Source organism: Physella acuta, unplaced genomic scaffold, assembly GCF_028476545.2.
Source record: "Physella acuta isolate Inbredline_101_S28 unplaced genomic scaffold, ASM2847654v3 ptg001098l, whole genome shotgun sequence".
Lineage (NCBI taxonomy): Eukaryota > Metazoa > Mollusca > Gastropoda > Physidae > Physella > Physella acuta.
In genome coordinates, this window is record NW_026732615.1 from 7,191 (window position 1) to 151,165 (window position 143,975).

A 143,975-nucleotide genomic window follows, 5' to 3' on the forward strand; every position below is an offset into this window, starting at 1 on the left:
ATATTGTTGACAATAAATCATAGGATTGTACTAAAATATTTTTGGGTTAATATTCCCACATGTAGTGTGTACATTATAGAATTTTCAGAAGTAGTATCAGATAAAGATCAAGTTTACGTAATTTAACGCCTTCTCTTATTTTACCGTACTCAAATGTATTACCTGCTAGTTTGTTTTGAGGTACACAAATAGGTTAAAAAATGAAGCCACCTTTCGAATCTGACGATCCATTGAACAAGTAAAGTAGAGTTCACCTGTTCCTGTGAATTTAGTATTTGATTGGATAGTGTGGTCAGCACTATGCTCAGCCGCCTTTTTTGTCTCTAACGTTAGATACCCATCAGAGTTAAACTCGATTCGAACTCAAGACGTTCGGGTTAACAGTCATTAGGTCTACCTTTCGACCACACCATTCCATAAAAAACGTAATTATGTTACACTACATTTAAAACTAATTTAACACATGTAATAACGCTTATAATGGTAGCGTCAGCGTTATCAACATGGGACCAATCTCCGCGTACTGCACGAATGATTATCTCCAAATTTTTGACGGGATGAACACAAGCGCCAGTCAACTATCTCGCCTGTGTGGTAACGTCGTCCCCGATTTGATATCCTCCACATCGAACTACATGCACATTGTGTTTAGAACCGATCAGTCGTCCACATACAGTGGTTTTAATGCAACATACAACATCCTAGGTGAGTTACAAGAAGTAGACTACGCGGCTGAGCGGTCGATCTTTCAATTACTTCTAAACTTAAAATTTAAGATTGCTAAAATTTACTACAAATTAGGCATAGATTAAATGAAAACACCGAAATCACATTTCGAACTTTAATTTCCTTTACATATATCATTATAAGTGTTTTATATTTATGTAATATTGTTTTTTTTAATTATATTTTATTTTGGTGCATTTAAAATTGTGTTACAAATGCTTTTGAACTGGATTTATTTAACTTTCGTGTCTGTTTAAATAAATTACCTATTTGTATCTAGTATTGAAATTACATGATCAATCTAATATATATATATATATATATATATATATATATATATATATATATATATATATATATATATATATATATATATATATATGTAACAGTGTCTTCACACAAAAAAATCCTTTTTATTTAATCGAACTAAAAATAATTTTCGGCACAAATTTGTTAGGTTGCTAATCTCTGTTTCATTAAACGGTCCCCATGTTTAAAATTAAATATTGACTTAAAAATGAAAATAATACACGCAGCTGTTATTTGTTTTTAAGCTGAAAAAATATTTCATGTAATTTATCGATCGATTGTGTCTGGCAGATTATTCATCTACAATGACAGCACTATCGGGTAAAATAGCCAGTCCTGGTTTTCCTGTAGAGTTCCTCAAAGATAAAGAATACGCTTGGACCATTCAAGGCGCTGATGACACTTTTGTTGTTCTGAAGTAAGACGTCAACACATGAAATGCGCGAAAAGTGATTGTTTTTTATTGTTCAATTTCCGATTTAAGGACGTGTTTCTAATCTTACCACAAGGAACACAATCATTTTTTACTTAAAAATCACTGTATGAAATATGTGTGGAATTATATTATTGTATTATGTGGTCGATTGCTAGAACGCTTTACTGCAAACCGGTAGGTCTTAACACAAGGCTGTAAGACGTCTTTTAGTCCGCTCGTATCTGATGGATGCATAAGTCGCGTTAAGGAAGTAAAGGGGGTGTGGAAAAAGTGCTCACACTTAATCCCTTCGTATAGCAAGGTGAAGAAACATGAACTTCATCTACCATATTATTTTTTTAAATAGTTTTTTAAAATCATAGTAAAGCTCTAATTACTTTAGCATTAAATGTCTATATTTAAATGATGTTTACATAATATATATATGTATATATATATATATATATATATATATATATATATATATATATATATATATATATATATATATATATATAAATTATATATAGGCTACTTGAAAGAAAGAGAGTGATATAAATGTTGAGCTTAAAACAAATGTAACATAGTTGATACTTGTCTTTAAGAAACATAATATCATAATTTACCTTTGTCTTTCTATTCGGATTGTTTATGTTATCGTAATTTATTTCTGATCATATTGAAACTATAACATTTTTACAGACGAGCCTTTAATTGGCTGCTTTTTTTATGATTCTGTAACTCGCTCTATTCACACAGCATAACTACATTACATTTGGATAGTTCAAAAAGTTCGTGTTTGAACCATCATATTCAAGTATTTGATGGAAACAGCACTGATGGTATATTGCTGGGAAAGTACTGCTATAGTGACAAGCCTGTATCGGTGGTGTCTGAATCTCGCCACATGCACATCGTGTTTAAAACGTATAATGCAATTGTTTATCAAGGATTCAACAGTTATTATTTTACTCAAGGTAAATAATTGTATCTTTAATTTTGTTATAGTTAAAATCGAAATGGTTACTGAATGTTTAAATACTGATAAGACTGTGTACAATGGTCTTTTGTTAAATACACGTATTTGCCTATTACGAAGCCAACACATTGGAAAAAATAAGGAAACATAAAAAAGTAAGATGATTTTTCAAAAATATATTGTGACTACAAGTAAAGAATCAAGTCTTAGACTCACAAAAAGTAGTTCTCAAAATATATCTTAGAATAAGAAAATACAACATATAATTTGATGTTGATTTTCAAAACAAATATTCGATTAATGAGTATAGTTTAATAAATATTGCAAAGTAAAATTAGTGTCAACATTTTCGGAGTCTTGCATGAAATCTAATGTAATTCTTTTCACAAATTCTAATATGTATACCTAAACCAAGGTTTATATTTAAGACTGTGACACATGCTTGGTTTTACTTTCCAAATAATATAAACAGCGAATATTTAAATATTACAATTCAGTAGTGTTAAAGTTATATTAAGATATTATATTTGATATGTAAATAATCATATATATATATATATATATATATATATATAATATATAATATACATATATATATATATAATATAATATATATATATGATTTTAAATTAAATAGTGGGTGTGAAAATGTTCTATATATAATGAAGGCATTGTATATCTGTAGATTATATAGTAAAATAAATTGCAAAGTATAATATAGTGTTAGAGATCATTCATTAAAAAGATAACGAGATTTTGTTGTTCTAATTTTCAAAAAGGAGTCAGTTTAATATTTTAAATATTTTCTCTGAATTATTCTTAGTTTTAATGGGAAATTTCTTTTCTAAATTCTTCTTATGTATTGACTTGAATAGGAATGCTATTTGTGATAAGAGACTGAATAAGAGAAAGCTAAATGATGTGATAGTATGTGCAATTGCGAGTTTGTACTTCGCGTATGGTAGATGCTGTGACACAGTTGTTATGGGGGGTTATTATTTTTTTTTGTCCTGGTGTAGAAAACAGAACACTTTTCCAACTGCAAAAAGGGTTGTCAAGTATGTTGTGAAAATATAAATATGGCAATAATATCAGATAGAAGACTGCTAACATTGTAAGCAACATTTTAATTTACCTCAGGTTGTAGGCACAACTTTACTGAGACTATTGGAAACTTTAATAGTCCAGGATACCCCATCGGCTACACGAAAGAAGATACTTGTTCTTGGAACATCATAGGTGATGTTGGAACTAAGATAGTTTTGAAGTAAGACTTGTTTGTATGTTATCATAAATATAACATACATCATACAGTTTTATGAAGAGAGTATGTGGTCTATTGAATAGACATAACAAGCAGTAGGACAACATCGTTATTTTTATCATTTCGTACTGTCAATATTATATATGTATATATATATATATATATATATATATATATATATATATATATATATATATATATATATATGTATGCATGTGTATATATATATATATATATATATATATATATATATATATATATATATATATATATATATATATATATATATATATATATATATATATATATATATGTATGTATATATATGTGTATGTATAAGTATATCGATGTGTGTATTTCAGCTTCACAGGTTTTAAAGTTTTACCATGTGAAGAAGCATTTGTCTTAGGACTTGATGGTAGAAATGAACTTTTGAATCTTAATCTACCCGTATGTGGTCAACTGGCTGAATTCTCTGTTACATCTACCAGTAACTTCGTCTACATTATTCTTGTAACAGCTGGTCTTATAACGCCACAATCAAACAGTGGGTTTAGATTAACATACACTGTCAAAGGTAAAGGATTAAATCGTAATAAACAAGTAATGTAAAATGTCTTAAATATGAAACGTATGTTAAAAATTGAGATAATCACTATAAATAAGTATATTTAGTAATGTTTCTATTAAAAAAATAATGTAAGATGTAAATAAAAATAGAAGGATAAAATTGTGATAACCAATCAGATCTAATAATTAAACTTAAGATCCCTATTTATTTTTAACGAATGAGTAAGTACATTATAAATAAATACAAATAGTCTTGTTTTGTTAAAATAAAAGTAGTTAGTACTAAAGAAGTACATTGTAGAAAATAACTTAAACATAATATTAGCTTATGTATTTTTAGGTTCATACGTGGCTAAATGGCTATTCTTTATTAGGTAAAAGAAAAAACATCACTTATTAAATATCTTAATTGTTACATAACTTACGATATTCAGGTAGATTAAAATTTAGTGTTTATCTAAACAGTAAGCTAAATCATTGAACTTTATGTCAGATTTATCCCATGGCATGTCATGTTCTGAGGCGGATCAGTGTCGCAGTTACCTGTCTTGTGTCAGTGGTAACTGTGCCTGTACAGGAGATACGTATCACGACAACACGGCACAAAGCTGTCAGTCAGGTAAGTCATTTAACACTATAGTACAGGGATCTCCAAACTACGGCCCGCGGGCCGGATGCGGCCCGCGATGTCCTTTCATCCGGCCCGCGGAGATCTTTTTGTCCACGGAAAAACCGTTTGATGGTGATGGCTAAGGAACTTTGCCCAGAAAAATCAAAGACATTCCTGGAAGAAGTTGGCCCCTGAACTTAAATTTGATAGTTAATGCGGCCCTCGGACTGAAAAGTTTGGAGACCCCTGCTATAGTACAATATAATAAATGTATACAAACACTTTACAACCAGATAAAACAATATTGTAACGCGATGTTTACGCAGACTCCTATGGATATGGTACAGAGATCACATAACAAATAAAGTTGTCAGTGAAAGTATCATTAATGCATTTGTTCCTTTAAAATATACTAAGCGTCAATGAGAAATAAAGATATAAATGCGTTTGTTCCTCTAAAATATACTAAGCGTCAATGAGATATAAAGATATAAATGCATTTGTTCCTCTAAAATATACTAAGCGTCAATGAGATATAAAGATATAAATGCGTTTGTTCCTCTAAAATATACTAAGCGTCAATGAAACATAAAGATATAAATGGTTCAGGCATGACGGCATCAACGACTGAACTGGGCTATCCGTTTAAGAATGACTCAGAGCAGCAGAGAACTTTGAAAGATGTCGGAAATTATGAGAAAATAAATTCTGGTATCCCGGCGATCGGAATAGTGGTTGATGAATTGTTGATTGATATACACACACACACCGCACAAACACATACCTACACACTCAGTATCTCTGTCTCACTATATATATATATATATATATATATATATATATATATATATATATATATATATATATATATATATATATATATATATATATATATATATATATATATATATGGCTACAGGACATTACCCCCCTGGATATTTCCCCCCGGACATTTCCCCCCCCCGTATTTACCCCCCGGAGCAATTACCCCCCTGTCAATTACCCCCCTGTCAATTACCCCCCCCCCCCCCGGGGAATTACCCACCCCCCCCTCAAGTTAAAATCCTAACTCTAACTAGAATTTTATACCTATATACTACTTTAATCCAAACCTTAAGAAAAAGACCAAAACATAAGCATCCACCTTAGCCTAATACTTCACACAAAACCAAAATCAAAGCTAGACACAACCCTAACCCTAGCTCTAACCCTAACCCTAGCATTAACCCTAACCCTAACCCTAACCCAAACCCTAACCCTAACCCTAGCCAGGGGGGTAATGTCCTGTAGCCATATATATATATATATATATATATATATATATATATATATATATATATATATATATATATATATATATATATATAATGCCGCTGATTTCATACTTGCTTTTCTTTATTAAAATTTTTTTAATATTTATTCTAGTTGAAAAAAAATCTTATGCTGCTGAGATAGCAGGAGCGGTTGTTGGATCTCTGGTGTTGATTGCCGTCGCTGTGACCACTGTTGTGTTACTTATCAGGAGGAAGAGGGAGACAAATCAACACGACAACTCGGGGTGAGTTTGTATAGTAAAGAGATAGTTTGTTGTAACGAGTGCATTTTTGTTAACATGTAAATTTGTGGAATGAAGAATTAGAAGGGATAAAGGATTATGATTGTTTAAGTCCAATGTTCTGAATTCTTTTACTTTTATTTGATTTTTTATTTTAAAAAATGTAGAGGTAAATTATCCACATGCGTACGTTTCAGCTTCTTGGCAGATGTATACTTAGCATACTAACACATGTGTCTACTCCATACTTTTCTTTACCACAAAACCTGGGTGATACATTTGTCATGTTTTTAACCCTTCATTTCATATTGTATCAATTTTGCTTCGAAGTGAAAAAACCCCAATGAATTTACACAAATGTTAAAATCTGAGTTTTTAATAGGCCATACTCTAACTTGATCACTTTTGACCCAAATTCATGCCCTTATTATTGATATTTCAACTGATTTTATAACTGATTTTATTAGAAGTTTTTTTCCCACCAAATCAGTAGCACTTTACAGTACGGTACGATTCCAACAGCATTGTATGCTGATTAGCAAACATTTCAAAGTAGTAATACTCGTGGAAACGCGCCTTGACTGCTTTTGTTACTTTCACCAAAAAATCATGGAACATTTGTTAGCAGGCTTGTTTTACTTTTTAAACTACCAATCTACTGAAAATCTTGTTTGACAATTTAAGTTTCGCCTTCTAAATTTTAAGAACTTATAACTTTATTTTTACAGTGGATGCTCAACAGAGTACGTTACAGCGACAGAAAACACAGACCCCTCAAACGAGTATGCCGAAATAGTTGAAAACAGTATAGGTACAGTTTCTATTATTTTAGTTACGCGTCAATGTTACTATGGAAATCATTGTGAAATTTGAAAATATTTGAGCTCAAAGGCTTGCAATATAATAAGGGACTACTGGTTTATTTATCCTTTTGCGCTTTGAAATTTTTTTTTTTAAATATGACATTATATTCTTCAGCACGTATTATTAATTATATCATTACGTTGATAATTTGTTTCTATTTTACAAACGTTAACCAAATAATTAGTATAAAGGTAAAATACTGAAATAGCCAAATTCATATGTTTTAGCTTACCTTTTAAGAGTTATTTTGTCTAAAAATTTTATTCAAAAACTACGAAAATTATTTTAGCTCTTACTTATATAAACGGTGATAAATATGTGACTATCCTCGTGTTCACGACCGTGTTTTTAACAATTGCCGCTCATTGTGCCAATAAATTATAACCAGTAATACCCATTAATTGCTTTAGCTACATATTGTATTACTCAGCACACATTTTATTCCAGTGTGCATCTATGAAAGCGGAGAAATGCCCCAAACGTCAGTGCCGACCACGGGAGGAAATTTATATGTGGCACCACCTCATTCAGAAGAACCAACACGTTACAATAACACAATTCGACACGTCTACGTAAACGATCAGATATCGGATGCCACGCATACTTGAGAGCACACTTTTCTAACAGTTTCGCTTATAAGCGAATGTGTTTAAATTGACATTACCATACAATGTAATTATATATGTGCTCGATGATTACATCGATTTGATTGTGCGTTAAGAAAATTTTTATAAAAATTCAAAAGTTTATACTTTTGCTTCTATGCATTTTAATTGTTCGTGATTTGCCTACTTTTTGTATGATATGTAAAACAATAGTATGGAATCGACAATTCCTTTACTGCAGTGAATTGCCGAATTCCAAAAGAATTTTAAATGAAAAAAAAATCATATCTTAAAATTATATGTAGGATTCGGGAGTTCATGCAACAATAAGCTATTATATTTTACTTGATAAATTTCATTTTTTCCCATTGTGTAGGCCTAGACGAAACTTTTCCAATGCTATACATATTATGTTATATAGATGTGTAACTGTATCATGACCGAAAATTATTTTTGATTTTAATTATATATTGTAAAATAACATTTAAAATCTACAAAAAAATACTCTATTTGCATACTATTTTGTGAAAAATCATAATCATAACCATAATCATAACCATAACCATAACCATAACCATAACCATAACCATAACCATAACCATAACCATAACCATAACCATAACCATAACCATAACCATAACCATAACCATAACCATAACCATAACCATAACCATAACCATAACCATAACCATAACCATAACCATAACCATAACCATAACCATAACCATAACCATAACCATAACCATAACCATAACCATAACCATAACCATAACCATAACCATAACCATAACCATAACCATAACCATAACCATAACCATAACCATAACCATAACCATAACCATAACCATAACCATAACCATAACCATAACCATAACCATAACCATAACCATAACCATAACCATAACCATAACCATAACCATAACCATAACCATAACCATAACCATAACCATAACCATAACCATAACCATAACCATAACCATAACCATAACCATAACCATAACCATAACCATAACCATAACCATAACCATAACCATAACCATAACCATAACCATAACCATAACCATAACCATAACCATAACCATAACCATAACCATAACCATAACCATAACCATAACCATAACCATAACCATAACCATAACCATAACCATAACCATAACCATAACCATAACCATAACCATAACCATAACCATAACCATAACCATAACCATAACCATAACCATAACCATAACCATAACCATAACCATAACCATAACCATAACCATAACCATAACCATAACCATAACCATAACCATAACCATAACCATAACCATAACCATAACCATAACCATAACCATAACCATAACCATAACCATAATCATAATCATAATCATAATCATAATCATAATCATAGTTTTAAACTTGAAGAAAAAAAAACATACAGACAACAAAATCACTGAAGGTAGAAAAGAGAGCATCAGAATTACTATAAAATGAAAAATGACGCAATATACACAATACACATAGTTGGGAGACAGGTCATCAACCATCAAAGGGATCAATGTTTCTTTCAAGCATCTCTTGGTGGGTCCTCCATCTCCCCCCCTCCCCGTCTGTCTGAATGAAATAGAACTTATATCGAAAAAAATATATTTAAACCAATGTCTGCCCACTAAAAATTTAGTCTCCCCCCCCCCCTCCTCCTAAAAAGTCTGAAAGGCATAATGCAAACATAATATACTCTGATAGTGTTTGATTGTAGTATACATTTTGAGATTATCAATAGTATCTTGCTATAAAGGTTTACTCACCTGAGCAAAGCTTAACTCAGCTGGAGAATGTTGTCAACTAATACAATGGTAGCTCATAAAATCATCCATACAGCTAAAGGTTGCATCACAAAAATAAGCAGGAAGACATAAAAAGATATTTCAAGTTTGGAGCGTCTTTACTTATGTGCTGTCACCTAATTAGGCCACTTAGACATATGGAGAAGAACAGCAGCCTGTTTAATGCATGTATGTAATAAATGATGTGCTGTGATGTAAATAAGCCAACAAAGTCTGATGGTGAAAAAACCACTCAACCATGGAAAAAAAGAACGTGTTATACGATAGGCCGAGAAAAAAATATTTAAAAGAAAGTTTATACTCTTAATTGATCAAAAGCCATTAATTGATCAAAAACCATTCTTGGCTTTAAATAATAATAAAACAAACAAAAAAAACCTTTAAAATAACGACATTTTAATTGCACTTAAAGTTAGAACATTAACAAATATTCTTTAAAATCTTTTGTCATGCATGAGATTTCTTACATTTTAAGAGACCAGGGGTTAGATTTAATAACTAATCCAATGTCCAAAGTAGACTAAAACATAGATATTCATATATGGCCCTTGAAAAAGAACATATCTGAAAAATCTAAATCACTGAGTTTGATTTACAAGTTGGTCAAAATCTAAAAGATTTGCCACAAACACACAAACAAAAAAAAAACGCTGTGATCTAATAAGATAGCTAAAAATAAGATTAACAGATGGTTTATGATTATATTAAATTTCGATAAACTACAGAATATCCATGGCTATATGCCATTTGTAATATTAGTCAATGGACGTTTGTTATTGCCAATATGGGTCAGCAGCTAAATGCCCAACTCATTAAATAATTGAGGACTGCTAAGTCCTCTGCCCTTCTGTTGGGTAGACAAAATAACATATTTGACCAAAATACACGTCCTTTTATTGTAGAGCACTTGAAGTAAATCTAGGTTTTTTACTTTTGTGCTGTAGGCCTATATAGCAACATAATTTTCCTTCAAAACACAAAACAAAAATATAAAACATAATATGTAAAATGTTGTTGTGGGGCAAGTTGACACTTTGGTTGGAGTTATAAGTCACATTGAATTGCTGGGCTACATCATATTATTACTTTCTCGTATACGCAGTATAGAGAAAGTTTTGTTATCGTGCAAAAAAAAAAAATCCAGATTTTTTTCAGAAAAACATAGCTTTGCAATCTTGTCCGTATGTCTGTGTGTATGTGTGTCTGTGTCTGTGTCTGTGAACACGATAACGTAAGTACCGTTGTTTTTTATCAAAATTTTTCAAAAGCCTATAATTTGAGTACTATTTCAGATATATAAATGAAATTTTACATTTAAGTAAAAGATCTAATTTTCTGCATTTCTTCAAATTTTATAGGCTTTTGAAAAATTCAAAGTAAACAAGTTAATTAAAAAAGTCTAGTGACATTTGTGCGCAATTTCCTTATGTTATCTAAAAATAGCTCTGACGTATAATGTTGGGGTGCGTTCAAGCTAGAAGAACAATCGGTTTGTAGGTGTTTATGTAATTTTAAAATTTGTGACCGAACGAGAGAATATTTTTGAAAACTTTCTTCGGCAATATTGTTCTAAATTATGACAGGAATCGATTGGTACATGTTTCAAGTCGCTAAGTGGTCTGGTTGCCGAGATATGGGCCAAAAACTGAATTTTTTCGAGGTTTTTTGGCTTTTCCGGGAAATACATGAAAGAAACCCGGAATTTTTATGGCCTATGCTCATTCTCGTAACTTGCTTAACATAATTGCTTTTGGAACTATTCATCGATATTGCTTCGTTGAGGAGGAGATACGACTTAAAGCCCGGACACACATTCATCCATCCATCCATCCATTCCCAGAAATGACGAGTTAATAAACGCAATTCTCCAGAATGGAAATTGCGCTAAAAAGTACCACTTCCGGTTATCGGAAATCGCTCAAAAGTTGACACAGATCTACGATTTTGATATAATACTTATATATGAAATTTCATCAACCTAGCTGTAACGGTACACAAGTTATCGTGCTTACAGACACACACACACACACACACATAGATACACACACAGACATATGGACAAGATTGCAAAACTGTTTTTCCGACTCAGGGAGCTGTAAAACGTCGAGATTTGCAAAAATCTCAATTCTTTTTTGTGCACGATTACAAGACTTTCTCTGTACTTCGTATATTCTAGAAAGTAAAAATGGAGTAACAATAATGTCTATATCCCGAGTTGCCGTCCCCGTTGTGTTATATAAGAATATTCGAGAAAGTTTAGGGAAGATCACTCCCGGTTTTTTTTTTAATGTTTTAATTATATCAAATATTTTAACTTAAATTAAAACTCTGTTCATAATGGTTTGGTTTAATTAATTTGTAGATTTCCCAAGAAATGATATTTCTATCCAGTGGCGTCTTGTGTATACGGCCTCTGCTCCACGTGTAATTCACTAGCACGTGATGTAACATACCTGGTGGGCTGGTTGTACACATTCAACTACTGAGGGACTTGTGCGGAAACGTAACAGTCTGACCTAATGTGTTCTTCACAGTTGAATAATCTGGTCGTCACGCATCAGCAAGCAAAGGGTAGGATGTGTGGGTGGGTGGATGGTGGTGGTGTTGGTGGGGTTGGTGGTGGTGGTGGTGGTGGGGGTGTGTCTAGCCTCAAGCAATAGACACATGATTGGCATGGGGAGGGGGGAGGGGGTTGGAAAAGTCTATCCTCAAGCGTTGAACACAGGTTCAGGTGTGAACAAACTTGTTTAAATTAAAATGTAACTAGTTATAGACCTTGTATTGATGTAAACAGACCGGCCAACGCACTGAACTTGACCTGGTTCGCTAGTAGTTGATGTGAGAATAACACCAGATTTATATGATATGCATTACTTCATAGTCATTAATTCTTTACCAATTTTATACATAATTTCTGCTTATATAAAATTAAAATATTTCTAGAACTTACGACAGGAATCTATATGTCAAATTTTACTGTTTTCTACAAGAGGAACAGTACAATGTAATTTTCAACACTTCCTTTCACTTTTTTTCCACTTAAACTTTAGTCACTAAATTCAAAATAAATTAAAATCACTAAGGCTCCAAACTCCATTATTATATGTTTGTACATTATGTACATTACGTTTACTGTAATACTTTAGAAAATATTAAATAATGATAATGTCGAACCACCCTTTAAAGATGTACATTATTTTACTTTAAAAATGTATTAAAAAGGCTAATGTGCCATCAACATTTAGAAATAAACCGGGAGTGATCTCCCCTAAACTTTCTCGAATATTCTTATATAAAATAACAGGGGATGGGAACTCGGGCTATAGACATGATTTTTAATCCATTTTAAATACTTAAAGTTTTAAAAATAGAATTAAATCTCGTAGACAAATTAATTGCACACCAAGTGAACGCGAAATAAAAAAGCGCATAATAGTGCGCAATATTATTATTACTTTTAAAATTTACATTAGTTTTTTGAGAAATCGGAAGTAGCGTAAAGTACCACTTCCAGTCAACGGAAATGACTCAAAATGTAATAGAAGGTAGAGAATTAGATCTTTTACTTACGTATGAAATTTCATTTATCTATCTGAAATAGTACTCAAGTTATAGGCTTTTGAAAAATTCAAAGTAGGAAAAGTGCCACTTCCGGTTATCGGAAATCGCTCAAAAGTTGATACGGATCTACGATTTTGATTAAATACTTATATATGAAATTTCATCAACCTAGCTGTAACGGTACTCAAGTTATCGTGTTTACACACGGACAGACAGACACACAGACAGACACACAGACAGACACACAGACATACGGACAAGATTGCAAAATTATGTTGTTCCGTATCAGTGAGGTGTGAAACGTCGAGATTTTTAAAAATCTCGATTTTTTTTTTTGCACGATTACAAGACTTTCTCTATACTTCGTATATACGAGAAAGTAAAAAAGTAGAAATGTATAGATTAGAGATATTATTTGTCATTAATTAGATTACATTTATCTTCTTTAAGAGCAAAATCATGGAGATTTTAAATTGTTTCCTTAGCAACCAGAACTGCTAAAGGCGACTTTATTTTTTTTCTATAGTTTAAAAACCATTACCATATAGATTTATTAAACACGCTGAAATATATAATTTGAAACAATTTTTATTACGCGCTTTTATTTAGTTTGAAACGCCCGTTTATTATTTTTTTTTTTTTTTTTGTTGAATTGTGGCAAATTTTGTAACTCAAATTTGACCCACTTCTAATGCAGCGATTTCGTTCAAACTTTCCAGATGACAATACAAATTTCTATGTTTTAATTAAATTTAATGTTGAATTCGTCTTTTTAAAATTAATTAAACGGTATTAATACTAAGAAGATATAACAAAATTAAATCACTTAATAGATTACTAAATTTAATAAAAGGCGTGATCGCCCTAACAGACTGGTGAGCTGTGGTTCACGAGAATGTTTACAATCGTCCAGCCGGTCGATCTAGATACGTTATTAGGGGAGATAAATAAAGATTTTAAACGATTCGGAACTAACGGGAAGTAACAAGAACTTGCTGTCGTCTGTAGGATAGGCAGGTTTCAACACGGCAAACTCCAACCAACTGACTTGTATGTCGGTGTGTTGGTCGCTTCAGTCTTTTGGTTCTCACCGGGCTAATCTTCCACCCCACTGAACGCAGAACCGTACGCTGCGAAGCGATGTTACAGAAATTTTTAAACAATTTTTTAAGGCCCTATCTTAATCACCGCGCTGAATATTAGTCAGCTTTACAACATGTTTTCTATGCATGCAGCCGGGCGTAGTCGTCCTTGACCATATTTGAAGATATGATTAGGGGGTCGGCGTGGTCGAGTCGGTAAAGCTCTTGGTTGCTAAACCGAAAAGTCTCGAGTTCGAACCCTCGGGCAGATGAGGCTCGTTAGCTGGGGACAGCCACTCTTCTAGGAGAGACAACTCCAAAATTAAACAACTGCTGCCTTGTAGTTTGTTCATGGTTGGACAAAGGCTATGGAAGCAAATCCAAAAAGAAAAGCAGGCTGAAATCGGAGTCAATGGCCTCAATGGCGCATAACCAGTTGACACGTAACGCTTAATTGTGTTGGAGGCGTGGTCGAGTCGGCAAAAAGCTCATGGTTGGACAAAGGCTATGGAAGCAAATCCAAAAAGAAAAGCAGGCTGAAATCGGAGTCAATGGCCTCAATGGCGCATAACCAGTTGACACGTAACGCTTAATTGTGTTGGAGGCGTGGTCGAGTCGGCAAAAAGCTCATGGTTGATAAATTCGAACAAAGTCTCGAGTTCAAACCCACTGGCAGATAAATCTCGATCCCCTTCAACACTAATAATTAAGAACGAAGAAGAAGAAGAAGTACGCTGCGAAGCGACGTTAGAGAAATTGCCGATGTTTTTTTGGCCTATCTTAATCACGCGCTGAATATTAGTCAGCTTTACATGTTTTCTATGCATGTAGCCGGGCGTAGTCGTCCTTGATCTAGGTGCGACTTCCTGTTTAATAGCGGGTTTTGCTGAAACGACTTTACAGGTAATCAATTCCGTCTCGCAAAATATAAGGCAAAAAAAAGTACAAACCAGTAACGAAAAATTGGACTAAATGAAACAAAGGTTCGTTACAATAATAATAACAATTACAAAAGTTTAATAAAAATCTACACTATGTACACATAAGTAGGCCTACACCTTATTACGTACACCCATTGGTGGTGTTGTGCTACAATATAAATAACATTGAGCTTTATCAGTTAAGTAACTTGTCCTTTTATAGGCTAACCGTATAGAGGTTAAAATGATCGTGGTTTTAATTTTTTAGCGTTTTAATTACAGCTTGTTTCTTTATTGGGTGTGGTGGGTTTTGTAAATGTTCAGTACACAGAGAAGGCAGGATTAACATACGGACGTGGAAGGGTAGTAACATGTCTGGTTAATAGGCAATTAAAAGTGCTGTTTTTTTTTTCGCATTCGGAAAAGTGTCCATTGGGACATTATTCGCATTCGTCATTTGTGTCCATTGGGGCATTTGTCGCATTCGGACATTTGTATCCATTCGGGAAAAAAGCTTTTGGGGAAAAGGCATTGGGGCAAATGTCAAGTTGGGCATTTATTGCATTCGAGAAAGTGTCCATTCGGGCATTACTCGCTTTCGAATAAGTGTCCATTCGGGAAAACGGCCTTCAGACAAGCGACATTCTGGCAAGTGTCTTTAGTGAAAATGTCCGGCTTCCCTAATGGACGACCCGTTTGCTTTATGTTTTGTAACAATGCCGTGTAGCGAGGAGTCAATGACACAGGTGTCAAACATTTCCCTTTCAAGACGCGCTAAAAATTAGTTTCATATCCAGGAGGAGGTTACGTTGAGACTGAAATTTCTTTACGGTAACCGGAAATGGTAGTTACTCGTCTTCTAATTTCTGCAAAGCAGATAACTTGAGTAGTCTACCGTTCACATAAGGTGGAAGAAATATCACATGTACGAATAACATTTTATGCCCAGGTTTCTGTCATATTTTGATGATTTTAGGTAACTAGAACTGGTACTCTATTTCTGTTTGAAAACGATAACTTCAGTATTGTTTTATTTAGGTATTCAAAATTATATTTATAAATAAAAGAAGTTTAACGTTGGATTACTTTCAATTTTTGTATAACCGCCACTAACTGAAAGTGTTGCTTTACTCTGTTACATATTTCTAAAACAGCGAAAACTTGTGTACCGTTTTAGTTGTGTGGAAGAAATGTCAAACAAGTTCATGGCTTCTTCCAAATTGTGAGTGATTTCTAGCTAACTGGTTTAGGAATTTACACTATTTTTAATTGCTCAAAAACCAATAAGATTTTTTAAAAATTATATCACTCTTTCTATCGTTCGTCATTGGCTGAACATTGCATGCAAAATTTCAACCACTTCTACGCGACCGATTTCGTTCAAAATTTACACGTAATTAATTACTTGATTACAATACATTGATACTTAAAATATAGTTTAATTAGATGTGTAATCGACTTTTTAGAAAGTAAGCAATATTTATAAAGTAGTAATTTTCTGCTCTATTTTAAATAAACTGTTTGCGTTCATTTGGGGCGCATTTTATTTTTTTTATGCGCTATTCTATTACGTTTAAAAAAAAAAAAGTATTTAAAAAATTAATTAAAAAAACATTTCTTACTTTGATTGCATTGCAAGTACAAGCGCACTTAATATCATATAAGAAGAACTCACGAGAAAAGTAATCAGAGATCACTCCAGCTGTAATAATTATTTAATTTTTTCAAAGTTTTCCGAGCGTGACTACATATTCCGTACTACTGGGATTCAGAGAGCGTGGACTAAAAACTCTAGTAACTTAAAATATTCTGAAGTGTTTAACCTTTTACAGCACTTGCCGGGTTACCAATTTGTACTCAATAGAATGTCTTGACCGACAATACAAAATATTTAGCCAAAATATTTCACGTCTAAGTGACCTTTCTAAGCATCGTATAGAAGAATTAGACGATTATACATATATATATATATATATATATATATATATATATATATATATATATATATATATATAAATTTCAAGAGAATTTAAGAAAAAACACAGTTATTTTATGTTTAGTGAAATTCATTTTCGATCCTCCGAAAAGTACATTGCAGAGCTTTACACCATGGTTATCACGCTATGCAGATCATACATTTATACACGAGCTATATTTATATAGACATTTCCAAATCTGGGCATTTCACACTTTTAAATATTAATGATTCCAACGTATTCTTAGGAATGCAGGAGTTTCATACATTGATTGCAACACCAAATCACAAATATAGGCCCTATATATATATATATATATATATATATATATATATATATATATATATATATATATATATATATATATATATATATGTAACTAGTGTAGTTACTAAAGACGATTGATAAGAACGCAATACAGTCTGTCAACTAAAGACATGACCAAGGCCAAACTGAACTGATGCAACGGATGCAGGTGGTGTGACAGAAATAGAAACAGAAGTGTGGAGTTGATAGCTATGATAGAACCGATTACGAATACAAGACAACTGCGTAGTTGGGAGGCGAGATAATAGGACTGTACGGAGTTCATAGCTATGATGCAACGGATAGAACCGATTACGAATACAAGGCGACTGGTAGTAAGGGGGCGATATAATAGGACGGCACGACGAGAAGGGAGCAGAACAGAAGTTGAAGACTGAACTGTAGAGACGTGTTGTGATTTGTGAGAATAGGTTTGAAAGCCCGAACCATGGACTCGTGTATTCTGATGTGTGAGAACTAGTGAGGACAGTGGGGGTCAGTTGGTTCATTGTATTCTTGTGGAACATTGATGCATTGCTATGTGGAGCATTTCTATTGATTCATTTAATAAAGAGATAAATGTAAACCTGCACTTCAGAGTATCTGTATTGTGGTTGATGTTGTGTGCTGGTCAAAGATAGCACAAGTAAATAAACTCGGTAACATTTGGCGCTGCGAATAGACTCGGTAACATATATATATATATATATATATATATATATATATATATATATATATATATATATATATATATATATATATATATATATATATATATATACCGATACGCGATACGGATACGGATAACCATAGCCACAGTCACAACTCTAGATATACATATAGATGCAGGTTCAGGTGCAGATGCACCTGCAGACACATTCACAGCCATAGAATGTAATGTAACACGATATTTTTGCTGCAGGTAATAAATTGTGTATTTAATTCAGCGCCGATAGTTTGAAACAGGATGCCTGTCAGCACTTATTGAAAAGCGTCATACGTAACAGAGCTAGATCGTCAAGTTTAACTTCCTATACCGTACCAGATCATGGTGACCTTGCCATTGCGTTTCTTGGTTTCTTTTAGTTCACACGTCTGTCAATTTTCATTTAGATCTGGTGTAGCAGCAGGATAACGGATTTCTAAGTTGAAATAATTAGGTAGGTTCAATTTATCTTCTTATTGATTTAGTCTCTCTGATTGGCGGTGGGCCTAGATTAGTCTTCGCCAACAAACACAATTTGTATTTATTTCTAAAAAAAAAAAACTTAATCCCAGCTATTTATGCTATTCATTTAAAAGCATTGATTTTTTTTTTGTGCCATTTTTTGGTGATAACTTTGATAAAAACGATATTGTGAACTAAACAAAAGCTTATAAAATGAAGTGAAACATAATTATTGCAACTAATGTAACTATATTTTCTTAATTTGTAACAAATACAGAGAAATACATCAATAATAAAATGAAGTCAACATTATAGTTTTTATAACACTAAGTATGTATATACAAAGATGTGTGTCAAAACATATTCCTTTATATATTTAACTAGCCGAATCGGCTAGGCGTTGCTCAAGACATCAATATCTAATTTTATTTAATAAATGTCCTCGTTTATTGAAGATTTTCGGCTCAAGTTTATTCAAATTAATTTTCTTTTCTTCTTCGCTTATGGAAGGAATACAAAATGAATATGCTTCAATATTTTTTATTTGTCATATTTTTCAGGAGTGTTATTAAAGTAAGGGAAACTACCAACTTTCTCCAGGGTATGGCAATGGACTGCTTTAGTCAGACTTGCTTGCTAAGTGAAATAGAAACGCTTGTTGTAAGTTTAATCTCTGAGAATGCTGTCTGTTATCTTATTGGTGCTACCCTGTGTTTAGTTTGAGATTTTTAAAAATATTTTTTACTCAAGAACCTTAAGAAAAACATTTTGAAAGAACGATTGTCATTTTTCTCTCAACGCCTTCCCGTCCAATCATATCGGCTGACAAAACTACAAACAAAAATTCAATTTTGCTACATCATTTTTTTTTCATGGGCTCCGACTTTTAAAAAATTTTGGTTCACTTTTCTATAAGATTTTATTCAAAGTGATCCGAACCATTCTATTTTTATTGCAAAATACGGAGCCACCAAGGTGTACATTAAAATATAATTAGTACTATAGCAGGTGCAACTTTCATAGAACAAATTATTGTTTCACTGATCAAAAAGAAAATAAATCGTAAGCCAACTTGGATTGGGGGTGATACTACATTAACAAAAAATGCAAATCACTCGATGCTCTGCAATTTATCAATGCTAAATTCCTAAACAATTTTAGTATTATATAACAACCTACACGTGTGGAGGGACGGAGTGGTCTAGCGGTAGAGAGCTGGACTGCTAACCCGTAAGTCTCGAGTTCGAATCTGGGTTCAAATCAGTAGATTCAAATCAGTAGATTTGAACTCCGATGGGTACCTAACACACGTTAGGGAAAGTTAAGGTGGCTGGGCATAGTGCTGACCACACTATCTCTTCATATGCCGAGGTCACAGAAACAAGTGAACTCTACTTCACATGCCCTACTTTACTTTACAAGTTTGGAAGCGTGGAAGTGTGCGTGCATGTGTAAGAGTGTGGGTATTGCCGACAAACCCATTTTGATTGAACAGAAAGATGTGGCAAACATCAAGGAGCCAAAAGCCATCAGCAACAAGAGCGTGTTCGACGCGGACGGGCAAGAGCTCAAGCTACTTGCACTGGACGACAAACTGTTGCCATGTTTCGATGAGGGCAGCATCAGAAGGATAAAGGATATCGAGCTCAGAGACGACGATATCCTACTGCTTGGTTACCCCAAAACAGGCGAGTGACGCTGATATAGGGCTGGTAATTAGGTCACCAACCAGTTCCATGGCTCATGCAGGTTTTATTTAGCCGTAGAGCTGGTTGGTGACCTACTTACCAGCTCTATAGATGGCTCAGTTTTTTTTTATTTCCTTGCTCAAGAGAGTTCTGATCACAGCAGCAATTTTGCGTGATAAATCGAATAGTTCTTATTTAGTAAGGATATATTTAAAATAATATTTTTTAGACTCTCACATAAACAGTCGATTCTCTGTTCTTACAATTCCAGACATTCTATCTAGTCCTTGTCCTCACTCTCGCAAAAATAAAATAGTCGAGTCACTTTCCTCACTCACAATCTGTTGAGTATATATGTCAAGTTTCACAGACAAAAACGAGTTTTTAAAAAGCGTTTTTAAAAAACTTCAATTTTTGATATCGGTGTTTATTTTGGATTTATATGAGCATATTATACTCGTGGCTTTGTGTAGAAAATATCAGTTAATGGATTAGCGTAGCAATGTACATTGTTGTTTAGGGTCTTAACCAATACGATTTTAAAATTCTCTAACAGGATGCCATTGGATCTGGGAGGTACTGAATATGATGGTGAGGAAAACCGCAACTCTATCCAAGATCGGCAAAGAAGCAGTTTTTCTGGAACTCGCAGCGTCAGAGAATCTTAAATAAAATACTTTAAAAAAACTTTTTAAAAAACCACGTTTTTCTTGTGGACTAAAAAGTAGAAAATAAAATTTTCTTTTGTGCTTCCTCGAGATGTGCAGGTTCTTGTGATGACTGACAAAAAACGTGGGTACGTTCACCATCAAATTTCCCGACCCATCTGCCCGACCCACGTTTTTTGTCAGTCATCACAAGAACCTGCACAGCTCGAGGAAGCACAAAAGAAAATTTTATTTTCTACTTTTTAGTCCACAAGAAAAACGTGGTTTTTTAAAAAGTTTTTTTAAAGTATTTTATTTTCTCCTTTTTAGTCCGTTGCTACACATGAAAAACGTGGTTTTTAAAAAAGTGTTTATAAATACACGGACTAAAAACTTGAGCGACCAGGATTCGAACCTGGGTTGTCGCGGCCACAACGCGAAGTACTAACCACTATACGATCACGGCCAGCGCGCTCACATCGATTGGGGCCGAAGTAACTGGGTCAATAGGCCTCCAGTCTTGTCGGTATCTTTAGAAATCATGTCCTCAATTTTATGGTCCTTGGGGCGTAATTAAATTAAGCTAATTACGGTCACTAATTGCTAGTTTTTATGATTGCATCTGAAATTGTTAGGCAAAAGTAGCATGCATGCCAAATTTCAGGTCTATAGAGCAATCAGAAGTGGGCTAATTTTCGATGTCAATTTTAACAACAAACATCCAAACAAACAAACAAACGCGAAGCTGAGTTAAGAAAAACGTGTTAAAATGCACCCAGTCCTCGTAACTTGAACTCTCATCTCTGGTTTAACTATTTACCCCAACAAGTATGTTTTACGTCGTAAGTTTATTGTACCCATATTATATATATATATATTATATATATATATATATATATATATATATATATATATATATATATATATATATATATATATATATATATATATATATATATATATATATTTCAGATGATGGAGAAAAAAACCAAACTGATTTTAACATATAGGAACCCGAAAGACACAGCCGTATCCTTCTATAATCAAACGATTTCTTTAGCCCTTTTCCTAGGCTACAACGGCACTTTCAAGTCATGGTTTCAATTATTTCAGGACGGTTTAGGTAAATACTTGTCATTGTTTTAATTCCATTCATAGACTTATATATATAAATATGTTTATATAAATAAGTCTGCAATATATATATATATATATATATATATATATATATATATATATATATATATATATATATATATATACATATATGTAATTGTATATGAAGACCAATATATATAGACATATATATGTACAATTATGTGTGTGCTTGGTGTTTACATGGCTGTTTAATATTGTATATTCTCTAATGATATAATCAGAATAATTATACTTACAACATATCATTTGTTTCTTAAATAAAAAATCTCAAACTTTTCCATGCAATCCCATGAATCTTACAGTCGACTACGGATCCTACTATGACTATTACTTAGAATGGGACCACGTGATCAAATCCAACCCAGACCTGTCCATACTCCTAGTGTCTTACGAGGAGATGAAAGAGGTAATTTTTAAAGTGATGAACATTTCGGTACCGTTACCATTACCAACACCAGGTAATAGGTCTCCAAATGGTGAACTGGATTTTTGTACAAGGTCAATGATAGCTAGATAATAGAATGTAGAAGGATGGGATAGGTAGAATAATATAATTTAGTAGGTTGAAAAGTAGGTTGAGATAGGTGATCAGGTGATGAAAGGATTCAAAAACGAAACGTTGGGTGGATGAAGCGCGCGACAGGGTAGGGTTGGTGGTAGATACTTATTTTAAGTGTATTGACTCTACGTCCTTGTAAAATCAAATATCCCACACATCCGCGACTGTTTGTTTAACACGCGTTTTGGAGCTGTAATCGGGATTATGTAATTATATTATGTAAAATGTCATGGTTTGGCCCTAGACCGATTTAGATTAAATGTATGGAGACCCTATTCTAGATGCTGATTATGCATATACCTCAGTGAAAACTGTATACTTATACTTGATTTGGTATACCTCTGTAAATGTTGCATACCTCTCCTAGTTAGTGTATACCTCCGTGAACGCTGTATACCTCTTCTAGTTAGTGTATACCTCCGTGAAGTTTTAGTCAATGTATACCTCCGTGAACGCTGTATATCTCTTGTAGTTAGTGTATACCTCCGTGAACGCTGTATACCTCTTCTAGTTAGTGTATACCTCTGTAAATGTTGTTTGACCTATACGAGTACTGGTAGCTGGAAACCAGTTTTATTTTCCCGCCCCCCCCCCTCTCTCTTCCTTCCTTTATCCCCCTCCTCCATATCCCTTCCATATCCCTTCCATCTCCTGTCTCCTTGTTACACCGTTCCACTTGCGCCTGTCTGGGCGAGTCTGTAGATGGCATCAAACGCCCGATTACTGACAGACGCACCCCTGTGTTCTTGGGCACCAGCCCTAAACCTCTCACCCCTACCAAAACCTCTCACCCCTACCAAAACCTCTCACCCCAACCGAAACCTCTCACCCCCACCAAAACCTTCCACCCCACCCAAAACCTTCCACCCCCACCAAACCTCCCACCCCCATCAAAACCTCCCCCCCCCCCCACCAAACTCAAGTCGCCCGTAAACTTAAAGATGCAGGATTGGGGTTCGTTTTACAGGGGCGGCATTCCTGAGTACGGATTTTGCGATAATGAGGGGGGGGGGGATCTTTTGCCCAGTCCTGTTTTTTTTTAACTCTCGTGTGTGCTTGGAAATAAATTAAAATTTGGTCTCTTTTTTTTTCTTCAATATTTCACTTCAAATTGCTGTTTACTAATGTACTCATTGGCCAATTTCTTCATTGAAAAGTTTAAACATATGGAACTAAAGTTTTGAAATTAGTTACACCCTTCCCAAAATAAGTGTTTGTTTAGCTTTCTCAAGCGATTTCCGTGTTCATGTTACCTCAGCTATTCCAAACACTTTACCCTCGACGGTTAAATGTAGTAATGAAATTTAAGTGTGCTGATTTGCATATTCACGATAGAAACGGATTAAAATTTGCATGCGGTGAAGAAATGATGTTTTATTTAAGCCCAGAGTTCAGCTTAAATTAAACCCGCCTAATGTATCTCGCCTATCCAGTCTGTCGCCGCCCCTGTTTACAATGGTCGGGTCACCCTGGTTGCTGAAGCATAGTTGTAGGATAGCAGACTTACATTAACGACGTTTTCAATCGTGTCGTAAACCATCTCTTCTTTCCCCCCCCCCCTCCCTTTTTCCCCCATTCATTCCCACCTCCAGCATCTTTTCTTCTCTCTCTCTGGAACGTAGACCTGGATGTTTTTTTTGTCTAGACTAAAAGATATTCATGACGTTGGGGGTTGGGATAAAAAAAAAGGTATCCTAAATGAGAAGACACCGTGATAGATGAGACGGCCATCTATTTCAATGTTCACGAAATGAAGCTCCGTCTTCAGTAAACAAACAAGACTCCCTACTTTTTGCTACTTATATTTATCTCTTTCCATTATAATAAATATATATATATATATATATATATATATATATATATATATATATATATATATACATTCCAAAATATCTAGAACAAAATCCGTTTCACACTTCACACACACACCCCCTCCATTTTTTTTTCTCACCCAACCTTTAGCAATTTTATTAGTAGGTTGAAATAGGTAAATTAATATAATTTAGTAGGCTGAAAAGTAGACTGAAATAAGTAGAATAATATAATTTAGTAGGTTAAAAGTAGGCTGAAATAAGTAGAGTAATATAATTGAACAGGTAAGATGATCAGAGCAACTAATATTCCTTCGTAACTGTACCATGTCTCGATGCAGAGGCGTAGCGAGGGGGGGGGGGGTGCGGTCACATGCACCGGGTGACACCATTTGGGGGGGGGGGGGTGACACCAAGGCTAAAAATAGCAAAATATATAGAGAAAAAATATAATTCCACTTAATTAAGTGATTAACTCGAGTGTTAAATAGTGTTTTAAGAGGTGCAAATCGAAAGTTTGAGTGGGGGGGGGGGGGGTTGCAAATCGAAAATGAAAAGTTTGCCCCGGGAAGGGTCGCTACGCCACTTGGGGGTGAAACTATTAATTGCCGCACCGAGTGACACCCGACCTCGCTACACCACTGTCTCGATGTCTAAATTCAACTGATTTTTTTTTTCAGAACACACAAAAGTGTCCATGAGTCAATTTTAAAATTTAACTTATATTTTTCAGGACCTGCCCAAAGTGATAAAAAAGTTATCCGGGTTTCTAGACCTTGACCTCGATGACCACCTGGTGCAGGAAATTGTTAAGGCAACACAGTTTGACGCTATGAAAGAAACGTACACCAAGAATGGCACTTTCTCTCGCTCTCTACTCCGTAAAGGTCAGAATTATTATAGATTTTTTTTTTACTTTTTTATAAGACAACTAGATTCTATTCTTATATATAAAGTAATTAAAGTTTCCCTTTCAAACCTGACGGCCTATGGGGCAAGTGAAGTAGAGTTCACTTGTTTCTGTGGTCAGCACTATGCCCAGCCGCCTTTACTTTCCACAACGTAAGTTAGGTACCCATCAGAGTTGGGTGGACTCAGGGATTCGAACTCGAGACTTACTGGTTAGCAGTCCAGCTCTCTACCGCTAGATCACTCCGTCCCACTATTCTTATATATACGGTATAACAAAAATAAAAGTCGATAGCGGTTTAACACGGTTCATCCGATCACTATGAAACTTTGGGGAGTTGATTAAAATACTCAAGGAGAGGTTGCTGAAATTGTTTTTATTTTCCCTTTGACGAAACAGCATCTGACCCTTTTTTTATATACCGTATACATTATATTTTATATACCGTATACTTTATTTTTTTATATGCCGTATACTTTATTTTTATATACGTATACATTTTCTTATATACCGTATACTTTATTTTTTATATACCGTATACAGAGAAAAATCGCACCCTCTCGTACTGAAAATAAGAAAGTAAAACTTTTTTTTGTTTAATCAGAGTTGTTTTTTTAAAATAGAATAAAGCAGATTCGTTTTATTTTCTTATTTTCAGTGCGTTTAAAAGCTTATTATAATAAAGGTTTATATATTATTTGCTATAATTCCCACTTTTTAGTAATTCGTTCTGCCTAGATAAAAATAAAAAGTTGACACGTAATAGGCTACGACTAGAAATATTTGCGTAAAAACTCGATTAATAGCTTGCAATCTCTAAAAGACAGTTATCTGATCCCTCTTTTAGTATGTTAGTAGTTAAAGCTAATTATCACTAAGCCGTAAAAAGAGTTCATCAATGACGGCCAACTTATAGAGCGATACAAGTATTTAATCTTGTTACTTCCCCTTTTACTGTTAAGTTAAAAAAATATCATCATTACATTTTAATAACTAATCGAATGTCTAAATGGATTACAATTTGAATTTTCATGGATTGTAATCGAAGACGAATTAGAAGTGGATCAAATTTGCCACATCCCACTAATAAACAAACATTGTGAACTAAATAAAAACTTAAAAAAGGAGAATGTTCCGTCATGACTGGTAGGTTATAAGGCCACTTATATATTGTGGTTATGTACCTTGAAAGAGCTAAGACTTGTTTGACACACACTGTTCTCTGTATTATTGGTCAATGAAAGTTCTTACAAGTAAACAAGATGTGGTCTAATGTTGTGTACTAGGTAGATCTAGAATACAACTAAGTAGGCATGCCCCATGGATCAGTAGCTATATAAGATATTTTAAATTACGTTCTTCTCCACTGACTCGTTGCTTTAAATTCTCCATTGACTCGTAGCTTTAAGTTCTTTACTGACTCGTAGCTTTAAGTTCTTCACTGACTCGTAGCTTTAAGTTCTTTACTGACTCGTAGCTTTAAGTTCTTCTACACTGACTCGTAGCTTTAAGTTCTCCACTGACTCGTAACTTTAAGATCTTCTCCACTGACTCGTAGCTTTAAGTTCTTTACTGACTCGTAGCTTTAAGTTCTTCTCCACTGACTCGTAGCTTTAAGTTCTTTACTGACTCGTATCTTTAAGTTTTTCTCCACTGACTAGTAGCTTTAAGTTCTTCTACACTGACTCGTAGCTTTAAGTTCTTCTCCACTGACTCGTAGCTTTAAGTTCTCCACTGACTCGTAGCTTTAAGTTCTCCACTGACTCGTAGCTTTAAGTTCTTCTAGACTGACTCGTAGCTTTAAGTTCTCTACTGACTCGTAGCTTTAAGTTCTTCTTCACTGACTCGTAGCTTTAAATTCTTCTTCACTGACTCGTAGCTTTAAATTCTCCACTGACTAGTAGCTTTAAGTTCTCCACTGACTCGTAGCTTTAAGTTCTTCACTGACTCGTAGCTTTAAATTCTCCACTGACTAGTAGCTTTAAGTTCTTCACTGACTCGTAGCTTTAAGTTCTCCACTGACTCGTAGCTTTAAGTTCTTCTTCACTGACTCGTAGCTTTAAAATCTTCTTCACTGACTCGTAGCTTTAAATTCTCCATTGACTCGTAGCTTTAAGTTCTTCACTGACTCGTAGCTTTAAGTTCTCCACTGACTCGTAGCTTTAAGTTCTCTACTGACTCGTAGCTTTAAGTTCTTCTACACTGACTCGTAGCTTTAAGTTCTCTACTGACTCGTAGCTTTAAGTTCTTCTTCACTGACTCGTAGCTTTAAATTCTTCTTCACTGACTCGTAGCTTTAAATTCTCCACTGACTAGTAGCTTTAAGTTCTTCTTCACTGACTCGTAGCTTTAAGTTCTTCTACACTGACTCGTAGCTTTAAGTTCTCTACTGACTCGTAGCTTTAAGTTCTTCTACACTGACTCGTAGCTTTAAGTTCTCCACTGACTCGTAGCTTTAAGTTCTTCTTCACTGACTCGTAGCTTTAAGTTCTTCTACACTGACTCGTAGCTTTAAGTTCTCTACTGACTCGTAGCTTTAAGTTCTTCTACACTGACTCGTAGCTTTAAGTTCTCCACTGACTCGTAGCTTTAAGTTCTTTACTGACTCGTAGCTTTAAGTTCTTTACTGACTCGTAGCTTTAAGTTCTTCTACACTGACTCGTAGTTTTAAGTTCTCCACTGACTCGTAGCTTTAAGTTCTTCTCCACTGACTCGTAGCTTTAATTTCTTCACTGACTCGTAGCTTTAAGTTCTTTACTGACTCGTAGCTTTAAGTTCTTCTACACTGACTCGTAGTTTTAAGTTCTCCACTGACTCGTAGCTTTAAGTTCTTCTCCACTGACTCGTAGCTTTAATTTCTTCACTGACTCGTAGCTTTAAGTTCTCCACTGACTCGTAGCTTTAAGTTCTTCTACATTGACTCGTAGCTTTAAGTTCTTCTACACTGACTCGTAGCTTTAAGTTCTTCACTGACTCGTAGCTTTAAGTTCTTCTCCACTGACTCCTAGCTTTAAGTTCTTCTCCACTGACTCGTATCTTAAAGTTCTCCACTGACTCGTAGCTTTAAGTTCTTCTCCACTGACTCGTAGCTTTAAGTTCTTTTCCACTGACTCGTAGCTTTAAGTTCTCCAATGACTCGTAGCTTTAAGTTCTTCACTGACTCGTAGCTTTAAGTTCTCCACTGACTCGTAGCTTTAAGTTCTTCTACACTGACTCGTAGCTTTAAGTTCTTCACTGACTCGTAGCTTTAAGTTCTTCTCCACTGACTCGTAGCTTTAAGTTCTTCACTGACTCGTAGCTTTAAGTTCTTCTCCACTGACTCGTAGCTTAAAGTTCTCCACTGACTCGTAGCTTTAAGTTCTCCACTGACTCGTAGCTTTAAGTTCTTCTACACTGACTCGTAGCTTTAAGTTCTCCACTGACTCGTAGCTTTAATTTCTTCACTGACTCGTAGCTTAAAGTTCTCCACTGACTCGTAGCTTTAAGTTCTTCACTGACTCGTAGCTTTAAGTTCTCCACTGACTAGTAGCTTTAATTTCTTCACTGACTCGTAGCTTTAAGTTCTCCACTGACTCGTAGCTTTAATTTCTTCACTGACTCGTAGCTTTAAGTTCTCCACTGACTCGTAGCTTTAATTTCTTCACTGACTCGTAGCTTTAAGTTCTCCACTGACTCGTAGCTTTAATTTCTTCACTGACTCGTAGCTTTAAGTTCTCCACTGACTCGTAGCTTTAATTTCTTCACTGACTCGTAGCTTTAAGTTCTCCACTGACTCGTAGCTTTAAGCTCTTCACTGACTCGTAGTTTTAAGTTCTCCACTGACTCGTAGCTTTAAGTTCTTCTCCACTGACTCGTAGCTTTAATTTCTTCACTGACTCGTAGCTTTAAGTTCTCCACTGACTCGTAGCTTTAAGTTCTTCTACATTGACTCGTAGCTTTAAGTTCTTCTACACTGACTCGTAGCTTTAAGTTCTTCACTGACTCGTAGCTTTAAGTTCTTCTCCACTGACTCCTAGCTTTAAGTTCTTCTCCACTGACTCGTAGCTTAAAGTTCTCCACTGACTCGTAGCTTTAAGTTCTTCTCCACTGACTCGTAGCTTTAAGTTCTTTTCCACTGACTCGTAGCTTTAAGTTCTCCAATGACTCGTAGCTTTAAGTTCTTCACTGACTCGTAGCTTTAAGTTCTCCACTGACTAGTAGCTTTAAGTTCTTCTACACTGACTCGTAGCTTTAAGTTCTTCTCCACTGACTCGTAGCTTTAAGTTCTCCACTGACTCGTAGCTTTAAGTTCTCCACTGACTCGTAGCTTTAAGTTCTTCTAGACTGACTCGTAGCTTTAAGTTCTCTACTGACTCGTAGCTTTAAGTTCTTCTTCACTGACTCGTAGCTTTAAATTCTTCTTCACTGACTCGTAGCTTTAAATTCTCCACTGACTAGTAGCTTTAAGTTCTCCACTGACTCGTAGCTTTAAGTTCTTCACTGACTCGTAGCTTTAAATTCTCCACTGACTAGTAGCTTTAAGTTCTTCACTGACTCGTAGCTTTAAGTTCTCCACTGACTCGTAGCTTTAAGTTCTTCTTCACTGACTCGTAGCTTTAAAATCTTCTTCACTGACTCGTAGCTTTAAATTCTCCATTGACTCGTAGCTTTAAGTTCTTCACTGACTCGTAGCTTTAAGTTCTCCACTGACTCGTAGCTTTAAGTTCTCTACTGACTCGTAGCTTTAAGTTCTTCTACACTGACTCGTAGCTTTAAGTTCTCTACTGACTCGTAGCTTTAAGTTCTTCTTCACTGACTCGTAGCTTTAAATTCTTCTTCACTGACTCGTAGCTTTAAATTCTCCACTGACTAGTAGCTTTAAGTTCTTCTTCACTGACTCGTAGCTTTAAGTTCTTCTACACTGACTCGTAGCTTTAAGTTCTCTACTGACTCGTAGCTTTAAGTTCTTCTACACTGACTCGTAGCTTTAAGTTCTCCACTGACTCGTAGCTTTAAGTTCTTCTTCACTGACTCGTAGCTTTAAGTTCTTCTACACTGACTCGTAGCTTTAAGTTCTCTACTGACTCGTAGCTTTAAGTTCTTCTACACTGACTCGTAGCTTTAAGTTCTCCACTGACTCGTAGCTTTAAGTTCTTTACTGACTCGTAGCTTTAAGTTCTTTACTGACTCGTAGCTTTAAGTTCTTCTACACTGACTCGTAGTTTTAAGTTCTCCACTGACTCGTAGCTTTAAGTTCTTCTCCACTGACTCGTAGCTTTAATTTCTTCACTGACTCGTAGCTTTAAGTTCTTTACTGACTCGTAGCTTTAAGTTCTTCTACACTGACTCGTAGTTTTAAGTTCTCCACTGACTCGTAGCTTTAAGTTCTTCTCCACTGACTCGTAGCTTTAATTTCTTCACTGACTCGTAGCTTTAAGTTCTCCACTGACTCGTAGCTTTAAGTTCTTCTACATTGACTCGTAGCTTTAAGTTCTTCTACACTGACTCGTAGCTTTAAGTTCTTCACTGACTCGTAGCTTTAAGTTCTTCTCCACTGACTCCTAGCTTTAAGTTCTTCTCCACTGACTCGTATCTTAAAGTTCTCCACTGACTCGTAGCTTTAAGTTCTTCTCCACTGACTCGTAGCTTTAAGTTCTTTTCCACTGACTCGTAGCTTTAAGTTCTCCAATGACTCGTAGCTTTAAGTTCTTCACTGACTCGTAGCTTTAAGTTCTCCACTGACTCGTAGCTTTAAGTTCTTCTACACTGACTCGTAGCTTTAAGTTCTTCACTGACTCGTAGCTTTAAGTTCTTCTCCACTGACTCGTAGCTTTAAGTTCTTCACTGACTCGTAGCTTTAAGTTCTTCTCCACTGACTCGTAGCTTAAAGTTCTCCACTGACTCGTAGCTTTAAGTTCTCCACTGACTCGTAGCTTTAAGTTCTTCTACACTGACTCGTAGCTTTAAGTTCTCCACTGACTCGTAGCTTTAATTTCTTCACTGACTCGTAGCTTAAAGTTCTCCACTGACTCGTAGCTTTAAGTTCTTCACTGACTCGTAGCTTTAAGTTCTCCACTGACTAGTAGCTTTAATTTCTTCACTGACTCGTAGCTTTAAGTTCTCCACTGACTCGTAGCTTTAATTTCTTCACTGACTCGTAGCTTTAAGTTCTCCACTGACTCGTAGCTTTAAGTTCTTCACTGACTCGTAGCTTTAAGTTCTTCTACACTGACTCGTAGCTTTAAGTTCTTTTCCACTGACTCGTAGCTTTAAGTTCTCCAATGACTCGTAGCTTTAAGTTCTTCACTGACTCGTAGCTTTAAGTTCTCCACTGACTCGTAGCTTTAAGTTCTCTACTGACTCGTAGCTTTAAGTTCTTCTACACTGACTCGTAGCTTTAAGTTCTTTTCCACTGACTCGTAGCTTTAAGTTCTCCAATGACTCGTAGCTTTAAGTTCTTCACTGACTCGTAGCTTTAAGTTCTCCACTGACTCGTAGCTTTAAGTTCTTCTACACTGACTCGTAGCTTTAAGTTCTTCACTGACTCGTAGCTTTAAGTTCTTCTCCACTGACTCGTAGCTTTAAGTACTTCACTGACTCGTAGCTTTAAGTTCTTCTCCACTGACTCGTAGCTTAAAGTTCTCCACTGACTCGTAGCTTTAAGTTCTCCACTGACTCGTAGCTTTAAGTTCTTCTACACTGACTCGTAGCTTTAAGTTCTCCACTGACTCGTAGCTTTAATTTCTTCACTGACTCGTAGCTTAAAGTTCTCCACTGACTCGTAGCTTTAAGTTCTTCACTGACTCGTAGCTTTAAGTTCTCCACTGACTCGTAGCTTTAATTTCTTCACTGACTCGTAGCTTTAAGTTCTCCACTGACTCGTAGCTTTAATTTCTTCACTGACTCGTAGCTTTAAGTTCTCCACTGACTCGTAGCTTTAATTTCTTCACTGACTCGTAGCTTTAAGTTCTCCACTGACTCGTAGCTTTAAGCTCTTCACTGACTCGTAGTTTTAAGTTCTCCACTGACTCGTAGCTTTAAGTTCTTCTCCACTGACTCGTAGCTTTAATTTCTTCACTGACTCGTAGCTTTAAGTTCTCCACTGACTCGTAGCTTTAAGTTCTTCTACATTGACTCGTAGCTTTAAGTTCTTCTACACTGACTCGTAGCTTTAAGTTCTTCACTGACTCGTAGCTTTAAGTTCTTCTCCACTGACTCCTAGCTTTAAGTTCTTCTCCACTGACTCGTAGCTTAAAGTTCTCCACTGACTCGTAGCTTTAAGTTCTTCTCCACTGACTCGTAGCTTTAAGTTCTTTTCCACTGACTCGTAGCTTTAAGTTCTCCAATGACTCGTAGCTTTAAGTTCTTCACTGACTCGTAGCTTTAAGTTCTCCACTGACTAGTAGCTTTAAGTTCTTCTACACTGACTCGTAGCTTTAAGTTCTTCTCCACTGACTCGTAGCTTTAAGTTCTCCACTGACTCGTAGCTTTAAGTTCTCCACTGACTCGTAGCTTTAAGTTCTTCTAGACTGACTCGTAGCTTTAAGTTCTCTACTGACTCGTAGCTTTAAGTTCTTCTTCACTGACTCGTAGCTTTAAATTCTTCTTCACTGACTCGTAGCTTTAAATTCTCCACTGACTAGTAGCTTTAAGTTCTCCACTGACTCGTAGCTTTAAGTTCTTCACTGACTCGTAGCTTAAAATTCTCTACTGACTAGTAGCTTTAAGTTCTTCACTGACTCGTAGCTTTAAGTTCTCCACTGACTCGTAGCTTTAAGTTCTTCTTCACTGACTCGTAGCTTTAAATTCTTCTTCACTGACTCGTAGCTTTAAATTCTCCACTGACTCGTAGCTTTAAGTTCTTCACTGACTCGTAGCTTTAAGTTCTCCACTGACTCGTAGCTTTAAGTTCTCTACTGACTCGTAGCTTTAAATTCTTCTACACTGACTCGTAACTTTAAGTTCTCTACTGACTCGTAGCTTTAAGTTCTTCTTCACTGACTCGTAGCTTTAAATTCTTCTTCACTGACTCGTAGCTTTAAATTCTCCACTGACTAGTAGCTTTAAGTTCTTCTTCACTGACTCGTAGCTTTAAGTTCTTCTACACTGACTCGAAGCTTTAAGTTCTCTACTGACTCGTAGCTTTAAGTTCTTCTACACTGACTCGTAGCTTTAAGTTCTCCACTGACTCGTAGCTTTAAGTTCTTCTTCACTGACTCGTAGCTTTAAGTTCTTCTACACTGACTCGTAGCTTTAAGTTCTCTACTGACTCGTAGCTTTAAGTTCTTCTACACTGACTCGTAGCTTTAAGTTCTCCACTGACTCGTAGCTTTAAGTTCTTCACTGACTCGTAGCTTTAAGTTCTCCACTGACTCGTAGCTTTAATTTCTTCACTGACTCGTAGCTTTAAGTTCTCCACTGACTCGTAGCTTTAAGTTCTTCACTGACTCGTAGCTTTAAGTTCTTCTACACTGACTCGTAGCTTTAAGTTCTCCACTGACTCGTAGCTTTAAGTTCTTCACTGACTCGTAGCTTTAAGTTCTCCACTGACTCGTAGCTTTAATTTCTTCACTGACTCGTAGCTTTAAGTTCTCCACTGACTCGTAGCTTTAAGTTCTCCACTGACTCGTAGCTTTAAGTTCTTCTACACTGACTCGTAGCTTTAAGTTCTCTACTGACTCGTAGCTTTAAAGTCTTCTACACTGACTCGTAGCTTTAAGTTCTCCACTGACTCGTAGCTTTAAGTTCTTTACTGACTCGTAGTTTTAAGTTCTTTACTGACTCGTAGCTTTAAGTTCTTCTACACTGACTCGTAGTTTTAAGTTCTCCACTGACTCGTAGCTTTAAGTTCTTCTCCACTGACTCGTAGCTTTAAGTTCTTCTCCACTGACTCGTAGCTTTAAGTTCTTCACTGACTCGTAGCTTTAAGTTCTCCACTGACTCGTAGCTTTAATTTCTTCACTGACTCGTAGCTTTAAGTTCTCCACTGACTCGTAGCTTTAAGTTCTTCACTGACTCGTAGCTTTAAGTTCTTCTACACTGACTCGTAGCTTTAAGTTCTCCACTGACTCGTAGCTTTAAGTTCTTCACTGACTCGTAGCTTTAAGTTCTCCACTGACTCGTAGCTTTAATTTCTTCACTGACTCGTAGCTTTAAGTTCTCCACTGACTCGTAGCTTTAAGTTCTCCACTGACTCGTAGCTTTAAGTTCTTCTACACTGACTCGTAGCTTTAAGTTCTCTACTGACTCGTAGCTTTAAAGTCTTCTACACTGACTCGTAGCTTTAAGTTCTCCACTGACTCGTAGCTTTAAGTTCTTTACTGACTCGTAGTTTTAAGTTCTTTACTGACTCGTAGCTTTAAGTTCTTCTACACTGACTCGTAGTTTTAAGTTCTCCACTGACTCGTAGCTTTAAGTTCTTCTCCACTGACTCGTAGCTTTAAGTTCTTCTCCACTGACTCGTAGCTTTAATTTCTCCACTGACTCGTAGCTTTAAGTTCTTCTACATTGACTCGTAGCTTTAAGTTCTTCTACACTGACTCGTAGCTTTAAGTTCTTCACTGACTCGTAGCTTTAAGTTCTTCTCCACTGACTCCTAGCTTTAAGTTCTTCTCCACTGACTCGTAGCTTAAAGTTCTCCACTGACTCGTAGCTTTAAGTTCTTCTCCACTGACTCGTAGCTTTAAGTTCTTTTCCACTGACTCGTAGCTTTAAGTTCTCCAATGACTCGTAGCTTTAAGTTCTTCACTGACTCGTAGCTTTAAGTTCTTCTACACTGACTCGTAGCTTTAAGTTCTTCTACACTGACTCGTAGCTTTAAGTTCTTCACTGACTCGTAGCTTTAAGTTCTTCTCCACTGACTCGTAGCTTTAAGTTCTTCACTGACTCGTAGCTTTAAGTTCTTCTCCACTGACTCGTAGCTTAAAGTTCTCCACTGACTCGTAGCTTTAAGTTCTCCACTGACTCGTAGCTTTAAGTTCTTCTACACTGACTCGTAGCTTTAAGTTCTCCACTGACTCGTAGCTTTAATTTCTTCACTGACTCGTAGCTTAAAGTTCTCCACTGACTCGTAGCTTTAAGTTCTTCACTGACTCGTAGCTTTAAGTTCTCCACTGACTCGTAGCTTTAATTTCTTCACTGACTCGTAGCTTTAAGTTCTCCACTGACTCGTAGCTTTAATTTCTTCACTGACTCGTAGCTTTAAGTTCTCCACTGACTCGTAGCTTTAATTTCTTCACTGACTCGTAGCTTTAAGTTCTCCACTGACTCGTAGCTTTAAGTTCTTCACTGACTCGTAGCTTTAAGTTCTTCTACACTGACTCGTAGCTTTAAGTTCTTTTCCACTGACTCGTAGCTTTAAGTTCTCCAATGACTCGTAGCTTTAAGTTCTTCACTGACTCGTAGCTTTAAGTTCTCCACTGACTCGTAGCTTTAAGTTCTCTACTGACTCGTAGCTTTAAGTTCTTCTACACTGACTAGTAGCTTTAAGTTCTCTACTGACTCGTAGCTTTAAGTTCTTCTTCACTGACTCGTAGCTTTAAATTCTTCTTCACTGACTCGTAGCTTTAATTTCTTCACTGACTCGTAGCTTTAAGTTCTCCACTGACTCGTAGCTTTAAGTTCTTTACTGACTCGTAGCTTTAAGTTCTTCTACACTGACTCGTAGCTTTAAGTTCTTTTCCACTGACTCGTAGCTTTAAGTTCTCCAATGACTCGTAGCTTTAAGTTCTTCACTGACTCGTAGCTTTAAGTTCTCCACTGACTCGTAGCTTTAAGTTCTCTACTGACTCGTAGCTTTAAGTTCTTCTACACTGACTCGTAGCTTTAAGTTCTCTACTGACTCGTAGCTTTAAGTTCTTCTTCACTGAATCGTAGCTTTAAATTCTTCTTCACTGACTCGTAGCTTTAAGTTCTTCACTGACTCGTAGCTTTAAGTTCTCCACTGACTCGTAGCTTTAAGTTCTTCTACACTGACTCGTAGCTTTAAGTTCTTTTCCACTGACTCGTAGCTTTAAGTTCTCCAATGACTCGTAGCTTTAAGTTCTTCACTGACTCGTAGCTTTAAGTTCTCCACTGACTCGTAGCTTTAAGGTCTTCTACACTGACTCGTAGCTTTAAGTTCTTCACTGACTCGTAGCTTTAAGTTCTTCTCCACTGACTCGTAGCTTTAAGTTCTTCACTGACTCGTAGCTTTAAGTTCTTCTCCACTGACTCGTAGCTTTAAGTTCTTTACTGACTCGTATCTTTAAGTTTTTCTCCACTGACTAGTAGCTTTAAGTTCTTCTACACTGACTCGTAGCTTAAAGTTCTCCACTGACTCGTAGCTTTAAGTTCTTCACTGACTCGTAGCTTTAAGTTCTCCACTGACTCGTAGCTTTAATTTCTTCACTGACTCGTAGCTTTAAGTTCTCCACTGACTCGTAGCTTTAATTTCTTCACTGACTCGCAGCTTTAAGTTCTCCATTGACTCGTAGCTTTAATTTCTTCACTGACTCGTAGCTTTAAGTTCTCCACTGACTCGTAGCTTTAAGTTATTCACTGACTCGTAGCTTTAAGTTCTTCTACACTGACTCGTAGCTTTAAGTTCTTTTCCACTGACTCGTAGCTTTAAGTTCTCCACTGACTCGTAGCTTTAAGTTCTTCACTGACTCGTAGCTTTAAGTTCTCCACTGACTCGTAGCTTTAAGTTCTCTACTGACTCGTAGCTTTAAGTTCTTCTACACTGACTCGTAGCTTTAAGTTCTCTTCTGACTCGTAGCTTTAAGTTCTTCTTCACTGACTCGTAGCTTTAAATTCTTCTTCACTGACTCGTAGCTTTAAGTTCTTCACTGACTCGTAGCTTTAAGTTCTTCTCCACTGACTCGTAGCTTTAAGTTCTTCACTGACTCGTAGCTTTAAGTTCTTCTCCACTGACTCGTAGCTTAAAGTTCTCCACTGACTCGTAGCTTTAAGTTCTCCACTGACTCGTAGCTTTAAGTTCTTCTACACTGACTCGTAGCTATAAGTTCTCCACTGACTCGTAGCCTTAATTTCTTCACTGACTCGTAGCTTAAAGTTCTCCACTGACTCGTAGCTTTAAGTTCTTCACTGACTCGTAGCTTTAAGTTCTCCACTGACTCGTAGCTTTAATTTCTTCACTGACTCGTAGCTTTAAGTTCTCCACTGACTCGTAGCTTTAATTTCTTCACTGACTCGTAGCTTTAAGTTCTCCACTGACTCGTAGCTTTAATTTCTTCACTGACTCGTAGCTTTAAGTTCTCCAATGACTCGTAGCTTTAAGTTCTTCACTGACTCGTTGCTTTAAGTTCTCCACAGACTCGTAGCTTTAAGTTCTCTAGTGACTCGTAGCTTTAAGTTCTTCTACACTGACTCGTAGCTTTAAGTTCTCTACTGACTCGTAGCTTTAAGTTCCTCTTCACTGACTCGTAGCTTTAAATTCTTCTTCACTGACTCGTAGCTTTAAGTTCTTCACTGACTCGTAGCTTTAAGTTCTCCACTGACTCGTAGCTTTAAGTTCTTCTACACTGACTCGTAGCTTTAAGTTCTTTTCCACTGACTCGTAGCTTTAAGTTCTCCACTGACTTGTAGCTTTAAGTTCTTCTACACTGACTCGTAGCTTTAAGTTCTTCTACACTGACTCGTAGCTTTAAGTTCTTCTACACTGACTCGTAGCTTTAAGTTCTTCTCCACTGACTCGTAGCTTTAAGTTCTTCTACACTGACTAGTAGCTTTAAGTTCTTTACTGACTCGTAGCTTTAAGTTCTTCTACACTGACTCGTAGCTTTAAGTTCTTCTACACTGACTCGTAGCTTTAAGTTCTTCTACACTGACTCGTAGCTTTACGTTTTTCTCTACTGATTCGCAGGTTTAAGCTCTTCTCCGCTGATCCGATTATCTGTTGCATGCCCGATTATTGTGTTACATATATAGCCCTTAAAAAAAACCCAACTTTCAATTAACTTTCATTTTCCAGGGCAAGTAGGAGACTGGAAAAACTGGCTCACAGTTGCTCAAAGCGAGGCTGTGGAGGAGAAGATGAAAAAAGTTGGACGGGACACTTTTTTCTCAACTAAATCAAAGATACACTTTATAACTTACGAAACTATTAATTTAGCTATTTATTTGTATTATCTTTGCATCATAGGAGAAGGTTTTTTTTACAAGCTTTTATTTAACTTGCTTCCTCTGTCTGTCGACAGTCTGTCGTCAGTCTGTCGTCAGTCTGTCGTCAGTCTGTCGTCAGTCTGTCGTCAGTCTGTCTAGATTGAAACGCCCGAGCGAAAATTCGGACAACTGTAACTGACAGATTCGGTTCACAGTTGGCACGTGGGACAAGACATGAAGACAATGCAATCTGAAATTAAATTTGACTTAATTGGATGCCTAATTAATTTTTATGAATTAATGAAAATTTTGACCAAATTAGTAGGCAGTTCTATCCAGCTACTCCACACGCGTCATCATGTTCAATAGCGCGTCATCACGTTCAATAGGCGCGCAATGGTTTTTAGTCATGTAACTCTATTGTAAATAAAAACATCTAAAGTACTAAAAAAAAGTCATAAAAAAACATTTTAATAACAAGCTTTTATGTAATAATGCACTAAAAGTAGAAAATAAATTATACACTACTATTTAAATTACTATAAAGAAAAGCGCGGGTGAGATGCGTAGCGAGGGGGGTACATATGTCCCCGGGCGCCGACCTTAGGGGGCGCCAAAATGGGTTGGAAAAACAAATTATAGTTTGTGGGGGGTGCAAATCGAAAGTTTGAGTGGGAGGGGGCCGCAAATCGAAACTTTGCTCCCGAGGGGGCGCCAAATTGAAAGTTTGTCCCCGGGCGACGGAAAGGGTCGCTACGCCTCTGGCTTGGGTCTCTTCCTAAATATTAGTAAAGGTATCCAATAGATACTAAATTGGCCCACTTCGATCAAATGACTAAACCGATTAACAGTCAACAAGATATTACACAAAACATTGGTATAACTGGGATTAGTATAGGCAGAGGCGAGCGAGAGGGCGGGGGGGGGGGGGGTGCGGACCGCACCGGGTGACACCATTTAGGGGGGTGACACCAAGGCAAAAAATAGCAAAATATATAGAGAAATCTTGAGGGGGGTGCAAATCGAAAGTTTGAGGGGGGGGGTGCAAATCGAAAATCTGAAAGTTTGTCTTTACGCCTCTGGGGGGTGACACCATTAAGTGCCGCACCGGGTGACACCCGACCTCACTACGCCACTGAGTATAGGGAATAAACTGGGATATAATACTGTTTTTATTGTAGAGAAAATATTTTAAGTTATTTTACTTAGCCTCCGTACAAAAGCAATATCATGCCGAATGTTATTTTGAATTAAATTGTATAGTAATTTAATCAACTCCATTGCCTAGAAAGAAAGATTTATATCAAATATTTAAGGACTAAAATTGTTTAATAAACAAACTCAATTATTTATTGTGTTTAATACTTGTTTTTCTTTGAACTAATTCTTAAAATTGTTTAATAAAGAAACTCAATTATTTATTGTTTTACAATTGTTTTTCTTTGAACTAATTCCTAAAATTGTTTAATAAAGAAACTTAATTATTTATTGAGTTTTAATACTTGTTTTTCTTTGAACTAATACCTCCGACATCTTAAATCTAGTTTATCGGGAGCAGAGGCGTAGCGACCCCTCCCGGCGCCCGGGGACAAACTTTCGATTTGCACCCCCCCTCGAACTTTTCATTTGCACCCCCCCCTCAAACTTTCAATTTGGCGCCCCCCTAAGGTCGGCGCCCGGGGACATATGTCCCCCCCCCCCTCGCTACGCCTCTGATCGGGAGATCTAGATACATTTATTGTATACTCAAATTAGAAAAGCTGTCAAACTTATCCTATACAAATAGCAAACAGAATTAACTTTAAAGCTAAAGACGGCATAACATTATGCTTTAAACTACTTTGAACATTTGAATGAGCTACATAGTCTTCCATGAAGGCCGCCATGTTTGTTGTGAAAATAAGTAAATCTGGTATTTCAAAAGAAACTCTAAATGTAGACAACGAAAAACAAAGGAAGGACAAATCTGGCATCCTTAGTGGTTCCATATTTAATGGTTTATCTCTCTTGGGGGGTCAAAGCATCTAAAATGAAAGTGAAACTGGAGTTTCAACGAGAAGTAACTAGTATGGATTTTATACACAAGCCATCATGCACGGCTATATTTAGAAATACTTCCTCTATTCTATTCGACAAATATTTTCAAAACATTGAAAAAAAAAGAAAATAGTAAGCGCATGCATCTGCCAAGTAAAGAGAGTTGAATTTTATGTTAACAAATGATGAAATAAAAGGGAGATAACTTTAGCTTTCTGCTCGTCCACCTTATTTGTTGGCTGGTTTCCCTAACAAAGGTGATAGCATTTAGAGCAGAGTTTCTTAGAGGCATCTCTTCGGGGAAGTGAAGGGAGGGTGATGGCGAGCCCCCCCCCCCCCCCCTCCCCGTAGAAAGTCTATCACCCCCCCCCCCCCCATCTGAACGAAATGGAATTCATAAAGAAAATATATACTCTCGACAGTGTCCGCCCCTCCCTCTAAAATTTTAGTTCGTCCCCACCCCCCGAAAATTTCAATAGCCCCGACCCCGAGAAAAAAGTCTGGAAGAAACACTGATTTATAGTTAGACAACATAATTTGATGGTGTGTCCTTTAGTTTTGAACATCATTATCAGCTTGTGTCAAGAGCAATATTTACCAAAAATAAAAAATTAAAATAAATAAATTAAAAAAAAAAACAACGAGGGGAGGGGGATAGGTAATTGTAAAGATCGTAATTTCGTTAATAGTAAAATGCGGCACAATTTGAACAGTTTAGAAAATGGAGGGGGGGGGGGAGGAAATGTAGTTACAGTGGGATGAATGGCTTGACTCTGCTACTTCTTGTGGTGAACTGTGTGAGGTATTGTGTCTACTGTTGTTTTTTTGGAGGGGGGGGAGGAAATGTAGTTACAGTGGGGTGTCGTTTAGCTTAGTGAAAATGTGTTTGTTTGAGTTATTTCTCTTTAAAGGGTCTCGTCGCTATCGTCTCGTGGTCCCTAAGGTCGTATGCTCTGTGTGTTGTTAGTGTAGTTCTGTCACAGTAGCTCAGACATTCCACGAGTTTCTCTGAGCTGTCAGTTGAGTTTGTCACGTCCTATGCTCTTAAAGTTATATCCTTCATTGACAACAGAAAGGACAATATTTGTTCATGTATGTTGCATAACATCACATAACCGCCTACAGAAGCTCCATTCTTAGATAACGATACACTCATGAAGGGCATATTTTCAATTTCGTATGTACCAGAAAAACCGTCAACATTTGACCAATTTTGAAATAAAAATATTGATTTAATTCATAACGTAACCTATTATCGATATTTGCTCCCTTCCGGGCCATGGGGAAACATATGTCCAATGCTTTATCTAAAAAACTATTAAAGATATTGGCAAAACATTAACAGTTTTGAATTCTACGTCTCATTTTACTACTAGATGGGTGCTGAGATATTGAAAATTATGCGCGAAATCCTTATGGTCCTGAAGGGGTTAGGTTGTATCCAGATTCTCTATTGAGTTTTTTTTTAAACCTAGACGTACTAGGAAAAATGATAAACTAAACCTGGAACAAATAATCACGAAGGAATCATTTTTTTTTACTGACAGTTCTTTGAACACAGTGATGATGTACAATTTTTTGTTCACCAGTAAAATGTATACAAAAGTTAAGCAATTGAAAACAAAAATCATATTTTATTTACGTTTTATTAAGAAGGGTTCGGTAAATGCGCAAATGAATATGATGGGGTTCGGTACCTCCAAAAAAAGGTTAAGAACCACTAAACCAGACCAAACAAACTTGCTCTACTCTAATCGGCTAACCTAAAAAAAAATTCGAATCTTTTGTAAGAAAAGTTGTATTTCTCGGAAAGTTGAGAAAAGTAGGTCATATGTTTCTGTTTACATCTTCGCGCTACTTGAGGATTTCTACCAAGCATTTCTTTTATTTACTTCTCTATTTACAACACATTGAAGGCTGGTGGTGTAGTTTTTGTGGAGATTTAGGCCATGAACCTAACCTGCTTGGTGTTGATTACGTGTCTGATACACATTTGCTACTCAGGTATGTGTTGAATTAATTTCAATTTAATAAAATACAATGTAGCTGCTTCTTAAAAAAATCTACAGCGTCAGTTATTGTAAGAAAGACAAATAATAAACATTAACACAACTAGTTGCATACTAATACTATTATTTGACGGAAAAAGTACAATATATTTCAGCCAATCGTTTTTAATGTACTTCATTATTGCGTGGATTTAAACATTCACGTAAACGTAATCAAAGAGTAAAAAGCTACACCGAAACTTTTCTCAATTACTTTAATGTCACGCTTGTATTATTATGCCCCCACTTTCTCATAGACCTGCCTCCGCTCTGCCTTCATCTCTTAAGACCTGCCCCAGCTCTGCCCTCATCTCTTAAGACCTGCCCTCATATCTCACAGATCTGCCCTCATCTCTGCCTTCATCCCTCACAGATCTGCCCTCATATCTCACAGATCTGCCCTCATCTCTGACATATCTGCCCCAGCTCTTACAGATCTGCCCTCATGTCTCAAAGATCTGCCCTCATGTCTCAAAGATCTGCCCTCATCTCTCACAGATCTGCCCTCATCTCTCAAAGACCTACCCCAGCTCTGCCCTCATCTCTTAAAGACCCGCCCCAGCTCTGCCCTCCTCACAGATCTGCCCTCTTCTCTCACAGATCTGCCCTCATCTCTGCCTTCATCCCTCACAGATCTGCCCTCATATCTCACAGATCTGCCCTCATCTCTGACATATCTGCCCCAGCTCTTACAGATCTGCCCTCATGTCTCAAAGATCTGCCCTCATGTCTCAAAGATCTGCCCTCATCTCTCACAGATCTGCCCTCATCTCTCAAAGACCTACCCCAGCTCTGCCCTCATCTCTTAAAGACCCGCCCCAGCTCTGCCCTCCTCACAGATCTGCCCTCTTCTCTCACAGATCTGCCCTCATCTCTGCCTTCATCCCTCACAGATCTGCCCTCATATCTCACAGATCTGCCCTCATCTCTGACATATCTGCCCCAGCTCTTACAGATCTGCCCTCATGTCTCAAACATCTGCCCTCATGTCTCACAGATCTGCCTTCATCTCTCACAGATCTGCCCTCTTCTCTCACAGATCTGCCCTCATCTCTGCCTTCATCCGTCACAGATCTGCCCTCATATCTCACAGATCTGCCCTCATCTCTGACATATCTGCCCCAGCTCTTACAGATCTGCCCTCATGTCTCAAAGATCTGCCCTCATGTCTCACAGATCTGCCTTCATCTCTCACAGATCTGCCCTCATCTCTAACAGATCTGCCCTCATCTCTCACAGATCTACCCCAACTCTGCCCTAATGAAGACAAGAGCAAAGTGATCTTCCTTGAGCCAGGCACACGTCAAACTGTCACCATCTGTGTACTGACCGATACGGTCAGTGACCTCTACCCCAAGCTAAGGATCGCTGGCCTGATCTTCAATCGGGAGATGGAGGACATGTCCTACAGGTTTGACTGGCACAGGAAGGACATGTATAGCTGGCTGGCTAAGGCCAGGATCACGCTGACCTCTCTCACACAGTACCGGAAGCTGGATATTGTCCTGCTAGACACGCCCTCTAGAAGCCTGAGCTACGTGATACACATTAGGAGGCCAGAAGGTAGGTGGGAGGGGTGGTCAAAGAGTGAGAGTTGGTCAGGAATGGCCAACATTCTAAATAAAAATAGGCCCACTGTTTTAAAGAAATACTCCAACTATTCTAAAGAAATATTCCTACCAGTGGCGTAGCGAGGTCGGGTGTCACCCGGTGCGGCACTTAATGGTGTCACCCCCCCCCCCCCCCCAGAGGCGTAGCGATCCTTCCCGGGTACAAACTTTCAAGTTTTCAATTTGCACCCCTCTCTCAAGTTTTCGATTTGCACCCCCCCCCCTCTAACTCTCTCGATTTGCACCCCCTCTCAAGATTTTCTCTATATATTTTGCTATTTTTTGCCTTGGTGTCACCCCCCTAAATGGTGTCACCCGGTGCGATCCGCACCCCCGCCCCCCCCCCCCCACTCCGCCCCTGAAATCTTCTATTCTAAAGAAATAGGTCCACTATGATAAAGAACACGAACAGGCAGATGAAACATATTTATCTTCCTTTTTTAAGAAACCCTGCATACAATTCCTAGTAGTTAGTAATACATTTATTGACCGTGCTGGGAAATCGTGTAGAAAAAATAATAGTGCGGGTAATTTTTCTTATAAAATACTAAACAATGGTTTAAATACTCTTCACTTGACAACATTTTCATGTAAAACACATTGTGGTAGTAACGCCTCACCGCCCCCCCCCCTCCTCCTTTTTTAAATGCTGACTACAACTTAAATACCTTGTTTGCGTAGATAGAATTCGTGAATTGACTTCAACAAATTTCTAATAATAGTTTAAAGCCGCCGCAGTATTTCCAAGAACCATAACTGTAGGTTTTTCTTTTACTTATTTAAACGTTTAAATGTGCATTGTGCAACATCAGTAGAATTTTCCAACGCAGTTTATCTGTCCATGTGGTAATTCTTCCTCTTCTGCGTTCTTAATTTAAGGGTTGGAAAAAATTTCCTCCAACAGAATTAAGTATACGTGTCAACTGGTTATGTGTCATTTGGGCCGTTGACTTCGATTTCACCCTGCTTATCTTTTTGGATTTTCTCCCGTAGTCTTTGTCCTACCAACTACAAAGCAGCTGTTGTTTGATTTTGGAGTTATCTATCCTAGAAGAGTGGCTGTCGCCGGGTTTCGAGCCTAATCTGCCCGAGGGTTCGAACTCGAGACTTTTCGGTTTAGCAACCATGAGCTATACCGACTCGACTACGATGACGCCTTGAGTGGTAATAAAGGCGTACATCTGGTAAACGACCAATCAACTCCTTACATTCCTTTGCCTTAAACTATTAAAAAAAAGATCTGATTTCTGAAACTTGTTTTTTAGATCTGTACAACATCAACCTGACCATAGACACTAGTGGATCAAACACGGGTATCACGTGCTCAGCTCCAGGCTATGGCAGGAACATGGTCTTGTACAGAAAATTTTCCTTGGAGGTTTTGTCGCGGAGCGTAGTGGCCAATCACGAGGAGGGCGTGTCTCAGATCCGGTTAGACAGACAAACTTCCTGTCAGCTGATGGGCACATACGAATGTCAAGTTGATACACCACAAGGTCTTCGTGTAAAGGGTGAAGACCTAGTGATGGCAAAATGTAGGTCCTGTTTGCTTCGACGTTTGAAACTATGTTCTATTCGTGGATAACGTTTCAAGTTAATAATATAATTAGAATTGAGCAGTTTTTAGATGTGTATGAATGGTGTTGGAAAAAGGCAAAAATGATCTAATCATATATAGTAGGTGTTTAATATATGTATATATATAAACATATATAAACATATATAAACATATATAAACATATATATACATATATATATATATATAAATATATATATATATATATATATATATATATATATATATATATATACATATGTATACATAGATCTGTTTATGATATTCTTAAATATACACATTTTTTCTACTACATGCAGGCCCCCCTCAGCTCTGCAGCTCATTAAACACATCCGAAATTATTCCCTTCTTTGATGGTCAGTCGCTGATGATTAGTTTTTGCCTGATTAATTTCTCCCCATCCGATAATCTCATGACCTTAAACGGTGAGCAGATTGTCGTGTCCGGCACAGACGCACGTAAATATACAGCCGTCGTCCGGCGTCTGTCGTCAGAGTTGTACAGCAACATCAGTCTCGTCATACGAGAGCCTGTTCCAGCTGACATGAGAGAATACACATTGGAAGTTTGGGCAGCAGGGGAAGGCACTAGGTTCGTCAAAGAAGGGGAGAACACTACGTCTGTTAGAGGAGGGGAGAGCACTAGGATTACGTTTAACTTGGCGTGGGCTAACAAAGGTAGGTTGGGAAACTCGTTCTGTGGTTTGTTGTTATAGGAAGCCAGTTTTAAAAATCTGAAGCTGTAACATTTTTAGACACAATTTTAAATTAAAAATTGAAGAACGCAGTTTTTATTTTAGGTAGGTAACTGTGTCCTATAGTTAGGTAACTGGGTCATGTATTAGGTAACTGGGGCATGTGATTAGGTAACTGTCATTTAGATAGGTAAGTAGGTCATGTAAATAGGTAGCCGGGTAATTTAGTTAGGCAACTGGGTCATGTTGATAGGTGACTGGGAATTGGTTTTAAAGTATCGCTAGGTGAAGAGTGAAAAAACAATTAACAAACCACAAAGGCATAACGTAACTATGAGCTATATTTAGAAATGAAGTTGATATTGATTTTACTGAACAGCTGATTTTTCAACAGCTGGGCTATTAAATAAAAATCTCACAAACTCTCAGCTGAAGATTAGACGTGGCCATCCGTTTCTCTAAGGAAAATATATCTTTTTTAGGAATTGCTCAGATATCCATACGTTTCTCTAAGGAAAACATATCTATTTTAGGAATTGCTCAGATATTCATACGTTTCTCTAAGGAAAATATATCTATTTTAGGAATTGCTCAGATATCCATAAGTTTCTCTAAGGAAAATATATCTATTTTAGGAATTGATAAGACTTCCATACGTTTCTCTAAGCGAAACATATTTGTTTTAGAAAAAAGTTGAAAAAAACAACTTGTGGTTAATTCAAACTATTATTGTTGTGTAATGACTATAGTCAACTTTCCGCTGTATCAATCTCTAGAGTGTGTCTCGAGCCAGCAGACAGTCCTGTCAAAAGTCGGCTCCAGCCTCACTGTCCATCTCTGTATGTGGACAGTGCCAGAAAATCTGACACTTGCGGTCATCAATGGAGAAACGCACACGGTCAAGGTCGGCAATACGAGCACCACCCCCAGCCCCACCCCCAGCTCCAGCAGGGTAGTGGTCAGCTACAACAGGGGTCAGTTTCTGGACGGACACCCCTACGTCACGGTCCAGTGGCTAAAGCTGGAGCCAAGAGATTTCCAGACGTGGCTCGTGTACCTGCCAGAACTGAACTACACGTTCACATTTTCACTGGAACCTTCAGAAGGTAAGGGAGGGGTACAAATGTAAGACACATCTACCTGCTGTAATTACATGAGCAGTGGACAGCCCTTATAGGTAGATAGTAGCCTGGTAGATAGGGGATCCGGACGAAAGGCCGACATGGACAAAAGGCCGACATGGACAAAAGGCCGACATGGACAAAAGGCCGACAAGACAAAAGGCCGACATCCAAAAGGCCGACAAGACAAAAGGCCGACAAGACAAAAGGCCGACAAGACAAAAGGCCGACTGCCAAAAGGCCGACAAGACAAAAGGCCGACAAGACAAAAGGCCGACTGCCAAAAGGCCGACATCCAAAAGGCCGAGAAGACAAAATGCCGACAAGTTTTATAAAACAAAAAACTACAATTACAGACATGTTTAATATCTAAAATGTGTTATTATATACGACTGTTTAAGTTTCTCATTAATATTCTTAGTTACATACAATAGGATAAAATAAAACACACGATGCAACCAATTATTTGTAACCCATATATTTGTCCATATATAGGGAAATCACAGGGGCAAGTTTACAACAACAACAAAAAAAATAAATTATAAATTTTGGTACACTTGTACCACAATCACAATAGAATTAATTAATCCAGCGAATATAGTAAACAACTTTTTTTTTCACGCAATTCGCAATGGACGAAACTAAAATATAATTCAAAGTTTGTCGGTATTTAACATGTGGTCCAGTCAAGGCACGCGATTGTTCTACTGCTTTCGGTTTCTTTGATTTCTTTGCGAAATATGGTGGTAACGTCACCTATCTGTTTATCCTTTGTACACTCCCGTCATCTCCATTGTCCCCCTTATAAGGATCGCAACTAGCATGGTCTCTTCGCGTTCCACCTTGTTGCATGTGGGCGATGATGCCGGTGGCTTTTGACTTGGTTTTTTGATGATTGTCTCACCTCGTTGACATAGAAGGAGCTATGAAAGACAGCACTGACAGCATTTCGCAATATTTAGGTGTTGAACGTTTGTGTTTAAGACACTCCCGTAATCTCCAGTCGCTTGACCTTATAAGGTAGATAGATACCCAATGTAAGTGTAACAAAACGGTCACGCGTCCTATTTCAACGTTTTTAATTTTTAGAATATTTACAGCTCTGCTCACCTGACCAGCACACCCGGAAGTTCCAGACCACACCTGGCAGCCAGTTGACCTTTGACACGTGTGTCAGGTCAATGCTGGTCAACATGTTCTATGACTTTTACGTCGTCATCAACGGCACCCGGTACCCCACCCTCGGGTGTGGTGAGGACGGGAGGGTTTGCGTCACGTGGAGAAGGGGCGAGCTCGCGGAACTCACATTCACATTTTTTATCACTCTGAGAAACACGTCCGAGTCGGACTATGGTGAGCTGACGGTTTTTATCGGCCACCACAACCACCAACACGCCATCAACTTTACCATCCTGCTAGAGCCTACACGTGAGTTCATTAGCTTCTCATAATGTATAGAAATTTATTTCATCTGCTTTAATCCAATTTCACGTGATCTATTTATTTAACTTAGTCGTATTCACATATTCACGTGCGCGCACTTCTCACACCCGCAAATTACCTCCACCCACACGCAAATTACTACCACCCACTAGCAAATTACCACCACCCATACGCAAATCACCACCACCACCACCCACACGCAAATTACCTCCACCCACACTCAAATTACCACCACCCACACGCAACTTACCACCACCTACACGCAAATTATCACCACCCACACCCAAATTACTATCACATACACGCAACTTACCACTTTATACACTCGCAAATTACCACCACCCACACGCAAATTACCACCACCCACACGCAAATTACCACCACCCACATGCAAATTACCAATATACACACTCCAACTACATCACACAGACAACTCCAACATCAAGTGCCGCAGAATCTATTTACACGCTGCATGACGTAAAGTGGCCCTTCCACCCTGCCGCCCCACCCCCTACAGATTCACCAGACCGTGTCTACCTCCACAGATCCCGAGAAGTTCTCTAGCCGTGAACTCACTAGAGATAAGGACGTCTACATCATCATCTACGTTGTCGTCTGTCTGGTTGTCATAGTTAACGGAGTTGCTGTCGTCGTCGTGTTTAATGTGTATAGATGTAATGTTGTTTTTTTTATCTTCTCACACTTACACACATCAATACACACACATCAATACACACACATACACACATCAATACACACACATGACACATTAGCACCTCAATATACACAAACCCTCTCTCACACATTTAAGCACACACACATTTAAACATTCTCTCACACACACTGACATATACATTTAAGCACACACACACACCTGCACACGCAAACACACAAGAATGACAATACAAACATTTTCCTGTTAGATCAGATAGTTTTTTATAAGCTATGAATATAGCCTACTACAGATACAAACGTTTACAAATCTATTAACTTTTCCAGTACTTTGTTCTTCATCAGATTTTAACAGTGGCGTAGCCAGGATTGTCTCAAGGGAAGGGGGGAGGGGTCCAATTTTTACCCGGGGACAAACTTTCAATTTGCATCCCCCTCTCAAACTTTCGATTTGCACCCACCCCCCTCAACCTTTCGATTTCCACCCCCTCATACTTTTTATATATATACCGAGGGGTCTATGGGGGGGGGGGGTTATGCCACCCCCCCTAACCCCCCCCCCCTGCCTACGCCACTAAATTTTAAAAATGTAATCATGTTTTATGATCGGATGAAAAAGTAAAGTACAGTTTATCTGTGAGGATGATGTTACGGTCTGATATGGACATAGACTAGAGCGGGTATCTATCACCCGTCCTTAGGCTGGGGACAGTAACCAGTGGCGTAGCCAGGATCGTCTCAAGGGGGGTCCAATTTTTACACGGGGACAAACTTTCTATTTGCACCCCCCCCCCCCCCCCGTCGAACTGTCGATTTGCACCCCACCCCCCAAAAAACTTTCAATTTATACCCCCCCCCCCTCAAAATTTCGATTTGCACCCCCCTCATACTTTTTATATATATACCGAGGGGTCTATGGGGGGGGGGTGTTATGACCCCCCCTGCCTACGCCACTGACAGTCACATTTAGTATTGGTTTCAGCAACAACCAAAGCATGTGTCACATATAGTTAAAATTTGTTTTCTTTCAGCGAGAACAAAAGTCAATAGAAAACATTCCTACACACGACAAAGTGGAATCAACTTTCAAGAGGCAAATAACGATTACATGAACTCACGTGATACACCACGTGACCAGACACGTGACACGGCACCACCTTGCAGCTCCGCACATAGTCATGTAGCACCACTTGTAGACATCAAGCCGCCACTGTACCCATCAAGGTCGCTTCCTTCCCGACCAGGAACTTCACAGTCTGATACTGAGGGGCGGGGCTACAGCAATAGCAGGCTGAAACAACATCTCCCCTGTAACAATATCACTGGTCACGTGATAACCTACACAACTATAGCCATGACGACACCACTTTATAGCACACCACACCAGCCTCTCCCCGGCGATAGAATCATGCTCCCCACACGATCAAGACAAAGTCTGAGTTCCAGTAGCGAGGATGATGAGTCATCCTGCAGTCTCACACACTCCCGGCATTCGTTAGGAATAAACTCAGTGACCTCTGGATCTTGTCAACATGCCAGTAGTTCCCTAGCCTGTCAACATAACAGTAGTTCCCTAGCTGGTCCAAAAGCCAATAGTTCCCTAGCCTGTCAACATAACAGTAGTTTCCTAGCTGGTCCAAAAGCCAATAGTTCCCTAGCCTGTCAACATAACAGTAGTTCCCTAGCTGGTCCAAAAGCCAATAGTTCCCTAGCCTGTCAACATAACAGTAGTTCCCTAGCTGGTCCAAAAGCCAATAGTTCCCTAGCCTGTCAACATAACAGTAGTTCCCTAGCTGGTCCAAAAGCCAATAGTTCCCTAGCCTGTCAACATAACAGTAGTTCCCTAGCTGGTCCAAAAGCCAATAGTTCCCTAGCTAGTCAGCACGACAAAAGTTCCCTAGCTAGTCAACATGCGAGTAGTTCCCTAGCTGGTCCGCAAGTCACTAGTTCCCTAGGTGGTCAACATGACAGTAGTTCTCTAACTAGTCAAAATGCCGGTAACTCACTGGGCTATTCTAGAGTCAGGGATGGTCCACTACACCATTTGTTTACATCTGGTGAGAGTCTTGGCTACATCTCACTTCTGCCGAGTCCCACAGGCTCTGTTTGCTGGTGACCTCAGTGTTAGTATTTACATATTGCTTTGGTGAATAGGGCTTGTAAGTCTCTGTTTCTCTCGCTTATGGTTCGAAATCTCGTTAGCCAGGTAGATATATAAATTTACGAACTAAAATAAGTACTGTGAACATGATCTCATTTTGAAAATAAAAATATGGCGGCTATTTGTTTCTATGCCCCGTTTCAAGATTTTAAAATATCAAATGTACCCACATTTCTATAATTATTGCTATTGTACTAATACTAGAATCAAATTTAGTACTGTAGGCCGATGCAATTAATATTAAACTAATATTGCAACTACGTTTAGCATAACTTGTTAATTTTGCATTTGTTTATTTTTTACAGAATGAATCATATATATATATATATATATATATATATATATATATATATATATATATATATATATATATATATATATAAATATAAATATATATATATATATATATATATATATATATATATATATATATATATATATATATATATATATATATATATATTTGGTTTGAAAATACTAGCTGTCAAGTACGAGAACGAAACGTCGTTGGTGACCTATTTATAAACCCTATTGTAGTATAGATGTGCTAATTTGTTATCATGATGTGTTACTGTATTGTTATGATGACGTGTTTATATTTTAGCTCGTTATGTCTTGATCAGGGGCGGAAATATAGTACCGCCAGACCCCGCAATGCGGGGGGGCCCACGCCATTTAGGGGCCCACAGCCGACCATAATCAATTTTTTATTGATAAAAATAATAATTTTCGGGCATTTTTGACTTGATGGTTGTTTTGTAAAAAAGATTACCGTAGCTGCGGTTGGAGTATCTTTATTCTATAGACACCATCCCACGCTATTGTATATTCTCTTTCCCTTTGTTTTTAAACCACTGTGAAAGCCGAGTCCTCTTTCTCCTACAATCAAACTTATCAAAGATAAGCAAACGTTCACGCCACTTCCATTACTTATTTCCCTTTTTTTAAATAGTCAAATAGGAGTGCTCATAAGCTCCTTGTAATAGATTTGTACTAAACAAATTAAAAAGCAATTATTTCTCTGAATTATTATTTTTTTATAAAGTACTTAAAGAATGACACTGTATAAAAAGGAAATGTAATTAATATTAATAATATAAATTAAAAAAAAATAAAAATAAACATAACACGAGACACCATTACTTATACAAAGTTTTCATGGCTTATATTTTTTTGACCGACTAGAAGCTTAGAGGTCTTATAGCAGAGATAAAATAAAACCGATTTTCACAGAACACACAAATGCACTTACACACATGACATGTTGTTGTAATTTGTTTTAATTAAAAAAAACTTTTTTTAAAATTAAAACCCGAACAGGCCTGTAATGAGTATTCTATGTTCGTATTTTGTGTATATATATATATATATATATATATATATATATATATATATTATATATATATATATATATATATATATATATATATATATATATATATATATATATATATATATATAGGGGGGCCTAAAAAATTTTTTTTGCGGGGTGGCCCTTTTTTTCTAGTTCCGCCACTGGTCTTGATATGCTCATGTAGGGACATCTATACTATTGTGTCAACAAACTGCTGACAAATTACTTGAAGAAAACTGAGCAAGATAAAATAATACATGCCACTTTTTTTTCTATTTCAATTACATCTTTCCCCATGCTAGACGAGCCTCTCATAATTAACTGTTATGACTGGCATCATTAATTTTAAAACACGATCCAAGGCAGTGTTCAATTCTTTATTTGTTCACAGTCTTCACCCATTACACAGTAGGCCGTATTAGCTAGCTGCTACCAACAAGCCCCCTATAAATCGTTCACTCCGCTTTGTATACACGCATTCGACCTTGGGATAACAATACCTAAACACACCGGGTGAACTCAACTCACACACGCACCAAGTTCTACACTATTCTACCCTATTCTAACCTAACCTCCAAATGACGCGTAACATTAGCTACCAATCATTTTCTTTAAATAAAGAAACAACACTTGGCCGTGATGTAAAACAGCCTATTTATAGTAGTTGATCACATGACTGAAGATACAAGGTCAGTCAAACAGTGACCTTCACATTCCCTGACTGCACTCAAGTGTCTGACGTGAGCTAGAGAAGAACGATCTAGGGAGTGGCCAAACAAAAACAGCGCTTCCGTCTAGTGTGAGTCATTCTTATGTAGGTCAGTGACAAAATAGCTTTACACTTCTTGCTTACACTGGCGACTTCCGGTTAAATGTAGGGTTTCAGTGGGTGGATGGTTGGTGTACTGTACTGTTAGACTGGTCCCCATGTTTTGTTAACTATAAATTTACATTTGAAGACAACACTAGACTATTTCAACCAGTGGCGTAGCCAGGATCGTCTCATGAGGGGGGTGGGTTCAAATTTTTTCCCGCATTATAAATGTAGGCCTATATATCAGAGGCGTAGCGTCCCTCCCTGGCCCGAGGACAAACTTGTCATTTGCACCCCCCCCCCCCACCTCAGACTTTAGATTTTGCACACCCCGCTCAATCTTTTTGTATCTACCGAGGGGTCTATGGGCGGGATTCTGACCCACTCCCCCCTACCCCCCCCTGCCTACGCCACTGATTTAAACACACGGGAATGCAAATATGTGCAATGCTGGCTAAATTCCTTTTGATAAAACATCCATTGTGTTTGTGAATACGCTTTAAAAAATTAAATTTAAAAAAAAAAAACAACAAACTGCGTGTGTTTTTGGAAAAACACATACCACGTAACCAAATGTGAGAGTTGAAGTTTAACGCGATTCGCAGAAACCGAAACTATAAAGTTTAAACTGTTCGCAGTAACCGAAACAATAGACGTAACAATTCCCAGAAATCTTCAACAATGGAATTGGAACACCGAAGATTATGAGAGCAAATAGATAACATAATGTGAATGTTTATCACGTGACGTAGGTTTGAGGTGTGAGTGCAGCCTAGACCAACGGTCAGACGTGAAACTTCTAAAAGTGTTTTACTTTCAGTTTCGCTGGTTTTTCATACAGGAAATCTCGTAATTGGTCTAAGCGGTTACTTAGCATGTGTAAATCAGTAAAAGTATTGTACTTTCAGTTTCGCTGGCTATTGTACAAAACATTACGCCAATACTCCTAGATGTTGAGATCGAAAGGAAATAGAATTGACGGTGTTTAACATAAAATAAACTTCCTTAAAGATCATGTGAACCTGTGGGATCACTAAGTCGAGTAGATTAGGGTGTCACATGGTGTGGTAGATGGTGTTACAAGGTGTGGTAGATGGTGTCATATGGGGTGGTAGATGGTGTCACATGGTGTGGTAGATGGTGTTGTCACATGGTGTGGTAGATGATGGTGTCACATGTTGTGGTAGATGAGGGTGTCACATTGTATGGTAGATGACGGTATTACATGTGATAGATAATGGTGTCACACGGTGTGGTAGATGGTGTTACACGGTGTGGTAGATGACGGTGTCACATGGTGTTGTAGATGGTGTCACACGGTGTGGTAGATAGTGCCACATGATGTGGTAGATGAGGGTGTCACACGGTGTGGTAGATGATGGTGTCACATGGTGTTGTAGATGGTGTCACACGGTGTGGTAGATAGTGCCACATGATGTGGTAGATGAGGGTGTCACACGGTGTGGTAGATGATGGTGTCATATGGGGTGGTAGATGGTGTCACACGGTGTGGTAGATGATGGTGTCACATGGTGTGGTAGATGGTGTCACACGGTGTAGTAGATGGTGGTGTCACATGGTGTTGTAGATGGTGTCACATGGTGTGGTAGATGGTGTCACATGGTGTGATAGATGGTGTCACACGGTGTGGTAGGTGATGGTGTCACACGGTGTAGTAGGTGGTGTTACACGGTGTGGTAGATGATGATGTCACATGGTATGGTAGATAATGGAGTCACACGGTGTGGTAGATAGTGGTGTCACATGGTGTGGTAGATGGTGTCACACGGTGTAGTAGATGGTGGTGTCACATGGTGTGGTAGATGGTGTCACATGGTGTGGTAGATGATGGTGTCACATGGTGTGGTAGATGGTGTCACACGGTGTGGTAGATAATGGTGTCACACGGTGTGATAGATGGTGTCACACGATGTTGTAGATAATGGTGTCACATGGTGTGGTAGATGATGGTGTCACATGGTGTGGTAGATGGTGTCACACGGTGTGGTAGATAGTGCCACATGGTGTGGTAGATGAGGGTGTCACATGGTGTGGTAGATGGTGGTGTCACACGGTGTGGTAGATGATGGTGTCACGCTATGTGGTAGATGATGTCACCCGTTGTAGTAGTTGATGGTGTCACATGGTGTGGTAGATGGTATCACATGGTATGGTAGATGATGGTGTCACATGGTGTGGTAGATGATGGTGTCACATGGGGGGTAGATGGTGTCACCCGTTGTAGTAGATGAGGGTGTCACACGTTGTGGTAGATGAGGGTGTCACATGGTGTGGTAGATGGTGTCACCCGTTGTGGTAGATGGTGTCACATGGTGGGGTAGATGATGGTCTTACACTGTGACGTTGGTCTAGGCTGCACTCACACCTCAAGCCTACGTTACGTGATAAACAATCACATTAATTGCTAGAATTATTGATCAAAAATAAAAAAAAATATATAATTTGAAAAAAAAAAACAAAGTTTAGGGTTAGTTATAAACTCCATCCTATTTAATATTATATAATAATACTTTATGAGTTTTAATATAGATTCCTAAAAAAAAAAATATTTTTCAACTAGAGAACGCCTACCTATTTTCCCACGTTTTCTTTAACTTGCTTTCGCGTATGTTTGTTTGTTTGTTTGTTTGTTTGTTTGTTTGGTTCTCCAATCAAATCTTGCGATCGAAATTTCGGGCACTTCCCAGTTAGCTAGCGCGCTGAAATTTTCAGGGAAGCTTTGTTTCCGATGACAATAGAATATTCAATTGTTATTATTACTAAATTTATCCATGGAAACATTTTATTGATCATTTTAGACCACTATATATTTGTACAAAAAACGTGGGAAAAGGGGACATAACCCAGTCATTGTAATTTGATGAAAACAAGGTTCGGTACTCTCCCTCTTTTGTTTGGCTTACTGAGGTTTTGGTCACGCGGTGTTTGTGTACAAACAACCGGAACAACTGGTGGCCAGTATGGGGGAGACGATATGGTCGAGTGGTTGGGCACACGATTGCTAACCCACTCGACACGGGTTCAAGGCACGTGTTTTTTACTAGTTGTCTTCGTTTACCCAAAAAAAAAGTGAATGCGGAAAGATAAAGTCGATAGCAAGATTTTAATGCAAACAAACAGACAAAGACTAAAAAGTAGAAAATAATTATCATTAAAAAAGTTTTAAAAAAACCCACGTTTTCTGATTGAACTAAAAAGTAGAAAATAAATGCTATACATCACAATAATGCAAGCGATCACTCTACTATAAGCGATGGAAAAACGTGGGGCGCCGTGATTTTCTTACAGTTTCTAATACTGTTGACTCTCTACAAGCTCCCTAATATAAGTCAATAGTATTATCTAATCAATAGTAATATAACTTTTACTTCGGCGCCCCACGTTTTTCATCGCTTATAGTAGAGTGATCGCTTGCATTATTGTGATGTATAGCATTTATTTTCTACTTTTTAGTTCAATCAGAAAACGTGGGTTTTTGTAAAACTTTTTTAATGATAATTATTTGTAGTGTGTTCTGTACTGAATTGAAGTCATCTAACTTACGATAAACTCGACTACTCGATATACTCTACAACACATATCAAACTTCGATAGCTAAACATAACGATACTCGATGCTCCAGAACTACGACTCGTTTAACTTCACCATACTCTTCAAACGGTAATCCCAATCAACAACGATTTCACTGGACCTACTACTACACTTTAACAGTCAATATAATTCGATACCTTAATACCACAAGAATCAATAGTCCCGGACTCGAGAACTACGATACCTCATCACCTGGATTCTCATTTCTCTATTTTCAGTTAGATTCCACTAGACCTTCAACTACAAAACAGCCGAATAAAAATTATGACACTTTAACACTTCGATACTTTATACCTACGAAACCATATCAGCAACTGCCTTCCGTCGTTGCTTCCAAATCTAAACGACTCATCAAAACTTACCAAACAAGTACAATACTTTGAACACCCCGTCATTACAAAACTCTATACACCACGACCGATTTCTTATTCAAAGTCAGAGAAAACGAGACTTACAAGCCCTTTTAAAATTAGATAACCATATGAAATGTTCAAAATTTAAATAACGAACTTATTTAATCGGTTTCTACAATAATTATGTGACACTAAATTAAAAAGGCTAAGTGACTGATAAAAAGCGCAACGACCTTTCCAAATTAGGGAGATGGGGTTGCATTTTGACTATCGCGAATAACTATAGGCCTATATAGATTTGATTTTGGGGTGGGGGTGCAAAATTGATAGTTCGTCCTGGGTGCCGCAATACCCTTATAAAAGTTATTAATTATTAGGTACTTTTTTGATAAAAGCGATTAAATATTTTGCGCCCCCCTAGAGATGGCGCCCTAGGCGATCGCCTATTTCGCCTTATAGGTAGCGCCGGCCCTGTGTACAGGTACCCATGAAGTACAAGAAAGCCCCGAAGGTCAAGGTGAAATTGATCTACACACACACGAATTGGTAAAATGTAAGAAAAATCCTGGCCATTAAGGTTTCATACCTTTGACTGAGTTACGATTTGAACATTTTCCTTCTAGCTTTATGGAGAACGACATTGATAAACTGACAAAAGCTGTATCTGACTTAACAGTGAGGATAGCCGTTAACTTCACTATTCCAGAAAGACCAAAGTTTATACTAGGTACGAAAGACAAGACCCATATCCATGCTACAGCACTAGGGGACAGAACTCACTGAGGACAGGATGTGTAATGTTATAGAGTACACGCCAAAAATGCCTTATAGTTTTGGCACATATAGAACGTGTCCTTGTATTAAAAGTGCCCACTAGGACACGCTCAGCAAAATTTGATGGTTGGTTCAGGTCATGACAGCCAGATATGTGGTGTTTGATGACAGTGAGGCGAGACAGTCTAGATGTCGATTATGGTATGATGCTGATAAAAGTCCTGTCATTAACATTGATGGGTGGATAGTAGGTGTGGCGGCCATTAAAGGGGACTGATGTTGGTTATGTTGTGCAACTCATGATTTACAAGTGGCTGTTAAAACTCGAGGAAATGGCATTGGCCTATAATGAATTACGTGAAAATATAAGTGACAGGTACCAAAGTCGTAGAGATGTGGACAAGCTGACCATTATAGTGTCACATCCTCATGGCTGTTTTAAACAAGTCTCAGTAGGTCATTTGGGTACACAGGAAGGAGATGGGCAACATGTACAGGTACTCGTACACAATGTGTACCTGCCCAGGTAGCAGTGGGGCCCAGGTCTACAGACTGGGGTGTAGGTGGTCTCTTCATTCACAGAGTGGGGAAAGTTTTAGGGATTGAATTACAGTGGCTTATGGGGGGACTGAAATGTGCATTTGTTTGTGGGAAGGGGGGGGGGCTTGAATGTGCAGTTTTGTGTGTGTAGACTGAAATGTGCATTTGTTTTTGTGGAGAATGAATGTGGGGAGGGGGACTGAAATGTGCACTCATGTGTGGGTTTGTGGGGGGACTGAAATGTGCACTCAAGTGTGGGTTTGTGGGGGGGGGGACTGAAATGTGCAGTCGTCTGTGTGGAGGCTGGTGATACAAAATTAACTGTTAACTTCAGTAAATTACCATATTGCAAAATCACAACATAATCCTAATAACTTCACATTAAACATTATTCAGTTTATAACAAGACAACAGTAACACAGCAACAGGCTAAACATTGAGCAAATCTAAAGCTAGAGATGTAAACATGTTTTATATGTTATACCAATGAAAACTGTTTTAGAATTATCATTTTTAATTAATGAAGCTTAAAATGTAAACATTCTAGCTCAACTTTCTGCCTTCAACAAGTGAGATGTCAAACATCATGATGTCTGGTAAATGTAAATAAAATGTATGGCTGAAATTAAAAAGATGTTGTGTTTGAAGTCAGTTTTTTGTTCTGCAGTTTTCTAATTTCAATTGTATAAGCGGATCTAGGGACTGGTATAGAATAATTTACAAAATAAAGAATAAAAAAACATGAAGGCTTATAAAAAGTTAAATAATTGCTTATTTGTAGAATTTTTGCATTTTATATAAGTTGTTTCGTTCTAAACAATTTTAATTTATATTTGTATAATTAATATTATGGTGACCCAACCCTATTCTCCCCCCCTCCCCCCATGTATATTATCTATATCCTTCCTAGACAAAAACAAAACCAGCTAAATCTCAATGACTAGATCCGCCCACACGTCTGAATTTTGTTGCAGTATTTTGTGAGATGTTGAATAGATGCGTAGCTTGATTTAAGATGGCAGATGATGTAATATAATATGGTATAATTTTTTTATCAAGCTTTGAAAATAGCACCATTTTAACTAACAAGATTAATGCCCATAGGCCAGTGATACATCAACGGTCGAGGCCGTTGCAAGGTTTCATAATCAACAGGATCATAACACAAGGGAATCTTGCTCCAATCGTTGACAGGAAGAAATGAAATTGGAAATTGGAACATCAGAAGTTCTTTGAGTTTAGGTGGTAAACTGGTCTGAGCGAGTCTTTCATCTCTATCTGGGCTTTCTCCTAGCATTGTCGACACCATTATAAAAGCAAGTTTTACCAGGGGCCAGGGTTCGGAAGCCGCTGCTAATATGACCTTTTTTAGCTCTTCTCCAGCGTATAGATATCTTTCTGATTTGGAAAACTGGCGTAGTCCTCTAAGATCGTCTACCGTCATGTAGCAAGTGGCAAGAAGATATTTTGTCACATCATGAATGTGAAACTCTAGAGATAACATCAAAGCTGTCCTATTCTCTGTTTCTCGCTTGCTATTCATACGGTTTAAACCTTTTAATACTATACCGTTGCACACCAGCATTTGAAGATAATTAAAAAAGCAGCCCAAGAGAATTCGCTCAAGTATTAGCTCAGCTTCAGTACTCTCGCTATTCGTTACATGCTTCCCCACCAGGTAACGATACTCTGACCCAACAACAGGATTAGCGCCAGCTTTAAGCAACCTGTCTGAATAATAAACCTGAAAATGCTGGTGTTTGTGCGTCAAACAGTAGACAAGGGCTGATTTGTTGTCCTGGTCTTTGACGTCAAGGTCGGTACCAAAAGCTACCAGTGTTTCTAAATAAGCCAGCATATCGCCGTGTTTTATAAAATACATCAGAGCTGTCCTGCCTTTCTTGCCTGCCATGTTAAAGTCAGCTCCGTGTTCATGGAGGACTTGAAATACGTCGGGGTTATTGTACCCACCGGTATTACAAGCTGCTGCTGCCATCAATGGAGATATTCCAGATGAAGACAAGACGTTGACGTTAGCTCCAGCTTGAAGTAACATCTTGACAATGGCGATCTCATTCAGAGCTGCAGCCAATACCAGAGGCGGCAGAGGTTCAGGTAAGTTTCCATCAATAACAGCGCCTTTGTTTATCAAAGCTTGAGCAACGCCTGCTTGACTTCTGTATATCGCCAGGTGTAAAGCTTTATCGCCGTTTTTATCCACCAAATTCAGGTCAGCACCTGCGTCGCACAACAATAGAGCGATTTTTTTATTTCCAGCTAGCATTAAAGGAGTGTGTCCTTTTTCCGTCTGTTTGTTTACATTACAGCCTGCTTGTAACAAATACCGCACTACGTTTGTGCATGATCCGTGTGCAGCGAAGTGCAACGCTGTGTAGTCTTCATCTGAGTGGACATTGAGGTCAGGGGCACGAGACAACAATTTCAAAGCTGTCTGCTCGTTGCTGTACTCTAAAGCAACCATCAAGGCGGTTTTACCAGGCACATTGTTTAGACAAACTTGTGAACGTCTGTGATTGCGATCTAAAAAATAAATTTTCTCTTCCAGACTGTGACCCAAATGTTCTTGGACATGACGCCCCTTCAGACGTTTGGTGGGTTTTTCATGAATCGTTGTCATTCTTGTGTTAATGACATCTGAAATGTGCGGATCATTCAAAAGAATATCCATAATATCACAGGAGCCGTTTTTCGCAGCAAGATGCAGAACTGCTACTTTATTGTTAGCTGCAACGCTGACATCGCCCCCCGCAACAAGCAAACGTTCAACTAGTTGAACGTTGTCCGTCTGGTCAACAAAATGTAAGGCTGTGTTGCCATCTCTGTCAGCAATGTTTACACGGGCAGCTGGGGTGATGAGAGAGGCTACTAATTTGGCCAAGTAATCAACACTATAGACAGAAATGTCTTCTCTACTGACACCAGACTTCATATTATGAAAGTTGAGATATAAACGAGACGCGATTATTAAAGGCGTTTCGTGGTTGGCATCAAGTAAATTAACATCAGCCCCTGCCTTAAGCAGCATGTTTGTACATTCTAACTGTTCGTGTTCCACACTGTAATGTAAAGCTGTTCTCCTGTAGTCGTCCCTTGTGTTTACACCTGGTCCATGCTCCAGTAAGAGATGCAATATTTTTAACGATTTGTTTTTATATTTTTCTGTCGAGTGGAGTTGTAAAACTTTAGATGGAATTATTTCAAAACTATTTAACTCTTTCATCTTAGAGACGGCAATATGAAGGCACGTCCTTCCATTCTGATCTGTTTGGTTGATGTCCGCTCCAAACTGTAGGATGTTTTTGACAAGTTCCATTTTATTTTAAGTTGACTTGTTTAAAATCTGGATTTAATTTTCCTTCCGCTGGTTCACTAGAGGAGACACTCTGTGAAATAGATGTGTCAAAAGTTGTCAAGTGCGTTCTTATTTAAGGGGATAGGCGCTAGAGAAAAGGCTCAAAAATGTGAAAAATGCCCGTTTTCGGTATTTTATGTATTTGTAATATCTTCGCGATTTTGGTAGATGGTTGACGTTAGTGTAGCGGGGAGGGGGGGGGTGTTGGTCCGTTCGTGGTTAAAATAGGAAGATGGTACATGGTGTGGGCCACAGGACATTAACCCCCCCCCCCCGGAGATTACTAGACATTGGTTTCAGCCTAACCCTAAACTAGCACTTACCCTAGCTCTAGCACTTACCCTAACCCTAGCACTTACCCTAGCACTTACCCTAACCCTAGCACTTACCCTAACCCTAGCACTTACCCTACCCCTAGCACTTACCCTAACCCTAGCACTTACCCTAACCCTAGCACTTACCCTAACCCTAGCACTTACCCTAGCACTTACCCTAGCCCTAGCACTTACCCTAGCCCTAGCACTTACCCTAGCCCTAGCACTTACCCTAGCCCTAGCACTTACCCTAGCCCTAGCACTTACCCTAGCCCTAGCACTTACCCTAGCCCTAGCACTTACCCTAGCCCTAGCACTTACCCTAGCCCTAGCACTTACCCTAGCCCTAGCACTTACCCTAGCCCTAGCACTTACCCTAGCCCTAGCACTTACCCTAGCACTTACCCTAGCCCTAGCACTTACCCTAGCCCTAGCACTTACCCTAGCCCTAGCACTTACCCTAGCCCTAGCACTTACCCTAGCCCTAGCACTTACCCTAGCCCTAGCACTTACCCTAGCCCTAGCACTTACCCTAGCCCTAGCACTTACCCTAGCCCTAGCACTTACCCTAGCCCTAGCACTTACCCTAGCCCTAGCACTTACCCTAGCCCTAGCACTTACCCTAGCCCTAGCACTTACCCTAGCCCTAGCACTTACCCTAGCCCTAGCACTTACCCTAGCCCTAGCACTTACCCTAGCCCTAGCACTTACCCTAGCCCTAGCCTGTCTAATCCTGTCCGGGAAGGGGATAATGTCCTACTGGGCGGGAGGTAATTGACAGGGGAGTAAATACTCCGGGGGGTAATGACGAGGGGGGATGTCCGGGGGTAATTGACGGGGGGGGGCGGGGAATGCCCTGTTCCCATGTCGCGGTTGGTCAAGAAGGGGGGATGAGTGCGGCGGTTTGCTTGTGGTGGGAATAGGAGGAGGGCACGTGTTGTGAGGGATGAGAATAGGACGAGGATACAAGTTGTGAAGGATGAGGATTGCAGAGGCGTAGCGACCCTTCCCGGCGCCCGGGGACAAACTTTCGATTTGCACCCCCCTCAACCTTTCAATTGATATTTCCAACCCATTTTGGCGCCTCCTAAGGTCGGCGCCCGGGGACATATGTCGTCCCCCCCCACTACGCTACTGGGATTGGTCAGCAGGGGGAGTGGGGGTGGGTGGCTGGGTTTGTCTCATCGATAAGATCGGGGTGGGGTTGATCCGTGTAGAGAGAGAAGGGGGATTGGTTTGTGGTGGGAGGGGTTACATTTATTCCCGTATGTTACTGTCAAGAAGCCACATCACAATAAACTGGTCTCCGACGATGACACTCGTACCCTACAGGACTTATATTATTTAAATCACACCAGTGGCGTAGCGAGGGGGGGGGACATATATCCCCGGGCACCGACCTTAGGGGGCGCCAAAATGGGTTGAAAAAATAAAAATGAAAGCTTGAGGGGGGGGGGTGGAAATCAAAATCTTGAGGAGGGGGTGTAAATCTAAAGTTTGAGGGGAGGGGGGTGCAAATCGAAAGTTTGTCCCCTGTCGCCGGGAAGGGTCGCTACGCCTCTGAATCACGTCTCCGTATACAAACGCTGGTCTATACACACTTACAAGTAATACATATCAACAACCCATATTCGAAGAAAACGTAGTTAGCAAATCATGTACTAAAATGTAAACATAGGTTTACCAATCAGTGTCATAAAATATGCAAGGTGCATAGTACTGCACACATTTAATTCAATTCTAGTAGAAACCTTATAGTATTTCACGCATTTACATCTACAATATAGCAATAGTAAGAAGATCGAGAACTAAAATAGATTTAAAAATAGATTCTAAACTATTCTTAGTCTACCACTCTAGGTCTGTGTGTAATCTCAACTCATTTAAAAAAAAATTAAATATTTAAAATTCAACTTGATAGTGAAATATGTCTGATTCCAGTAGGTTGTTATTCAAATGAAATACTTACCCAGTTGTGTGGGATATACACTACATAATACTCGTTTCTTTAAAACACATAGATCTAGATTCTAGGCTTAAGTATTAAAACCTATCTAACGGAAGTTTGTTTACAACATGAATTTAATGCGTACTGCCATGATAGTTATTTTTTTACGCTTATTTTGATGACAACATCAGTTCATTTGTTTTTACCCTTTGCAAAAAAAAAAAAAAAAAAAAAAACCGGGAGTGATCTCTCCTAAACTTTCTCGAATATTCTAATCTAAAACTACTGAGGATGGCAACTCAGGATATAGACAATATTTGTAATCCATTTTTAATTACTTAAACTTTTTATAATAGAATAGAATCTCGTAAAAAAAAAGAATTGCACACCAAGTGAACGCCCAATAAAATGTGCATAATAGTGCGCAATGATATTAGATCGAGACGAAAGAGAATTGACAGTGATTAACATAAAATAAACTTGCGCAAAGATCATGTGAACCTGTGGGATCACTTAGTCGAGTAGATTAGGGTGTCACATGGTGTGGTAGATTAGGGTGTCACATGGTGTGGTAGATGGTGTTACAAGGTGTGGTAGATGAGGGTGTCACATGGTGTGGTAGATGAGGGTGTCACATGGTGTGGTACATGATGGTGTAACATGGTATGGTAGATGGTGTCACACGGTGTGTAGATGAGGGTGTTACTCCTTGCGATAGATGATGGTGTCACATGGTGTGATAGATGAGGGTGTCACATGGTGTGGTAGATGGTGTCACCAGTGTTTCTTCCAGACTTTTTTCTCCGGGGGGGCACTTGAAACTTTCGGAAGGGGGGGGGGGGGCGGTAAACTTTCTTCGGGGGGGGGGGGGCGGACACTGTTAAAAGTATATATTTTCTATATAAATTATATAAATTTCATTTCGTTCGGGGGGGGGGGCGGTAAAAAATTGCCTGGAAGAAACTCTGGGTGTCTCATGGTGTGGGACATGAAGGTGTCGTCCGTTTTGGTAGATTGGGGTGTCATCCTGTGTGGTTGATGAGGGTGTCACACTGTGGTGATTGTGTTCACGCTATTTTTATCTAGACAAACCTTAAAAACCAATATTATATAGTTTAGATTCATAATATAGTGTATTGTTAACTTGCAACGTCACATAAACATCTTTCTGTTTCTGTTTCAATTTGAGGGCCACTATTGTTAGGGTAGGTAACCGAAATATTATTTTACCGCCAATTACTAGCCTTGATTATCCTGCCTCATCCAAGCTGTTAATCTGACTCTCTTAAACTTGTTACATTATGTCTTGCTAATGATTGTTACGTCCCTTGTATTATGTATATCATGGTTACGTCCCTTGAGTGTTCACTGTGTATTCCGTGATGTGTAGTTGATGTTTACATGTAGTCAGTTAACTACATAGATAGACCCAGAGACAAGTCGTGACGTCTATGCTGTTGTTTATTATAATAAAGTACTAAGGTTAACTCTGAGAAATTTGTCTAAGTATCCAGTGTGGGAGAATGTTTATACCGGTGTCCAATAATAATGGAATCTTCTTTAATCTTTAGGGATTTAGAGATCTACTTAACTGATCTAGAAATCTAGATCTAGGATCTAGAATCTAAAAATAGACTTAAATAGACTAATACAAAAAAACCTGATTTCACTACTATACTATTACTATTACGAGGCCTATATCCTTTTTTTAGATGCATATTTGTTCCTTCTACAAAGTTACTTTAACTTAGTGTAAGTTGCAATTGAAATAACTTAATATAGGCCTAGATTTAGCACATTACTCTTTCTTAGTTATTAATTAAATTATATAAGACTTAGGCCTATAGAATTACAGTTTTAATATTAGTGGGTATGACTGAGATGCCTACTTGCAAAACATCCAAGAGTATATATAATGGAAATGTACTTCCTATCTTATGGATTATATTACGGTAATTTATAATTATTTTAAATAATTTTAAATGTGTGTACATTTTTAACTTTTTCCCCCACACACAGCGCCTTTGTTTATCCTGTAAAGAAGAGAATAGAGTGAATAGTCAGATGAAACCCCAAGAAGTTCCAGAACAAACTAAGAAGAAGAATTGGGGAGAAGAAAAACTGATATACATTGCCCAAAGACATTGCAAAAAGTTTATGGAAGCATTGATGTTTTATCTGTTGACAAAATAGTCCAGGAACTGCTGGTAGCTCAAGGCATTGTTAAGCATGGTACAACAGACAAGAACAAATTTATATTTATGTTTTTCTTGACAAAGGATATGATTTATGAATTTAAGGATAACTACACAACTGTTGTTGTAGAGCGCAGTGTTTCTTCCAGGATTTTTTCTCAGAGGGGGGGGAGGGGCACTTGAAATTTTCGAGGGGAGGTAGACTATCTTCGGGGGGGGGGGGGGGGGGGGGGGGCGGACACTGTTTAAATTATAAATTATATAAATTTCATTTCGTTCGGGGGGGGGGGGGGTAGAATATTTTCGGGGAGGGGGGGGGGGGGAACAATGTGTATTTTTACACTTTATTAAATGTTATGTGTATTGATGCAAATTATAATGGTGTGCATGATAAGTGAGTGTATGGCGATTTTGTATGAATATTTAAGTGTTCTGTGTTAAATGTGTGAGAGTTCAGAGATTTTGTATGTTCACATAGATGTTATTGAGATTGGTTCTGTTCATAAGATGTTTTCATGAAATGTGTTCAAAAGCTTTTACACATGTATGTTCTTTTTTGGGAAAAATGAAAATGTGTTTAAGAACAGAGATAAATTTCTGCATCCCCAAATCTATTTTGAAAACCACATTGAACGGCTATAGAAACACAGAATTTGCAACACTTCACTTCACAACAAACATGGTCTGTGACATATTTTTTGACATATTACTGATGGAGTGTCAGTAATGCAAAAAGTGCGCAGCAAAAAGTTACAGACACTTTTTGCCAGCTACATTTTAATGCATACATGCAACCTTGACCTATTTCTGATATCTAGACATTTGAATATTTAAACGCATGCCATAAATACAACTTATCTGGCTCTAGGGTTAGGGTTGGGATTTGGGTTTGGTTAAGGTTAAAAACTAAAACTATACATTTCATATTCTCTTTTTATAATCTTTGTTTGGGTGGCAGAGCCAGAGGCATAGCAACCCTTCCCGGCGCCCGGGGACAAACTTTTCGATTTGCACACCCCCTCTCAAACTTTCTATTTGCACCCCCCTCAACCTTTCAATTTATTTTTCCAACCCATTTTGGCGACCCCTAAGGTTGGCACCCTGGGACTTTTTTCCCCATCCCACCTCACTACACTACTGGGCAGAGCATAACTTTTTGGTGGGGTTTTCTGGGCCGGTTCAATTACCTCCCCCCCCCTTTAGAGTACATATAATCCATCTCAATATCCACACCCACACTATAATCATATACTGTTTGGTGCAAAATTAGTTGGTCAACAACATTTTATATATTAATCGGTGATAAGTCTATTGGTTCTGTTTCTTATGTTTTACATTGTACATTTTACTGGGTTTTTTCCTCATGTTTCATTGTTGCCATGTCGTCATATCATTTCTTTGATGAGATTGTTGTCTTTGGATATAAGTTTTTGTACATGCAGATTGCTTTTTTAAGAGAAAACTATCATTTAATGTTTTTTGAAATCACCATCATCTTATTCAATTTTTAATTGAATTGTAAATATCAGTTTAAATGGAAAGACAGCTGAATCTTATATTTTACTGGAAAACATGCACTAATGAACAGTCTTTTTGTGGGGAACATGAATTTGTATCTAACATTGATCTACTGAAGTATTTTATAAACAATATAAGGTTTGGTAAAACATAACCATGGTTACTTTAGGTCAGGCCTATACTGTTGGAGAGTTTGGCATGAATATTAGTGTTGTAAATGCTGTAGTTTCTGTTGTTGTAGATTAAGTGTATATTGGTCTTGTAAATACAGTGGATGTTGGTATTGTAAATGATGTAGTTGTTTATATTGTAAATGTTGGTATTGTAAATAGTCAGAATGTTAGTATTGCAAATAATCAGCATTATGGTGTTGTAAATGCTTTGGATGTTGGTATTATAAATGGAGTACATGTTGGTTTTGTAAATGCTATGGATGTTGGTGTTGCTAATGATGTGGCTTTTGGTATTGTAAATAATTTGGATATTGTTATTATAAATACTGTGGACGTTGATATTCTAAATGCAGTAGGTTTTCCCTGTATGTTGGTGCTGAAAAAGCTGTGTTCGTTGGTATTGTAAATGCTGTGGATGTTGGTATTGTAAATGATGTGGATATTACTATAAATGCTGTGTTTGTTGGTGCTGTAAATGATGTGTCAATGAAAGTTGTTCCTTTAGTAAACTTTTATTGCCACAAATTTAATGTAAGGGTAGGCCCAACAACAGTCAAAATTTTACTAAGTGAACAAGGATGGGCTTATCATACCTCTAAAATTACAAAGAGAAAGCAGATTGTTAGGGGTGATATTGTGTGTGGTGTGAGCATGTCCAATAGAAACTTTGCAATTAAATGAATTGTGGACTGTAAGGAATATAAAATGGAAAATGCTATGAAAGATGTATTGTGTAACTGTAATGAGCATGGGTATTTTAATTATAACCTTTTGAATACTTATTTATCTTTATGAAATTATGATCAAGAAATAATTTTCCACTTTTTTGTAACATCTATAACTAGCAAATTACTGTTACTGAACAATCTCCAGATACATGCAGGTCTTTTTGGAAGTTCTCAAAATTAATGTGACTAGCTAAAACATGTGCTTTGTTTCCTTTTTATAAATGTTTTTTTTTTTTTTTTGCATAATAAGAATTTTATAAACAAATCTTTAAACATTTGATAATGTTAAAGGTTAGAACACTGATGGTATAGATACCAAAAAGTGAAGAGAACAGATTATACTAAAGTATAGTGTAGAATTGCTGCATTGGTAAAAATGGATATCTTGTTTTTTAAAAATTCTTTTATATTGTTAAAAACAATGGTATGATTAGCCCTTCCAAAAAAAGGTATTTCTGTTGTTCACTATATATATTATTATACATAATCTTAAATAGTATATACAATCCAGTATCTGGAGATTGTTCATGAACAGTAACTTGCAGTCTATAGCTGTTAAAAAATTGTGGAAAAAGATAAGTATTCCAAAGGTTATAATTAAAACACCCATACTCCATACATCTTTCATAGCCTTTTCCACTTTTAGATTTTGGGCCAGATATTAAAGAAGCATCAGTCTTAATAAAAAAAAACACTAACCAGCATTCACTTGGTTTGTTGTAAATGGTAAAATGTAATTAGCGATATTGTGCTTAGTGTTTCATACACTTTATGTAACATGAATGTTCAATAAAAATAAAGTAACTAGTTTATAAATTTTTATGTTGTCATTGATTGGATGTGCTGGGATGTTGGGGTGTCTTGTGTTTGTGTATGGTGTCTGGGTGTCTCTCATCCTCTGGCTTAGTTTTGGTCTGTCATTCTGGGTTGGGTTTGATCTCTGCCATTCTCACATGGTTTTCTTGTCTTAGTCAGCTTGGCATAAGCTCTGTCACTTCAGCCACTTGGGTCCCCCAAGAGCTGAATCAGAATCTAATATTTAAACTACACTTACAAAAAGGAAAAAAAAAAATCTTGTGCTCTTTATGATCAAATACTTCTTTTATTGTTTTAAATTGACAGAAAAACAACTATTTGTTTTTAGTGTAATGTAAATGCAAAAGGTATTTTTTTAAATACATTCGCACATCTCTCTCAGACCCCAGTTCTATTAATAAATAGTACCTATTTTTCACTGTCAATATTTTTTAAAGCTATAATTTTATTGTAACAACTTATTACTTCTTACTTCCCTTTTCAAGGGAGACAAATAGCTTTTAATAAAAAAAAAATATCTGGAATATATAAAAAAAATGTTTTAAAATATTTTTGTTCATGATTTGATTAAAATGTAAAAAAAAGTAAATAGCTAAAAAAATTTGTCATGCTTCTTAAATCTCAGAACAACTGAATAGAATGTAAATGACACATTAAAGCTAGCAGATGACAATAATAATATGTTTTATCAGAACTAGCTTTATAAAGTAAGTTACATAAAAAACAACAGTAAGTACAGAAGCCTGTATTTCATTCTGAGTAGATAAAATTATATCATTGCTTAGGATTACTGAAAAATCCAAACATCAAAATTCACAATAATGAGAAAAGGGTTTGAAATCTGTTATCAATACAAAAAATTACAAAAGGTAAAAAAATGAGTTAAATTAAGTAATATTTAAAGTGCAGTAGGAGAACTTTCAATCAAATGGAGATCCCTTTAACAGAAAAAAGAGGTATAAAAATAAATTAATGCTGGTGTGAATATCACAGGTCATCAATTAGAACCACTTCGGAACTTTTATTTGACAGCCAGGCGTTTGACTGTCCCTAGACGTCCATCCACTTGTAGAGTTTCACCTGAATAATTGATAACGATCAAATTAGTGTTAAATATTCATGATTCTAGTTTATAATTTATATAAATCATAACAATATTCAGTTATTTTGTAAACCTGCTTTAAAAAGTGCATTGCTTTCAATATAAGAACAATAATTACCAAAGACTAAAATTGTTTATCTTATATTTTGAAAATATTTTCAATATTTTTCAGAAATTAAAATCTTGAACTAACAAGTATTGCAAAAATGTATAGTGTATAAAAATAATAATTAGAGAAAAAAAGGAGATGTCGAAAAAGAACTATGCAGTACATAAGTTTATTCATTAAAAAAATTTGGCTGAAAAATCTGCTTATTATCTAAAAATTTAATAAAACTAAAAATAATTTTTTAGGAATGTAACACTTTAAGCCACCTTATTCCACTAACCCTTAAACCTAGCTATTTTCAGACAACAGAAAAATCCCTAATCCACTTGTAAACTAAATAGCCCTAGATTGACTGAGTTAGAAAAATTACTATCTATAACCAGTTTTAAACAACATTAAACAGGTTTGACAGTTCAAATACTTCAATACCACTAACATCATACATAACGTAACATATCTCATAGATAAAGTTTACCTGATCTGATGTTAGTTGTAGCATTTGCCACATTCACCACACATGGGATTCCATACTCTCTAGCCACAACAGCACCTGACAAACACAAGGCTAAATTAAATCATCTACTCTAAAGTTAATGAGAAAAAGACTGCATACATAAATAAAGTCTGCTAGCCCAAAAGTCTTGAATTCGAATCCAGGTTCAAGTCAGTAGAATATCGCTGAGTCCACCAAACTCTAATAGGTACCTAACTCATGTTAGGGAAAACAGGCGGCTGGGCATAGTGCTGATCACACTATAACTTCATATGCAGATCTCTCTGAAACACATCTACCCTATGTCTTGGGCACCAACAGGAAAAGATGATGATATATAAGCAAAAGAAATTGGAACTAGTGACTGCTAGCATAAGTAAGACAGCATAGCGATCCCCAGTAAGACAGATTTGTTAAGTTGGTGATTGCTAAACCATTGTGTTCACTGTTTGAAAATGTGTACCATGTCAGGCCTAACTCAGACTTAACAAACCACACTATCAATTTATACTGCACAGTAAGAGAGCATATTGCTATAATTTTCTACATTGAGTTAATACAAATTGTTTGGAAAATACATAAAAACTTATAAAAATGTGCATTAAGTTTGAATCAAAACAAAGATTACTAAATAGAAAAACCTGTTTAGCTAATACTTTGGTACAGTTATGAAAGTGCATTAAGTTAAAATCAAAACAAGAATTACTAATGAAACAAATTATTTAGCTGGCATATTTATAAAACATAGATGAGTTTAAAATGAAACGAATTATTATACAAAATATAATACTGTTTAATGTATAGGCGTACTTCCTAACAGTTTTAAAATTTGCATTAATTTTAAAGTAAAACAGGAATCACTGAAGAAAAAATAACAAATAAACTCCACCTACCATGTGACACAAGACCACCCAGTTCTGTCACCAGTCCACCAATCAGAGGAAAGTATGGAGACCAGCCCACATCAGTGCTGGTAACAACCAGGATATCACCCGCCTGTACAAGATATACATACAGATCTAACAGTAACAACCAGGATATCACCCGCCTGTACAAGATATACATACAGATCTAACAGTAACAACCAGGATATCACCCGCCTGTACAAGATATACATACAGATCTAACAGTAACAACCAGGATATCACCCGCCTGTACAAGATATACATACAGATCTAACAGTAACAACCAGGATATCACCCGCCTGTACAAGATATACATACAGATCTAACAGTAACAACCAGGATATCACCCGCCTGTACAAGATATACATACAGATCTAACAGTAACAACCAGGATATCACCCGCCTGTACAAGATATACATACAGATCTAACAACCAGGATATCACCAGCCTGTACAAGATATACATACAGATCTAACAGTAACAATCAGGATATCACCCGCCTGTACAAGATATACATACAGATCTAAAAGTAACAACCAGGATATCACCAGCCTGTACAAGATATACATACAGATCTAACAGTAACAATCAGGATATCACCCGCCTGTACAAGATATACATACAGATCTAACAACCAGGATATCACCAGCCTGTACAAGATATACATACAGATCTAACAGTAACAATCAGGATATCACCCGCCTGTACAAGATATACATACAGATCTAACTAAACTAACTGAACATTTAGACATCCTGAACATTTGGGCATCATTGTGAATAATGTTACAAAAATAAATTTATATCAGGATATTTATAAAATAGATTCCAATTTTAATCCACAAAGACGAGTAGCTCATTATAAATTTAAAACAATATTAGCAGTAGTAATGAAATAAGTCTAAGCTTTTTTTTTTTAGCAAAGGTTAAATATATTACTATAATATCAAATATTCTTTTGTTTGATACATTTTTATTTCCTTATTCAAATTCAAAATTTTAATTTAAAAAACATTTAAAATATGGTATTTACTTATTATTTCTGAGTCCACCCAGCTCTGATGGGTACCTAACTCATGTTAGGTAAAGTAACAGCAGCTGGCGATAGTACTGACCACACTATCCCTTCACATGCTAGGTCACAAAAACTCTATTTCACTTGCCCTATAGACAGTCAGGTCTAAAAGAGAACTTTACTTATTTCCTTATAATTTCTAATAATATGATTGTTTTTATATAATTAGTTTAGTTCATATAATGTAGTATGCAATATCAATACAGCAAAGCATATGTTGACTGTACCTTTATGACAGAAGCCTGAGCCAAACTATGTACAACCTGGGCTGGTCCAGTCACTTGACCTTGACTTACTGGCATCCCTGCGAGGGATAGAACATTTGTGTCAGTCACATTTCTATATTGATGTTTACTAATAAAGTCTTAGCGTTATCAAGTAAAGGATAATTCAGGATGTTTTGAAATTGTTTAAATTACATGTTAGTATTGTGAGCCCATGTATTTAATCAGTATATTACTAACCTTTCAAACATTCAACATTGGAAGATTCAGTTTGACTGGAGCTTACATTAATCTAAAGGGATAGACAATTGTTGAGTTAAAGGTAAACATGTCAAAAATATTAAACCATAATAAGTAATTAAATATTAATCAAAGAACTGACTAATCTTTAATAGTAAAACAAACATGATATTTTTAGAAATATTGAAATTATAAATTACTTTCTTTATGAATCAAAGAACAGACTAAACTTTAAAAATAAAACAAACTTGTTATTTATAGAAATAATGGAATTATAAATGACTTTTAAAAAAAAAAAGATGGCTGCTTCTTAGAAAAAAATGTTTTCAGAAAATCAGATGTTAAATAAACAATTGAAACAGAAATAAATTAGTCTACCACCTTAAAAAAAGCTGCTTAAAAACCAGATTAACTCTTTACTTACCTCAACAGGATGATCTTTGCTGATTTTTGTAAATTTTTTCTCAGCTTGTTTTGGTAAAACTTTTCTTCGTTTTTGAGCTCTGAGCAGAAAATGTTGTATTTAAAAAAAAATACCTTTAAGCATTTTAAATTAATAAATTATAATAATTTTTAAATAAAAATAAATGAATACATATTTTTTCAACAACGGAACATGATTATAAATTTATATTAAGTATTATGTATTCTGGTAAATATTTAAATGTCATACTTATTTGCTCTCTACATTTATTTAAACTTTAACAAAGACTTCTTGTATGAGTAAAAAAAATTGTTAAAATTTGGACAGTAAGACCATATTTTTTTTTTTAATAGTGACAGTCATATCTGACACAATAAGAAACTGATAGAACTTTAACTTGAGCTTACTTGATCACAAGGCGAGCAGAGCGTGTTGACAAAAGAGTTCCTATCTCTTGATGTGTTAAAAAAAACATTAAGTCAGGATCAGGTATTCTCCCCTGGTAGTATATTTAAACCAAATTGAGTTACAATTTAAACACTTTTATATTATAAGGCAGTAAAAATTGAAACAAGTTACAGTTATTTGATTTACTTATATATAGCAATGAAAGTATGCAGGTCTGTTCTTTATGTATGACTACACTTTTTGACAGAATGTCATGAAACTTTGGGAAGTTAATGGGAGGGGCATCATCACTACAGGGTGAGATTTGGCGACGAGAGTTACCCAGCAGCTCTTTTAGCACCTGGGATCAGTTGATTAGGTGACTTGCACAGGAGGTCAGAGCTATTACTCAATTACTCTATTTGTTTTGAAGAGCACCCTACATTAGGTACACAGTAGCACATGACATTCAATGATTAAACTGAACCAGGAGTCACACCCTGCAATAGTGTAACCAGTAGCTCCCAAGAGTGCCCCACAACTCCCCTGACCCTTTGGCCGTCACTAATGAGTGTTCTACCTCACCCTAGAAGAAGGTACTAGATATACATTGGAAGTCTAGATTTCTTTTTCAAATGCAAAATGCATCTGTTATTATAAATGTGGATAGAAAATTAGATCACGCATATAAAGAAATACATCATTGGTAAAAATTAAATAATTAAAAAATGAGTGTCCTTTTCTTCTGAGATAGCAGCAACATGAGAAACAGGTACACTATACTAAATAAAACAGGATTACTTTAGGCCTACTAGAGTTATTTTATTGAGCAGAACTTACTTCCTGAAACATACGGGCAGCCAACATACAGTAATATGTCTTTATGTTGTCACTCATTTTCACAGAGATTGACTGCATGGATGTGGAATATACAATAAAAACATATGATCAATATGCAATAAAAACATACAATCAATATACAATAAAAACATACAATCAATATATACAATAAAAACATACAATCAATATACAATAAAAACAAACAATCAATATACAATAAAAACATACAATCAATATACAATAAAAACATACAATCAATACATACCTATAGGATTTACATACACTATATATTGATTGAATTAACAAGTTTAAACAAGGTTGATAGCATAGTTTTTACAAAGAAAGTACCCTATTTCATACAAGAAACTATTGGTTTTAACAAAAGAAGTAATTTAGTTTTAACACTGTAAGTAACTTAGTTCTAGCAAGGGAAATTTCTAAGATCTAACAAGGGGCGTAAGCTAGTTCTAAAAAGGGAAGGAACTTAGGTCTAACACGTGAAGTAACTAAGGTATAACAAAAGAAATAACTTAGATCTAAGAAGGATAATTACTTAGTTTTAATAAGAGAAGTAGCTTAGCTCTGACAAGGGAAGTAACTTAGATCAAAAAAGGAAAGTAGATTATTTTAATGATACACGACAAGTTCAAAAACAAATGACACAATTACCTTTCCCCATTCTCTGCAGCCAACAGCTTTCCATGCTTGAGGCAGAAGCTTTTTCAGGATCCACCTGTAATATTAATTTTTTTTTTTTTTTTTAGAAATTAGCAAGCATCACCATACTGGTGAAATACAAGAATATCAGACCAAATATATTTAAACGTTTAAGGAAATAAACACAGTACCTAGCATTAGGCCAAAAAATAATATCTGAACAAATATATTTAAAAGTTTAAGGAAATGAACACAGTACCTAGCATTAGGACAAAAAAAATTAAGAACAAATATATTTTAAAAGTTTAAAGAAATAAACACAGTAGGCCTATCTAGTATTAGGTAAAAAAAAAATCAGAACAAATATCATTTGCACATTTAAAGAAATACAAAGTAACTTGTATTGTTTGAATATGGAGACAATTAAATTTTCAAATTTGGAATGCGGTACAGCACATGACTACTAGCCCTAAAGACCTCATGTTCTATTCCCAGCCTGGAGTCAATGCAAAAGCCCTTAGCCCACTTAATGCTAATGTGTACCTGACTCAAGTGAGGGAAAGTAAAGGCAACTGGGCATAAAATCACACTATCCCTACATAAGCCAAAAACATAAATACAAGCAAACTCTATTTCATCTGCGCTCATAGACAGGTTAAAAATGTTAACTGTAATATTATTTTAAAAACAATAAATAACTCTGAAGCCTTGTAATGATAAAATTCTTATTCATATGGTTATAAAACCTACCTTTTGTGGGCTGGTATTTTTGTCTTCATTTTACTTATCAGTTCAGGTATAGAGACATTAGATTTCTCAGTCTTCTCAAAAGATTTTGTTTTCAACATTATCTGATAAAATGAAAATTGTAAGTTTATTAGCTTAATAAAATCAATAACAATCGTAAATTTGTGTGAAATTTACTGTATGTTTTTTTGCATATAGATATAAGAACATTATTGTCAATTTATGTTATTCAAAGCTTGGTACTGAAATAAATAAAAAAGTCTAACCTTGAGAACTGAAACAAATTTCTCAGGAGCTGTTTGCCATGATTTTTCTCTTAACTCCGACTGAAAAACAAAAAGGAAATCAAAATAATTAAACAAGAAATGTCTTCATTAACTGTATTATTGATAATAAATTATACAACTAATCCCACTTATAAATGTTTTACAATGCAATTACAGAAAGCAATAGAAAAGGAAACCAGATCTAAATGTGGTATATTTAATTGAGACTAATTATGTTATACATTTTCTTGTCTAATCTTGTATAAATGCCATTATAGGCTACTTCATTAAAGATGTCGAGTAACTCTAAATTTCTGTTGTAACAGTATTTACCTCCCTTAGGCATCTATGCCCATGTCTCTTTAGAAATTTGTCAATGGGTATCCAAACTTCTGGGTGACGGTTCAACATTCTCAAACACTCCTGGAGAAAAGAAAATTTATTTTTATGTTAATTCTGTTTTTTTTTTAAAATCTTATACATATAAATAAACAATAGTTAATTAGTATTTGTTTTTATTGAATTCTACATATTTTAATAAACAAATTGCCTAATTATTAGTTATGGGGCGGAGTGGCCTAGCAGTAGAGAGCTGGACTGCTAATCCGTAAGTCTCGAGTTCAAATCCGGGTTCAAGTCAGTAGACCATCACTGAATCCAGCCAACTCTGATAGTACCAAACTCACGTTAGGGTAAGTAAAGGCAGGAGGGCATAGTGCTGACCACACTATCTCTACATATGCCGAAGTCAAAGAAACAAATGAACTCTACTTCATTTGCCCTGTAGACTGTCAGGTTTGAAATAGAACTTTACTTACATACTGATTATTAGTTAATAGGAGGTAAATAAAAATAAATATGTATGTTTTGTATGCATACTGAAGACAAAATACTGCATTATAGCATTAATGAAAAATTTCTAGAAATGTCATCATTACTAAGTATTACAACAGATACACTAAAAAAAATAAGTTAAGTTGCTTTCTTAATTATATATCTATCTAATATTTACAGTTTCAGTTTTTACTAATTTAACTCCAAGGAATCTGAAAAACTTCAGAAATGATGAGTATAAAAAATATTTTAAGACTCACTTTGTCAGGGGTCTCCATAAACAACTGCACAAACTTGTCTCCCTTTTTGTCTATTTCTTTTGCAATCAACTGTTTAAAAACATATTTTAAAGGAAAACTAAATTGATCAGTTAAATTTTAAAAATTTGGTCACAATATTATAATGTCACTATAAATGGTTGTTATTATTAAACAAACAAATTATTAAAAAAAATTAATTTATCATACCGTATTTGTGGATTAAAACTAATAATTTTTAAAAGTTTAACAAAAAAATCACACTACCGCCATAGAGTGAGGGACCTCAGCACTGTACACATCCTCACAACTAGACAACAACAACGCTATATCTCCATAGTGATCAGACGTCCATTCTGAAGGGACAAGCCCGTAATCAGATCATTACTGAATAGGTTTTGAGGGGGTTAAAAAAGTTTCTTTGGGAAATTTTATTTTAAGATTTTATTTTTGCTACATCAAGTAGGCTACACAGCTTCTATATAATGAAACCTGTAAAGAATTTTGCCTTGCTAGCTTTTATAGATTTACAGTAAAAGTAAAATAACCTATGATCTGATACCCCATAGGACAGGTGAAGTAGAACTCTGATTCAGTATATAAAAAGAAAGTGAGGCCAAATAAAAACCTGCCATCCACCTGCTGCCTCTACAAACAAAAACCTGCCAACTGCCTACAACCTCACCGCACCAAACCACCACCGCACCAAACCACTATCTGTAACCTACCTGCCACCACAACAAACACCACCTCACAAAACCACCACCTCACCAAACCACCAATGCACCAAACAACCACAAGCCACCTGACAAAACCACTAAAAAACAACCAACCACTGACCTGCTGCCTCTCCGCCAACAACTGACATCAAAGCATGAGCCATATTGCCAGATCTGCCACTGTTGATGACAGTCCACGACCAGACCTTAAAGAAAGGGACATAATCAAACGGTTAACTTATTGAACACCATGTAGTACAACATGAGTTCTTTCCCTATGTGGTTTTTTTATGGATTTAAAATACCATAGCTTTTTTTAGTTATAGCGCTAGACAGCTAACTCAAAAGTCTCGAGTTTGAATCAGGGTTCAAGTCTGCAGAAAGTTCACCCAACTCTGATGGGTACCTAACTTATGTTAGGGAAAGTAAAAACTGCTGTGCATAGTACTACTGACCACACTATCCCTTCATATGCCGAGGTCACAGAAACAGGTAAACTCTACTTAACTTTCCTCATGAACTGTCAAGTTCGAAAAGGGAACTTAACATTTTTTACCTGATTGCCTAGGGGTGGGCTGGGGAGGAGGGGGCGGGGGTTGCAGACCGCACCGGGTGACACCATTTAGGGGGGGTGACACCAAGGCAAATAATAGCAAAATATATAGAGAAAAACTTGAGGGGGGGCTGCAAGTCGAAAGTTTGAGGGGGGGTGCAAATCGAAAATTTGTCCCCGGGAAGGGTTGCAACGCCTCTGGGGGGTGACACCATTAAGTGGCGCACCGGGTGACACTCGACCTCGCTACGCCACGTGGGGGGGGGGGGGGAGGGTAATCTGATTAAGGCCAGTTTTAAAAAGAAAAAAAATTACTAAACTACAAGAAGGGAGGTCACCCACAGACTCGTAGTCCGCCAGCTTCTTGTCAATACACTTGTACAGCCCAGTTGCGTCAGCACCTTCATCTTTCACAACATCTGTTTCTAGTCTCTTCTCCCACTGCGCAGTTACGGCAGTTGATTTCAAAGACACCTTTGGAAGAGTTAGTATGTCTCTTAGAGTAAATACAATAAAAAAAAACTTCCTTAAGTATAGATTTTAATCATAGTGGTAAATTACATAAACCTACTATTTTAACATAATATTTAATCATAGTGGTAAATTACATAAACCTACTATTTTAACATAATATTTTAACATAATATTATACTTTCGACAGCGATATAAAAATTAAACTGAACAAAAACCTAACCTATTACTTATGTTTCACACTTTGACGGTGATACCTAAACCTAAGCCATAACCTCAAACTAAACATTACATTTGACTTAACCCTAATAAGAAAGAGAGCCTAGCTGATTGCAGGCACAGAATAGATGAGCAAAATATAAATCCCAGCATGACAAATTTTCGAACAAAGTGAGAAATGTTGTGAACAGAAAAAACTATACTGTATTACACTATTTAACAATTCCTTAAAGCAGGATAGAGAGTTTGATATTGTAGACGTATTTTATAGCTAGACCACCCTCTTCCCCAGCTAGTATGAACACGTCACCATAAAAAATAAATAAGTATCATAGAAAATTGTCAGTATTTGTGACAAAAGCAAAAGTCATTTAGTATAAATTTACTGAAAATACTGAAAATTATACATTTAGAAAAAAATTAAATATATTTTTTACACTAAAAATTAATTTAGAAACAAAAAAATGGAAATTTTTTTTTAATTAAAAAATAACCAGAACACTTACTCTAATTAACTGGAGAAAATTTAAAGTTTTTCTGAAAAAACCTAAAGGTTTGCGTCCAAAATAGTTTTTTATATCCTCATCCTCCAGCTGTGGTAGAAGCTCACCCAAAAGGTTTATTGCCATGGAGTCTTTGCTTACAAGAGCAGCAGTCAAAAATATTGTACTGATATCCTAAGAGTGGTACAAAATCAAAACATTTAAGGGAGCTCTAAAAATAATAAATAGCAATACAAGGGAAGGAAAGAAATATGTTTAAAAATTAACAATGTTAATGAAAAAGTAAAATATGTTAACATCTTGTGTAGTGAATAAACAAATTGATTTTTATTATATGCAATTAAGGATGTAATTAGAACTGTGAAGTTCAGAGTGCATACATTTAACACTTTTAAATGACACTACATAAAACAATTACAGTTTACTTGCGAAGCAAACAGTGTTTCTTCCAAGCATCTCTTCGAAGAAAGTCTACCCCCCCTCCCCAAGCGAAATGAAATTCCAGTGTCCACTCCGCCCCCCCCCCCCTCCCCCCCAAAATATCAAGTGCCCTCCCGGAGAAAAAAGTCTGGAAGAAACACCGGTAGCTAATGCTGAAATCTGATTCTAAGTTTGAGAGTTCAATGAGTTGATGGTTATGATTTAGCTAGCTTTACACATTACTTACATTTTTATACCATTATTTTATAACATTAATAAACATATTAATGCTAGTGTTATTAGAATGAAGACTTACGGTAAGGCAGATGAAAAGGTGGTTGCAGTAAGATGGAATAGATTTAGGGAGACGAACTGTCTTTCTTCTTCCACCCAAGTGCATGTTCAAAACCTACATACACAATAATATATATGTCAATTGTTTATAGACAAAAATTTAGTATTCTTTTTCTTTAACTATTACTTTAATAATTTTCTGAGAATTCATATAGGTGATCAAATAAAGTTATAGTCGGTTAAATCTAATGTTAATTAATAGTTTTTCTAAGAAATTTGTTTTCTGTAATCCCTATTTTCTTACTAGGAGCAAATAATTTTACTCCCTGTGAATTTAAAATTGTATGCAAAGTAACACATTAACTTATTATTTTATTCATTAGAAAAAAAATACAACCAATTTTTAAGACTGAAAAAATGCACAAATATTGTATTCAGTAAATTATTAAAAATAATTTATTTTAAATTAATTTTGAAAGATATGTTTAAAAGTACTAACATAATTTTACAAAATACATTAAAATTTAAAAAAAATTGACTTAATATAAAGAAACCACAGTAAAATAAAACTATTTTGTGTACCAATCAAATTCTAATGGGAAAACATGCAAAAACTTATAGTGACTTTTAAGTGAAATAACTATTTATTTAACACACAACCACCAGAAAAATATTTTACTAATAAAAGAACCCTCAAAAAACGGTTGTACGTTTAATTATAAGGAAATAAACTGGAACAGATATAGTGATATGAATATTATATTAATTTAAATATTAATTTAAATAATCAATAAGGGGCAAATTGTTTTGAGTGGTGTGGGGTAAGACTGAACATTTGTCTATCATGTGAAAGACTTACTAGTGATAACTTTAGTGCTAATTAATCTGAGTAGTTCATTATGCATGCATACATTGTTAGTATTTTAACTGTTCCCTAATTAGATAATTTGAAATTGTTTACATTTGTTGCGAGCTTCAGTAATAATATTTTATGACTGACATTGGGGAGGGGGCACTACTCTAATGCAATGTTATTTGCATGCAGTGTAGTTTAAGGGTTAGAACAACATCTTATTTCAACTAGCCAACCTTTAAACTAATTAAATTGTTTATCATGCAACCTCCTGTAAAATTAACATCCAGCTTTTTCCTGTGTGAAAACACAAGACAAAATCTAAATAGAAATTTAGATTACAATTTATTAAAATACAATAGGTTTTATATTATATCTATTGCTTTTAATGCAAAAAATTTAACTTTAATAAAAATGTAGAACCCCTACATGGCAAACGTTTCATATTAGCTTATGTCTAATTTGATAATTCTGGACTTTAGAAACAACAAGGGAATTAATTACCTGCAGGCTGTACTCAATCGATGTCTGAAAGGTGCTCAGAGTAAGGGGAGTTACTGCCCCTGGCAACATTTCACTGAGAATTTTAAAAAAAATTGATTTCATAACAATTTAAAAAATTTCAACAAAGCTATTTTCTATTAAAATAAGACAAATATCTCCTAATACATTGTTGAATATTTATTGGTTTTTTAAAGCATTTAAAAACTTCTTTAAATATAATTATAACTGGGTGTATACTAAATTATTTGCTATTTTTAACTTGCTTTGTAAAATATTTTCAGAGCTAGTAGTATCACTGATAAAACATATAACCTTATTTCTATCTTTAGGCGAGTTCTGCAAGTGATCCCTTAAATTAAGAAACATGGGAAGATTGAGCTCTTATTCCTTAATGGTGGTCATCCATAAATGACGTCACTTTTTTTTTAACGATTTTTACCCCCCCCCCCCCCCTCCCCTCTGTCACACATTGTCACAAAAGCAAGACCCCCTCCCACCAAAAAAAAATGACATCACAACTCAGCCGACAACCCCCTTTAAAAATTGCAGTTGAATTTTTCTTAAAACATCAATATTTTTCCAAAATCTTGCATGAACTCTGTCAATATAGAGTATTTTAATCAAATGCTAATATAATTTATTAAAACGGTTTTCTAAAACGCGAAATAAAGGCTAAAATTAATTTTTTAACATCGCTTTTTTATAATGCAAAAAGTGTGACGTCACACCATCTGAACACCCCCCCCTCCCCCTCATCACATAACTTCACAAAATTACGGACACCCCCTCCCCTTACGAATGTGACGTCATTTATGGACGACCCCTAAGGCCTTACACAAATTCAAGTGCCACACCTTAGTAATCTCCTACCCACTTTATACCCTAGTATTATTTCCCTTGTGCTATATAACCAGGCATCACCAAGAACATTAACTCTATTTTGTTTACCTGTATCACTAAAGCAAAATTTTATAGATATCTATAGTCTCTTTTTTTTTCATGTTTTGTTTGATGTATTTTTTAAATTATTATGATGTATTTATGTTATTTTATATATATATATATACATATATATATATACATATATATATATATACATATACATATATATATATACATATACATATACATATATATATATATATACATATATATATGTATATATATATATGTATATATATATGTATATATATATATATATATATATATATATATATATATATATATATATATATATATATATATATATATATATATATATATATATATATATATATATATATATATTTAAAAAATGTATTTTGTTTCAGGAAGTGAAAAGTGATGTGAAAGGCAAATGATACTCCCAGCTATCATAGTTTAACAAGAATCTGCAAATGCCCATGATTCCAATAATCTTGTTATAATTAAGTATTTTTGGTTTTAAAGGCAATAGTTAGGTTTTGATAAATAAATCATTTTTCAATATTTATTGTTTTTTGGTTTCCTTACTCAGTAAGCGATTGAAAGTTGAAAAATGCAGTGGTGTATATAATGTATTTCAGTAGCGTAGCGAGGGGGCGGGCGGGCGGGGGACATATGTCCCCGGGCGCCGACCTTAGGGGGCGCCAAAATGGGTTGGAAAAGTAAATCGAAAGTTTGAGGGGGGTGCAAATCGAAGGTTTGAGGGGGGGGGGGTGCAAATCGAAATCTTGAGGGGGGGAGTGCAAATCGAAAAGTTTGTTGTCCCCGGGCGCCGGGAAGGGTCACTACGCCTCTGATGTATTTATAGTATTCCCAGCATCATATGTCATTACAGCAGCTGAAGCCCCTTTGAAAAAGCAAAAAAAAAAAAAAAAAAAACTTCGTGTAGATAATCTAGGAAAGTTTTTTTCTTTTTGCTGAGCACTATTTAAGCAAAAAATTTTTTAAAGAACTCCATTGTTTACCAGAAAATGCTGGGAATTAAAAAGTTTAAGAAAATTACTAACAAATAGGGTAATAAAAACCTACGAACTATCTAAGCATAGATTGAGTGTTGCATGTAAGTCAAATCAACTTTGATGTTGTTAATTGCCACCCTGGCCAAAATTGGCCTTCATTGAGATTTGCTGAGGTAGGCAACTTTTTTGTTTAAGTTTAGATGTCGACTAAATAGAAAAGAAAAACTGACAAGACAATATCGAAACCAAGAATTGTATGTGGGTCGGTTAAAAAGTCCCGATATCATAATCTCATAGTCGATGTCATGATTTAGACCAGGGGTGGGCTAAGTGCGGCCCGCGAGCCAAATGTGGTCCCCCACAAGGTTTTTTGTAGCCCGCCAGACAATCAGAAAATCCCGCCTTGAACTGAGATTTGCTTAATATCCGTGACCGAAAGTTTGTCTCGTATTTTTTAGCGCAATTTCAAATAAACCGGGAGTGATCTCCCCTAAACTTTCTCGAATATTCTAATATAACACTACGGGGGATGGCAACTCGGGATATAGACTTCTAGACATGATTTTTAATCCGATTTTAAATACTCAAATTTTTAAAAATAGAATATAATCTCGTAGAAAAAAGAAATGCACACCAAAGGAACGCTAAATAAAGATGTGCATAATAGTGCGCAATATTATTAGTACTTTATAAATTTACATGCGTTTTTTGAGAAATCGGAAATAGCGTAAATAAGTACTTCCGGTCAACGGAAATTACTCAAAATTTGACAGAAGGTAGAGAATTAGATCTTTTACTTATATATCGAATTTCATTTATCTATCTGAAATAGTACTCAAGTTATAGGCTTTTGAAAAATTCAAAGTAGAAAAAGTACCACTTTCGGTTATCGGAATTCGCTCAAAAGTTGATACGGATCTACGATTTTGATAAAATACTTATATATGAAATTTCATCAACCTAGCTGTAACGGTACTCAAGTTATCGTGTTTACACACACACAGACACACACACACACACAGACATACGGACAAGATTGCAAAATTATGTTTTTCCGTATCAGTGAGGTGTAAAACGTGGAGATTTGTAAAAATCTCGATTTTTTTTTTTTGCACGATTACAATACTTTCTCTATACTTCGTATATACGAGAAAGTAAAAAAGAAAAATTGCGTTTAATAATGCGTCATTTCTGGATGGATGTATGGATGTGTGTTCGCAGCTTTAAGTCGTATCTCCTCCTCAACGAAGCAATATCGAGGACTAGTTCCAAAAGCAATTATGTTAAGCAAGTTACGAGGATGATAGTGGGCCAAAAATATTCCGGAATTCCTTCCTGGATTTCCCAGAAAAGCCAAAAAACCTCGAAAACATGTAGTTTTTTGGCCTATATCTCGGCAACCAGACCACTTAGCAACTTGAAACATTTACCAATCGATTCCTGCCATAATTTAGAACAATATTGCCGAAGAAAGTTTTCAAAAATATTCTTTCGTTCGGTCACAATTTTTTTTTTAAACTTACATTATACATAATACACTACAGTACTATATAGCAATATAGTTATTTGACTAAAAACCATTGCGCGCCTACTGAACGTGATGGCGCTGCCATGGAACGTGATGACGCATCTATTGAACGTGATGACGATTTGAAATTGTTATGGATAACATAAGGAAATTGCGCTTAAATTGTCACTAGACTTTTTAATTAACTTGTTTAAGGAAATCGGAAATAGCATAAATTACTACATTAGATCGTTTACTTTTCTGTGAAATTTCGTTAATCTATCTGAAATAGTAGTCAAGTTATAGGCTTTTGAAAAACTAAAAGTAGAATAAGTTCCACTTCCGGTTATCGAAAATCGCTGAAAATTTGAGACATACGGACAGTATTGCAAAGCCCAGTTTTTCCGACTCAATTACGCATAGAACGCTGAAATTTTGATAAATCAGCATTTATTATTTTTGCCCGATTAAAATAAGTCCCTACTCCGTATAACATGCTGCCTATTGGAGAGAGTGGAGGGGAAGGGAGAATTAAGGGAAACTACAGAAACGCGGCCTTTATCGGAAATTACGTTTAGGTCCGCGCAATTACGTTCTAATCAACCCAAAGACAGTTAATCGCCCACACGCTGTGATCTTGGGATGGTTCGCTCAAGCATTCCTCTTCATTTAAAGCGTTTTGTGTCTAAAAGCATCGTCCAGATGAACTCTGGTATTTAACTGCATTTTCCAATTGTCAGCTGGTGTTTTCCGGTTTCTTCTCCCTTTGAATCACGTACTAATCGGTACTCCATTTAGTATTAGTCATGTAGTTATCAGCTTACCGACTATTCTGAGTCATGCATTTATCAGTTCTCTTGTCAAATTTAGCTTTGTTTATACCAATGATTTAAAGTGGCGTAGGCTTTGTGTTTAAATTTAAACCAGTTGTATTTTGAGGAACAAAATATCGATAATTTATTCACGCCTACTCAACTTTGAACCGTCTTATAAAATTGATATACATTTTATATCATGCTGCTTTTGGCACGGAGGCTTGTCTGTGCCACTGCTCAACTAGGCGTGCGGGCTTGTTTTTACCCCTGATCTACTTATTGTTGAGGCCTATTATTACCTCTTGTTTTACTTGGCATAGATAGGAGCTTTGATAATACCGGAGCTACAATTTGGGTGTAGGCTTGTCCAAATGTGAGTAGGCTTGAAGTCTACCCAATGGGAAGCGATGGTATTAAATTTATATATGTATAATTCTTTTATCTATATATAAAGTTTATGTTATTCCTTCACGTTGGCATGTGGGCTTTGTTTGTATCAGTGATGCCTCTAGACGTATAGCCCCTTGTAGAGCTCGCTCGATCGATACAGAACTTCTTTATATACTACGGGGCAAGAGTAAACCATGCAGCAACTCGGAAGGTAGGCCTACGTTTCGTTTTGCTTTGTACCTAAAACAAACCTACGTTAACTCACGGGTATAACCTGTAGACGGATATGGCAATTGGTACCTCAAATCAGCGTGGGGACTGTGTAGGCTTAATGTATACTATTTGTATTTCGTGGGGGAAATGCTAATGGTATTAACTAAGCCTACATATTTGTTTAAGGCCGAGGCTATTCCCAGCCGACTGGGAATAGCCTCCACAGGTATTCCAAGTCGGCTTTCACTTCATGCTAAATACGACTGAGAATAATAAAATATCTTACAATAATAAAAGCATTTATTTGACTAGGGAGTGATGTATAGATTAAGAGAGCAATGCTATTTTAATTGAGTTCTATGTTTATAAAAAAAAGTTATTAGATCTAGACAGTTTTAGTTTAGTTCGCTACGTAGGTCTTAGTTAGATGATCAATTATGCACTCTTACTACAATCAATAACAGTAATTTTAATTATTATTTTTTTTTTTGCAAATATGTCAGCAATCACTTCACACACGAAAAAAAAATAACAAAAATAACCCTTTCATGAATAATGGCAAAAACTACAACTTGGACAACAGGTGGCGCACAATAATGTCAAGGTACAAAAGCATTTGACAAGTTCGCACCCGCACCTTATAGCACAACCACCCAGATTATATGTATCAAAACAATCACGACTGTGAATAGCCCTAATACGGCTGTTCCCAGTCGACTGGGAATAGACACTCCGTTTATTTGATGAACTGATGAGCTTTCTTGGAGGTCCGCGAGTTTATTGCCTGCATACGCATTTTTGAGATACCGGAAATAGCGTAAATTACTACTTTCGGTCCACGGAAATTACTCAAAATTTGAAAGATGGCAGAGAATTATATCTTTTATTTACATGTGAAATTTCATTTATCTATGTGAAATAGTACTCAAGTTATAGGCTTTTGAAAAATTGAAAGTAGAATAAGTTCCACTTCCGGTTATCGGAGATCGCTGAAAAGTTGATACAGTACCACAAATTTGTTATAATACTTATATATGAAATTCATCAACCTAGCTGTAACGGTACACACATGCACACAGACACACATGCACACACACGCGAATACATGCGCGCGAAGGCGCGAGCACGCACGCTTGCACACACACACACACATTTGGTCCCTACCCCCTGCACCATCTCGCCACAGTACACGTGCTACGTACACTGGTGCCCCCTATATGGCTATCAAAGGGGAGCAACAAGTCACAAAAGTCATTAAAAAAGATTTTCGTATTTTTTTTACACTAGTTTGTGTAGTGGTTTTTAATGTTTGCGGAGGAGCGTGGTGTAGTTATTGTAAAGTAAAGATAATCGTACCTTAGCTACAGTATATTTTCTTTACAAACTAAACATCAAAGCTAAAATTCTTGAAAATTAAATTTTAGATTTAAAAAATATAAATTATGGTTGGCTGTGGGCGCACTAACCGACGAGCCCCCCCCCCTCCCCGCAACGCTGCGGGGTCTGGCGGCATTGCAGTTCCGCCCCTGGGTATGTTATGTAATTTATGACCATCATGGTCCAGCAGGGTGGAGACCAAAGAGGAATCAGTGCCACTGCCCTCCCCTCAAAATCTCTCACCTCCATGATACCTGATACTCAGCCTCCACTTGTTTCTAACCCGTCATACAACTTCATCTCTTTGTAGGTGATAGGAACGGATTGCTACTCTTAGATCTCAGCCAACCAGAGATAGCATCTCTTATGTAATTTATTACCCACAGGGCCCAACAGGGAGAACAAAGAAGAAATCAGTACCACTGATCTAAATTTAACTAATTTCAGTCGAGTATAAGATACATATTACTGTAATTAAATGAGACACATAGTAGGGAGGCCTAAGTAATTTATTAAAGCCTTCTGCAACAAAGATATCAAATTCTTGCTAGTATAGTCTAAACTTTTAAAAATTAATTTAAGTAGCAGATTCCAGTTCTAAGTCCAGTCATTCAATCTATCTCAGTTTCAGATAATTTTGTTTGCTAAATAAAATTATTAGAATCTAGAATTAAATTTAATTAAATAAGTAGATTCTAAATTCTATGTCTACCTAGCAGAGACAGTCACCCTAAATCTAATTTAGTTTACAAAAATAGGAATAAGAGCTAGATACTAGATCAAAATATTAAATAAATATTCCAATTAAATTTTACAACACTTTTTAAGTTAGGTCTATTGCTATTAGTAGACCTATTTGTGAAGGCTGAGCACATTTGTTTTAATAACAGTTGTCTTTCATTAATTAAAATGAAGTTTATTGTTTACTGTCCCTACCAAAAACAAAGTGTCGAGAACATATTCGCATTTTATTTGTTGATAAATTTTGGCTTAAAATTGACAGCGTCTACGTTCTGTTGAATGCCGATCTTATCACGTTGGTTTAAATATAACCCTTGGCAGCCAAAATAAAGGAATCCCTTTAGATCTGCCACTTCGAGTATCACAACCTGAATATTTTACAGCACAGATCGCCATTTAGAATGCAGACCTGTACACCACAATGGAGGATGTTTACCTGATATTAGCTGTGGTCCACCACTGGTAATCACAAGTAGCTGGGCTGTCAAACTCATGGATTAGCTCCTCCTCTGTCTCAACCTCTGACACTGTTATAGGACGACACTGGAAAAAATTAAATGAAGACCTTTTATAACATAGTAACAATTGCCATTAGTAAATCAACAGTGGAAGGGACTATACTCTAACAACATTTTGTCCTATTGAATTACATCCCTTAGCTCTCCTTGTTTTTTTAATACTTTTAAATAGAAAAGTGCCAAACTTTTGCAATAAAGTATATATGCATATTGATTTCACAGTATAACAAAAATAAAGGTAATTTTAAACATAATACAAAATTGCACAATTTATTTCTGATTTTAAATTAATTATATTTTTTTATTTTAATATCTGTATCTTACTGCTGTGAAGGAAATAAAATTTTCTATCAAATAAAAATCTTAAAAAGTGGGAACAATAACCATAAAAGAAAGGAAACAAATAATTTCCCCCACCTGTAACAGGTAAATCTCCTCACCAACAACAGCCCACTCTATATCCCTGGGACAGCCATAGTATTTTTCTAGCTGAAAACCACAAGAGATGCTCATACACACAAATATACCTTTATTTCACAATTCTTATTACATCATCTTTGTTTAACTAACTTCAAATTGAAAATGAACAACCCAAACCTCAACTCCAAGTGTTGCTAGGTTTAAAATGAGTTCATCATTGAGAGAAACGACCTTTGACCCCTCCGAAAGAGCTTCCTCTTTGATACCTCCATCTCCTTAAACAAACAAACAAAACATTTCAAACAAACAATTTTAAATTAATGTGGTCAGCACTATGCCAAGCCACCTTAGTTTCTCGAATGTAAGTCGTATACCCATTAGAGCTGGGTGGAATCAGAGATTCAAACCCAACAATTTTGGGTTAGTGATTGTGAGCTCTTCTATCCGACCACACCATCCCCAAATTTTTTTATTTATGTGCCTAATAATTTGTTTTGAAGTCTTTTGTCTCCCCCTTCTGATGTGACTACAAATTAGAAAATTTAGGTTAAAAAAATAAAAATATTTTTTAAAAACTGGCTCAGTGTTGAAAATAAAAAGCTACTATCAAAGTCAAGCAAGTCATTCTGCTGTTACTAACACTAAAAGATGAAACAAATTAAATGTGAATTAATGTATCATTATTTTCTTCATGATTCTTACTTATTTTACTTGACCAATGTATGTTTTTATGGATATTTTTACGTAAGCATTAAAACAAATATTTTACAAAACAAAATGCTACATTGCAACATTTAAGATTAATAATATAATAAAATTATAAAATGTTTTAAAATAAAATAAAACATATTCCTGAACTATCCATACCACATCATATTAAAAAGTATTTTAGTATAAAATAACCTTAACACTTATTTAAATCCGAAACCTAACCCTAATTTAGTATTTGTACAAAGCACCAACCTGTCTCCACAATTTTGATCTTCTTGTCACCAGCCACCACAGAACCAATCACCAATTTACTGGTGTCATGTATAAACTCAGGGTGTCGCTCCACTGTGATGGTGTCAGGGTTAGAAATCCCTGACACCACAGACTCGCCCAGGCCAAAGTTGGCGTTGATGACGACATGACTGTTGCTGCCGGTCAGGGGGTCAGCTGTAAACATCACACCTGTGAAGAAATATTACCTACATGAAAATAACGAGCCATTTAAAAACAGGATAATTTGCAAAGCTTTGTGAATATTTTAAAGCTAAATACATGTATACATACAATACATTTTATGTCCATTCTATTGTGTTACATAGTATAATAAAACATTTCTTGTAGTTAGTGGTAAAAAAGTGTTTGAATACAAAGATAAGATTTTTTTTTCTTTAGACATAATGCAGAGCCTAATATTTTTTTGTCAATAATAACTTGTTAAAATTGCTTGTTTATAAAGATATTCTTAGTTTGGAAATACAGTATTCTAAATAATGTTTCTATTTTTAGGAGATTTTTACAGAACTTTATTTACATAACCTTGAATTTTTAACATAGGGCTATGCATACTATGCCAAAGAAAATGATACAAGTAGTAAAAAAATATTTATGGACAACAATTTTTACCAGCTGTAGTTTTAAATGAAACACAAACACCGAGTCAGTATATAAGTAAATATTCAACAAAATAACTTGTTACATAAATGTTTAAGAAATCAAACCAAATAGCAATGTTAAAAATCATTTTTTTTTAAAATGACATTTTCGTTTTTATATACTACGTCCAATTTAAATATTTAAATTACAAAGGGAGATAACCTTCAACTATGTTAAACATTTTAATAAAAATACAGAGATATTCAATAATTAAAAAAACAACAGAAAATTTATATCATTGTTTTATTTAATAAAGCATTAATATTTAAGTCTATACATAATTTCTTGTCTAATCTTTATATTTTAAAATATCAGAATTATTGTTTGATTTTAGCTTAAAACAAAAACCATTCAGCATATTAAATATCTAAATAATTAAAATATTATATGACTGTTTAACTAAGTAGTGATTGAGCTCACTTGGTCTGCTTGAGTATTTAATTTATTGTCTTAAACTATCTCCCTCAAAGCAGCAGTGTATGCATGGGGAGCAGGTAAAGAAAGTGGAACCCTTTTCTCAGAAATTAATTAAATAAAATTTTAAACAACTTTGGCCAAATAACTCACATCATAGGCAGTGCTGGACAAATGTAGTTTAAAGAACTACAGCATTTTCTTAAAATAAAGCATGATATGTCTCAGATGCACAATTAAATAAGTTTAATTTAGTATGAATTTAATGACACTGCTGGTTCTACAAACATACATGTGGCCTGGTCCATATGGACCATAATGACGGTAAATATTAGGGGTGAGTAAGATGAGGGTGGAAAAATGTCAAACAATGTAGTTTTTTTAAAAGGTAGGCACAATAACACACAGTTTGGAAATAGCTGGGCTAAAACAAGAACAATCATCCAAAACAAGAATAATCACCTAAAAAAAGCCATCACCCAAAAAAAAACCATACTGTCATTTAACACTAAACACAACACCCCCCATGTAATAAATCTTCACTGACCTGCTGACTCTGCAGGTACCATCTCCTGAATGACCACACCTATGAGGACATTGACTGGCTGACCATGTTGTCTGCGGTACTCAACAGCCTGGTGGGTGAAAGCTGAGGCCCAACATTTTTTTACTGCTTGCAGAATCTGTCACACAAGTAAACAACAGTAATTTGTTTTTACTGCTAGCTATATCTTCCACTCAAATATTTTACTGATTGATAAATCTAGAAAAAATAATTTTATTAAAAAAAAAACTGCTTGCAGAATCTGCCACAAAAGTAAACAGTGGTAATTTTTCTTACTGCTAGCTCAATCTTCCACTCAAACAATATTTGACTGATAAATCTACAAAAAATAATTTTATTAAAAAACAAACTGCTTGTAGAATCTGACACACATATGAACAACAGTAATTTTCTCTTTGCTAGCTTAATCTCTTGATACATTCTGTTTGTTTACAAACTGATATGATGGAAAAAATATTACCAGTTTGTAATATTATTTAGGTTACATTAAAAAACACCTGCATAATGTACATTATAACTACCTGTATATGTAAAATAACACCTGTATAAGGTACATATAATACAAACTATCTGTATATGTAAAATGCTACCGCCCCTAGTGTAAATACGTAAAACAAAACTTTCTTGTTTGTAAGTAGCATCTGTTAATATATTTTTAAAAGAAAAAAAAAACTTACCTGAGGTAGCCCAACAACTCCTAGAACTGTGTCCATTTGACCAGCAGAAGATGCTTCATCTCCATCTTCACCTGAATGAAATTTTAGGAAACATTTGTTGAGACATTCAAAGTGTTATCTGGGTGAAATTTTAGGGAACATTTGTTGAGACATTCAAAGTGTTATCTGGGTGAAATATTAGGAAACATTTGTTGAGACATTCAAAGTGTTATCTGGGTGAAATTTTAGAGAGCATTTGTTGAGACATTCAAAGTGTTATCTGGGTGAAATTTTAGAGAGCATTTGTTGAGACATTCAAAGTGTTATCTGGGTGAAATTTTAGAGAGCATTTGTTGAGACATTCAAAGTGTTATCTGGGTGAAATTTTAGAGAGCATTTGTTGAGACATTCAAAGTATTATCTGGGTGAAATTTTAGGAAACATTTGTTGAGACATTCAAAGTGTTATCTGGGTGAAATTTTAGGAAACATTTGTTGAGACATTCAAAGTGTTATCTGGGAGAAATTTTAGAGAGCATTTGTTGAGACATTCAAAGTGTTATCTGGGTGAAGTTTTAGGAAACATTTGTTGAGACATTCAAAGTGTTATCTTCTACAACTACATTGACAATGCTGGTTCCATGACAAATAATCTCAGACAAAATATCCCAGACAAAAGATCTCAGGACAAATGACCACAAGGACAAATGATCTCAGACATAATATCTCACAGCAAAATATTTATTGTATTTCGGAGGATTTTAGTTAATTTTTTATTTGTCAGGTTGATATTTTGTCTGAGATCATTTGTCTTGTCACCACAACGCTAAATAAAAACTGTCACATATACGCAACTTATCTGGTCTTCTGTGTGTAATAAAAGCTTAATTTATTTCTTCTCCACATGTTTGGGTTTTAATAACTTCACATGGAAAATTGACAAAATCAATCAATGACTCAATACTACAGTATACAGTTAGTTTGTTGGTGTTTAATAAGTTTGATAAAACAACTGACAGTTATAACATTCAAGTTACTCAATAAAAAAATGTCACAGCCAGGCATTAACACAGTAACTCATTGTTATAGTTCTGGTGGAGTTACAATGGTTAATTTTCAAGTAAAAACAAAATAAAGATTCCTTTATAGACCTAGAGATCAATTGGGCAGATGAATTAGTTCATGTTTATTGACCTCAGCAGATGAAGGGATAATTTGATCAGCACTATGCCCAGCCACTTTTACTTTCTCTAACGTGAGTTAGGTCCCCATTATAGCTGGGTGGACTCAGGGATGCTCCACTGACTTAAACCCGGGTTTGAACTCAAGACTTTGGGTTAACAGTCTAGTGTTCTATCGCTAGGCCACACAGTCATATTTAATTTTAAGGTATATTTTCTAAAAGTATATTTGTTGTATAAAATAACAGGATTACAGGTGGGGTATATGTGGAACGGAGTGGTCTAGCGGTAGAGAGCTGGACTGCTAACCTGTAAGTCTCGAGTTCAAATCCTGGTTCAAGTCAGTAGACCGTCCCTGAGTCCATCCAACTCCACGTTAGGGAGAGTAAAGGCGGCTGGGCATAGTGCTGACCACACTATCTCTTCATATGCCGAGGTCACAGAAACAGGTGAACTCTACTTCACTTGCCCCATAGACCGTCAGGTTTGAAAGGGAAACTTTACTTTTTTACAGGTGGGGTATGCCTAACCAAAGAGTGTCTTACAGTACCTGCAACAGTTTACGCTTCAATGATCACTGCACCTACTTGCAATAGTTTACGCTTCAATGATCACTGCACGTACCTGCAACAGTTTACGCTTCAATGACCTTGGCACCTACCTGCAACAGTTTATGCTTCAATGACCTTGGCACCTACCTGTAACAATTTACGCTTCAATGACCTTGGCACCTACCTGCAACAGTTTACGCTTCAATGACCTTGGCACCTACCTGTAACAATTTACGCTTCAATGACCTTGGCACCTACCTGCAACAGTTTACGCTTCAATGACCTTGGCACCTACCTGTAACAATTTACGCTTCAATGACCTTGGCACCTACCTGCAACAGTTTACGCTTCAATGACCTTGGCACCTACCTGTAACAATTTACGCTTCAATGACCTTGGCACCTACCTGCAACAGTTTATGCTTCAATGACCTTGGCACCTACCTGTAACAATTTACGCTTCAATGACCTTGGCACCTACCTGCAACAGTTTATGCTTCAATGACCAATGCACCTACCTGCAACAGTTTACGCTTCAATGATCACTGCACCTACCTGCAACAGATTATGCTTCAATGATCAATGCACCTACCTGTAACAATTTACGCTTCAATGATCAATGCACCTACCTGCAACAGTTTACGCTTCAATGACCACGCCACCTACCTGCAACAGAGGACCTGACCGCCAAATGAACACTCTGGTAACCCGCACCAAAACAGACTCGCAGTGACTCTGTGATACTTTGTTTGACCACATCACAGATCTCTGTTGAGGTTATGGCTTGTACAGCATCATCACATATGGACACCAAATCTGCACCTTGTAGACTAAAAAGCACAACATTTAAATAATTCATGTAGATGCTATATGACATGTAAATCATTAAAATAACTTATTACTAGTTGGAAATTATTAAACTAAATCAATTTAAAAATAACTAATATTGAATTTAGGTTTATCTGATAAAATTAGCTTACTAATATTTTTCAGCAACAGTTTTAACAGCCTTCGACATTATAGGCTGATTCTACAATAAAAAATAAACAGATAAACTGGTTATATATTTATTTAAAATCATGAATAGTTAGTATTTAAAGGTTGTGAGCGTTAGCTCTTAAAATCAAAAACATCACTACAATACCTGATAACAATGTAAATAATGTACTCTAAATAATGGTCTAAATTTTTAGTCCTACTTTAATGAAAATTTATCCCATGCTGAAACAATAGTTGAGTTTAAATCCAGGTTCAAATCAGTAGAATGTCCACCCAGCTCTTATGGGTATTTAACTCATGTTAAGGAAAAAAGGTGGCTGGGCATAGTGCTGACCACAACATCCCTTTCATATGCCAATTTCACTGAAACAGATAAACTCTACTTCATCTGCCAAATGTGTCTTGGGTGCGAATGGGAAAAGATAAGAAAATAATTGTAGACTTATCTGAGAATAGTCAGAGGCTCAAAAAAATTGAGTTGGGAATTCGGAAATGATTGTGATTTTGTTTGTTTGATAATTTCAAATTCCTTCAATTTTATTCAAATGCTTCATAAGAAGAGCATAGTTCTTTTCTTATTATGTAACTTTCTTTACATCTCAGAGTTGGATATTTCTGTTCATATTTTCTAAGCCAGTAAAATCATTTTCCAAGAAACTGAAGCTAATTCTTCTATAGTCCATCTACATATGGTATTGAAACAGCACTTGACTGATACTTATATTTCTGTCGTAACATAGCCTGAATGGCAGCAATAGAAAGTATAAATTACCTGTAGCTGTACCTCAAAGGACCTCAGTGTTAAACAGAATCCAGGAGTAACACTTGCTTTTACCTGCATTATTAAATACATATTTATGTTTTAAATCTATAACTTATATTAATATTTTCAAATTTAAAAAAGGTACTGTTTTTTAAAGAGATGCCTAGAAAAAAAGGTATGTCCCCTTACATTTTCTTTACGTTTTCTAAAGAGATGCTAGTAAAAAATTATGTCCCCTTATATTTTCTTTACTTTTTTCTAAAAAGATGCCTGGAAAAATATTTTACCCCCTTACAATTTCTTAATTTTTTTCTAAAGAGATGCCAGGAAAAAAATTTATTTCTTCTTACAGTTTCTTTACTTTTTTCTAAAAAGTTACCAGGAAAAAATTATGTCCCCTTACATCTTCTTGCAGTGCTGTAAGCTGAGCTAACTGAGCACCTTTTCCACCAACTAAAGCTGAAGAGCTACATGCTGGGTGTGTAAATGGCAGAGTAATCCTCCTTTCATTCTCTTTAACAAAGCATGTAGATGGCTCTTCAACCATTTTATAAAAAGGCTGGGTACTAGCTAGTGGGGGTCCATGTGAGTTTCTGTAACAGAATGAAACATTTTTCCGAGCGTTAAAATGTAAGTGATGCGTGATTTCTTTAAAATAAAATATCATAATCTTAAAAATATATCCTAGCTTTTAATAGCTGATTGGACGGTGTGGTCTAGCTGTAGAGAGCTGGACTGCTAACCCATAAGTCTTGAGTTCGAATCCGGGTTTAAGTCAGTAGAAAGTCCCTGAGTCCACCCAGCTCTGATGGGTACCTAACTAACGTTAGGGAAAGTAAAGGCGGCTGGGCATAGTGCTGACTACACTATCTCCTCATATGCCGAGGTCACAGAAACAAGTGAACTCTACTTCACTTGCCCCATAGACCGTCAGGTTTGAAAGGGAACTTTACTTTACTTTACTTTAATAGCTGAGCACATAAAAGGTAAACAGTATAAAAAAATATTAAACCATCTCAACTCAAGGTTGTCAAGATTATTTCAGATCTTATTTTAATATTTTAAACTCTTTTATTTATAAACATAAATTTAACACAATTGAAGCCCCAAGGAAGGGTGTATACATAAGAGATATTATCATACTTCATTTGAATGAAAAATAATGATTAAATTGATTAAACATATCTGCTGATGTAAGTTACCTGTAGAAGTATTCACTGATTCCTCTCCCTTTATGGGAATTCACAGTAAACTTTGTGAACGCCTCCATTACTTTACCTCCCCTGTCTTCATGATGGTACCAAACTGGAGTTGTCCCCCTTGTTGCAACTATGTTATAAACTTGACCGTCTATTTCAAATAGGAAAGTTTTTTTATTTACAATTAAGTAGTTAATTAATAATAAAATATGTTTATATTGATATGTTAAAAGCCAAAAAAAAATTGTACTTGATTAATTAAGTATTAAATTGCTCAAAAGTATTTTAAATGTACTTAATTTTTTCTAACATTTTAATAATTTGAAAAAAAAGTGTTTAAAGATATTTTTAAAATTTCAAACTTGAATGTACTACTGGAAAAAAAAGGTAAAGTTTCCCTTTCAAACCTGACGGTCTATGGGCAAGTGAAGTAGAGTTCACTTGTTTCTGTGACCTCGGCATATGAAGAGATAGTGTGGTCAGCACTATGCCCAGCCGCCTTTACTTTCCCTAACGTGAGTTAGGTACCCATCAGAGTTGGGTGGACTCAGGGACGGTCTACTGATTTGAACCCGGATTCGAACTCGAGACTTACGGGTTAGCAGTCCAGCTCTCTACCGCTAGACCACTCCGTCCCACTACTGGAAAAGAAGAACTAAAAATAAATTTTAGTGCATTAGATATGAGCTTGGAATTGCCAAAAATAGGATAACCTGCAGTGAAAGAAAATTGCCAAGATGGTGGTGGACCTGTTTCCTCTCCAACCTCCCATAACTTCAGGCTGACGTCTGTCACTGACACAATGTCACCATTAGGATATGACACATAGCCAATCTTCACACTAAAAATATACAATTTGAGATGTCTTCTAACTATATTCAAGTCATAAAAACTTATTTAGTAATTCATGTTTGTGAAATCCATCTTTTACAAATCATTAACGCTGAGCATAAACTTAACATAATTTTATTTTTGCATTCTACTAAGTAGCCCCTCATAACTCAACAAGCATTGAGTCGCACACAATTTTATTTTACCAGTCACTTTCTTAATAACACCCCTCTCCCTGTCATCTTTATTAAAAAATCTTTCCCAATTCTCATGTTTCAGATATTACCCACCCAGATATCCGAAGCATCACCCTTCCACTATTTGATATTCTTACTTGCATCAATCTGTTACTAAATTGTCTGTACTAAAATTATACAAGTTTCAGTTCTGATTGCAAGTTGAAATCACTTACTGTGCCATCAAATTGGGCTGGGAAACTATCCCCACCTGAATGGTCATCCCTGTCTGGATAAAAGATAGGAAACTAGAATTTCTTGTTTAGTTGTTGACCCAAATTAATTTACTCAACTACAAATTTGTTTGTAGAGATTTTTATCCCACATGATTTTGATTCTTCAACACATCATCACAGTTGAAATTTCATTTGTACAGACTTACTTACACATGATTTATATTTATCCACAGAACTAAACATCATTTACACAGCTAAAATTTTGTTTATAAAGATATATTTACACATGGTTTACATTTCTAGACAGATCTAAAAATAATTTACACAGCTAAAATTTTGTTGGTATATACTTATTTACACATAATTTACATTTCCTCAGAATAATTAAACATCAGTTACACAGCTGAAAATGTGCTGGTACAGACTTATTTACCAATGATGTAAGTACATACCTCGACATAAATAAACATGATGATATATCTATGGATATCTCTCCAGTCACGAGTACCTGTGATGACAAATATAAATTTTATAATATAAAATATATATTATATAAATTTATTTATAAATTTTTTTACAAGAATGCAAAATAAATTAAGGTTTCTATATAGTCAAGTTTCATTCTCTTCTTCTTCTTCTTAATCCCGTTCGTGCCCAAGACACATGGGGCAGATGAAGTAGAGTTCATCTGATTCAATGACCTTGGCATATGAAGGGATAGTGTGGTCAACACTATGCCCAGCAGCCTTTGTTTCCCTAATGTAAGTTAGGTACCCATCACAGCTGGGTGGGCTCAGGGACGTTGTACTGATTTGAACCTGGATTTGAACTCTTGGATTAGCAGTCTAGCTATCCATCGCTAGGCCACGCCCTCCCCAAAGTTTCATTATACCCTGACATTAAAATTAAATTATTTATGTAAAAAAAAAAACAGAACTGGCCATATTATCACAGAAAGACCAATTAAATTAGTGTATAACAAACAGCAGGTGGAGCAGTGTGCTTCGACAATAATGAAAATTGCCAAAATAAAGAGGTGTACTACTACAACACGGTTGGTTATATGAAGTTGTGACTACAATAAAAAATCAGCCTGGTAAACAGTAAACTACAACACAAATTGGTCAAATAGATGGCGTAATTAAAAATAAATTGGCCATATAAAATAGTTTATTACAGCATACATGGCCATATTATATAAAACAGTATATTACAACACAGCCATATAAAACTCTACTCCAACATACATGGCCATATAAAACTGTATTACAACACACTTGACCATATAAAATAGTGGACTACAACATACATGACCTTATAAAATGGTGCTTTACAATGTACATAACCATATAAAACAGTGTATTACTACATACATGGCCAAATAAAACTGTATTACAACACACTTGGCCATACAAAACAGTTTACTACAAAATACAAGGCCATATAAAACAGTGCTTTACAATGTACATAACCATATAAAACAGATTAAACATACAAGGCCATATAAAACAGAGTAAATACACATGGCCATATAAAACTTAACTACAATATACATAGCCATATAAAACAGTGTATTACAGCATACACAGCCAGTTAAATATTGTATTACCAAAAGTGTGATCCCGGACACACTGTAAAGACATGACCTTGTCCTCGTAACCTTCCACACACACCTTCCCCCTCAGTTCCCCCCACTGTTCATAATGGCTCTGGTGGTTGCTGGGGATAAAAGCATTGTGACCTTTCAGACTAGAGTTCCCATGAGACTGATGAAGCAGGGTTTTTTAACCTCAGATTATAAAATGATAGTGTGTTCAGCACAAGGCCCAGCTGATGTCTTTTCTTTCCCAAAGACAAGTGGGGAATAATACTTTTATTTCCAGGAGATAAGGTCAATAAAGGAAAAACCCTTCTGTCATAATGTTATAAGAGACCGCTCCTACATAGGACATTAAAACATAACTTGAGACATTTTTTAGCGCAATTTCCATTCTGGAGAATTGCGTTTATTAACCCGTCATTTCTGGATGGATGGATGGATGGATGAATGTATGGATGTGTGTCCGCAGCTTTAAGTCGTATCTCCTCCTCAACGAAGCAATATCGATGACTAGTTACAAAAACAATTATGTTAAGCAAGTTACGAGGATGAACATAGGCCATAAAAATTCCGGGTTTCTTTCATGGATTTCCTGGAAAAGCCAAAAAAACTCGAAAAAAAGCAGTTTTTGGCCCATATCTCGGCAACCAGACCATTTAGCGACTTGAAACATGTACCAATCGATTCCTGCCATAATTTAGAACAATATTGCCGAAGAAAGTTTTCAAAAATATCCTTTCGTTTGGTCACAAAAAATTTTTTGAATTAATTAAAATTTGGACCGAATTAGTATAGGCATTTTATGCAACCACACCACACGCGTCATCACGTTCAATAGCTGCGCCATCACGTTCAATGGCTGCGACGTCACGTTCGGTAGCTGGGCGCGCAATGGTTTTTAGTCATGTTACTCTATTGTAAATAAAACATGTAAAATACTGAAAAAAAATTAATATAAAACGTTTTAATAACTAACCAATGGTTTTACTAACCCTGCTCTTGATTTACGCTACGACAGAGCTATTTTTAGATAACACAAGGAAATTGCGCTAAAATTGTCACTAGACTTTTTTTAATTACTTGTTTTTAATATCCTCAGTTGGGTACTTATTTGAGCTGAGTGGACTCAAGGATAAACTGCAGACTCAAGCAAAGAAAACTTAAGCCTTTTGGTTAGCAATCACACCATTCAACCACTCAACTGTGCTTAAATGGCATGTGTGTGATATATTTTTTGCCAACAAATTTGCTGGTATTTCATTTTGAATATAAAATTTTAGCAGTCGTAATTTTTTTCAACATAACAACTGCCTCTGGTTTTAGGAAAGAACAGAAAATGGCTACATTTCATAACAGTAAAATATAAATAATATTATTGTTGAGTTTGCATTAGTATACACAGTAATTATAACCAGTGTTTCTTTCAGAATTTTTTCTGAGGGAGGGGGCACTTGATATTTTCAGGGAGGGGGGGGGACTAAATTTTCCGAAGAGGCAGACACTGGTAAAAATATATATTTTCTATACAAACTCCATTCATCATTCCAGGAAATGGTAGGCTTTCTTCGGGGGGGGGGGGGGGGAGATGCCGGGAAGAAACTATGATTATAACTGTCTATTAACAAAACAGATGATAGCTAAAACCATTTTTAACTTTTTCTGCTTCATTTTTAATTTCCATTATTCCCCCTCTGAATATTAAACTTTTTACTAAACACTGTATTTTTTACAAGTTTTAAAACCTATTATCATTAATTAAGTAGGTAGTGGCACTTACTTTTTTAGCTTCTGGAAAAAGCTCCTGCTCCACTCCTCTCTTGCTATGCTATCTCCTAGCACAGAAGAGGCCATATCAGTGTCAAAGTTGAAAGGTTGAGAGAAAGCACTCCAGCTGAAGTGAGATCAATTAAAAGCTTAGACAATTAATCATTGTTGAAGTGAATTTGTGTTTAAAAATGGTCAAAAAGATTAATCACTCAACCGGGATGGAAAATGCTTTTGCTGATTAAGATGGACCAGATAATTGTCTTTTAGGGATTGCAAGCTACTCATCGGGGTTTAAAGCATTTATTATTTTAGTCGTAGCACACATGGTGTCAACTTCATTTTTAAATTTGCAGTTGAGCTGCTTAACACTATCAATCGGTGTCAACCAAACTCTCTCCCATATTTTGTTGAATAAATCACTGACTAAATAGTTCATCAATCTTTTTTGTATTGTAATACTGAAAACAAAACTCAAACAAAAAGCCAGACCTTAAAGCAATAACTAGCCTCTTATTTAATACAAACCAATCATAACTTACCACTAACCTTACTCTAAATCTAACCCTTACCATAAAGATTAATGTGATATGCTAGACTTAAGCTGACATTTGTATGGTAACTTACGTGAATGAGAAATGTGTTTCCAAGAACTCTTCTGGTTTGTTTATAACATCATTGCACAGTCCTTTCCTGCATATAGAAAAAAAGAAACCTTTGTTGTTACAATTTTTGACCTCAGAAAAACTCCAAACAGAGCAAGCATTAGATTGACTATTGCTAAAACCTAACCCTCTATGATTTATCAGGGGTAGCTTTATTGTTTAGTTTAATGGTATACCATTACATAAGATATGTGGATGTGTTTACTTTAATGATGTATACCATAACATATCATTTATGGATGTGTTAAGTTTAATGATCTATACCATTACATATGATTTATGGATGTGTTAAGTTTAATGATGTATACCATTACATATGATTTATGGATGTGTTAAGTTTAATGATGTATACCATTACATATGATTTATGGATGTGTTAAGTTTAATGATGTATACCAGTACATATGATTTATGGATGTGTTAAGTTTAATGATGTATACCAGTACATTATGATTTATGGATGTGTTAAGTTTAATGATGTATACCATTACATATGATTTATGGATGTGTTAAGTTTAATGATGTATACTATTACATATGATGTATGGATGTGTTAAGTTTAATGATGTATACCATTACATATGATTTATGGATGTGTTAAGTTTAATGATGTATACCATTACATATGATTTATGGATGTATTAAGTTTAATGATGTATACCGTTACATATGATTTATGGATGTGTTAAGTTTAATGATGTATACCATTACATATGATTTATGGATGTGTTAAGTTTAATGATGTATACCATTACATATGATTTATGGATGGTTTCTCTGTGTTTAAATTTGGGCAGATAGGAAGAAAAGAAATTGTGCAGAGTGGAAGAAATAAAATCTGGACAGATTGGAAGAAATAAAATCTGGACAGATTGGAAGAAATAAAATCTGGACAGATTGGAAGAAATAAAATCTGGACAGATGGGAAGAAATAAAATCTGGGCAGATTGGAAAAAATAAAAGAATCACCCCACCAGGGATGTAAACAAGAAAAAAGACAATCAGAAAAACCAGGAGAAGTAACTTCCAGAGTGACAGAAGGAGGTCAGATTACCACTAGGGGCACTTAGAGAAACTCAAGACTGAGTAGTCTGAAAGACTTTTGTTTGTAGCCTATGTTCAATAGGGATGATGGTCAAGATTGAGTAGTCTGAAAGACTTTTATTTGTGGCCTATGTTCAAGAGGGATGATGGTCAAGATTGAGTAGTCTGAAAGACTTTTGTTTGTGGCCTATGTTCAATAGGGATGATGGTTTAAATAAAAACTACAATGTTGACAAACCATCTTAAAAACTTTGAACACATTTTGTACACAACAAATTTACTCTATCCCAAATCATTTTAAAAAATAAAAAAGACTAGCCTTAACTTTCCGCTGTACGAAATCTTCCATTTCTTCATGGGCTCTATGACATCAAACACCAGACCCCCAGCCTGATACCTTGACCCATCTGTGTAGCTGACCTCTGTGTCTGGGTGTCTGGGGAACTGCAGGCAACCAATGCCAGGAATTTCTAAAAATAGCCAGATCTCAGCCATTCTGTTGTGACGTCTAGCCAGACGACACACTATGTTGGCACCATCTTTGCTGGTGGCGCCAAAGTAGCAGCAGTCAATGGCCTGGTTAGATGAAAGTATACTTATACCTACATAAGTTTTCAATGCAAGATTTTAAAAACTTTTTTTTTTCTTGTTGCTAAAAACAAACTAATTTCAACTGTTTTTTACTTAATTTTCTTACATCATAAAAATATATCAACAAAACGTGTACCAATAGTTGAACTCTGATTAAAATATAAAAAATCAAATTTGAAAAACTTATATACTGATAAGGAATCCATCCCAAATTGAACAAATAAATATAGAATTTTAGGATAAGAATTGTGTCAAATTTTTAATCTTTTATTATAAGGAAAGCTTTTATTTTAATTTTAAAAAAACATATTTTGTTTGTTGATTTCAAATTTTCAACCTCATTTAATCTCTCAAAAATTAATCACATTAAAAAATAAGAATAAAAATAAGAAACAAAACATTAGAATAGTGTTTTGAAAATAACTGTAACCATTGCTTATGGGTCCTAATTCACTCCTCTCCTAGTGCATGCTACATTAAAAAATAAACTTTTCTATCTTTTCATGTATGTATTATGTATGTTTGTTTACGTACGCCTTATGTATGCTTGTTTAAAATGTAACCATCTAACTTACAAACACTTTATACTTATGCTGTAAACACTAGCAGTGAAGCCAATAAGTGACTTACATGTTGGTGGCTAGACAAAGGCTGAGGGGCTTCCATATGATTGTAGCTATACCCCATGCCATACCCTCTGATACTGTCCACTCCCACAGCAGATCCATTGCGCTTTTCCTTTCTACAAGATCGCAGTTTGAATAAGATGAAGAAGATCAACCTTTTCAGCCAGTAGCCACGACCTAACAGCATGGTGATTAGAAAATATGAGCCATAAAAAATATTTCAAAAGCCTATCAAAACTGTTTTAAGTAAACATTAATTACTGAAAATATTGTAAATAAAGCAGTGCCTAAGCCCAAACACAAAAAATCAAGACCTTAAATAATAATTTTAAATTTCTATCGGTGATGTGTTACGAAGTAAGAATCAGAATTTCATAAAACTAACAAATCAAGAAGCTGTAGTTAATTAAATGGATTTACAAGATTTAGTTCACTTTACTAATAGTCAAAAGAGTAAAAACAGTAATTTTACCTGGCATCCTGTACACACCAGCCACAACATTTGGCTTGCTAGTGGAGAAAATATACCAGGTTGCCAGGATGGCTAAACTTGAGTAGATTAGAATAAGAAACATTTCTCCCAAAATGGCTGGTTTGATCTTGAAATAAAACAAAAATTAAAGAAATGAAATAAATTTAAAAAAATCACCATTTAGGTTGGTGTGGCTCTTTAAAATTAATAATTACATTAATATTTTCACATCTTTTGTTTATTTCACTATTGTTAAACTACCACAAAGTGTCACTCTGTTAGGACTAACCCCCCCCCCCCCCCTCTGTGACACTACTGTACTGTGACTACACAATGTAGAATTTATACAATGAAAAATTTGTAAGTAGAACTAGTAGACATAGTTATCCTACACTACACTATTATATCTTAGTTATAACAAAAATAGTCTAGACTATATAGTATATAGTAGCATTTTTTACCCAACCGTTTACCCAATATAATGATGTAGGCCTAAACAGAGTTTCTTCCAGGCATCTCTTCGAGGGGGGCAGTCCCCCCTCGGAGAAAGTTTACCGCCCCCCAACCCCCAAACAAAATGGGATTTATATAGAAAACCTACTTTTACTAGTGTCTGCCCCCCCCCCCCCCCAAAAAAAAAAAAATATCAAGTGCATTCCCCCCAGAGAAAAAAGTCTGGAAGAAACACTGGGCTTAAAACTGCACCTCCTCCCCACCCTTTCACAACATACCCATTGGGTTATAGATTATAGATTAATTTATATAAATTTAACATAGATCTACATTCTATAAACTAGCAGAGAATATCGAATATTAATATAAATATACGATGGTAGGACTATAGTATAGATCTAGTGTTAAATGTGAAGTAGTCATGCAAGTTTGTGAACACTGGATCTAAAATATAGATAACTCTTTAATTATAATTACTATTAGAGAATGTTAAATCGATGGGAGTATGGAATGAATGGCATAAACAGATGACCTGATAACCGGCATGCTTTGCCTAAAAATGAACGAACGTTACACTGTTATTAAACAGTGTTGTTACTTGTTATCGATACAATCCCTATTCTAGTTGTGGACCGACGGCTTGGAGCCGTAAAGTATAGATCTAGTATAAATTATACAACAGCAATTGTACCTAATTATTAATTATTTAATGTAAACAGAAAGTCGATTAATGAGTAGTCTATCCACACTAAACATAGTTTATTAAAATTTTAAACTTACTGTACTTCAAAAGAACTCAAAGTTCGTTCTGCATTAGCCTACTGCTAGAAATGGGACCAAAGTTGTTGATGTTCAGCTGCGGGTGAAGGTTCAGAGGTCACTGCTGGGCCAATCAGGTGTGACACAGAAACCCATGAACTGTAACATGAAGCCTATGTTATGTAAATACGTTACATAATTCTATATATGTGTAGCCTATGTGTAGGCCAAATGGTGACGCTTTCAGTATGCAGAAAGACGTGTTTAGGGGTGTGTAAATAAAATATGACGTCATGTTAATAGTTATTTTATAAATAGAAGCCTATATAATTTTTGTGGGTGTTTTCCACGGGAACAGGACATTTCCCCCCTGTCAATTACCCCCCGGATATTCTCCCCCCCCCCCCCCCCGACATTACCCCCCAGAGTAATTACCCTCCCCCCCCTGTCAATTACCCCCCTGTCAATTACCCCCCCCCCCCCGCCCAGTAGGACATTCCCCCGCCCCCCCCCCCCCCCGGACAGGGTTAGAGTTAGGGTTAGGGCTAGGTTTAGGGCTAGGGCTAGGGCTAGGGCTAGGGTTAGGGTTAGGGTTAGGGTTAGGGTTAGGGTTAGGGTTAGGGTTAGGGTTAGGGTTAGGGTTAGGGTTAGGGTTAGGGTTAGGGTTAGGGTTAGGGTTAGGGTTAGGGTTAGGGTTAGGGTTAGGGTTAGTGTTAGGGTTAGGGCTAGGGTTAGGGTTAGAGCTAGGGTTAGGGTTAGAGCTAGTTTTAGGGTTAGGGTTGTGTCTAGCTTTGGTTTTGCTTTTGTGTGAAGTTTTAGGCTCAGGTGGATGCTTAGGTTTTGGTCTTTTTCTTAAGGTTTGGATTAAAGTAGTATATAGGTATAAAATTCTAGTTAGAGTTAGGATTTTAACTTGAGAGGGGGGGGGGGGGTAATTCCCCGGGGGGGGGGGTAATTCCCCGGGGGGGGGGGGGGTAATTAACAGGGGGGTAATTGACAGGGGGGTAATTGCTCCGGAGGTAAATACGGGGGGGGGAAATGTCCGGGGGGAAATATCCAGGGGGTAATGTCCTGTAGCCGTTTTCCACAACCCCTTACAGTAGACCCATTTCTTTCAAGCTTTTATCCCGTGTGTGTATCAGAGGCATAGTGACCCATTTTGACACCAGGGGTGGATTACCAATTTTGCACCCCCACCCACAATTTATACACAGTTATTTACGTTATCGAACAATTTCCCTTGTTAGTTTTTATTGTAGTGTCACATAATTGATGTAGAACATAGTTTAAGCGCCTTTCTTAGCGTCGGTACCCGGGGCTGGCGCACCCCACCTTCCCCAGCTACGTCTCTGGCGTGTTACAAAGTTACGATATGCATCCAGCTCATTTCCCCCATAATAAAGCATCTATCTCTCACGACAACTAATAAGTTTACAGAGGTCGGCGTGGTCGGGCCGGTAAAGCTTGTGCTTGCTAAACCGATAAGTCCTGAGATCAGTGTTTCTTCCAGACTTTTTTTCTCCGGGGGGCACTTGAAATTTTCGGGGTGGGGGGGGGGGGTGCGGTCAACATTTTTCGAGGCGGGGGGGGGGGGGGGTGGGGGGCACTAGTAAAAGTGTATGCTTACTATATAAAATCCATCTCGTTCGGGGGGGGGGTGGTAGATGAGATGCCTGGAAGAAACTCTGCCTGAGATTAAACCCCCGGGAAAAAAGAGGCTCGATAGCTGGGGACAGCTACCTATCTAGGAGAATAAAACTTCAACATCAAGCAACTACTGCCTTGTAGTTTTTCTTAAATGGACAAAAGCTATGGCAGCAAATCTCAGAAAGAAAAGCACGCCCCCCCCCCCCCAACCCTCAAAAGTTGTCGACATTACTGTCCAGTTTTACCAGGTGTGAGTTTACCTGATTTATTTCCTGGATCAACCTATACTACAGCCAGCTAGTCCTCTATGTACAGTCTAGATCCGTGCCGGCTAGACATTCGCTTTATATCCCCTGACACGGAAAGTTCGTCATTCAGAGGGCGTAAACATTCTCATAAAGGTAAGAATATTTTCTTTGCTAAAAACATGTTTTAACCCGTTCTTTAAGTGTTATAGCACATATATTCTCACACAAAGACATAATATATATATATATATATATATATATATATATATATATATATATATATATATATATATATATATATATATATATTAGAGAGAGAGAGAGAAAGAGAGACAAATACATACGTACATTTTAAAGCTTGTTAAAATGGTTTTCTGCATTTTACTTATCAGTTCAGTAAATTGATGATGGCGCTAATGTGGAACGTAGTTCTGATAATCTCTGGATTTGCATATCTCCAATTGTCAAGTTTTGCGGAGAATGTTAACGTCATGTCTATCTCAGCAGATGAGACGGATCCATCAGAAGGTGTCGCTGTCAATTGTGGTGAGTGTTTGTTCATTTAGGTATTTAGGTGTAGCTGTAAACCTTAGTGAAGTGTGTAAGATTATATATATATATAAATATATATATATATATATATATATATATATATATATATATATATATATATATATATATATATATATATATATATATATATATATATATATATATATATATATATATATATATATATATATATATATACTAGCCGTCCCGGCCAGGCCCTGCTCTGGCTTCTGTGAAAAACCTTTTTGTTAAAGACCATTACCTGTGTGTTTAGTAATCATCATAAACCCGGCATTGCCCACCCAAACCACAACCAACCAAAACTAAAACAACAAAGCGCAAACATAACTCTAACACAATTACAAATACAAACGAAAACAAAACCCTAACAACAAACCCAACCACAACCACAAACACCAATACAAACACAAAGAAAAAACAAACAAAAAAGCAAACGAAAACAAAAACCTAACAACAAACCCAACCACAAACACAAACACCAATACCAACCAATATCAACACACAAAAAAAACAAAAAAGAAAACGAAAACAAACCAAATCCAAACGCAAAACCAACCAAAAACACAAATACAAACCCAAAGAAAAAAACACAAACAAAAACGAAAAAAGAAAGAACAAAAACAAACCAAATCAAACCGCAACAACTAACGCAAACCCAACCTAAACACAAAGAAAACACTAACGCGAACATAAACGCAAAGTGCTCACAGTCTAGCCCGGGGCGGAATCGCCTGTTTTAGCTTAATAAACGACTATAGTACCCCAACTTATTCAAAGCCTTTAGCACTCACTTAAACGAACGCGCCTGTTTCAATTTAATGAACAATTATCATACTCCAAGCTTATCCGTAAAATACCTACAACATTTGCACTTGATCGATCCCCGCTAATTATGTAATTATTTTTTTCCCAACACCAAAACAAAGTAATAAAAAGTAAATTCTTTTCCACTAATGCAATGGTTTTATAAAGGGAAGTAATTGTGTTTTCCTAATTTATCAACGGGAAGTAAGTGCTATAGGACTATATAAAGACATAATTAGAATTTTTGTAAAAGATGATATTTTTTTAAAACTTATGTTTAATGAACATGCCGAAAATTATTACTTTCAGTTTGATAAATGAAAATTATTTCCCATAACTTTCAATATTAATTTTTTAACTCATAAATTTAGACCATAAGGACTTTAATTATCTAACACTTAAATCCATCGAAGATTCACGACAAACATATGCGGTACATACTGAATTGAGCTTTATATATTAGAAGATAAATATAATTTCATATATATATATATATATATATATATATATATATATATATATATATATATATATATATATATATATGCTTTCGTGTATATATATATTTAAATTTAGTTAGTTGTTTAATTAATTTATGAAACTTTAGGTAAGGAGCCGATTACTGTTACATGGACACCTAAAGTACTACAACCCTCAGGGTCTGTTAATGTGACTATTAAATACTATTTACGTAAGTATAGTTTGTGTTTCATACATGTTAGTTAATAGCGATGATTATTATGATGGTTTTATACATAATTTGACTGTTTTTTGTTGCTGTTTTTTACTTTCTCGTACACGCGAGGAAAAAAATTGAAATTAATATTTACTCTATATGTGTGTGAACGAGATAACCTACGTAGGCTACTCAATCAGTTAGGTAGAAGCTATTTGAAATAAAGGTAAAAGATTATATGCTTATGTTTCTTTTAAATTTTGAGTAACTTCCGATAAACCGAAGTGGAAATGGGTTTCTAAAGACCAGTTTATTTGAAACTATTGGTGATTTATTAATTCAAATCGTCGCATACTATATTGTTTTCACTTCGTGAAATTCATTTTTTTTATTCTCCAGCCCACTATCTGAGCTCCGGTATATTCAACGTGAGCTTATATTTCCACGGGGAGGACACGCCATTTCTGGGCTATGCCGACAGGTTTGACTGCGACACCCTAAAGGGTCATACAGGGCGTTTTTCATGTCCGTTTAGCAAAAAACGTAGGTTGATAATATTTAATCACGACATTACCCCCCCCCCAAGTATTTACACCCCGGAGCAATTTCCCCCTGTCAATTACCCCCCCCCCCCCCACCCCTTCAAGTTAGAATCTTCACTCTAACTAGAATTCTACATCTATATTTTACATTAACTCTAACATTAAGAAAAAGAACAAAAACAAGGCATCCACATCAGCCTAAAATTTAACACAAAACCAACGCTAGCCATTGGTTTAAGCCTAACCCTAGGCATAGCTATAGCGCTAACCCTGGCCATAGCTATAGCCCTAACCCTAACCCAAAGCCCCAACCCTAACCCTAGCCAAAGCTATAGCCCTAACCCTAACCCTAACCTTAACCCTAACTATAACCCTAACCCTAACCCTAGGAATAGCTATAACCCTAACCCTAGCCATAGCTATAGCCCTAAATCTAGCCATAGCTGTAACTATAGCCCTCAATCTAACCCTAACCCTAGCCCTAGCTATAGCCTTAACCCTAACCTAGCCATAGCTATAACCCTAACCCTAACCCTAACCCTAACCCTAACCCTAACCCTAACCCTAACCCTAACCCTAACCCTAACCCTAACCCTAACCCTAACCCTAACCCTAACCCTAACCCTAACCCTAACCCTAACCCTAACCCTAACCCTAACCCTAACCCTAACCCTAACCCTAACCCTAACCCTAGCCCTAGCCCTAGCCCTAGCCCTAGCCCTAGCCTTAGCCCTAACCCTAACCCTAACCCTAACCCTAACCCTAACCCTAACCCTAACCCTAACCCTTACCCTTGCCCTTGCCCTAGCCCTAGCCCTAGCCCTAGCCCTAGCCCTAGCCCTAGCCCTAGCCCTAGCCCTAGCCCTAGCCCTAGCCCTAGCCCTAGCCCTAGCCCTAGCCCTAGCCCTAGCCCTAGCCCTAGCCCTAGCCCTAGCCCTAGCCCTAGCCCTAGCCCTAGCCCTAGCCCTAGCCCTAGCCCTAGCCCTAGCCCTAGCCCTAGCCCTAGCCCTAGCCCTAGCCCTAGCCCTAGCCCTAGCCCTAGCCCTAGCCCTAGCCCTAGCCTTAATTTTAACCCTAAACTTGTCCGGTGGGGGGAGGGTAATGGGGTAATTGACAGGGAGACAATTGTTCCGGGGGGGGGGGGGGGTGAATTTCGGGGGAAATGTCCGGGGGTAATTGACGATGTCGATGTCAATGTATCTGTCTCCCCGCCCGCCCATCCACTCATCCACCCACCTACCTTCCCACTCTCTCTCTTTCTCTGTATATATATATATATATATATATATATATATATATATATATATATATATATATATATATATATATATATATATTAATATATTATTTTTCAGTGAAGATTATACTTCCTCCTATACCCATTCCCAATCTGCACATCCTGACCAGTTATCCGGTAGGTAATTTGTGTGGTTGTCTAAATTATCTTGAGTAGCGGTTTTGTAGTCACTCATTTTAAGGTTGCCTCACGAGTATGTTGTTGCACGATTTTATATGTATATATATATATATATCGATGGCCTAGATCGCAAACCGTCTAACTCCGAGAAAAGGTACATTTTACAGGGGAGACAAAAAAACTGATTATTTCATATTTAATTGTTGATCGCTCTACTGGCTTTTGATTTATGTAAAAAAAGAGAACAATTTTTTTTCGAGTTATATGATTATATATAGGCCTATATATATATATATATATATATATATATATATATATATATATATATATATATATATATATATATATATATATATATATATATGAATACATAGATATATTTACATAAATCACATAAATCACTCAAGATCAGATTTCATATTTTACCACCCCCCTTTGTTTCATTGCTACTGTGTTATAAGTCTCTATTGACTCCTCGATATGCTCTAGTTTCAACCAGAGTGTTATATAATAAACGTGTATTGCTGAGTTGCCATTCTGCACCCCATGGCATTTTGTCAGCGCTACACGCCAAAGTGAACCGCTGATCCCGTAGTTTATTTGACTCGACGAAACTGAAACAGAGTGTGAATAGGCCGGAGCCTTTACTTTGTACTTGCTAGCATTGCGGTGCGGGGTAGTCTAACTACATTGTATAATTATTTAATTGTATGGATTTTTCTATTGCATATTTTACACTAGCTGTTAATGTGGAGAGAGAGAGAAAGAATCACTTACTGTAAACTAGGTCGTGTGTTACGTAGCTATGCAGCTGATTGTTAAAGTAAAGTAAAGTTTCCCTTTCAAACCTGACGGTCTATGGGGCAAGTGAAGTAGAGTTTCCTTGTTTCTTTGACCTCGGCATATGAAGAGATAGTGTGGTCTGCATTATGCCCAGCCGCCTTTACTTTCCCTAACGTGAGTTAGGTACCCATCAGAGTTGGGTGGACTCAGGGACGGTCTACTGACTTGAACCCGGACTCGAACAGATGATTGTTACTGTATTTTTAGATTCTCGTAAACGGAGTATAGAGGAAGTATTGTAATTATGAAACAATAGAAATCAAGATTTTGACAAATCTCGACGTTTTACACACCGCCCTAAGTCGGAAAGAGCTAGCTTTGAAATTGTGTCTGTGTATCTGTAAACACGATAACTAAAGTACCGTTACAGCTAGGTTGACGAAATTTTATGTATAAGTATTTTATCAAATGTGTAGTTCTGTTTCAACTTTCAATATGTTATGTTTACCGGAAGTGGCACTTATTCGACTAAAAAAACCTATAACTTGAGTACCGTTTTAGTTAGACGAAATTTTACTTAAAAGTAAGATATTCAATTCTGTAAATTCTGTCAAATTTTCAGAGATTTTTTTCAATGACCATGGTAGTACTTTATTCTATTTCCGATTTCTCAACAAAAAAAAAAATTAAATAAATAGCATAAGTATTTTTTTAAAAATTGTTTTAAAAAAAACGTGTCTCTATCTCGACTGCAGTAGAGTTGTGTTTCCCATTAGTTTTATCTAAAAAATATTCGAGAAAGTTTAGGGGAGATCACTCCCGCTTTATTTAATAAAATCAGCATGGTATTGTTTAGATTGGCAGAGTTGAAGAAGTTTAAATGAGCTCACATTAAATCTCCTTCCATCTCCCTAGGGTACATATGATGCCATAGTCCAAGTCTGGAACCAAGTTGGCCAGGAAATGTTTTGTCTCAACATCACCGCGGAGGTGCAAGAGGTCTACAGCGAGATGGTCAACGACATAATGCATTAGAGGGTTAATGATATCATGCATTAGAGGGTTAATGATAACATGCATTAGAGGGTTAATGACATCATGCATTAGAGGGTTAATGATATCTTACATTAGATGGGTAATGATATCTTACATTAGATGAGTAATGATATCTTACATTAGATGGGTAATGATATCATGCATTAGAGGGTTAATGATATCATCGTGAGCTTGAGGGTTGATGTCTTGAGTTAGATGGTTAATGTCAGCTTGAATTAAAGGGTTAACAACATCTTACACTAGAGGGTTAACGACTTCATGCGCTAGATGGTTAATAAAATCTTGAATTAGAGGGGTTGAAGACATCGTGCACTAGAGGGTGAATGATACCATGTGTTAGAGTGTGAAAGAACTGCTCAGAGAGTCAATGTCATCTTACTCAAACAATCATCAAAAGAATGTAAAGACACAGCAACCAATAGCACATTTACATTTATTAAAGAATAAAGATTTTTTTTTTGTTTTCAGAAATTACTAAATTTTTTCTTTAAAAAAAAGGAGGGGGGGGGTGGGGTTGGGTGGGATTAAAGAAATTTTAAAAAATATTTTTAGAAATTTTCTTCTTAGATCTGTTTTAGAATCAAGCTTAGATTGCTAAACATGTCTAATTCAATTTTATTTAAATGTCAACTCGGGCAAAAGTCCATTCCGGGGAAACGGCTTTCCGGAAAACGGCATTGGGGCAAGTGTCTTTCGAGAATTTGTCGTAGACCCCTCTCAAGACCATGATTTTTTTGTTTCTTTACAACCGATGGAACCTTTCTTTTTTAAGAAAGTCACCACACCCATCAGTACACCACAGAATGACTTACAGATATACACACTAAATGTTAAACACACATATGAAGCGATATTTTTGAGAATATTATAAAATAATGACGCCGTGTTTTGCTTTGCATATACCAATCGCGGTATGTAATGCATAACATTTGTTTGTAATTGAAATATAGTTCACTCTTATTTTGATTTGGTCAATACAAAACTGGAACTTTCCTCGACTGCGAACTTTTGTACCCAAAGTAGGACCAAATAATCACACGTCTCTGCACATCATGCGAGAAGAGGTTACAGAAACTTTGGGATAAACACTTGAGAAAAGGAATAATAAAAATATTAAATAAAAAGTACATATAATTTAATATTTTTTTTGACATTTTTGTTTGTTCCCTACTCAAATTAGAATATGTAATTTTATCAATTGAGCTTTTAAATTAAATTTCAATTAAACAAAGCTGTTTTTGTTAAATCTGGATAAATGTGAGTTAAACCACGTGACAGCTCGAGTTGTCACTCACCACTAGATGATGGTTAAGATCGATGTGGACTAGCTATTAATCTGATGTCCATGATGAGCCACGATAGGATTAGATAAACTTTCACAATTGTTTTTCAGACTTTAGAATTAAATAATGAGTTATAGCAAAAACATACCAAACAACTTAAAAGCTTAGATAAAAAAAGCAAAAAAAAAAAATATTAGGTGGCTAGCGATGGAAATTGCTAACACATGAACACAACAGGGCGGATCACAAAGCAGCGATCACTGCATCGAGTACACTAATTGCAGTGGTTAACTACGCACCAAGTGTCACCTTAGTAAATTAGAGGCCTGTCTTATCTTATTTTTTTGCAACACCCACCTCTATAACATGAACATAATTAAGAAAACTTAAGAAACTTTTCGCGAGATCTGGCGAAAGTGGGCGGCGTGGTCTAGCGGTAGAGCGCTATACTGCAAACACGAAAGTCTCGAGTTCGAAGCCTGGTTTAAGTTAGTGAAATGTTCCTGAATCCATCCAGCTCTGATTGATATCTAACTCACGTTAAGGAAAGTATAGGCGGTGGGTATAGTGCTGCCCACATTATCTCTTCATTTGCAGAGGTCACGAAACATATGAACTCTATCTCATCTGTCCAAATGGATTGCTAGGCCTCAAGAGGAATTTTTATGACAAGCAGAAGTGATTGCGCCTCTTGTCTCACAACAAAAAGTTGTCTCCACACTAAAAATGAATTAGCCTATGCATAAATATCCAGAGAAATTATAACAATACAAGTAGCATTGGTCGACCAATTTTTAGAACATGAAAAGTTTATGTAGGGTATATGATAAACGCGACCAAATTGTTAAGATAATGTTCATAAAACGTAATAGCTGATTATTGTGAGAAAAACTCTCAATTCAAATATGCTGTAGTAAAATTAGAATTGTAAGTTAAATTTGCATCAACAGTAATTCAACAGAAAACGTGGTTGTACATAAAACCTGTTTACCTGATTTAAACAAACAAAAATATGCGTACATTGGCTAGTAACATTTTCCTGGAAAGTTCACTATATTCTAACTACGTTTGTTTTCCAAATTTACGGACACAACAGTGTCTCCCATTAGGCGGGCAGGCCTCAACACGGCAAACTCTGACTATCTGGCTTTTGTATCGGTTTGATTACCATGTATCGGTCGCTTCTGTCCTATGGTTCTCACCAGGCTTATCTTCCACGCCACTGAACACAGGGTAATCACGTACCCCACCGTCCAGTACCCGGATCATCCGTACCTATGAGGCGACCGTCTTTTTTTCCAAGTAAAAGACGGCCTTACCTGCTAAGCAAAGACATGTCTTGCCTTCAGGAAATACAGACAATAGTCTAAGACATGTTATACCGTTGAGACGTCGGCCTAATTACAACGTTAACAATCATATATTAACTACACTGCACTCATATCCTTAGAATCAAATCAGCTTTCACGAATCTCCCGATATCTGTTAACTGCTGTCAACAAGTTTGAAACAATTTCACGTACAATTCATTGTCTGTTTAGCTCCAATAGTGACCTGGTGTTTACAGGATCAATCATGATGTAACAAGCTCTACGTGTCGAACTTCTTGATTATATATCGATAATCGCTAAGACTAAGATCAATGACTAGGGACGAACAAAATGTCTACGAAACAGAAATTAACAAGAGGCTGATCAAGTGTGGAAGTCCTAACCACATTGCACCAGAGTTTTCAAATTTTGTCAAAGTTCAACGTTAATGTACATTCGTTGGAAGCTTGGACGTTTAGCTAGAGTTCCAAGCGACATGCAAGCAAAGCTGGTCTTTACGCAAAAATACATCAGAAAGATTAGCCAGCCAGTTTATACTCGTGTAGTAGATCATATCGATTTATCATGCTGGCTTCTTGTTTCAAGGACACTTGATACTATTGGCTTTATTTTTTTCAAATAAAAATAAAAATATCTATAACCAAACACTACGACTTGACATTTTAAAAGAAATGGTATTTACACGTCAATTATTAGAAGAGATTATAACATGTTTGACTAAAAAAAAAATATTTATCGAGACCATTCTTGAACAAATATATGCGTTACTCGGCATGAGTTAATGAGTACTCCAATTACTGTTACGTCATTATAAAATTAACAAAGCGAGGGTGCTTACATATTTTGTGTGTGCTTAGACTAATTAAACGCTGATAACCCTTGTAATTATTTTTCAATTTCAATAGTGATTTAAAACAAAAAGTTCACCCATTCGGAAAAAAAAGTTACAAAATTATAAAACAAGTGTTTTTTTTGTTCTCCGCGAAATTTGACTGAGACTAGCCTGACTTAAATTGGTGATTTTTAGCTGTCATTGAACAACTTAAGTCACGGGTTTAAAGACCTGCATCTAGCAAGATTTTAGTTGATGTTTGTTGATTTACGAGTTTATAGATCTGTCTCGTGCAAGATTTTAGTTGATATGTGTTGATTCACACGTTGAAAGATCTATTCAAGCAAGATTTCTATTTAACACTGTCCACTGGATATTTTATTTCGATATTTGCTGTGAAATTACAATGAATATAAGAACATTTTTTAAATCTGCTCTAACTTTTGTATTGCACTGGTCTGTCTTCGTCGAGGATGAACTAGAGTGTAGATTTTACAAACGAGGAGATAAAATTGATTTGATTGGTTCTATGTCACCAATTAAGTTTCATCACTTAGCTCCCTTGAATGTTTCTTTACCATAATTAACGTCGTTGTCTTTATTAAAGAAATTTAGAAACTATAATATTTTAAATATAATAAAATTGAAAAAAAAAAATACGCCATGCCTGTTGGTAAATTACGCGTGCTTAATTGGATTAAAATAGACCGCTTTTTTGTAATTTGATGGTTATTATTTTTTATCGTTTTTTTTTTCTCCAGTTTATTAATTCTTAAAACAATTGTTTCCTGGTTTATTGACGTTTTAAAATGGCGTCAAATAAATCGACGGGGGTAGAAGATGAGTCCGACAGTGACGTCATTGGATCCATGTCAGACGAAACTTTCTTCCAGTTTATTTTCATCAGCCTGGTCCTTGTACCAGCTGTGGTCAGCACCCTCGGCATCATCTTTAACATCATCAACATCGTCGTCTTTGTTAAAATGGGATTTTCCGAAACTATAAATATCTCGCTTCTGGGACTGGCTGTAGCAGACGTGGGGGTTCTCCTGACGATGGTTGGGTTCAGCGTCATCTACAACCCCATGTTGATGACGTCAGTGGCCGACATGGACGTCATCAATGCTGTCAACTACGTTGCTCTAGGCTGGCCGCACGTCCTGTTTAGCCGAATCGTCGCCTGCTTGACCACCTACATTACGTTCGAAAGATTTCTGTGTGTCGTCATGCCTCTAAAGGTCAAGGCTATCATCACGCCTACTAAAACACTCACTGTCGTCATAGGAATCTACAGCTTTATAATCCTCGGGTTTGTCCCTGCCTTCATTGCTAACCAAATAGGGCCCAGATTTAACCCGCAGTTAAACCAAACAACCATAGGGATAATTTTAGCGCCTAACGCTAATCTTCTAGAAGACATAAGCCTAACCATCTCAATTTTCATACAAATCTCTTCCTTTATCTTAATCGTTATCTTCACCACTGGACTAATCCAAGCATTTATTCGAAATCTTAACTGGCGTAACCAATCATCATCTTCTAAAAATAAATCTTCATCACGAGACAAAGTCTTGATCAAGATGGTTCTATTTATATCTGTCGTCTACATCGCCTGTTCGTTCCCGGATGTGGCTGGGACGGTCGCCGTGTTGTTCGTCAAGGACTTCAGCGTCAAGGGGAGAGAACGGAACGCTTTCGTGTCGGTTTTTTCTGTTTTCTTCAACATCAGTTCACTACACTCGACGGCTAGTCTGTTTATCTATGTGAGGATGAGCTCCAAGTTTCAGCAAAAATTTTTGGCGGTTTTTAAATTCAGATAAACTCTAATATCTTGAAAACTTTTCGTAATTGCTATAGGGCTTGTAAGTAGGTCACCAACTTCTTATCATACTAGCCAGCAAGTATTTTTCAAACCAATTGTGAATATGTTTATTAAATCGGTTAAAAAATAAAAGTTACTTACGCTATTGTTAAGTTATTTAAAATAGTAAAAAGTGATAATGATACTTTGAGAATTTACCTGACCCTGGCTAACGAGATTTCAAATATTAAGTAAGAGAAGCAAAGAGACTTACAAGCCCTATAGAACAATTTTAAAAATCTGGAGCCGTTACTTCCCCCGATTAGATCGGCCAATCTTCCCCTCTCCTCCGTCATCCCCCCCCCCCCCCATCTCCGTCTAATCTCATAGAATTAGGCAATCTGAGAAATTAGAAGAGATGACACAAACTAAAATATGACCAAACAACCAGATATGACCCTACAGAAATTTTATGACATCACACACAGATCTGATCAACAGAAAATAATCCAAGCTGTTAAAATATCATGTTCATGCCTTCTTTACTCTGTGTAGTATTTGTGTTAAGACTAAAATTTACCTTGTAAAATATTATTTTTCAAGAAAATATTTATAGCTATTTATTTCTTCTTCAGTTAACCCACTTTCTTGAAAACATTTAAAGCTATTTATTACTTCTTCAGTTAACCTACTTTCTTGAAAGCATTTAAAGCTATTTATTTCTTCTTCAGCTAACCTACTTTCTTGAAAACATTTAAAGCTATTTATTTCTTCTTCAGTTAACTTACTTTCTTGAAAACATTTAAAGCTATTTATTTCTTCTTAAGTTAACCTACTTTCTTGAAAACATTTAAAGCTATTTATTTCTTCTTAAGTTAACCTACTTTGTAAAAATAAATAAAACGTCACCTGTGGAACACGATTGTTTTATTTAATCTTTTTTTGTTATTCTGTGTTCTTAATTTTAGTGTTGGAAGGGTTTCCCTCCAACACAATTAAGTATACGTGTCAACTGATAATGCGCCATTTAGACTCCGATTTCAGTGGCGTAAGCTGTTACGTTACGAAACAGCTATTGGTGAAGGTGGACTTGTGTTGATTTCTATTATTACATAAACGTCAAACACTCTGGGTCGCAGTCTCTAGAACTATCATGTTTACTATTGTATACCATTGTGCAGATTATTACTTGTTGTTCTTCGTTACGATTAATAGTATCGCGTAAAGATATTCTAGAATAATCTGAAAGGCTGAATAAAAGCCAAGGGGGATAGCCGACTAAGTTTAGTTCAGTTTAAAGATATGGTGGAATTGGTGGGTGGGATAAACGTAGGTAGTTATCTTACAGGCCTTTGTAGTACCAGAGGCGTAGCTAAGGGAGTGCGGGTGGGGTGGACGCCCCGGGTGGAGACCCTAAGAGGCGACAAACTGGGTAGGATAAAAATAAAACACTATTTTTTTTAGCTTTATGACTGCAATAGGCACAGCGAAAGTTCAGGAAATACACTATTAAATTGCTCTACTAATTGATTTAACTGTTGTTTATATCAATTGTATGACTTCGTTATGAAAGCGCCCCATTACAAACCATTTCCAAAAGAGGGGTGAGTGGGGCGCTTTTTAGCCAACGAGAATAACTTTATTTTAATACCAGGAAGGGGGGGGGGGGATTTGGTATTTCGCCCAGGGCGCCGAAATGGGTCGCGACGTCTCTGTAAAGTACGACCAGATGAGCAATTGAAGGAAGTAAGAGACACATGAACTTTTGTGGGGATGGACAGAACATGTGCAAATATAAAGCAAAGAGCAAAAGTCTTACAGTTAAGAAAATATAACGTAAGACAGTTACGAAAAGATAACCTAAGTAATACAGTAAAGAAAAAATATCTCAAGTCATACAGTTAAGGGTAAATGCTCATATTGTTTTTATTTTTTTTTTACAATTTAAGATCTAATTTAAGTTCCAAGCGCAGGCATTGTTTACATGTAAATAAATCAGTTTTAGAAAACAAGGTCACTCGTCTAAGAATATAGGATTGGTAACGCATTGATGAAACGCTTCTTATAGTACATATTATATATATATATATAGTAGCTGCATACCCATGCTTCGCCACCGTAAATCTTTTTTAAATGTACCAACTTGGGAACAGAACAACACAAACACAACACAAATACAACACAAACACAAAAGAAAACACAAACCCAAAAGAAAAAAACAAACCCAAAAAAAAAACACAAATCCAAAATAAAAACACAGACACAAAGAAAAGATAAACATAACACAAACACAAAAGAAAATACAAACAGAAAAGAAAACACAATCACAATGTAAACAAACACAATGCAAATACATACGAAAACACAAACGCAACACATTAACACAAAAGAAAAAACAAACGCAAATAAAAACACAAATGAAAACATCAACACTCATAACATAAACACAACTTAAATGCAAACATAAACGCATAGTGCTCACAGTCTAGCCCGTGGTGCCAAACCGCACCCTGCTCGAGCACCTACCATATTGCACTTTATCAATTCATGCATTTTTTTCAGTACTTTAAATTTTAAAAAATTAAAATAGAGTTTCATGACTAAAATCATTGCACACCTAATGAAGGTGATGACGCGTCTATAACAGTGCGGAATAGCTTATTAAAAATTATAATTAGTAAAAAGGACATTTAGTGAATAAAATAAATAAAAGATAGCCTTTTATCAATCAATGCTAATTATGATATTCCAACAATAATGTCTTCTTACAATAATGTCCTCTGCAGATTTGCATTCACATTGGGCTAATTATATTACTGCAACAATAATTCCTTCTAGGAGTTCCGTAGATTTTGGAATCACATTTGTTAAAAATTAGCGTGCGTTGAATTTATTTTTAAATTACCTCCCTTGGAAAATTACAAAACAGTTTTATTAATTCTTTTTTTCGAGCCTATAATTATAAATATATTATTTTCTAGGAAAATTATAGTTGACATTGATCCTTTTTATATGTTTTAGCAATATTTAATATTTTCTTCATGTTATGCGAAAGAGTAAAAACAGTGCAACTATAAAATAAATTTAAGTCGTTATATAAACAAACCATACACTATCACTTATTATAAGACAATGCGATGCACTGAAAAGCACTTCATAGTGCGATGTTTACTATTGTGGTTCCAAAATCTATAGCGATGACACGAGGAATGAAGGAAATATATATATGTATATGAGGAAATGCAGGGGGCTGGTGACTGGTGTGGATACATTCTTGTGGTCACAATAAGGGGTCAACAAAATGGGTCAACAATGGCTCAGCAATAGAGGTTACACAAAGGGTCACACTAATGGTATTAATGGAGGGGTCACAAAAAAGGGTCAACAACATGAATCACATAAAGATCCACCAATATGGGGGTCACTAAACCTGGTTCCGACAAGACGATAATACATGACGATAATACATTCCACCCTCCCCACCCCTATATTGGAAAAATCCAAAGCGCTACGCTTCACTTTCTCTAATCATTGCACCCTAGAAGATAAATAGTGTGATAAACATATGGTAGACCACTCAGCAGGAATGAAAGTCCTTGTTTTTAGTTTAAAAAAATACTATAACTGTATATTTGAAAATACAGATCAAATGTCTAATTATAGGTAACAACTATGATATTAATTCTAGCTAACGGAAATCCCATTTGATGCTTCTATATTAATAATAATTATTCCAAAGATTTGTGGATGTGTATTATAAATATTCACCACCTACTGTTTCATACACATACATACAACCATTACAAAATGCAAATACATTACAAAATAAAACTGAAAAAATACAAATTTCTCGAATTTTGCAAGAATGTGAAATCTAATTCTAAAGAATGGTTGCTTTTTTTGGGTTGTATCTTTTTCAATAAAAAAAAAATATTATATAAAAGGCCCTCTGCTCCCGTCATTCAGTTTACGTGATTTACTTCCTGGATCAACCTTTACAGTCAGTTTGTCCTATATATACAGACTAGCACTGTGCAGACTAGACATTCACCGTGTGACACTGACACATACAATTCTTCTTAAATATATTTATAAAGGTAAGAATTATTTTCTTTAATTTGTTTTTCTCAACAATGTATCTGTTTTCCCCTGATAAACATTATTGAATTTTAAAATTCTAACCATTCCTAATTCTGTTTTCATAAATTATAATTTTACTTTATAACACGCATATAGCGATGTGCTATGGATATCCCTTTACATTTTTCAGACATTTATGTTTAAAAATTGAATGGATTATTTTGTCTGTTTTATAATTTTAAACATTATTTTAAACTCAAACTAATTAAAACTCGTGTGCTTATCCTACTACATATAAAACCCCACCCCTAACCTATAAAACACTTAGACAAAATGGATTTTTAAATCTTGGTCTCGGTAAAATTTAATTCGTTATACAATTGTAATGACTATTTTATCACATTATCTTAGCTGAACTTTTGTGAAGTTTATTGTATTCTAATCGATGAAACCGTCACGATACAGGATCAACATTGAGTATTAATCCATTTATAGTAACACATTTGGGTGTCTTTCTAAACAGTAAACTGATAAATGGCAGTAATGTGGAACGTTCTTCTAGTCATCTCCGTATTTGTGTTTTTCAAAATGTCCAGTTTTGTTGACAATGTCAAGGTCATGTCTATCTCGCCAAGTGAGATGGATCCATCAAAAGGTGTAGCTGTCAACTGTGGTGAGTGCTTGTTCATTACACCTGCAGATACAACAACACCTGCACCTGCACCTGCATCTGCACCTGCACCTATACCTGCACCTGCACCTGCACCTACACCTACACCTACACCTACACCTACACCTACACCTACACCTACACCTACACCTACACCTACACCTACACCTACACCTACACCTACACCTACACCTACACCTACACCTACACCTACACCTACACCTACAACTACAACTACAACTACAACTACAACTACACCTACACCTAAAACTACACCTACACCTACGCCTACGCCTACACCTACGCCTACACCTACACCTACACGTACGCCTACACCTACGCCTTCGCCTACACCCACACCCACACCCACATCTACACCCACAACCACACCCATACCCACATCTACACGCAGACTCATTACGCATACGCATACACAAAAGTAAATGAAATCATGTATGCGTTATTGGCAATAAATTAAGAATATTCAAAACTAAAATTATCCATAATGCTGTAATTTTGTCCTAATATAATTTGTCCTGAAATCTTTTGTCCGTGGGATCACTTGTCCTTTTTTTCTGTGATATTATGACCTAAGATTATTTGTTATGGAACCATGTATAATATTGTATATATATATATATATATATATATATATATATATATATATATATATATATATATATATATATATATATATATATATATATATACATAACTTTAGGTAAGGAGTCGATTAACTTCACATGGACACCAAAGGTACTACAGCCTTCCGGTTCTGTTGAAGTATATTTGCACTACAAATTCCGTAAGTTTTATTTTTTTATTATATAAAAGATGAAACTTGGTTTTAGAGATCGCATACATATTAAAACCTGAGAGCGCGATGGTTTATGATTTTTTTATAGAGCTATAAAATATAAAGCTATGAAATATAGAGCTATAAAATATAAAGCAATAAAATATTTTGTCTAGAGCTGCCGACCACAATCTTGTGTGTGCACATTTCGGGCAGTGTTTCTTCCAGACCTTTTTTCTCCGGGGGGGGGGGAGGGGGGGGGGGGGCTGGGGGGGTGTGACTTGAAATTTTCGGGGGGGGGGGGGCGGTAGACCGTCATCGGTTGGGGGGGCCTCTACCCCCTCCTCTCTCCCACCCCCCTCCCCGAAGAGATGCCTGGAATAACTCTGATTTCAGGTATATAGAATAATCAGATTTCGATGAATAGAAACAACTCATTCTCATTCTGTGAACACAACATTAGGCCTAAAATGAAGATGACAAGTATATTTGAATTAAACCAGCGCTAGAGCTTAATTACTGACTTTAGTTTGACTGTTCTTGTTGTTTATTAAATTTCAGGTAATTAGTAATATATATTTTATTTTCTGCCCCAGCTTTCAACATGAGTAGTGGGATTTTCAACACGAGCGTGTATTTACACGGGGAAGACACACCCTTTCTTGTCCTTGCTGACTGGTTTGATTGCGATACCATAAGGAAGTACATAAGCTTCTTACAATGTCCGTTTATTGGAGGAAGTAGGTCGAGTTTTATTATACTCTCTGGTATCCTATTTATCATATTGCCGAAAACATACTTAAAATGTATGGGCATTTGAAAGTTATGAGTGGTAAAAAAGGGGTGAATGTTAGACTTTATAAATTTGTTCTCTGAGCACATACAACAGTAATTCTCTATTTTTAGCTATAAAAGCCAAAACAACATCCTTGCAGTGACCAGAGGAAAATCGCACTCTATATATATATATATATATATATATATATATATATATATATATATATATATATATACAATATTTACATTTTATATTGTATTGCCATTGTCTACCGCATGTGAAGAATTGTATACATGTCTGTTTACTAACAGTAAACACGAGTATTATGCATCCTGATTCAGTGAATACCTTCACAAAAATTGAATTCCTTCAATTGCTGTTTTTTCTATGTCCCCTTTAGAATACAGTCCTTGGAGGAGTGAATGGTTTTATTGTATGATTTTAATTTTACACGTATGCTTCTATATAACGAGAAAAATGGCCCGTTGAGGAAGGGTACAACGGGCGCTAGGCTGATAGTGCTGTCTCTTTTCTCTAAACTAAAACCAACCCACCCCCCCACACACCACCCCCACCCTACCCCCCACCCCCCCACACCACCCCCACCCCCACCACACACCACACACCACCCCCACCCCTCACTCCCACACACCACCCCCCTCCACACACCGCCCCCCACCCCCCACCCCCCCAAAAAAAAAACATGGCTACCGTCCAATTCAACGAAATATAATTATATACTTTTTCCAGTGTCCGCCCCCTCCCAGAAAATTCTACCCCCGCCCCCGAAAATTTCAAGTACCCCCCACCCCTCTCCGGGGAGGAAAAAGTCTGAAAGAAACACTGAAACCAACCCACCCCCCCCACACACCACCCCCCCCCCCACACACCACCCCCACCCCCCCCCCACACCACCCCCACCCCACCCCACACCACCCCTCCCCACCCCTCCACCACCCCCACCACCCAAAAAAGCATGTCTACCGTCCCATTCAACGAAATATAATTATATACTTTTTCCAGTGTCCGCCCCCTCCCAGAAAATTCTACCCCCGCCCCCGAAAATTTCAAGTACCCCCACCCCTCTCCGGGGAGGAAAAAGTCTGAAAGAAACACTGAAACCAACCCACCCCCCCACACACCACCCCCCCACCCCCACACACCCCCCCACCCCTCCACACCCCCCCCCCCCCCCCCCCCCCCCCAAAAAAAACATGTCTACCGTCCCATTGCAAGAAAACCACTTTTTAGATTAGACACATTAATTAGGCGGTAATTTTATTATAGAGTATCGATGAGGAAATTTCTTTTGAGTTGGGGAGGGGGGGGGGGGGGCTCAGACGTTCTTACGCGGGGGGTGGGGCTTCGCCCCTACCCGAAGAATTGTATGCAAGAAAATCTTCACGCAAACCATTTAGATTAGACAACATTTCCTTTTTTTCAATGTAGAACCAATGACGTCATTACATTACTGTGTGCACTCTCTGGTTTGAGATTATGTTCTACTCTACGCTAAATGTGTCGACGTCATATTTCGTTTTTCGAATTACTGTGCATGTTTTTATTTTGCTTGTGTTTTCTCTAGAGCGTTCTTGTCAGACAGAGCGTTCTTGTCAGACAGAGCGTTCTTGACAGACAGCGAAACTATTATATAGAATAGAGGGGAAAGGGTGTGTGCGTGTGGAATAGGAAATGAAATAAATTCGTGCCTACCACACGTTAGGAAAGACATACACAAATTTGAAAAAAAAAAAAAATTTGCAAAGCATGCTATGAATATTTTTTTTTTAAATAAACGAACAGTTTACAACTAAAACACATGACTTGTAACACATTTGTTGTTGATTTTTCAGCGAAAAGTATGTTACAGGAACCCTTCTCTAATCTACACTTCTTGATTCTGTACCAGGTAAGTTTGACATTGGTATTAGGGCAATCTGAACGTATTGGTCGAATGTCTATCTGAACATATTGGTCGAATGTCTATCTGAACGTATTGGTCGAATGTCTATCAGAACATATAGGTCGAATGTCTATCTGAACGTATTCGTCGAATGTCTATCTGAACGTATTGGTCGAATGTCTATCAGAACGTATTGGTCGAATGTCTATCTGAACGTATTGGTCGAATGTCTATCAGAACATATAGGTCGAATGTCTATCTGAACGTATTCGTCGAATGTCTATCTGAACGTATAGGTCGAATGTCTATCTGAACGTATTCGTCGAATGTCTATCTGAACGTATTGGTCGAATGTCTATCTGAACATATTGGTCGAATGTCTATCTGAACGTATTGGTCGAATGTCTATCTGAACGTATTGGTCGAATGTCTATCTGAACATATTGGTCGAATGTCTATCTGAACGAATTGGTCGAATGTCTATCTGAACGTATTGGTCGAATGTCTATCTGAACGTATTGGTCGAATGTCTATCTGAACGTATTGGTCGAATGTCTATCTGAACGTATTGGTCGAATGTCTATCTAAGCATAATGGTCGTATGAAAATATAGTGGTTACGTCATTCAATATACTTTGCTTCCCCCTTCCCCCATTCCCTCACATGCCCTTAGATACAACAAGACCGTACCCCCTTCCCCCATACCCTCAAATGCCCTCAGATACAACAAGACATTACCCCCTTCCCCCCTCACAATTCCTTAGATACAACAAGACCTTACCCCCTTCCCAACACGCCTTCAACACCACACATATCCTGTTCTAAACCCTGCCGACTTGCCAGTTTTAGTGTCCATCCACGCATTACAAAATGATGTGTGTAACGCACAGCAGCCATTCTACGCCTTTATAGGATTTTCACACTTGTATTCACAAAGTAAACACCAGTTAGATCACGTAACGTATTTGACTCCGCGAAGCTGAAGACAAAATTTGAATAGAGACCAAAGCGTTTACTTTATGGTGGCTTCTGACTCTGTTAATTTAAGCAGACAAGGTTGTGTGCATTGCTACTTATCAGTATAGGTTACTTTATCATGTTGTGCTTTACTGATGAGAGGTAGGCAGAGGCGTAGCGAGGGGGGTACATATGTCCCCGGGCGCCGACCTTAGGGGCGCCAAAATGGGTTGGAAAAACTAATTAAAATCTCATTTTAGCTGCAGTTTTGCATTTTAAATATAAAAAATATATGGGGGGGGGGGTGCAAATGGAAAGTTTGAGGGGTGGGTGGGGTGCAAATTGAAAATTGAAAGGTTGTTCCCTAGAGGCGCCAAATTGAAAGTTTGTCCCCGGGCGCCGGGAAGGGTCGCTACGCCCCTGGAGGCAGGGAGAGGTATGAGAGATAGAGAGACAGAGGGAGAGAGAGAGAGAGCAGTGTTTCTTCCAGACTTTTTTCTCCAGGGGGGGCACTTGAGATTTTCGGGGGGGGGGGGGGCGGACTAAAATTTCCGTGGGGGAGGGACACTTTTAATAGTATATATTTTCTATATAAATTCCATATCGTTGGGGGGAGGGGGGGAGACTTTCTTTTGGGGAAGGGGGGGGGGGTGGCTCCGACTCCGCCGAAGAGATGCCTGGAAGAAACACTGAGAGAGAGAGAGAGAGGGAGGGAGGGCAGTAGTTTGTGGATGACAGACTCGAAACGTACAACTAGAAATTAGACTAGAGCTATGCCACTAGGTTTTAATAATATATCACCGACGTCTACGTCAGAGTTCTGTTCGGAAAATATGAGGGGGCGGGGGGTTGTTGAGGTGTGCTTGGAGGTCAAATGATGTCACGAAAAAAAAAACGTGTTTCTTCTCCCTAGGGTACCTATGACGTCATAGTCCAAGTCTGGAACCAAGTTGGCCAGGAAATGTTCTGTCTCAACATCACCGCGGAGGTGCAAGAGGTCTACAGTGAGATGGTCAGCGGCTTCATGCGCTAGAGGGTTAATGATATCATGCGCTAGAGGGTTAATGATATCATGCATTAGAGGGTTAATGATATCATGCGTTAGAGGGTTAATAATATCATGCATTAGAGGGTTAATGATATCATGCATTAGATGGTTAATGATATCATGCATTAGAGGGTTAATGATATGCATTAGAGGGTTAATGATATCTTACATTAGATGGGTAATGATATCTTACATTAGATGGGTAATGATATCTTACATTAGATGGGTACTGATATCTTACATTCGATGGGTAATGATATCTTGCATTAGAGTGTTAACGACGTTTAACCAGATGGTTAATAACATCATGCACTTAGAGGGTTAGTGATATTTTGCATTAGAGGGTTAATGATATTTTGTATTAGAGAGTTAACGATATTGAACCAGAGGGTTAATGAAATATTGCACTAGAGGTAAATGTCGTCTTGCACTAGAGGGTTAATGACGTCTTGCAATAGAGTGTCAAGGAGTCTTGCAGTAGAGGGTTAATGATATCTTGCACTAGAGGGTTATTGCACCAACGCTTTAAAGGGCTATAGCCCTATTATTTAATATTTGTTGATTAATTAAAGGATTACTTACAAGTGTTGTGAATGGCTAAGAACGATGATATTATGATATCGGCGTACACATGCATGTTTATGACATTTACATTGTATAGACTAGTTTCGTTACTTTGTTTTAAGTAATATAAATATTTATCTTGTTCAATTTTTAACAATAATATGTGATTATATTGCATTGTCTATTTTGTAAAAAACTGTATTGTATCTCAGCTTTTTTTTCTTACCTTGTTATTAAGCAGGGGCGTAGTGAGAAGGGGGTGGGGGCGGGGGGTGCGGACCGCACCGGGTGACACCATTTAGGGGGGGGGGGGGTGACACCAAGGCAAAAAATAGCAAAATATATGGAGAAAAAGTTGAGGGGGGGGGGGGTGCAAAACGAAAGTTTGAGGGGGGGGGGGGGTGCAAATCGAAAATTTGAAAGTTTGTCCCCGTGAAGGGTCGCTACGCATCTAGGGGGGGGGGGGGGGGTGACACCATTAAGTGCCGCACCGGGTGACACCCGACCTCGCTACGCCACTGTTATTAAGTAATACTCTATCACAAACCCAAACATCTTAAGTTTATCTATCGAATAGACATCCACATGGTTCGTCTAATGATCATTTTAACTTTTGTATTGTCAGTCACGAGACATTGAGACTTGATTGAATTTGAATCAATTGCGTATCTAATGATGTCAAACGTTCGTGTCGCATTGCATTGTCATCGGATCTTGACTTGCGTGTCGAATATGAAACCGAAAGATTTGGTAACAGTGGGTGAAAATTGAGCTGGCAAGTTACGAATTTACCATCCATGACGAGCTTCTGTACCAGGAATCAAGGTGGATAAAAACTTGTGCAAAAAATTTTTAACTTTAATTAAATATGTTGCTTATTTCCCCTTTCCAAATAGAATTCAAAGTAAACCAAGGGAGACAACATAAAACTTTTTTAAAAAAACGGCTTTAAAAATCCAAAGAAATTTAATTAAACCAAAAAAGTTGTATATTTCAATGTCTATTATATAACTAAACATACACATCATAATAAGAAATTCTCATTTTTTAACAGCTATGAATAATTAATATTGATATACATCCCTTGGTTTCAAGTAAAACACTACTTTTTTTTAAAATGTCCAGCTGTTATTTTCAAACCCAATTTTATCTTAATATTCGTCCATACTGAAACAGTATATGACAGGGGTCGGCAACCTTTTGAAGCGGAAGAGCCAAAAGTGACAATTTTCCAAATTTCCCTGGTTTTAAAGAGCCACTAACATTTTTTTTATTTCAAATATTTAATATTTTTATTGAGATTATTAGTATTTGTTCAAGGAGCTGGAGAGCCGCATCTTGGTATCAAAAGAGCCGCATGCGGCTCGCGAGCCTCAGGTTGCCGACTCCTGGTATATGATAGTATATTCCAGTACATTTTATATTCAAAAAAAAAAAAAAAAAAAAAAAAAAAAAAACCTATTTTACTAATACAAATCGTTGAAAATAAATAATTCCTCATCGATGTGATTAACAAATTAAATTCTTATCATCTTAAAAAAAAACAATAACAATTGCTGAAATCAAGACTTCTGCAGCTGTCGAAACAGAACTAAAATATCAAAGCCATGGATCAGGTTATTCCAGGGTTCGGCAACCTGCGGCTCTGCTGATGTCAAAATGTGGCTCTCTAGTTAAATGCACAAATATTAATTACATATATCATTTTATTTTTAAAACTCAATAAAAAAAATATGAATAAAAACAACTTTAAACAGGATAAAAACACTCACCAGAGAACATTGAGTAGGTGCGTTAGAAAGTATACGGACAGCTGACAGCAGCTTGGGCACCAGGCCCAGCCCCACAGCCGTGCTGTAGCCAGCCCCGTGACGAAGGTTCCATTCTTGCCACAGCCCAAGTGTCGACTTTTTCGAATAATTGGGAATGTTATTTTATTCAGGAGGCATTTTCCTAAATGTTAGTATGCACTAAATATTGTAATGGAATAGCGAGTGTTTATTGTTTATGTTTATTATTTCATCGTTCATTACCGAGTGTTGTACAACAATATGCTTATGAGTTTTGAACATAAAATAATACAATCTATCTATATATATAATTCTCTTCTGGGAGCCGTTAGAAAACAAGCTGCAAGCGCCTCCTTGCAGTCCCCTCTCTTTCTCTCTATCACTATCACTACCACCCCCACCCCACCCCCACATTGTCTGGTGAGCTGTGGTCACGCTGTTTACATTTTACAATCATAGAGACGGGTTTGGTGACGGCTATTAGGGGCAGATAATTTAGTTTGAAACGATTTTAAACTTAGAGGAGGTAACTAAGAGGAGGCTGCTTTCACGTGGGGGGGGGGGGGGGGGGGGGGAAGAAGGGTTTAGTGTTTTTAAGGAAATATTTTCAGTGGCAGCATTGGTACTGTCGAATTCACAAATTATAAATTACTGAAAAGTAGGAAAAAAAACAACTAAATAGCGGCGTATGATACGCAGCGGGTCGGCTCGTTATTAATATTTGTGTAGGGAGCTGAAGAGCCGCATCTCGACATCCAAAGAGCCGCATGAGAGCCGCACGTTGCCGACCCCTGTCCTATAGTTATATTATTTGATTACTAATGTTATCATAGCAGAGCTAGATAACGTGTTTTTATGCGAAATATTAGTATGTTTTTTAAAGTATAAATTATATTCTTTCATATTTAAAGCTATTTATTTCAAATCAAAAATCAAATTTATATGTCAAATGCCAAAATATTGAAATAAAAATTTTAGTGGCTCTTTAAAAACTGGGAACTTTTGTAAATTGTACCTGTTGGCTCTTCTGACTCAAGAGGTTGCCGACCCCTGGGTTATGCCGTTTGTTGAATGTTTTCTTCTATTTTTTTCATAATTTATTTATCCAAAAAAAACATACACTTTTAATGTTAATTTTTAGATATCGGAAATCATACTTCGCAAACAAAAAGGAACAAAGCAAAAAATTTCCGTTTTATAAATGTGTAATATGTACATATCGGTATAAGATTGAAAGAAATAGCTATCAATGTAAATCTACTACAGTCCTCATATGTCGAATGATGAGCATAGTATAGCAATGGTGGAAGAGTTCGAGACAAGTATAATATTCGCTACCGATACTGCATGCCTAATGCACACTAAAATAAACCGGGACTGATCTCACCTAAACTTTCTCGAATATAACACTACAGGGGATGGCAACTCAAGGTATAGACATGATTTTTAAGCAACTTTTAATTAATTATTCTTTTTAAAATAGATTAGAATCTTGTAGAAAAAAAAAAAGAATTGCACTCCCAGTGAACAGCAAACAATGTTTGAATAATAGCGCGGAATATGAATACTTTATAAATTAATATTCGTTTTTTTTATAAATCGGAAATAGCTTAAGTTACTACTTACGTTCAACGGAAATTACTCAAACTTTGATTGTAGGCAGAGAATTCGATTTCTTACTTAAATGTATAATTTCGTCTATCTATCTAGAACAGTACTCGAATTTCAGGCTCTTTAAAACCAAAATTGTACAAATACCACTTCCGCTTACTGGAAATAGCTGAAAAGTTAATACAGAACTACAAATTTGATATAATACTTATATATGAAATTTCATCAACCTAGCTGTAACGGTACTTAAGCTATCGTGTTCACTGACATACAGACATACATCCACACACACACACACACACACACACACACACAACACACACAAAGACATACGGAAAACATTGCAAAACTGTTTTTCTGACTCATACTTCGTATATGGGAAAGTAAAAACATAAATCTAATTTAAAACTTATTTCGGCAAAGTTTTGAGTAAAAGTTACAATAAGTTTTTTTTTTTTTTTAAAGTGAGGTTTTCAGAATATCTATCACAGAGTTCCTGTAGAACCAATCCATGTTTTTTTGTAAGAAAGTCTTGGCAAAAATAAATTGAAATTTAGCCTGAAACAAAAAATATATCTTTTCAAGTTCTCTGGATTTGCAACTTTTAAAACATTGATTTTACAACTCTTAAATTTCTGAATTATTTTCAGGCTTAATGTTTTACAGCAGCTTTGATTTAAAAATATCTTTAAAGCTAAAGGAACAATTTTTCATCCATGTCGACATCATTGGTCGAACCCAGCGCGACAAATGCGACCACCTCCAATAATTTTTTTGCTTCCCACGACGACATAAAAATAGTAAATAACCAAGGGAGGCAAGCCTTAATAATGTTTACAAAAGAGGTAATAAATACAGATAACGTAAATGGTAAACAAATAAAATCAAATAAAAATACTTTTCTACAACTATATATAACGTAATTTAAATTTGTGAAATAAAATGCACATCTTATTGAAATTTAATTTTTTATTACCAGACTTACTAAAATGTAAAACCTTTACAGTAGTAAACTACCTGATTTATTAGAATGTGAAATTTCTAAATTAATGCATTTCTCACTTCATCAAGGATTGATTCGTTACATTTTTTCGGGACTTAAAAAAAGCTCCCTATTTTATATTTTCTTGAACAAAAAAACCACCATTTGTATTATTTTGTAACATAATATGCAACTCTCTATACTTGGGCAGATGCATGCGCTTGCTGTGATCTTATTTTCAAGGTTTTGGAAATATTTGTCGAGCAAAAATAGAGGAAGTATTTCTAAGTATAGTTTTATATGATTTATATGATGGTAACAACGTAATACACACACACATATTACATATATATATATATATATATATATATATATATATATATATATATATATATATATATATATATATTAGTATTTAAAATGCCGCTAAACTTGCTAAACTATATCAGTGGCAGAACTAGAAAAAAGGGACAACCCGCAAAATTTTTTTTAGCCCCCCTCATATATATATATATATATATATATATATATATATATATATATATATATATATATATATATATATATATATATATATATATATATATATATATATATATATATATATATATATATATATATATACAAACACAAAATACGAACATAGGATACTCATTGCTTGCCTGTTCTGGTTTTGAAAAAAAGAATTCAATTAAATCAAACTCAAACATCATGTCATGTGTGTAAGTCAGTAAGTGCAACATTGTGTTTTGTGTAAATCAGTTTTATTGTATCTCTGCTATAAAACTTACTTATCTCTTGTCGGTTAAAAGGACATAAATCATAAAAGCTTTATATAAGTAACGGTGTCTCGTGTTATGTTTATTTTTATGTTTTTTTTTATTTATATTATAAATTTTAAATACATTTCCTTTTTATACAATGTCATTGTTTAGTAAGTACTTTATAAAAAATAATAATTTAAGAGAAGTATTTGTTTTTTAATTTGTTTAATACAAATCTATTAAATTGAGCTTATGAGCACCCCTATTTGACTATTTAAAAAAAGGGAAATAAGTCATGGAAGTGGTTTGAACGTTTGCTTATTTTTTATTAGTTTGATTGTAGGAGAAAGAGGTCCCGGCTTTCACAGTGGTTTAAAAACAAAGGGAAAAAGAATATACAAAAGCCTGAGATGGCGTCTATATAATAAAGATAATGTTTTTAAAATTTAACTATAAAAAGAATTTTTGTGGTCGGCTTTAGGCCCCTAAATGGCCTGCCACTCCCCCCCCCCCCCGGGTCTGGCGGCACTGTAGTTCCGCCCCTGATCTAAATACCTTTCAAAAACTTCTAATGAAACATTTAAAATAATTACGATTAAATCAATATAACGTTTGGGATGAAACTCTACACTTTTCACCCCTAAAATTATCAACACCCATCCTTCACGCATCTCCACATTTTTTTAAGCTTTTTTTTTTACTATTTCAAGAGCTTTATTTTAAATAATTAAACTATTAAACTACACCAAATATCGATAAACTAAAAACACGTATAAGAATGTGGAAATGTTATTTTATTATTTTTAATTAAATAATCTGATGCTAGGGGAGGAAAGAAAGAAAATTGTGACATTTTTTTTTAGTGTTTCATCCTTTCGCTTTAGTTATTTAGACCTACCACTAGGCCATACGTGGGACGGGGTGGTCTAGCGGAAGAAAGCTGGACTGCTAACCCGCAAGTCACGATTTCGAATCTGGGTTCAAGTCAGTAGACCGCCCCTGAGTCCACACAGCTCTGACGGGTACCTAACTCACGTTAGGGAAAGTAAAGGCGGTAGGGCATAGTGCTGACCACACTATTTCTTCATATTCCGAGGTCATAGAAACAAGTGAACTCTACTTCACTTGCCCCATGGACCGTCAGGTTTGAAAGGGAACTTTACTTACTTACTAGGCCATACACTGGGTTTTCCTTACAGATTTTCCTTATCTCTAGGTGTTACAACAAATACTGAATGAAACCCACCCACATACACCCACACACCCAATCACACACCCACACACCACGATGACACACCCCACCCCACCCACCCCCACATTATATATATATATATATATATATATATATATATATATATATATATATATATATATATATATATATATATATAACAAAATGTATGGCTACAAAATAAAGCAGAACTTCATTTTATAACCCTTTATAAATATGTACAAGCCCCTGTTAATCAGTCGTGTAGCTGCAGTTCAAACTATGTCCGCACAAAATTGTCAGCGGGAATACCCGTATACTGTGCTCTAGGTCTTGATATTACTTCCTGTTTCTATTTTTAGACAGCCCGCGTAGCTAACACTACACAGTGGGATTTCCGATAGGTTTTAATTAACTTTTTGACAACAGACCAGAAGTACCAACCACTAGTGGTGCTGGCTTGTGTGGTCTTTCATTAGTTACGTTATATTTCGTGGTAAGTGAACATTATTGACATTTTTTACACGTTTTAGAATTCATTTGTGTATGTCTGTTTGCCATTCACTAGCGGTGTAGAGGATATAAATTATAAAGCTAACAACCGTACAAGTAGGTGCTTGTATCTCCAGCTAGTGCTTGTGTTAGGGAATGTATCGCTGTCTTAAGATTGTACAGCAAGTTTTTTGGTTATGTAGGGCGGGTGCGTCAGTAGACATGTTGTGTCAGTATAACTGTGATGTCATTAGGACTTTGATGTCAGTATAACTGTGATGTCAGTAAGACTGTGATGTCAGTATGGTATGACTGTGATGTCAGTATAACTGTGATGTCAGTATGACTATGTCAGTAAAACTATGATGTCAGTATAACTATGATGTTAGTATGACTATGATGTCAGTAAGACTGTGATGTCAGTATGGTATGACTGTGATGTCAGTATGGCTATGATGTCAGTTAGACTGTGATGTCAGTATGACTGTGATGTCAGTATGACTGTGATGTCAGTATGACTATGATGTCAGTAAAAACTATGATGTCAGTAAGACTGTGATGTTAGTATGACTATGATGTCATTATGACTGTGATGTCAGTATGGTTATGATGTCATTATGACTGTGATGTCAGTAAGACTGTGATGTCATTATGACTATGATGTCAGTAAGACTATGTCAGTATGACTGTGGTGTCAATATGACTATGATGTCAGTTAGACTATGATGTCAGTAAGACTATGATGTCAGTATGACTATGATGTAAGTATGACCGTTGTTATCTGACTGTATAGTGGACAAAGTTAAAACCACCAACATGTAACCTAAGAAGACATTGGATAAAACTATTATCCTTAAATACAGTTTGACAATATTATCAAACCGGTTTTGTTTTTGTGAAGTAAAGCACAATTTGGAATTCGTTCGGTTGGGGAGAAGAAAATATATGTTTTTCAGTAAACGTTCACTGATGTACACTAATAGATATATTCATTTTCCAGTGGGTTTTTTTTTTACACTTTTTAATTTGTTTCAGATTTTTGGACACTTTTAAATTTGTTTCGAATGTGAAAATAGCAATGATTTGATTAGCAAAAAGAGAAGACACTTTAGTATTTTTCTCAAATCGACCCCAAAAATAAAAATTATATGAAACATTTATAATGCAATTTTTTTGTAATTGCATTGGAAATAAATAAAATAAAGTGCCTTTTTCGAACCTGGAGCAAGTGAAGTAGAGTTCACATGTTTCTGTGACATCGGCATATGACGGGATAAATTAAAAAAATAAAAAATTACAGGAGGTAACTAAGAAATAACTAAGAGGAGGCTGCTTTCACGGGGGGGGGGGGGGGGGGGGGTGTAGGGTCGGGGTTAGGGGAAAGGGGGGGGGGGGTTAGTGTTTTAAAGCAAATATTTTCAGTGGCAGCATTGGTACTGTCGAATTCACAAATTATGAATTACTGAAAAGTAGAAAAATAAAACAACTAAATAGAGGCGTATGATACGCTGCGGGTCGGCTCGTATCCAATAATTAATATCAACAGCAAATAGTCACATTATTTAATAATTGAAGACCCCATTCATAGCTTCGTCCATCTTTGTATCAAATACCACACATATCCACAAACACATAAATATCCACAAAACAAAAATATACACAAAACGCACTCATATCCACAAACACACACATATCCACAAACGTACAAATATCCACAAAACATACATATCCACAAAACACACATAGAAACTCACTACGAACTAAATGTTAATTCACTTTTTTCGGTAAATCAAACACATCTTATTGTATAAGTAAGTTAACATGGTGCATTTCTTCTATTAAAATTCCCTTTTCAAACCTGACGGTCTACAGGGCAAGTGAAGTAGAGTTCACTTGTTTCAGTGAACTCGGCATATGAAGGGATAATGTGGTCAGCACTATGCCCAGCCGCCTTTACTTTCCCTAACGTGAGTTAGGTACCCATCAAGGGCAGGTGGTTTCATGGAAGGTATACTGACGGGCCTGGATTCGAACTCGATACTAACGGGTTAGTAGTCCAGATCTCTACCGCTAGGCCACTCCGTCCAATTTCATAAAACAAAAAATGAAACTAAAACCAATTATACCAAGCTTTGGACTGGATGTTAACGTAAAAATTCAAAACATACTTCAATTTTAATATCAAATTTTTCTTCTATTGTTAACAGTAAATCACCATCTCCACAATGAGTAGTATCGTTCCTACTGTACTCATCCCGTTCGTCCTTGCCCTTCTTTTTATCCATGTGCTGAGTACAGCGAACAATATCAAGGTCATGTCCATCAATCCAATCAAAGCATCAGACGACAACAACACAGGACGAGCCGTCAATTGTGGTAAATTGATTTCGCTTTATTTCTTTTTAATAATTTTCTTATTTCAATTTTGTGAACTAATGATGGTCGCTATTGGTAGTGTTATTTAATATTTCTTTTTAAAAATCGTCGTATGCTATTTAATGCTTGAGAACGTTTACCACTCAAATCATTGGCATTAACTTACATGAGCAAATGCAGGTCTGGTTTAATGAGTGGCTGAGAGATGGGGAAATGGGGGGTGGGGGAGGTAGGGTTGGAAGATGTAATGGAAGGTAGCTGGGAATTTACCAAGATAGTCGCGGTGATAAACAGATGAGCAGGGGGTGGTAATGTTTAACGAATGGGTGGGATCCAGTGTTTATTTGAGACATGTTTCTCCATGTGAGCAATTGAAACTTTCAAGTGGGGGGAGGGAGTGCATATAATCTCTAAGGGGGTGAGGGGCAGGCAGACACTACTTAAATTTTATATTTGTATATGAATTATTTGGGGGTGGGGGGAGACAGTGGACGTGCTCCGGGGGTGGTGTGTGTGTGTGGGGGGGGGGGGTGGGGTTACCGGCCTCAGATATACCCGAAATAAATTCGGATGGGATTGGGGCGTTAAGAAACAAGGTTTGGGGTGGGGGGGGTTGCTCTTTGAAAATACAAGAATGTTGCAAGATGACTTGTCTAGTAATAGTGTGGCGAACTGCGGTAGAGCACACGGCAGAGATGATTCTTCTGGAATCACGACACAACACCCTGGCCCCTAACCCCGACCCCGTAAGACTGATCCTCGTCTTGTACCTCGTCCTACACACGGCCCTGACTTTGGTATAGGAAAACCCCAACTTGTAACATCCTTATACTACTGTATAAGGTTTTAAATAATCTCATCAGAGACGGAACTACCGCACAGCGAATTACACCATTGGTGTTGTGGGAGATTGGGGGAGGGAGGAGCTCGCAGGCCGTATGAGGGGCACACATTTCGACTATAAATAAAACTAAAAATACGTTTTCAAAATTTATTTTTATATTTCCGTACATCTTTGTCTTGGTAATGAATTTTAAAATATCGCGTTATCTTTAATTCTGTTGTTGCTAAATAGCGAGTTTGCAGGTTTGCATCAGAAAAGTAAAAAAGAATATACAAAAACTGTATTATGCCGGTGATGTTTATGGAATTTCTAAGGAAACATAAACAGGAAGTATATTTCCTGATCTTGGACGGAGTGGTCTAGCAGTAGAGAGCTGGACTGCTAACCCGTAAGTCGCTAGTTTCGAATCGGGTTTAAGTCAGTAGACCGTCCCTGAGTCTACCCAACTCTGATGGGTACCTAACTCGCGTTAGGGAAAGTAAAGGCGGCTGGGCATAGTGCTGACCACACTATCCCTTCATATGCCGAGGTCACAGAAACAAGTGAACTCTATTTCACTTGCCCTATGGACCGTCAGGTTTGAAAAGGGAACTTTACTACTTTATTTATATTTCCTGATCTGAGTAGAGTGTAGGGTAAAAGTGGCCTTTTAGAACCACGTGTATGCAGAGAACTACACAATCAAAGACCCACGTGACTATTATCATTGCCTGGGGGTGAGGGCGTGGTAAAATGACAAAATGCTACTTTGTTAAATTTACCCCCCCCCCCCAACCCCAAACCCTTATGGATACAATAAGTCCGAGACTTAACAATTACATCAAACTACATCTCTACGACCCCCCCCCCCCCAATTACAATTTACTTCATTGAAAATGAATAACTATTACTAAAATGAAAACGTGTGACCAGTGGCGTAACTAGGATTTTTGGGCCCCTATGCAAAAAGTGTTAGTGGGCCCCTCAGAGGCGTAGCGACCCTTCCCGGCGACCGGGGACAAACTTTTGATTTGCACCCCCCCCCCCTCCTCAGACTTTCGATTTGCACCCCCCTCAAACTTTCGATTTGCACCCCCCCCCTCAGTCTTTCGATTTGCACCCCCCCCTCAGGCTTTCGATTTACACCCCCCTAAACTTTCGAAAAAGGGCTCCTATTTGCCTTGGGCCCCCTATGCCTTGCTTAAATTAAGCTAGCTTTACGGTAGCTATGCCACTGCGTGTGACGTCGCACTTCCTGAAACACCCCCTCCCACACCTTCCCCCCCCCCCCCCCCACTCCTGACACACCGTCACCAAAGTCTCAAACGATCTGATCAAACCGGCTACCTTTCTGCTTTACTAAATACCATCACTGACAACACGTTGTGGGTTTAGACGCGTGGATGGGGGAGGGTTACAAGATAAAATCTGATCCGTTGGATTCAGGATTAGATAGTTATGGGACGACACGGTAGGCTAGATCAAA

General features: G+C 36.5%; 6 protein-coding genes and 3 long non-coding RNA genes across 10 annotated transcripts; 5 read left to right on the forward strand and 4 right to left on the reverse strand.

Moving 5' to 3' along the window:
• Positions 1 to 42,557: 42,557 nt before the first annotated feature.
• LOC131955726 (uncharacterized) lies at positions 42,558 to 51,909 on the forward strand. Its single transcript, XM_059319955.1, has 8 exons — positions 42,558 to 42,633; positions 43,917 to 44,240; positions 45,553 to 45,822; positions 46,163 to 46,540; positions 47,334 to 47,663; positions 48,768 to 49,106; positions 49,667 to 49,795; positions 50,825 to 51,909. Exons 1-8 carry the CDS (start codon positions 42,579 to 42,581, stop codon positions 51,907 to 51,909), a joined length of 2,910 nt encoding a protein of 969 aa, XP_059175938.1. The 5' UTR covers positions 42,558 to 42,578.
• An 8,384-nt stretch (positions 51,910 to 60,293) lies between these two features.
• LOC131955724 (serine/threonine-protein phosphatase 6 regulatory ankyrin repeat subunit B) lies at positions 60,294 to 65,484 on the reverse strand. 2 transcript variants are annotated; one of them, XM_059319954.1, is made up of 2 exons: positions 65,426 to 65,484; positions 60,294 to 62,805 (listed from the first exon to the last, which is right to left on the reverse strand). In XM_059319954.1, exon 2 carries the CDS (start codon positions 62,733 to 62,735, stop codon positions 60,480 to 60,482), a length of 2,256 nt encoding a protein of 751 aa, XP_059175937.1. In that variant the 5' UTR covers positions 62,736 to 62,805; positions 65,426 to 65,484; the 3' UTR covers positions 60,294 to 60,479. The 2 variants fall into 2 exon arrangements, with proteins under 2 accessions (XP_059175937.1, XP_059175936.1); XM_059319953.1 differs by lacking the exon at positions 65,426 to 65,484 and adding an exon at positions 65,058 to 65,164.
• A 5,536-nt stretch (positions 65,485 to 71,020) lies between these two features.
• Positions 71,021 to 99,578, reverse strand: LOC131955727 (putative phosphotransferase YvkC). Its single transcript, XM_059319956.1, has 30 exons — positions 99,439 to 99,578; positions 98,640 to 98,829; positions 98,246 to 98,308; positions 97,455 to 97,504; positions 97,141 to 97,304; positions 94,766 to 94,836; positions 94,071 to 94,206; positions 92,429 to 92,638; positions 91,643 to 91,740; positions 91,463 to 91,534; positions 90,964 to 91,070; positions 83,563 to 83,635; positions 82,228 to 82,320; positions 81,495 to 81,665; positions 80,641 to 80,772; positions 79,867 to 79,951; positions 79,294 to 79,382; positions 79,030 to 79,098; positions 78,269 to 78,358; positions 77,936 to 77,995; positions 77,673 to 77,773; positions 76,935 to 76,998; positions 76,266 to 76,337; positions 75,446 to 75,537; positions 75,039 to 75,117; positions 74,615 to 74,666; positions 74,378 to 74,454; positions 73,064 to 73,166; positions 72,153 to 72,227; positions 71,021 to 71,546 (listed from the first exon to the last, which is right to left on the reverse strand). Exons 1-30 carry the CDS (start codon positions 99,504 to 99,506, stop codon positions 71,488 to 71,490), a joined length of 2,865 nt encoding a protein of 954 aa, XP_059175939.1. The 5' UTR covers positions 99,507 to 99,578; the 3' UTR covers positions 71,021 to 71,487.
• A 1,100-nt stretch (positions 99,579 to 100,678) lies between these two features.
• LOC131955732 (uncharacterized) lies at positions 100,679 to 102,391 on the reverse strand. Its single transcript, XR_009388883.1, has 3 exons — positions 102,288 to 102,391; positions 101,131 to 101,186; positions 100,679 to 100,731 (listed from the first exon to the last, which is right to left on the reverse strand). It is a non-coding gene; the product is annotated as an uncharacterized LOC131955732 (long non-coding RNA).
• Positions 102,392 to 106,048: 3,657 nt separating this feature from the next.
• LOC131955728 (uncharacterized) lies at positions 106,049 to 108,754 on the reverse strand. The gene is made up of 4 exons (XM_059319958.1): positions 108,674 to 108,754; positions 107,441 to 107,567; positions 106,973 to 107,145; positions 106,049 to 106,327 (listed from the first exon to the last, which is right to left on the reverse strand). Exons 2-4 carry the CDS (start codon positions 107,541 to 107,543, stop codon positions 106,049 to 106,051), a joined length of 555 nt encoding a protein of 184 aa, XP_059175941.1. The 5' UTR covers positions 107,544 to 107,567; positions 108,674 to 108,754.
• Positions 108,755 to 110,604: 1,850 nt separating this feature from the next.
• Positions 110,605 to 113,344, forward strand: LOC131955729 (uncharacterized). Its single transcript, XM_059319959.1, has 5 exons — positions 110,605 to 110,700; positions 110,945 to 111,093; positions 112,532 to 112,615; positions 113,000 to 113,143; positions 113,340 to 113,344. The coding sequence occupies exons 2-5, from the start codon at positions 110,952 to 110,954 to the stop codon at positions 113,342 to 113,344; spliced, it is 375 nt and encodes a 124-aa protein (XP_059175942.1). The 5' UTR covers positions 110,605 to 110,700; positions 110,945 to 110,951.
• A 1,151-nt stretch (positions 113,345 to 114,495) lies between these two features.
• LOC131955731 (uncharacterized) lies at positions 114,496 to 116,861 on the forward strand. The gene is made up of 2 exons (XR_009388882.1): positions 114,496 to 114,556; positions 116,258 to 116,861. It is a non-coding gene; the product is annotated as an uncharacterized LOC131955731 (long non-coding RNA).
• A 3,792-nt stretch (positions 116,862 to 120,653) lies between these two features.
• On the forward strand, positions 120,654 to 121,664 carry LOC131955730 (proteinase-activated receptor 1-like). Its single transcript, XM_059319960.1, has one exon. The coding sequence runs from the start codon at positions 120,654 to 120,656 to the stop codon at positions 121,662 to 121,664; it is 1,011 nt and encodes a 336-aa protein (XP_059175943.1).
• Positions 121,665 to 126,297: 4,633 nt separating this feature from the next.
• On the forward strand, positions 126,298 to 127,925 carry LOC131955733 (uncharacterized). Its single transcript, XR_009388884.1, has 3 exons — positions 126,298 to 126,398; positions 127,117 to 127,200; positions 127,788 to 127,925. It is a non-coding gene; the product is annotated as an uncharacterized LOC131955733 (long non-coding RNA).
• The last annotated feature ends 16,050 nt before the right edge of the window (positions 127,926 to 143,975 follow it).

Excerpts from the sequence above, each read along its gene's own strand:
- LOC131955726 (XM_059319955.1), top strand. The coding sequence starts at position 42,579 with ATGAACCTAACCTGCTTGGTGTTGATTACGTGTCTGATACACATTTGC. Across the intron at positions 44,241-45,552 it reads ACACATTAGGAGGCCAGAAG|ATCTGTACAACATCAACCTG; the intron begins GTAGGTGGGAGG and ends CTTGTTTTTTAG. Across the intron at positions 47,664-48,767 it reads TTCACTGGAACCTTCAGAAG|AATATTTACAGCTCTGCTCA; the intron begins GTAAGGGAGGGG and ends TTTAATTTTTAG.
- LOC131955724 (XM_059319954.1), bottom strand. The coding sequence starts at position 62,735 with ATGGAACTTGTCAAAAACATCCTACAGTTTGGAGCGGACATCAACCAA.
- LOC131955727 (XM_059319956.1), bottom strand. The coding sequence starts at position 99,506 with ATGGAGGCGTTCACAAAGTTTACTGTGAATTCCCATAAAGGGAGAGGA. Across the intron at positions 94,837-97,140 it reads GGTCAGGTCCTCTGTTGCAG|GTGAAGATGGAGATGAAGCA; the intron begins GTAGGTGGCGTG and ends AATTTCATTCAG. Across the intron at positions 94,207-94,765 it reads GAGTTGTTGGGCTACCTCAG|ATTCTGCAAGCAGTAAAAAA; the intron begins GTAAGTTTTTTT and ends CTTGTGTGACAG.
- LOC131955728 (XM_059319958.1), bottom strand. The coding sequence starts at position 107,543 with ATGTTTCTTATTCTAATCTACTCAAGTTTAGCCATCCTGGCAACCTGG. Across the intron at positions 107,146-107,440 it reads TGGTGTGTACAGGATGCCAG|GTCGTGGCTACTGGCTGAAA; the intron begins GTAAAATTACTG and ends CCATGCTGTTAG. Across the intron at positions 106,328-106,972 it reads CTTTGTCTAGCCACCAACAT|GCCATTGACTGCTGCTACTT; the intron begins GTAAGTCACTTA and ends TCATCTAACCAG.
- LOC131955729 (XM_059319959.1), top strand. The coding sequence starts at position 110,952 with ATGATGGCGCTAATGTGGAACGTAGTTCTGATAATCTCTGGATTTGCA. Across the intron at positions 111,094-112,531 it reads AGGTGTCGCTGTCAATTGTG|GTAAGGAGCCGATTACTGTT; the intron begins GTGAGTGTTTGT and ends ATGAAACTTTAG. Across the intron at positions 112,616-112,999 it reads GACTATTAAATACTATTTAC|CCCACTATCTGAGCTCCGGT; the intron begins GTAAGTATAGTT and ends TTTATTCTCCAG.
- LOC131955730 (XM_059319960.1), top strand. The coding sequence starts at position 120,654 with ATGGCGTCAAATAAATCGACGGGGGTAGAAGATGAGTCCGACAGTGAC.